The 121896-nt window shown below is 41.8% G+C and overlaps 1 protein-coding gene across 3 annotated transcripts; it reads right to left on the reverse strand.

Annotated features, from left to right (window-relative positions):
* Positions 1-45202: 45202 nt before the first annotated feature.
* On the reverse strand, positions 45203-120704 carry BASP1 (brain abundant membrane attached signal protein 1). 3 transcript variants are annotated; one of them, XM_045007042.1, is made up of 2 exons: positions 120490-120704; positions 45203-46828 (listed from the first exon to the last, which is right to left on the reverse strand). In XM_045007042.1, the coding sequence occupies exon 2, from the start codon at positions 46816-46818 to the stop codon at positions 46081-46083; it is 738 nt and encodes a 245-aa protein (XP_044862977.1). In that variant the 5' UTR covers positions 46819-46828; positions 120490-120704; the 3' UTR covers positions 45203-46080. The 3 variants fall into 3 exon arrangements, with proteins under 3 accessions (XP_044862977.1, XP_044862976.1, XP_044862978.1); XM_045007041.1 differs by lacking the exon at positions 120490-120704 and adding an exon at positions 92915-93062; XM_045007043.1 differs by lacking the exon at positions 120490-120704 and adding an exon at positions 82422-82524.
* Between the last annotated feature and the right edge of the window lie 1192 nt (positions 120705-121896).

A 121896-nucleotide genomic window follows, 5' to 3' on the forward strand; every position in this document is an offset into this window, starting at 1 on the left:
CCCCCGTTCCTCCTTTTTGGGGATGTGCTTTTATGCTGAGCTTGCCTGATTTCTTTTGCTGTGTTGTTAGGTGCTCAGATGCAACAGTGATGGGGGGGTTATACAAGTAGATCTAGATTAGATAACGTTAGACTCTAACAAGCATGGGAACAGGTTTCTATTCTCTTAGTGTGGCCTTGAACCAAGTCCTCAAACCCCAGCTCTCCTGCAGGTCATGAATCTCATTAGATTCCAAGTGGGGAGGAGAGGAGAAACATAACATGATACTAGTTGGCTACAATCCCAATGAAGGGATTTATTTTGGCTTATCGGGCCTATTTATTTTGTATGGATTTTTGCACACATTTATTTTTATATCCATGGTATCTTTCTTTTGCTGTACAGTGTATGGCCTCTTCGTAAAATAATAAACACCCTCCTGTTCTTACGTAAACTTTCGTAAATAAGCAAGACCCTTTTTGGTTGTAACAATACCTTTTGGACAAGGCATGACCTCCACAGTATCCAGCAAATTGTCACATAGATAGCTCACCATGAGATGTGCCTGTGTATAACATATTGCAATGAACCTGCTGGCTCATTACTGGGAAACTCCAATCCCACTCCAGAAATGAATGACCCACAGGTCATTGTGGGATGGGCAAGGTCCCAAATCAGTATCTAGCAGGCCTAATCTTGCAAACACTTCTGCATGTCAGTGACTTTACTTGTCTCATGGAACTGTACTCATTGAATAAATCTCATGGGGCAGGTAAAGTTACATGCAGAACGTTGGCAGGATATGGCCTTTGCCTACTAGAAGCTCTACAGCACTTTGACTTCTGGCCAGGTTTTCACAACAGCTCAGCACCCAATGTACTAAGCTGTTGTGAAAATCTGGCCTGGTTGTAGGTTCTGAGCACTTTTGAAAATCTGGCCACATAGGTCTTGAAAGCAAGGAATGCCCCAGTCACCCGGAACAGTCCTATTGTACTAGTCAGCTTCACCGACAAAAAGCAAGGTGTTGTGACGCAATTTTCATAAAGCCCCGCAGATACTAAAGTGGGGGTCAGCAACCTATGGCATGTGTGCCAAAGACGGCATGTGAGCCAATTTTTAATGGCCCGCTGCTGCCTGCCGGAGTTCTGGCAGGCAGCAGCGGGCCATTAAAAATCCTGCCCAGCCCGGCCAGCTCTTTTCCGCCCTCCACTCCCCCCCCCCATCCCGCAGGGGCAGGGGGCAAGGGGCAGAAATTTGGTCCTGCCAGCTCCCCTGCCTCTTCCCGTAGTGTGCTGGGTTCCTGCCCCTCCTCCGCCTCTCCGTCCCTCCCTCCCTGCCGGCCAATCAGCTGATGGCCCTTGCAAGTGGGGGGTCGGGAAGGAGCAGAGTCAGCATGCTCACTGCTCCCGGCGGAGGCAGAGAAGAAGCAGGGGCAGGGCCTTGGGGAAGGGGGGGGTGGAATAGGGGCATGTTCCCTTCAGCCCCCTGCTGTGAGCACCCCACGACCCAGCCCACACCCCCAGCCCTCTGCCCTAACCCCCCTCACACACCCCCAGCCCTCTGCCCTAACCCCCCTCACACACACCCAGCCCTCTGCCCTGAGCCCTGACCCTCCCTCACAAATACCCAGCCCTCTGCCCCGTACATCCCCCAGGCCCGTGCCCTGAGCCTTGTGCCCCGCACACACCCCAGGCCCCTCCCCTGAGCCCTGTACCCCCCTCATATACACCCAGCCCTCTGCTTGACTCCTTCACACCCCCCACAACCCCAGCCCTGACTCTGGCACCCCCACACATACCCAGTCCCCCCCTGCCCTGACACCTGCACCCCCCTCACATGTCCCCAGCCCTCTGCCCTGACTCTTGCACACACACACACACCCAGCACCCCCACACCCCATGCACACCCCATATCCTGACTCTTGCACTCCCCACATCCCCACCCCCACCCTGAGCACCAAATAGGAGCTCCTGCAACACACACCCCACATTCATCCCTCCCACCAAATGGGAGCTGCCCAGGTAAATTATTATTTTTATTTTTTTTGCCCCACACCCAAACCTCCTGCCCCAACCCTGAGCCCCCTCCTTCATTCTAGCTCCTGGCCAGACCCTTCATCCCCAGCCCTGTGCTCAGTGCCACTCCCACCCTCAGCTCATTGCAGAGAGAGGAAGAGAATGGACCAGAACCAGGGAGAAGGTAGGTACCCACTGTATGTGGGCAGGGCCGGGAGGGACCCCAGCCCACTGTCACTCAGGGGTTCCATCCTACGGCTCCTGCCAGCCGGGATCCCGGCTGCTGGACCCGTTCAGCCCGCTGCCGGTCTGGGGTCCCAGCCCTGCCCACATACAGTGGGTACTTACCTTCTCCCTGGTTCTGACTCATTCTCTTCCTCTCTCTGCAATGAGCTGAGCCCACTGCCAGTCTGGGGTCCCCGCCGCTCAGCCCCGCACAGCCCACTGCTGGTCTGGGGTTCTGGCTGCCGGACCCTTGCCAGCCGGGGTCCCAGCTGCAGGCCCCGTTCAGCCCGCTGCCAGCCTAGGTAAACAGAACCCCAGACCAGCAGCGGGCTGAGCGGGTCAGCAGCATAAGATCATCATTTTAATTTAATTTTAAATGAAGCTTCCTAAACATTTTGAAAACCTTGTTTATTTTACAATACAACAATAGTTTAGTTATATAATATATAGACTTATAGAGAGCGACCTTCTAAAAACCATTAAAATGTATTACCGGCACACAAAACTTTAAATTAGAGTGTATAAATGAAGACTCGGCACACTGCTTCTGAAAGGTTGCCGACCCCTGCACTAAAGGGTCTCCCTCATAATCCTCCTCTGCATAATTCCTTAAACCAGCTCTCTCCACATACACACAGAGGAACAGTCACATCGTACAACATTTTTTTCATCCAAAAGTTCTTCATGAAAAAATTCTCTTTCAAAATACTGACATTTTCAGTAGAATATTTCCACTCTGAAAAAAAAGTCTTTGTTTTTCAACACATTTCTAAATGTAATGTTACAAAATTTCATTTTGGTGTGGAAAAAATCCCACTGCCTTTTTTATTCTTCCTTTCTTTCACTGGGGAAAAAAAGTAAAAGTGGGGAGGAGAGAGGAGTCCACTGAAACTAAACAAATTCATAAAAATGAAAAATTTCCAACAAAATAAAATAGTTTTCATTTCTTCTGATTTATTTTTTTTGGTGAAATATACTTTTTATGATCAACTCTAAAGGTGTAAAAGGAAAGGAACAAGTATTGTGTGGCTGAAAAGCAGAAGAAGGGACCATTTGCTCACCTACCCCTTTTCCTAACTGTCTAAGTAGTCTGTGCATGACTTCATGTACTATTCCTTGTGCCCATCACAAATTCTGTCCCTTTTTTCATTCTGAAAAGCCTCACCACTCTGTGCTTAGTGAACAGGAAAAGAAGACACACCAAGAAGAAATAGATATCAAGATCAGGAGAGAACCAGAGGACTGTGTGTGAGCTGCAGGCAACAACCTGGTACCTGGCTGCAGAGGGAAGGCCAGGTAGCAGGCAGCAAGAATAGGAAGGCTGGGTGAGAAGCTGAGAGTCAAGCTGGTTGTGTTTATCAGGATCCAACCAGAAACTTGTTATTGGAGGAGCAACCTGTACATGGGATATGGGAGGCAAGTGTCACAGGACAATAGGGGGATCTATTCAGTGAACCCAGATATGATGAGACAGGACTTAAACTGGCAGGATTTATGGGCCAAGACTAAGTTACAATTAAACACAAAGATAGATTGAAACCCTAGTTACTAGGCCTCAGGAGCCTCCGCAGACAGTTACCCTTGTATTCTCATCAGGCTGCTGCTTAGTGATAAGTTAGGAACTAGTGTGTTCTTCTATTGAGTACTAAAACTTATACCTAATGTATGTGCACCCCCTCTTTCCTGTCAGCCTATCACAGGCATCCCTTCACTTACCCTATAAGTATCGCTTTCTTGTGGTGTCCTAACCACAAGCATATGCAGGCTGTTTCCCCTTCACCATGCATGCTTTTAACATTCAGCTTCAAAGCACAACGGAAGGAACCACAGGTATACAGCAGGAGGCGATTTCCACACAGCTTATTCTCCTCTTCCCTGCTCACTCTCTGAGCACTTCCCTTTACTTCTCCCAGTTACTGAGCCAATTGCCTCATGAACCCAGCAATTGCCACCCAAGTGTCAATAATCCCAAACAGAAACTGGTTAATTGACTTCAGTAAAGCCGGCAATCTTCTCAGTGCTACAGCAACCTCAGTGACCAGGATGCTACAGATAGCACTCTTCACACAGCTCTAGAAAAGAATCCTCCAATACTTACTAACAGTGTGAGAATGACCATTGGGAACCTGCTAAGGTCTGCAGCCTAGTGAATAGACTGCCTCAGATACTTGCCTGTGAGCTAGGGTTGCCAATCGTCTAATCGCTCAAACCCAAACACCCTGTCATGCCCCTGCCATGCCCCTTCCCTGAGGCCATGCCCCTGACCCACCCCTTTCCCAAGGGCCAGCCCCCACTCACTCCATCCCCCTTCCTCCATCGCTCGCTCTCCCTCACCCTCACTCACTTTCACCAAGCTGGGGCAAGGAGTTTGGGTGCAGGAGGGGGTGCGGGCTCTGGGAGGGAGTTTGGGTGCAGGAGGAGGTTTGGGGTGTGGGCTCTGGGAAGGAGTTTGAGTGCAGGCTCTGGGCTGGGTGCAGGAGGGAAAAGGGGTGTGGGCGGTGCTTATCTCGGGCGGTTCCCGAAAGTGACTGGCACATCTCTCTGGCAGTGGTTCCTAGGCGGGGGGAGGGGAGGCAGAGGGTCTCCGCATGCTGCCCATGCCCGCAGGCATCACCCCCACAGCTCCCATTGACTGCAGTTCCCAGCCAATGGGAGCTGTGGAGTCAGCGCCCAGGGCATGGGCATTGTGCGGAGACCCCCTGACCCCCACACACACAGGGGCCGCAGGGATGTGCTGCCTGCTTCCAGGAGGGGTGCAGAGCCAGGGCAGGTAGCCTGCCTTAGGCCTTCTGTGCCGCCTGACTTTTAGCACCTAAAATCTCCCAGTTTGGCTTCAGTAGCCTCTGGGTGATAGAGCCTGATTTCAGGAGACTCTTGGTGAAACAGTGAGGGTTGGCAACTCTACTGTGAGTTCACAGGACACAGAGCACAATACCAAATATCTAAAAGTGTGTATAGTACTCTGCTATATGGTGATACTTTGCAGTCAGTGGCACTCTTTCACCCCACTCATATCTCAACAGAGCTGGGGGTAAAATATGTAAAGAATTAGTTTTCAGCTGTAACTCTGTAGTAACTATCTTTAAAAAAATAGCCACTTTTTTTCTTAACTAGAGATTTGCCATGTCTGTCATGAAGTGAGGCCCCCGTGAGTGCAATTTCTCAGAAACTGTACTGCGAGCCTGAAAGCATTTAAAGATGCAAAAGCTACAAATATATCCAAGCCCTGGATGTTTCAATGAACAAGAGTTTTAGTGGGAAAGTAAATGAAAACCAAAGAGAGCCATATAAATGTACATGCACCCTTTACATGGCTGCTGGTCATCTCCATTGTTACTTCTGCTTGATCCACAAGGGTTGTAATTCGGCAACAAAAATCAAGTGCCCACTATAAGGCAAAAATAAAGGGAGAAATGATGGGTCAAATTTAACTTGGATGTTACTCCAGGGAAGTCAATAGAATGACACCAGGAATGTGACCCCTCATAACTGCCAGCTTATTAGTGTAGTACCCTGCAATATGGTGATACTTTGCTGTCAGTGGCATTCTTTTACCACACTTATATCTTAGGAACTCTGGGGGAGAAAGATGTAAAGACCTATTAAAGCCCCAGTTCAGCAGAGCATTGTCTTAAATGAGATTTTGGCACATGCTCATATGTTTTCCTGACCTGTGACCTCAAGGTGGAAAAATAGGATTAGTAGAAGTTGAATCTGCTTAGCAAAAAAAAATGGAGAAGAGCTAGGGAACATAAGGAAGCTAATTCAGTTATTTGCTCATTTGACAGGGTTGCTTATCTACCATATACACATCAAGTTTCATAAATTAAAACAAAAAAAGTGCCCAAACACACAAATGGGTTTTGGCAATCTTTCACCTACTTCTTGTCATGGGAAAAATGCATTCAGTAAACCGCTTCCTTCAAAGGGCTTATTTGCCTTGCCTTTGTTAAGTCATTTCAATGGAAACCGGACTGGACCAAAAAAATCAGGTGATTCATCTAGAAGCCTATCTTTAGACAGCTAGGTTTCAAAGTCTGAAACAAAGCTCATACTTGTCATTGAATATCCACAAGTTTTCTTTACATAAACAACAACAAAAACAAATAAAAAGCATAGCAGGTTTTGACCTTTTGTATTAAAAATAATATATCCCGCTAAAGAGATTTTTAAATGACCAAGGCTTTGACTCCCAAAGATACTGTAATTAATATAATTAAAACCAAAAATGGGCCAAACACACAAATGGGTTTTGGCAATCTTTCAGCTACTTCTTTTCATGGGAAAAATGCATGCAGTAAACCGCTTCCTTCAAAGGGCTTATTTGCCTTGCCTTTGTTAAGTAATTTCAATGGAAATTGGATTGGGCCAAAAAAATCAGGTGATTCATCTAGAAGTCTAACTTTAGACAGCTAGGTTTCAAAGTCTGAAACAAAGCTCATACTTGTCATTGAATATCTGCCAGCTTTCTTTAAATAAACAACAACAAAAACAAATAAAAAGCATAGTAGGTTTTGACCTTTTGTGTTAAAAAGAATATATCCCACCAAAGAGATTTTTAAATGGCCAAGGCTTTGACTCCCAAAGATACTGCAATTAATATAATTAATATTTTATATTATCAAACCTCATTCCATTTGACTAAACTTATCTCAGAGACAGTAAGTAAAATAAAGTCAATGTATTATTAACACATGCATTTCTAACACATTCATTACTTCAGAATGTGGAAACTCAATACAAAACCAGACTGGGGGTGGTGGAGATTACTCTAGTTTGAAGAATATAATATTTCTATAGATCTAAACGGAGTTATTTTAAGACTGCACCTATTTGAAAATAAGAATTTGACTTGAGACTTCAATTCAAAGCCAGAAATCAGACATGCTGCATGCTAGTGGTGTTCCCACCCTGCTCCTTACATACTGGATCTAGTCCAAGCTTACCCCTTCCTAGGACTGGACTTTATTGTTAGCAAAGTATCTAGAACCAAACAACTTGTTTCTTTGGGTGCTAGAAACCTGAAACAGTATGAAGTTAAAGAAGATTAGAAGATGTCTCACCATTCCTCCTTATAATCTTAAATTTCACCATTCCTCTGCTGTCAGCAAGTGTCTATGAAAGTCACTGGCAAAGTATGCGCCTCATCTCCTTCTAATGTTTGTCCACATATAAGATGACAACCTACTATTGCTGTTAGTTACTTTGTTAGCACAAGGGGCAGAGATCTGTGCCATTGATCTAATTTCCTATCATGATTATGACACACAAAGGTGTCAATACGATGCCACATTGAAAAACCCCCAGAAATTCCATCAGTTTGTTTGTTTTTTTAACTTAGTGAATTGCACACAAAAATCCTTGTTAAAAATCATTATTAAGGATGAAAAGTCAAGCAAAATTAGAAAATATTGGAATTAAGGTTGCCTGTGCAACCTTACTTGAGCCCCGTTGTGCATATGCATTATAATACAGTCTTTAATTACGTGATCACATACTATTTTTCCGTAGGACCCTGCCTCAGTCAGTACACGGGATAGAGTAGCTCTGGGGATGAAACACAGTATTATTATACTATTATATTATTATTATAGGTATTATTGCCTGTAGAACCCCGCCTCACTGATTGTAGAAGTAACACACATTTAGGTGTTTCTAACTAATTTATTTTTGTTTCACTTTCTCTCTAATCTTATCTAACCAATCTGTTTTTTCCTGTGGTTGTACTTTGAAGTATACACTGAAGAAACTTTTCAATAAATAATTTGCTTACCAGTTTGTAGAAGCTTGGCTGTGTGAACCAGCTCTGTGAACTTTGACCTCGTGAGTCTGAAATTCTGCAATAACCTTTCGTTTTGCCGTGAGAAATGGCATTTTGACCTACCTCTAGCCTCAGTACTACATAATCACTAGTAGCAAATCCACAGTTAAGCTTGCCCAGCCTTTTCTATTCTATTGGGAGTGAAACCAGAGAGCTCAGTTACTCCTAAAAATGTAGGCCAAATTCACTCCTGAAGTGTGATCCTGTGTAAACTTCCCATTGACTGCCAGAGGCAGGCTGCTGGTGTGACCAAGCACAAAGCTATTGAGTTCAGTGGAATTGATCCTGCCAGCACTGAGCCCTGGTCTACACTACAGAATTATTATGCTGCTTGGGAGTGTGAAAAATTCATACCCCGGAGCAACGTAGTTATACCGACCTAAGCGCCAGTGTAGACAGCACTGTGTTGGAGGGAGAGAGCTTCTCCCACCGACATAGCTATGGCCTCTCGTGGAGATGGATTAAGTGTAGAAGTGTAGCTGCAGTAGCATGGGCAGAGGTGAATAATGGCCCAGGATACTCAGGGTGGCTACCCACGCCACTACTCGGCGCTGTCCATGCTACCATGGCTATAGTATTATTTTTAGCGTACTAACTCAATGGGAACTAGCACTAACATGTCTATGTGAGCTGGGAATCATATCTCCAGCTCCAAGTATAGATGTAGCCTCAGAGTAGTATTTTGCATTTGTCTTCATTGAATTTCATATTGTTGATTTCAGAATAATTCTCCAATTTATCAAGATCTCTTTGAATTCTAATCCCGTCCTCCAAAATGCTTGCAAATCCTCCCAGCTTGGTGTCATCTGCAAACTTTATAAGCATACTTCCCCATCCCATTATCCAAGTCATTAATGAAAATATTGAACAGTACAGACCAAGAGAGACTCCTCTGGGAACCCACTAGTTACGTCCTCCCAGTTTGACAGCAAACCATAGATAACTACTCTTTGAGTATGGTTTTTCAACCAGTTGTGCACCCATCTTACAGTAATTTCATCTGGATCACATTTTCTTAATTTGCTCATGACAACGTCATGTGGGACTGTGTCAAATGCTTTAGAAAAATCAAGATAAATCACATCCACTGCTTCCTCCCAGCCACTAGGCCAGTAAATGTGAGTTAAGCATTTAAAGCTGTAAGAAATATTTTCTTTGCTAGACTTCATTCCTATCGTAGCCCAGATGGCAGTAAATTTAGTACCTTCACTCAGGCAATAAATACAGAGCCTTTTACACAGTAACCAATAGTCTAATTACAGGAAATGCTGATGGGTCCTTTATTTCTGTTCATTTCAGCTTTTGCTCAACTGACTGGAAAACACTGTAGTACTTTGAAATATTGCAGAAAGTTCAGTCATGTAGGAGCCACTGTTTCTATCGCTAATGTGTCAGTGTGACCTCACTGGGCCAAATTCAACCCTGGTGTAACCACATTAACTATGACTGATATCAGGACAGAACTAAGCCCTCAAATTTTAGGCTAGTGTAAATGAAAATATTCAAACAGCCGTATTGCAGCAACAATTTGGTGTTCTGTGCTTTTACAGCATCTAACACAATGGGATCCTGGTCCTTGACTGGGGCTGCCGGACATTATGATAATACAAATAAATAAAATAATAAATAATAATAATTAATATAGTCACAATCCTGCCAATGAGAAAGAGCAAAATTGATCCCTCTGGATTGTCTAAGGGGTCATCCAGGACACAAAGAATGTGTGTGAAAATCAATTCTAAAGGGCTCAAGACTTTACTTGCAATATGTATTTTAAAAATTATCCAATTAGAGATAGGCTAAGCAAGTTCAGAAAAGGTTCCCTGCCTTTCTGTGCTGGCTAGTTAATTACACACCAGGTCTCCACCATCAACAGTTTGGGTCTAAGCACCCAATTTAAATGTACAGTACTTTGTGTGTCTTCTCATTGGCTCAGGGGGTTCCTTTGTTCTCTGACCTCTTTTAGATTTTCTGGCACTAGGAATAGCAATTTCAGTTGGCCTTTAAATCTTTGGGCGAAGACTGGCTTTTGGACTGGTGAGAAAACTGTGAGGCTAAGGACCTCTAAGGGCATTGGAGGTTCACATTCCTAGATCAGTATTCCTTTGCACCCACTTAAAGTCCACCTCACCTCTTTCATAAGCCCTCAGTTTGCCAACAAATGAGTTTGGGTACCCCATGTCCTTAGTCACTTTAATCTGCCTCAGAAAGAAATAATTGTAGAGCAGAGGAAAAATGGAAATGAAACAACACATAAGTAGAAATAGATTTGTTCTTCCTCTAACCTACAGTGGTTACCATTATATTGTCAACCACACGGAGTGGTATTTGAGATGCCACAGCTGATTTCTGTTCTAAGTACAGAGGAAATATTGTGATATCACACACATCACTCAGTAGTAACTATTGGTAAATGGTGACTTTTTAATAGCAAGAATGGTACCCCTCAAGACTATGCCTTAAAAGCAATATCAAATGGTTAATTTATATGGGAATGCTGGATGGCTGGCATATTGCGAATAAAGAAATATGAGCATCCTTTTTCCTAGACATATCACCTTAAGACAATATAGGAATTAAACGTAAATCTTTTGAAAAGATGGCATGCAATTTGTAAATACTAAAATCAACTTTTGTTGAGACATTGGGTAGAGCCCGGTTGCAAGTTGGTTTGAAGGCTGAGAGATGGTTGTCTCTTCAGCTTTGATCCTTAAACTCTGAAACTGTTTAAAAATACCCCTCAGCAAGCAATATCCAATACTTCTTCGCAAAGCTAACAGGTTGTTAGGCTCAATGGTCGCAAAGAAGCTTACGCCTCAATACTGCAAAAACCTATATGCATGGTTAACAATGTCATGTATTGTTTAACTATATGTGTGATGCCAATGTCACTAATACAACTGGGACTACTCACAGTGCATTAAATTAAGCACATGCATGTATCTTTGCAGGATCTGGGCCTTAAGTAAGACCAGCATTTTCTCCATGTATTTATTGGGAAATACCCCCATTTCAAATATTTCCCCTTCTTGAGCAGATTTAAATATTTGGGGGTTTTGTTTGTTTGTTTTTTGAGGGAAGCCCAAATAAAAACATACGGATGAAATTGTCTTGGTGCCAAAACAAACAGGTCCCAGTATTTTATGAGATTTCAAACTGTAATCTTGTTTTAAAATGAAATATGTTTGTATTGTTATGCATGATTGTTAATCACCTTGACACAGACACAGTTTTTGCAAGTTTGAGGGTCAGGACCTCTGCAAGTTTCTAATATTTACAATTTTCCCATAACAAATGCCTGAATGGAATCCATGGATCTTAAAAATTTACTGCTTCCTTCAGTTACTAAATTGCTTGACCTCAGTTGGTTTAGTGATAACGAGTCAGATCGTCTCTTGAGAAAAGAGCCTTTTAAAACTCAACCACACATTAAACAAACCCTTCTAATAGGATACTGACAGACACTCTCTGAAGTTCAGAAAATACAAGAGGTTTAATTAGCTAAATACCTTAAAGCAGGGCTTAAATTCAGCTGCAGCCCATCACAGCAGAGCTCCAGTAAATATTTTCAAACCCGTAGAAGCCCTGGTGCCTGCCACGTACCAATGGGGCTGAATCTCCAAGCCCTGGTGCCTACTACAGGGTTAAATCCCCAAGCTCCTGCACCTCTTCCCCCCATGGGGCTGAAGCCTCAAACCCCCCACCCCCATGGGGCTAAAGCCCTGAGACCTCCCACCCTGCAGCTGAAGCCCAGATTCCCAAATGTGGGGGGTGAGTGGGCTCCATGAAATAATCTCTCAGAATTTAAGCCCTGCCTTAAAGTATGCCTCATCCCTTGGGAAAGCAAGCACTAGCAAAGGGACAGGATTTCAGCCCAAGGTCTAAGATGTTTAAAGAACTGCACATGTGTATTGTTCATTTCATTTGCTACATTACCCTCACCTCTTTATTTCCTCATTTTCTAAGTTACCCCACCACACACTCACTCACTCTCTCTTTCTCGCTCTCTCTCACACTCTCTCTCTCCCCCCAATTCCAGCTCCTGTCTTCTCCATTTCCCTACCCCTACTTGGTCAAGGAATATGTCTTTTGAATGCTTAGCCTCTTCCTACATGCAGCCCATGTTCCCATGGATAGGGTACTGGAGCACAGAACCTTCAAGCTGGATGTCTTCTGATGTCCTTCCAAATCCCTGTAGACTCCCTTTATTAATTCCTTACTCTAATCTTATTATATACATGGCTGGATTTTCAGAGATGCTGAGCACCCACAACCACCAGTGAGGTTAATAAACTGAAGATCACTAGCACCTCCACAAACCAGCTCAGTTGTTCAAATGTGCCTTTCATCAATTGCTCAAATGGAACATTGGCATGAAAGATACTTACTGTACAAGTGCCACAGCCATGCTTCAAAATTACAGGCCTGGAAACTGGTGCATAAGACAATCATAATCAGCAAGGGTTTTTCCTCAAGAAAGTTAACATAGAAAGGAAACAGAGATGTTTCCCAGCTTGGAGTTCAGTTCATTGCTATGATCAGCTAGGATCTCTCCATTCCCCAAACCATACCCCTTCTTCACTATGATAGCCATCTCCCTGGGCACCTGTGTTAGGGGAAATTGAGCTGAAGTTAACCCCTTGTTCCCCAAGGACAAGGGAGTGCCCCAGAGACTTATCTTACCATTAGTTTTTATGCAAAACTCCTTTTGATTTCAAAGAGAATATCACACTTCTAATAATGACAGGGGAAAATAGTCATTTTGTTAATGCACCAATTCAGAGTGCCCCCTTCCTCCACAAATGAGGTGCTGCATAACATAGTAAAATGGAATTAAAATACAATAAAAAATATTTTAAAGCATCTTTATTAAAATTCAAAAAATTTAGAGGCTCACAAATTATATAATTAACAGTAAGACTTTCAGACAATGTACAGCACACTCTGTGGGAACATGGTCCAAAGAATATGGTTGACATTTACCTGCTACTTCTGACTAATTCTTCTCCATATCGATAACCCAGGACATGAAAGAAGATAAAACATTCTCATAACAGCTACTTTTCCCCATCAAAACACAATTTCTGTTTTCCTATAAATGAGGACAAGCTAGCTGTATTGTATCCACCTGGAAATATTGTCAAAGCATTTTTCCACAACAGAGACTGAATTATTAGAGTCAATGAGGCCAAAGAAAGAAAGAGAGAGAGATTAGGCTATATTATGGATGAATTGTAAAACTTCTTATTTAAAATCAAAGCAATTTTGACTTACAGAAACACAAAAAAAGAATCCTTAGCTAGTTAAAGGGACACTGACAGAGCAAATCTGGCCCCAAATTTGTAACAGAAATCTTTGCATGCTTTTTATAAAAATAAATTACCACTGGGAGGAAAAATAAATATAAGAACAAATCAAATATCTCCATTAGTATATGCAATCCAAACTTTACAGCATAGTGATAATAGGTGAAACTTAGAATCTTTCCCTGCCCCCGCCCCCAAAGCAAATAAAACTAAAACTAAAACTGACTAATCTATTCTCCATGTTCAAAAATCGCAAAAGTTAAACAAACAAAATAAATAATGAAAAGTTTAATCAGAAGTTTAAGTTTATTAATCTAAGGTTCTATTTAAATGGTTGAGTATTTTTAAATCTATTATTCTTAACCTTTAACTTTGTATTGACATCTCTCTTTTTACTCACATTGTTATATAATTTTGAAATTAACATAAAAAATATGGGGAGAAATCCTGGCTCCACTGAAATCAAAACAACCATTGACTTCATGGATTTTACCCATTGTGTTTTAATTAGATGGGATAAAAAGAAAGAAAAAGTAGCTCTCAGATGACAGTATCATAAGTGTAGTTTCATCCTAAAGTGAAGCTTTACTCTGAATAGACTGACTTTTATAATGAAAACATCTACGCATCTTAACTCTAATCATGCACATTGTGGGTATATACCTGATGAAAAAATACCCATTTTATTCTTCTCTTAATTTTTCAGTTATAACATCTGAATAGCTCACAAAGTATTTACCCTTCATAGTCAACAGATAAAAAAATTATTCCATCCTTTAGTCTACCCTCTGCTCCTCTTCCAACCCACCCAAATGTCTCATACTTTGGTATCTGGAGTGCTCTGTCATTCCTCATTATGATGGTCCTGCCAAAGAGTGGACTTTTTTACTCAAGTAATAATACCAAGACATCATTGGTTATCATGGTGTAATACCATTGGGTCTAATAACATCCTATGAGTCCTGTGAGAAGAGTCCCTTTTGTGCAGAAATGATGCTCAGTGGTCAATGGCCTCCCTCTGGTGCTAGAGTCTGGGTATCCACAAGGGAAGAGGGAATGGAGAGTGGAGAGGCTGGGATGAGGCCTGGGTTACCTCTAAATGGCCTCATGGAGATTACTGAAGACTCTATAAACAGGGCTGAAATATTCCTAGAAAGACAATTCTAATGCGATTCCTGGTGAGGCAGAACCAAGAAATTACTGAACAACAGCCACATTTGCCATTTTTATATTTTAGCTTTTATTAATCTATAGGGTTTTTTTAAGTTAAGAGAACCAAGTTAAATCAAATTAGGTGTAAAGAACTATGAACTTCCCATACTGAACTTTGCATATATCACTGAGTGAAATTCCATGGCCTGTGTCATGCAAGAGGTCAGACTAGAGAATCCTAATGGTCCCTTTAGGCTTTAAAATTTATTAAATTGAATTTCAGCCCAGTAACAGTTCTCCAAGGGTCACAGATCACTCCCTGTAAAAAAAAAAAGAGCGCTGGTTTGGGTATGCGGGCAAACCCTTAATCACAGCAAAGTTAGAAGACAGCTTTATAATGAAGAGTGCAGTAAACTGCACAGCCCATGACATTTACCCTCTTTTGTTGTTAACATGCTGTAAATATTAAACTCCAAAAAGGACTGCAACAACCAGGGGAGAAAGCTAATGATGATTTGGAGTATTTTTCTTCCTTCTTTCTCCAAAACAGGGATGGAAGCATTTTTTCTGTCTGATAAGAAACTTGAATTTGTATCTGTGTCATTATCCTGTCAGCCTGTACGTGTATTGACAGGAACACTTAAATAAACAAAATATGCCCAAAACTCTAATGTCCAATTAAACCTGAAACTTCAGCGAACTTCAAAGTGGAGGTTCTACTCCAATCTCCAGTGCATGTGGCAATTGCCCCTGTTGGAATGTTGAGATATTAGGAAAGAATGATAGTGGGGCGCTTTAGTATCTCATATTTGACTTCAATCTGCTCTAACAAATACAGTTTTTCATTAGCTAGGACAAAAAACAAAACCACCCAAAACACCTTACTCCACATTGTAATAGCAACCAATGTGGGTGGATTTTATTTTCTCACAGACCTTTTTCACTCAGAACACTTTATCTCATGCTAGTATTCCATGCTGCAAAACCTGACTTCAAAACTATATACATTATGGGAGGCACAGGTAGCGCTGCCTATACTTGAAGTTATCAGACACTTTTTGTTATAAGGTCGTGTTTTCAGTTCCTTATAACTTTGCCATATGTTAACCATTGGGCTGAAATTTTCCATGTTGTGTGTCTGCCTCAGGCTGAATATTAGTAATTATTAATTTATGGATTATTAATAATTATGTTATTATTATTATTGAACATTTCAGGGAAAAGATTGTTTCTCAGAACCAAGTTAGTAAAAAATACATTGTTTTGCCCATGATAACAAATTCCCCAAGCCATTTCATTGAGAACTCTAATACCTTCATGCTTTGGAGCAGTGACTTAATTATCTGGCAGACGGGTCACCCTGGTGTCAGGGGTTCTTACCATTCCCATGAAAATCTACCCAAATTTGACCAGTTTATAAGCCTCTAACTATTTCAGTTCATGCATGCTCAATAGAGCCTTGTTACTGTTTGAGTGCTAAATTCTCAGAAGATTGCATCTGCACTGAGCATGCTCCAACCAAGGTCTACAGGGGCTGAGTGTGACTTTCCCTGCAATTGTACCTTGCAGGGCTACTGTGGTGCCAGCCATGGGAACTGAGAGGAGGGAGCCTGTCTTTCCTGTGCTCAGTGACCTTCCTACTGTCATCCAGGCAGTGTGAAGGAGGAGGAAGCATTCACTGAAATGCAGAGGGGTGAGGAGCTAGGACTGGGAGAGTGGCAAGGAAGGAGACTGACATGAGGACCCATGAGGTGGAGGAGGTTGGAGAGAGAGAGGCCCTGGGACAAGAGGGTGGACTGAACAAATAAAGTGCTACAAAATTGTAAGTTCTCTGAAAAATCAAGTCCTAGAATCTGTCACAGGAACTCAGTTTTCCAGCTGTAAAATGGAGATAACATCCCCTCATCATACAGGTTTGTTGTGAAGATCGTGTCATTAATATTTCACTCACTCAGATACTCTAGTGATGAGCCCCTTAGAAAAATCCATGAGGAAATGAATAATTCTGTCTTCAGAACAGTGTTTGAATAGTGTGCAGTAAATAAGGCCTACGGCCACACATTGAACGAGCATAAAACAAAATACTGAAAAGCTGCTCATGCAAACACTATCCTATCCCATGCACAGAATGACGCAGGGAAAAAATAGTATGTGATCATATAATTAAAGAGTGCATCATAATGCACATGCACAAGGGGGCTGAATCATGGCTGCATAGGCAACCTTCATTCTGGCACGTCCTAGCTTTGGAGTGCTTGACTTTGCAACCTTAACATCCTTTTAAGGTAGTTTATGTAATAAATATGTAGGAAATGTGTTGTGGGGGGTGCTGAATTTGACCCACAATGTTCCAGCATCCTCCGCTGAGAGAGCCTCAAATGTGTCTTTCCAGCCTACAAGCTTCATTATTGTTTAATTTCTCGCCAGTTGTTACAAAGTGTAAAACCACACTATCATGCAAACAGCTGGATAGGGGAGTATTTGAACAGACAGTATTTTCAGAATCCACAACAGTCTTTTTTAAATGCAGTGCATAAGCAACAATGCTGAGACTCCTTAGCTTTATCTTAATGTTCGAAATGCGTTGTCTTGCTATTCCACTGCTTGGAGGGGACTTCCTGAAATTTACCAGCTGTTAATCTTAGAAATAGCTGCCACAACAGTGTTATCAGTTTACCAATTTTAATGACAATTTTCCATGTTATGTCATTTAAAATCTGACATGACTGGAATGCCAGAAGCACACATTCCTTCTAAACCTGTCTCTAACATCTGGCATTATCATGTGATATGTTAGGGAATCAAAATCTCTGCTACACATGGTTTAAAACAAATAATTATATGAGGCTTGATTCTGCATCTCTGAAGTCAGTGGAAGCTTTTGGCATCATTAGGCACAGTAACAGGCCTTTGAAGAGCAGAAATATAAAAATGCTCCAGCCATGTGAATGTCAGTGCATCAGTCCTGAACAAAAGGATCCATTTTTCCTGCATAACGGTGGTGTACGTAGTTTGTATCTGTCATCATTACTCGTTTTCTGCGTATTGCACCTTTCAGTCTCTGGCAGAGGCATGATCCTGGCCCCTTTACACTGCTCTGGTGGAAAATAGGGCTGTAAATGAGCCACAAAGGGCCAGGGGATATTTCCCCTGTGTGACGGGGTGTGCATACCCCGCACTAATGGAGATCTTACTTTTCTTTTTTTTAGTTTTGTAGTTCTCTTGATATATATAATACAGGCCAATCTGACTACTTATAACGTTGCACTTAGGAAAACATAATAAGACTAACTCTGCCCAGGAAACACTACAGCAACTTTCTTATCAGCCTCCCTCTACTCCTTCCTCTAGCAACCCTATCTGATCTGTTAAGGCTTCTGATATACACTCCATTCTTTATGTAAAATCCCTCCTCATTTGCCACCACCAAGAATAGAATCTGGGATCTCTAGCACCAAAAGTATGGGTCTGTACTTCTTGAGCTAAAGAAGTAACTCCACTAACTGGTAGCAGTAGTAGGCTTAAGATCATTTCAGTTGAATAAGAGATGACATCACTTCATGGGTGGGTATAAAAGCAAGTGGAGAGTCTAAGCCTGAGTCTGCTTTTACTGACACTGGCTTTGCACTTATGTCAAGCCATTCACCAGTGGACCTACTACCAATTTACACTGCTGTAAGTTAGAGCTGAATCAGACCCTCCATAATTTTCTTGTTACTCCTAAGAGTTTTGCCTTTGGCGGGATGGTTATGGATATGTGCATTGAACAGGCTTCAGTGTATCCCTACAGTTAAGTGCAGGGTTGGCTGCAGGCACCAGCTAAGGAAGCAGGTGCTTGGGGCAGCCAATACAAAGGGGTAGCAATCTGTCCACTATTGGGGTGGTCCGTCCAGGTCTTCAGCAGGAATTCGGCGGCAGGTCCCTCTCTTCCTCTTTGAGCTGCTGCGGAAGTGCCACCAAAGAGGAAGAGAGGGAGTGAAGGACCCGCCACCAAAGTGCCGCTGATGAGTGGAGTGGCGCGACTGAGCTGCCGTCGAAGTGCCGCAGATTGGCTTTTTTTTTTTTGGCCGCTTGGGGTAGCAGAAAACCTGGAGCCAGCCCTGGTTAAGTGGACATATTATAAATCCCACTCCCATTTAGAAGAGTAGAGTCTTCTGTAGTAGTTCCTCTCTGTTCCAGAAATTACAGTGAATGTGTAAAGTAACAGCAGTAAATTAAAGTAAAATCATCTGTTTATTTCATATTTTTTCACAAACCTGAGTACTAATGACTCATATGCTTTACTGTATTTGTTGCACTGAGGGTTTTTCAGATGTATTGGGCGGGGTGTTAGTTGGATTGTTGACATATAGTTTAAATTCTCTACTTGTGTAAACTGGCAGAGCTCCATTGAATTCAGCCCTTAATGTTATATGCAGATTCAAAGAGAGTTTAATTAATGAACCAAATTCTGCTCTGTTGCAATAATTCCATTGATTTCAAGGGATTGTACTCTGGATTCACACCAGTGCAATCAAGAGTAGAACATGGGCCAAGGACACTAAGGTAAACAACTTTTCAAAAACATTTGACTAAACCCTTAGCTACAACTCATCACATTTCAGGCTAATTCAAAATATTTCTACACTGCACACAATTTTCTGGAAAATAGCTCAGGTATTTCCATGGTGTTATTTGCAGAACACCATGAAATCAATGGTCCTACAGGTCTTATGAAAGTCAAGCTTTTCCTTGTAAGGTAAATACCATCAAGTCCCTTTAATCTAGTTTGACAGTCCTATATTTATCCATTTCATAGTGCACTGAAGGGATAACTCTGACAGGATTTTTCCTCATTTTTCATAAAAGTTTCAGTGCTGCTGCAAAGCTTGCCGATTTTCTCTTTCCTTTGAAGTGCAATTCTTTTATGGCCTCTGCCCTCTCCCACCCACTGCTGCTTCTTGTTGGCCACTGCCATCTCAAGTGGAAGTGAGAAAGTGCCTCTTCTAAACTTAATAGAAGAATTCTATGCCTGACAAGTCTACAGGGCTCCCACAACTTGAGGCTGCATTTTGAAGCTGATGTCAGGTTCTTAAAAAGTACCACAGGACAGCCATAATTAGGGCAATTCTTTTTAAAGAGGCAGGGTGATCTTGTGGCTGAGGAACAGGAGTCTATGTCTATACGGAAACATAGGTACTATTCTTAGTCTGCCACAGACTTCCCGTGGAAATTCAGGCAACACACTTAAGATCTCTGAATCTTAGTGTCCCATCTTTAAAATACCTCTCAGATAGGACTGGCTGAAATTTTTCTATCGAAAGCTTGTTCAAGGGAAAACTGTTTTTGACTAAACTAAATTTTTCGCTCAAAGTATTTGCTTTCCTAGAACAATTTTGATTTTTTTCTTTGGAGAACTGAAAATTCTTTTTTATCTTGTCTCAAAAACGTTCCATTTTTTGGCAAAGTCAAAATTTTCCATGAGAGTGGAACATTCCATTTTCCTACAGCTCTATTCTCAGTTGTGCTGTGATGTGAACCTCAATATTTGTAGATTATATTGAACACTTCAGTTGGAAAGTGTTATATAACTCAAAACGTTATCCTGTAATTAAATACTGCTGGTTTTTTGGCCTGCCTCCACCAACAACCAGTTGAGACTTAAAGTGGTGCAGCCCAGACTAATTAAATTAGTTTTTCAGGTGGAGTTGATAGCCGGACCACAGAAAGGAGTGGGTAGAAGCTACTGAGAGAATACTGCTACATATGTTCTGACAGAATCATTAGGAATCAATCAATGACTGCTGGGTTCTGAGAAGAAAATACTGAGGAGTTTTCATGAAAAAGTTTCAAAATGAATTTCATTTGGCAGATTTCAGAGGCTTGATTTTTACATTTATTCAACATTTTTCATAAGAATTTCCACTTTTGGAGAGTTCAAGTTTTTAATACTTTTTGGTTTGTTTTTCCCCCTTCCTCCCTTCTACCACAGAAAAGGGACTGAAAATACCACAAAAAAAATAAAAAGATGAATGTAGTTTTAAAAATTGGGTTTGGGTATCATTAAAAAGTGGAAAATAAAATAAAATTTTGCAAAAATATCTTCTTTTTTCAAAGCAACCATTTTTTCCAACACAGGTCCCATGAAGAGAAAAAGAGACAAAAAAGACTTAGGAGCATAGAAAAAAAACAACCTCTTAATTTTAAGATCCATGGGAACTGAAATAGTTCAGGTTACAAAAATGCCAATACAAGTTAATGACAGTATAGCTCCCAGGTAAAGCAAAAATAAAAAAATAAAATAAAAACCACTCAGAATTAGAGCAAGCCTTTGTCCAGGCTAAGCAAAATGTCTTCAGGCCAGTACAGGCATCTGCCTTAAATCAAGCTTCCCCTGGTAGACTAGAGCAAGCTTCGGCTTCAGTGAAATCCCCAGGTTAGACTGAATCTTAGGTTAGATTCTCGGGTAAGCAATGTTTCATAACTGGAGCAGGAATCCGCCTTTGCCAGATTTCCCAGCTGAAGCAGGCTTTATAACTAGGCCCCTACCAAATTCACAGCCATGAAAAACACGTCACAAACCGTGAAATCTTGGTCTCCTCCCATGAAACCTGCTCTTTTGTGTGCTTTCACCCTGTACTATACAGATTTCACGGGGGAGACCAGCATTTCTCAAATTGTGGGTCCTGACCCAAAAGGGAGTTGCAAGGGGGTCACAAGGTTATTTTATGGGGGTCACAGTATTGCCATCCCTACTTCTGCACTGCCCTCAGAGCTGGGCGGCTACAGAACGGCAGCTGTTGGCCAGGCGCCCAGCTCTGAAGGCAGAGCCCCGCCAACAGCAATGCAGATGTAAGGGTGACAATACCATACCATGCCATCCTTACTTCTGTGCTGCAGGGCCGCCCAGAGGATTCAGGGGGCCTGGGGTCTTCGGCCAGGGGGCCCCACTACCGAATTGCCACCGAAGACCCAGGAATTCAGTGGCGGGTCTTGGGGCAGAAGGACCCCCCACCGCGGGTCTTCGGGGCACTTCGGCGGCGTGTCCCAGAGTGCAAGGACCCCCCGCTGCCGAATTGCCACCAAAGACTCGGAGCAGAAGAAGCTTCAGGCGCCCGGGCTCAGCGAGAGTTTTCCAGGGCCCCCGGAGCGAGTGAAGGACCCCGCTCCAGGGACCCAAAAAACCTCTCGTGGGGGCCTGGGGCAAATTGCCCCACTTGCCCCCCCCCCGGGCGACCCTGCTGTGCTGCTGCTGGCAGCAGCTCTGCTTTCAGAGCTGGAATCCCGACCAGCAGCCACCACTCTCCAACAGCAGCACAGAAGTAAGAGTAGCAGTACCACAACACCCCCCTACAATAACCTTGTGACTCCCACCCCCCACAACTCCTTTTTGGGTAAGAACCCCTACAATTACAACACTGTGAAATTTTAGATTTAAATAGCTGAAATCATGAAATTTATGATTTTATAAATCCTATGGCCATGAAATCAACCAAAATGGACCATTAATTTGGTAGGGCCCTATTTATCACACCTAGTCCCTTCCCTTCAGGCTCTGATCAATCAGCCCCTTCCACCCTACTCAAAATGGAGTCTCACTGCAGTCATCTGCAGTTCCAAGGTGCCAACCTGGCTCCTCCAGCGTAAATCTATTAGTTCCAAGAAAAGGAGAAACCATTTCTGCACATCACATTCTTCATTTGGTGTGTACCTTTCCATTTCTCTTGGAAACGAATAACCATTTAGCTTTAGACCAACCAACACCCCCTGGTTCTCCCTGCTCCTAATGACAAAGGAGCTCAAACAAGGTCTCAATTCAGAGCCCCACCCAATTCTGTGGGGGTTCATATCTGAAACCCTAGATTCAAACCAATCTGCACAACTTTGATTCTGGTTCAGATCCAAAAGCAAAGTCATCTAACTTTAAATCTGATTATGTTGTGGCCAGAATAGCAAAGATCTTGCATGAACAATTGATCTCACAAGAACTTTGCCATTAGGGGCCATAGTCTCACGAGAACAGAGTGGACGATTTTAGCACTGCATAAACCTAAATTCAAATCTCAGCCCTCATTCAAGACCCAAGCATGAACCTAATCAAGGTTTGACCAATGCCTTGACCTTAGCTTTCATATAGAATCATACAGTGTCAGGGTTGGAAGGGACCTCAGGAGATCATCTAAGTCTGACCCCCAGACATATTTTTGCCCCAGATCCTTAAATAGCCCCCCTCAGGGATTGAATTGACAACCCCAAATTTAGCAGGCCAATGCTCAAACCACTGAGCTATCCCTCATGTAGTGTAGGGCAGAAAACTTTATAAATGCCTAATTATATTTGAGGGTAGTACCTTGGAAAGCTTAGGCTCTGTATTCAAACTCACCTTGTAGAAAGGCTGTTGCTGAAGAAGGAAGATATGCCTGTGCTCACTATTCCATCAGTGTGCCTCATGCATATTCTGGAGGGTCTACCTATAGATGAGAGGATCGGGCAGTTTCTATGTCCAGTCACTCCTTAGAATCTCATTTGAGACTGCCAAGAAGATGCTCTCCAGAGTGTAAAGGACAATAAAAAGGCCTTTCTAACACTGGGAATCTCTAAACACTCCTTTTCCAGTAATGCAAACCTACAGCTGATTTATTTCCATACAAAAGTCCACAGATCACTGCTCTCAATCTGTGCCAGAACTTCCACTGATGATACTTGGATTTCTGTGCATGATGGAAGAAAAATATAACCAGGGCTTGCTAAATGATCTTTGCCACTGGAAGCTATTAATAGCCTTAGCCTTAGCCTTAGTAATGCTGATTAAAACATAGCAATGAGTCCAAAAGGGAGCCAACTCTTTCCAAGCCAAGTTTTACATCATGCTCCTGAACCTTGAGTCAGTATCAGGGTTCTGGTTCAGAATCCTTGTGTTATAAGGTCTGGCCCACAATTTGGCTCCAGATGTAAACTTTCCCCCTGACAGAAGAGTGTTCAGAGCTAGGAAATATGAGTTAGCTACTGCACATTAAGACACACAACTGGGACATTAAGATATTCTTTTAAACCAGCAGTATTTTAAGTGAACAGTTTCCTGTAGTGAAGAAAGAGAGCCTCCATTTAACTTGTTTGTTCTGCTAAGAGTTGCCTACCATTTGCCACTTGGGTATCTGTCTGAACATGATGCTCTCCAAGGGTTGTAATTTAAAACTCTGAGCAATGCATTCATAAATCTGATGAATAACACAATGAACACTTGGGAGCTGCAGCAAATGCTGGAAAGCTGATGTGGCTACAAAAAATGTCTCATGACTGAATTGGATTGCCCTTTAAATGAGTCACCTGACCTCAAAATGAGAGCCTGCCAAGGCTGGATCTTTTTAATTCTGGGTTTATTGTTTCTTAGGTTTTATATTGCTGAACTGCCATTCTAGAAAATGACATTAACTGATGGCAGCTTCTTCTAGGGGATTGCCAATGGCTCATTCTGGGTGCTGTGATAACGTTGCATAAATGCTTTTGTTACTAAATAAATAGGGCACTAAAATGGTGACTGTGCTTGCAGAGTTATGTAACATGGTGCTGGGAGATCCTGTTGTATATTTGTGTTAATGATTAATCTGTAAAATGGCTAATTTTGTCACACACCAAACATGCTTGCACCAGAACAATGAGTCAATACCACTTAAATGAATTATGAGAACAAAAATTCCTCTGCTATCAGGAATTGGCTTTTTTGCTCAACAGGTATTAGCAGTAATAGGGCCCTGGCAGTAATCAGACATTGTGCTAACAGAGAGCAGGAGTCTTTCAAAGCAGCTTGAATTATCAAGAATTTAATTTGCTTATCGGGGGATATATTGCACATGGTCAGTGTATTGACATGCCTAACTCAGAAGGACATGAGCCATAAGGAAAGTCTTACTGCAGTCCAGAAGACCATCTTGACAAATGGCAGCAGAAGACATAAAATAAGCAAAAAAAACTAGGAGTAAAGGGAAAATCTCATCCATATCAGTCCCTTTTATTATTATTATTTCCAGATATGAATTCTGGCTCAGCCTGACTCACATTTATACTAAGGGACCGTCTGCACAGGGATAAAAGACCCACAGCACTGCTGCAGCTGGCCCATGTCAGCTGATTCAGGCTTGCGGGGTTTGGGCTATGGGACTAAAAATTACACTGTAGATATTCATGCTCAAGCTGGAGCCCGAGCTCTGGGATCCTTCATGCTCACAGGGTCCCAGATCTCGGGCTCCAGCCCAAGTCCAAATATATACACAGCAATTTTTCAGTCCCAGAGCCCAAGCCCCAGGAGCCTGATTCAACTGACCCAGTCCATGGGTTTTTATCCCCATGTAGACATTCCCGATGGGACCTTTACACAGTTCTGTCAGTCTAAAGGCAACCTAAAGTGGGGGTAAATGTAACTTGCATCCACTTTAAGGCCCCTTTCATGAACCAAAACATAACAGATCTGAACCCTCCCAATATGGAGCATGAAAAATACAAATACAAACCTTCCCAAACTGCAGCATGTTCACATTCAGCCCATTCCAGATTGGTTTGAAATGTAAACTCTAACCCTGAGCTGGGCTTTTGTTTGGTCCCATCTCTACTTCCTGTTAACCTTGTTTCTATTTTTCCTTTCTTTTTCAAACATATCCCTTTTTTAAAAAATGAAATGTTTGTCCCCTAGAACATTTTCATTTATTTTAGCTCAGTGAACACCTTGAGCTGTATTTTGCTTAAGCACTCATTCTTTTTCCACTTCAACAATTTTGCCCCAATTGATGTTTTCATAGTTAGTTATTTTGCTTGGGGGTGGGAGAGGACATCTCTAACTTCTTGGGTCTTTCTCGGGTATAAATGTTTCTGTGAAATAGCCACAACTCTGTTCTCTTCCAGGGCAGAGATACTGTGGTCAAATCTTCAGCTGGTGTAAATGGATATGTGCTAATTCACACCACCTGAGGATCTGACCTTTTAATTCCTGATGCACCATAAATTTAGATTTAATACGTTGAAAATCTGATATTTTCATGATGACTTTTTTACATTTTGCTCCTCACCTCTTACCGCCTCAAAAAAGAACCTAAATTATTTTTTTAAATGTCAGTCGCTACTATGCAGGGGACAGAGAAGTTCAAGTGAATTTAAATATGATTTACATGCCAAAAATAATATTATGTGTTTTTCTTTTCAATGGTTCCTTTAAACAGTGTAGCTCAGTACCTTCACTTAAAGCTTTCAGCTCATTGTGCAATTGAACTAAGGATTTTTCCACCATTATGCCAAGAATTTTTCTTATCATTGTCCTGTAGTAGTTAACCATTAGATAGACCCTCATTAAGACTCTGATTCAGCAAAACTTCCCCTTTCAGAAAAGCACTGTTCTGAGTACATGAAACAGTTAATGAATTTTGTGAGTGCTCAGCATTTCTCTTGGCCTTTAGTTCTTGCCCTAAAACATGCTCTCTGTTTATCTACTTTGCCATCTATTAGCAAAGGAATATACAACTGTCTAAGGGATGGAGCTGGTTGAAAAACTTTCAGTGGAACCCTTTTCCATGGAAAAAGAGTTGAATTAAAATCTAAATGTTTCACAGGGATGTGTTGATTTTGGCAAACTTTTGAAGGGGGGGGAAATAAACTAATCATCTGGGCTCTTTTTTTCAATAATGTCAACATTTTGCTTCCACTTTATTGTTTCAATTAATTTTGCACCTACTTTTACATTATATCAAAATATTCATTCTAAAATTGTATCTTCTCTAATATGTTGACAGTATCAAAATGAAACACTGATGTTTCCATATCAAATTTTTTCAGAATTTTCTTGTCTCTGGAAATTTTTTGTTCTGATTGAGAGCAACAACAAATTTCAACATGTCAGAACTTTCTGCAGAATGGAAATTCTGTTTTCCAACCAGCTCTACTAAGGGGTTGTTAGGAAGAAGCTATGCAACTAATATCTGCTGTTCCTTCTAGTTATTGTCATCAGCAAACATGGAAATCTAATTTTCAACACCCTCATTTACAACATACACCCGTTGTATAAATACAGTCCCTCCCTTGCCAGGTTTCTCAGTGTTCACAAACTAATCTTGCCTTTTAAAGGCAACAGTAATTTCCTGTGTTCAAACAAGATATGGTGCATCAGATATTCGTGTTCAATGGAAACTCATAAATAGGGATTGATAAATCTCAAACTTCAGAAACTGGTGGTACGGCCATTTGAATGATTAATAATAAAGTAAAAATATCACTTGTACAGTGTCATACATCTTCAAATACCTCTTACAAGGTAAGTATATAAGTGGTATTGCCATGGCTCTGTGTACAGTGTGGCAAACCAAGTTAAATTCTTCAGGAGGGGCCCCTGTTTCTGGAGCCTAATCGTAATTCTGTAGCAGTTGAATTAAAGGTCAGATCCTGAGCTGATGTCAACTGGCATACCTCTGAAGTCAGTGGAGCTACATTGATTTACAGCAGTTGAGGATTCATTTAATTAAATATGAAATTACATGTCATGATACAAGATTCAATTTCATTTGCACTGTCCACACATTTTCAATGTGCCAACTTTTTTTTTTCTTGTATAGATAATGCATTGCCATATCAGAGAAGTTGTCAAGAGGAAGCTAAAGGTTTTGGCAGTTGGGCATGGGGCAGTTGGGGCTTTTAGCATCCAAAAAGGTGTGGGAGGTGATTTAAGATTGAAGAAAAACCACAGTAACTGAATACTTCTGCTAAAATGATCACTGAAATATTACACTACGCTGATATTTAAATTGCCATTTTAGGGTTTCACTGTTAACATATCACTGAAATGAATGGGGTTAGTTCTCAGGTCTCAGAGTTAGTGTTAAAGGCTGTTTGCAGAAAACAACTTTGCTACAATGCACATTAGTTCACATTTTTAAGATTTTCTTCAGAACCATGAAGACTAGAAACATTTTTTTTTAAAAACTTGAAAGATGAGATTCTGGATCCTAATTCCAAATTGATGAATGGATTCCAGTCCTGCAGAATACATGCGGTCCTGATCATCTGATGGCCCATCATATGACAGACTGTAATAAGTAATCAAATGACAACAGTGGTTATTCTGCACATTAATTCAGATTTCTACATATCATTGTCCAGGCGGGCATAGCACTTATCTATTTGTTTGCCTTTCACTGTGACAATGAAATGAGTATCAGCTATTCCCTGAGGTAAAGGTCAAAGGAATTTGGTAATCAACTCTTTTAAGCCCTCTGTCCTCCTCCATTAACCCTTACTGCCCTCCACTTTGTTCACAACTGTAGCTCAACTAGACTTCACTAGCAAATAAAAAATGGTGCTTGTAAAATTCCTTATTTTATGAGACTTAGGGATTGTTCTGCCACCCACTAAAATCAGTGGCTACACTTCCACTGACCACCATGGTGACGAATCAGACCCTAGTTTATAAGGACCTCACGTTGCTGTTGTTGAAAGCAATGGCAAAACTCCCATAGATCTTAATGGTTGCAGGATTAGGCCATTTAGTCTTTATTCACTGTACAAAGAAGTACCGCATAATACAGAATAGGACAAATATTGACAGTTCAGAGAGTAATGGATCATATAATAAGTACAGTGGATCCTTCAAGAATGTGAAGCAAAACAACTTTACTGGAATCTTATAATTGTCCTCACAAAACCCAACTACTCCTTTTTCATGCACAGAAAGCAGTCAAGTCCCCGTATTCAAAGTTTCATGGAAAAGGCCATACAACGGGAAATCAATAGAGACAACCCTCTCTATCAGTTTACCATTATGACCTTGTACTTCCAAATATTTTCATTCCTTTTCTAAGAACTCAGTAAATGTGAGCCATGTTTCTAAACCTCTGACTTATGCCTCTTTTGTTGACTTTGGGCCTTAAACATCTATTTCGCCCTTACAAACACTTCCCGATTGTCCCATCAATAACAAGTGACCAGGCATCTAGCTAACACCAAAAAGATGTGCTATTCACTTGCTCTTTATTGGCCTCATTTGTTCCCATATCTCCCTTCTTTAGATCTACTTTTACTGAAAAAAATTTCTCTCCTCCTGACATTCTTTCAATACCTGAGGTACAAGAGTCTGAAATGATTATGTCTTTGCTGCAGAAACATAAAGTGAACCAGTAGGGACACATGGTCAGTGCGGGGAAAGGAATATTTCATTTGTGGTGTATTTGGAGGATTCAATTGAAGTAGAAAAGAATTGTCAATCAGGAAGGCCAGGGAGTGGGAGAAGGGTATGGTACAGAACCAAAGGCTGAACTAGGAATCAACCAACAGTGGATTTTGGAAATATTATAGAGGGAGAAGTGTCAAGAATTGATGAGAGCCTACATGTGAAGAGAGAGAAAAAATAGGGGGTTGTAGATAAAGTAGCATCCTCCTCTGTTTCCTCAGTTTATCTTGTACCTTCTCAGACCCTGCTATTCATTGATTTTCCTGATACCCCCTGTCCTCCCAAGTCCTCAGCAGGCAAATTAAATCAGCAGACATTCATTTACACCAATGTAATTCACACCACCATTTACGTCATTCCCGAATTTAACCCAATCATTTAATCTCTATTCCAAATATTGGCTTATATTTTACAGATATGTGCAGGAACAACGTAGGTACAATAGAAAAAAAGGTTGACACAGTAACACGTACATAGACACAGTAAATTCCTACATATGGGGAGAAATCAAGGGAATAAATACTACTAAATATGCAAGAAAATATATATCTTAAAGCTATTCAAGTGCAGCATCTCACCATCATGGTTTCTTTTCCAGGATGATGCTTTCCAAGCCAAACCATAGGCCAGACCAAAAATAACCACCTCATTTTTTTTCTCTCAAACAAGACCAATTGATTTAGTCAGACTGCTGAGTTTTAAAACCAGAATCTTCTTGGACTCTAAAGATAAGGTACACTCAGAACAGTGCACTATGGGAATGGGGGGTATGTGGATGAGAGGGAGTAGAATGTATTCCTGAAGAACTTCTGCTTCCCCCACCCTAATATTCAGCCAAAGAACTTCCCTTTGGTTCAAAATGGCTGATCTCTCATCAAATGCGACGCAAACACTGGATAAACTACTATTAACTGGGGTAAGGGTTGGCAGAACATCCTTTTTTTTTTTTCCTGCTATCCAGCTCTTGGCATTCTGACCTTTCCTAGCCCTCAGACCTGACTACTTCAGTGATCTGACAATATGGAGGAGTGGTTATGTGCTGTTTCAGAATTTCACAGTGTGCAGTGATCTGAGGCAACTTAGAGGGTTTTATAAAAACATGCATAAAATTTCTCCTGATATCTGTAATATATAATTAGATCAGTCCTTCCTGTTATCATTCATATGACAGTGTCCCAGAATACACCACTTTTGTAAAAAGTACTGAATAATGTTACCAATCTGGCTCCCATTGAACTCCAAGCTGTATCTTTGCCGTACTGTCTAGGTGAAGAGATCACACCACCTGGAAAGAAATGTATTTCTATTAGTACTAGCAAAAAGGATTTTTTTTTAAATATTGTGTAGCAGCACACTGCAGTTACAGTTCATAAAGACCATTTTACTAATGGAAACAATTAGGGACATTTTGTCTGACATGTGGGCCTCTTCAAAATCATGTTGCTTCCAGTTCATCTACATCAGAGACCAAGTGGAACAGACTGCCAATTACAGTATGACACAAACTATTTGGCTCTACATTTGAAGGTTATCTGTTGCTGCTTGCTGTAGACTAACTTCAGGTTTTCTTCTTGTATCGACAGAACTTTGCTGAACACTGATAGTCATTTTCTGACTCATTAAGGGGCAGGTCTTACTTAAGGGGCAGGCCAAACTTAAGCCCTTAAGACCTAATAATTAAAAACATGACTATTAAGTACAGTGCCCTTGTGAAAGAAACAATCTTTGTAAAGACACTGCCCAATGTTGAATAACCACAAAAGCATTGAAGAAAAAGATGTTCCTCTTCCCTCCCAGCATTCCTTGGTAGCACGTATCATTATCTGCTTGCACAGTGGTTTGAGATGTAATTGAAGCAGAGGTGGGAAATACAAACTCCCATTTTTGAGAGTTAAATGCCTCATTAAATTAAACAGAATGACAATATCTTCCATTGTGTAGGTTATTAGCTACAGCAGGGCTGGCTGTACTTGTCACATGGCAGCATGGGATCCCAGTTGCCACTTGCCACCATGGCACAGGGTGCGAAATGACTAGGCCCATCATGACAGCTATTTACAATGGAAACATATGTATTGCCATTTACACCAGGAAAGCTAGGGCTTAGAGATCCTTTACATTCCATCTGCAGATGCACTGATCTCCCTGCAAGTTACCAGGTGCACCTCTTAAACAACTTCACTCCATTAAGACAATATTGTGTTGGCACAAATGAAGGATAATTAGCATTAAAGGGAGCTTAGAATCCTTCTTACTGATAAATAGTGAGCTTGTAGCGGGAGTTTGGGAGTTTTCCGTTCAGCAAATTATGAGCATTTGAGGGACTACAGAGTCATTTTACTCTTCCCCCTACAAAAAAAAGTAAAAGCATTGCAACTTTCAAGAGAAAAAACAGGGAACAGTGGTTTTCTCATTGCCAGCCATTGGCCATTGTTCATAGCATCAGAGAGAAAAGCAGCTCTATCTGTTCTCTTTGTGTGCTCAGGTTTGATACAATGGCTCAGGGAATACTGCTAACCCTCCCCTCCATCCAAGTTATTCAGTAACTCCTCCTGACAGGTCCAGTTGTACACTCCGTAAATAATTCACGTTTCTTATTTGAAAAAAGATAAAGGTGTTCACTAAAGATTAGACACTTTCTGTGCATCTTCTAAATAGAGACAGACAGGGACTGAAATACTACACACCCACTCATGTGTCCACATTTACAAAGAAAATGTCTATAGAGTGATAGGGTCAGACACCCACTTGTTCAGATACCGAGTTAACTTAGTAGGAATGTGTAGCACCTAAATATCAATGTCCCAGTGTTATGTATAACCACACAGAAAAGCCCTGCACGGTTCTATTTTTCATTACAAAACAGAAACTTAGGCCTTACCTACACACACAAAACTTGTACTTGATTCACTAAAAATGGTTATTAAATTGGAGGGCTTATTCTAATTAAATTTTAAATGATTTTAGTTAAACCAAGACATGCTTTACATGCAGGATGGCCCTTAGGCCAAGTTTTCCAACCTTTCAATGAACTTGGCTCACATGAGCGTGAGGCAGTTTATAATTTCAGGTGGGAAATATGCAAAAATATGGTGGCTTCAAATGGTTTGGACACAAAACCAAGGAAACACGTGGCTGTTTTAGCAGATGTTGCTTTGAAGTTTTGGGGCTGTTGGAGGCAAGACATCAAAGCAAATTGCAGCAGTGCAAACCCACAAAGCTTTAAAGTGAAAAAGTGTTTGCAAGACTCCTCAAAAGCCCCAGATGCTGAGTTTCAGACAGATCTAATTGTTGTACTTCCAGATGAATCACTTCTGAAAAGTGTGTAGCCCTCCCTTTCTTTCCACTCCACATAGTGTAGGGAGGGATACAGGTTGTTGAGAAAGTCTAACTAGAGCTCAGTCTCTTACCTCACTACTCTCCATACACAAAAATCAGAGGTTTAAAAAAAATTTGCATTTGTGTGGGGTTTTTCTCCCTGCTCTGTGTTAACTCAGCATTAATGTCTCTGTGCACAGCCTAGCACAAATAAATTGCTGTTCTGTGGTATGATTACTCAGCAGTCAGCACTGTATATCATGCAAGGATTTTCCAGGTCATTTTTATACAGTTCGTCATTGCAACTTGCTGCCCCGATTGCCAGATCAGCAGATGTGCTTCTTAAAAGAAAGTCTCACCCATTTTGCACAGGGCAGAGCCTGAAAGTTCACAGGGTGAGCAGCATTTTGCAACAGCTATGAACTGCGAATTGCACTGCACATAAAGCTCATTAAAATAGCATCAGGCCCTCCCCTCAGCTGATATAGATCAGCATAGCCACTTGCTGATTTATACCAGCTGGTGGTCTGGCCCATTGTTTTAGTTTTTCGTAGCAAGATGGTCATTGCCAACAGCAGACTTAGAAATGCCAACTGTAAATCTAAAAAATTATTTTCAAACACATGTCACAGCTAATACCAAGGGATAATGTTTCTCATGCTGTGAATGATCAATGTGTGGTTTGGCTGAATGTAAACAAGAAAAAACTGAGTTTGCACATTGTTCTCTGGTATTTAGGCAGAGTCGGGAACAAGGATCCATTCTAGAGACAAAATAAAACAAGCTTAAAAAGGCATTATTCTAGGTGTACAGACCCCTTTATAAAAAAAAGTACCTTGGTATTTCAGAGTAATGGTCCAAATCTCTGCAACAATTGTAGTGGAACACGGTGGTATTTATTTAAGGCTTGATTGTAATCCCCTTCGTTACACTGGCTAGTTCCTTAACCATGAGTATTCCCACTGAAGTCAATGGAACTACATGCAGAGCACATCACTTCTCAGTGTACAGGATAGTCTAGCCTTTCTTTATTTAACTAATGGTAACCAGGGATCTGCAGACCCTTTTCTAGTTGTTTTCAGAATGAAACATTTTAACGCTCTAACAATGAGAGTGGGGGAAAATAGTTTAAAAAAATGCCCCCATTTAAAATAATCCACATAACAAGGAAGTTGCAATATCACTGTTTCATGCATGAACATTTGTCTAGGGCAAGCTGCTTCTTTGAGCAAGGATCCTCATGCAAACCTCTCCAGAAGAGTGGAGTGCTTCACCTGTGTAACAGTACAGGATAACTGCACCTGTGTTCCTCCTCTGCTCCAGGAATGCCCAGCTAAGTCTCAGGCCTCCAGCTGTTCTTGTCTTTGGGCAGGGACCCGCATACCATTCCCTTCTGTCCAGAGTTTTAAGGCTGCGCAGCACTCTGCCATGCAGTGTGCCTGCTGGCAAGAGCCTATTCTGTGCTTTCTCTCGGAGGGCTATGACCACTGTATGCCAATAGTTGTAAGTTACCACACAGCTCTTCCAAAGCAAGCATGTGTATTTAGAGACAAAAGTGTACAGAGAAAATATATAAAAACAATCAAGAAGTCCTATAGAATCATAGAGTTGGAAGGAACCTCAGGAAGTCATCTAGGCCAACCCCCTACTCAAAGCTGGACTAATCTCCAGGCAGATTTTTACCCCAGTTCCCTAAATGGCCCACTCAAGGATTGAACTCACAAGCCTGGGTTTAGCAGGCCAATGCTCAAACCACTGAGCTATCCTTCCCCTCCCCACTCAAAGATATCAGAAATAGACCATCAGTCCAGGTAGGCAAAAATCTTTCTATACCTTAAACAAGGATTAGGGCCCCCTGTATGCTAAAGCCAAGTCTTTTTAAACTCAGCCTTTATACCAAAAATCTTGCTTTGTCTCCTGAAAACAGGAAAACCTTCCCTCCCTTTATTCCACAGGAGGACAAGCTTCAAAGCCAGCCTTGGGATTTTGACTTAATTACCCCCTAGTGATTCTAGGAGCACACAAATACACATCACCTGCATCAGTCCAAAGGGCTATGAATATTCTACAGCTCACACCAGCTGGCCCATCTCAATATAATGGTTTTTTGAGGTTTTCATGTTTTAAACATTGATTGCAATATGGTCCCCACCAAGACATTGCACGAGGTTGTAATACCTGTCACAGCATGCTCTTCTTTCCAGATATAAGCACTGAGCAATTGAGGAAAATGCTGTCTGGCATGCATAAAGCTGTGTTCATCTTCGAGAGAGGAGAGAGAATAATCTCATAAAGAGTTGGAGGGAGCTGATAGAAGATGAACTAGGGGAAGGAAAGAAAAGCAAGTAAATAGATTTTGTAGTACTGAAGCAAGAGAAATCTGGCATATATGTAGAGAGTTTGAGAGGAAAGAGCAGCATTGCTGTCACCTAATTAGGTGGGTGAAATTAGAGAATGTCTGAGGAGGAGTGTCATTGAGGACAGGGAAGGCAGGAAGCCCTTGGTCTTCCCCACCTTAAGCCCTCACCCCAACTTCCTTTCTCAATCACCGTGAACAACAGCACCGTCCTGCCTGTCACTCAGGCCCATAACCTGGGCCTTATCTTCAACTCAGATTTCTCTCTAGGTCCTCATGCTCAGGCTATGTCTAAATCTTGCCTATTCCTTCTGCATAACATCTCTAAGATTCAGCCTTTCCAAACCATCCACACAGCTAAAACTCTCATCCAGGCTCTCATCTCAGTTACTTCAACAGCCTTGTCTCTGTCTGTGACCAAACACAAGCTTGCCCTGCTCATGGCCATTCAGAATGCTGCTACAGAGATCATTCTCCTAGCCCATCTCTTTGACCATGTCCCTCCTCTCTTCGCAGCCCTCTGCTGGCTTCCCCATCTCTACTGCCTTAAATGTAAGCTGCTTGTCTTCACTTTCCAAGCCCTCCACAGCTCCCCTCTCCCCCCGCCATCTATCATCCCTCAATCAGTAATGAGATGCCAGCCTCCAGTACCTATTTCTCACATTTTCAAACAAGCACCTTTGTGCTTTCTCCTAGGCTCACCCTCACACTTGGGAGGAGTGCCCCATAAATATCCACAAACAGGGCCATCCAGAGTGGGAGGGGCAAGTGGGGCAATTTATATCTAGTAGTGTGGGAGGCTGATCAACATGTGCTGCAACCTCTTTGGAGAACTATGAAAGAGCCTTGCCATTGTTGCGTCTTGGGGTTTGTGGTCTGATTTAACTATTAGTGGGTGGCCAGAGGTGTACTGATGGAATTGCTTCACTCCAAATGCCATAGCCAGAAGCTGTTTTTCCATTTGGGCTTACCCCTGTTCAGTCTCTGACAGGGCATAAGCAATTGACTGCCACTGCAAAAGAGCTACACCCAGGCCTTTCTCTTGTGTGTCATACTGGAGCATCAATTACTGTCCTGATTGATATCATCTGTTACAGGATGTCCAATGTTTTCTTTGAGGACCGTCCCAGTCCCACTCAACAGACTGCCTTCTCAGCTCACATATGTGTTCCACTACTGCAGCCAGGTGTGGACAGAACTTGGACAGAAATTTATCATTACCCTGTCACATCTACTGGAGCTGCCCACTCTCTGACTGCTTTGCTCTTGTTGGGCTCTGCATTCAGTCCCTCTGCTGTGAGCTGACATCCAATGTATGTTGCCTCATGCTGTTTGAGCTGCGCTTTTTCTGAGTTGAGTTTTATGTTCTTGTCCCTGTATCGCTGAAGAAAAGCTTGTTGTTTTCTGTCATGGTCTCGTTCAACTTCTTCATCACTGGTCCATTCCACTGACAATAAGACTATCATGTGTAAGTTTTTTCACCCCAGGCAGTCCTTCTAGCACTTGGATGAATCTTCTCTGAAACACCTCTGGTGCTAGGCTTAAGCACATTGGCATGCACAGCCTTCTGCAATGACCAAACAGAGTTTCAAAGGTTGTCAGCGTGCTGGACTCTTTATCCAGGGTTATGTGCCACAAACAATTCCTCACATCACAGACTGGATAGTGACATCTTTTCAATACCCATGGCTTTGAGTCTATGCAGATACATAATTTGCCTGATGGCTTCTTTACCACCAGCATGCTGCTTACCCAGGCTGTTCTGGCCTCGATGGGTGCTATAATATCCCTGCTTTGCAGAATTTTGAGCTCCCTAAGTGCTGGATTACATAGTGCCACTAGAATTTTCCTTCATAGTAAGCACACAGGTTCCATTGTGGGGTCTACTTCCAGTCATAGTTTTCCTTTGAGGCACTCATCACTTGTGAAAACATTCCCATAACTTTTAAAATTGTCTCCTTTGTCCATGGGATTCCCCCTTTCGCTTCTTGCACTGTAGCTATAAAATTCTGATGATGTGCCCTGATCAGATCCATGGCTTGTATGACTGTATTCCCCATGAAGGAACAGCCTGTTGTTTTTCAGGTTAGCTATTATGAGGTTAAGTTTTCCTACAGGCTGCATTATGCTTTCATTGTACATTATTGGACTGTGGATGCTCTTTGTAATGGGTGTGTTCGAGTCCAATTAACCCCAAGGATACACACTGCAGAAGGCCCCAGTATCCAGTTCAAATAGCACAAGGTGTTTCCCTATTAACATTGTTGCATGCATGGAGGTTAATATTGGTCCTTGTTGCTTTCCTTTCCTGACAGTCTGAACCTGACATGCTCTTGGAGAGAGTCAAGATGTCTGATGCGTCTGCCCCCTCTTGTACAAGTCTGACTGAATCTTCCCAAGACCTTCCTCTGCTCTTACACACTGTACTGAAATGGTTCAACTAGCCCTATTCCTTGCAATGTTGTCCTCGTGGGGGCACTTCTCTTTTCCCCATTCAGATTCTCTCTCACAGGAAATGCATCTTACTATGGATATGGGACCCTGGCCACCTGCTCTCCTTTACTGTTGTCTCACTACATGTACTTCTGAAGGTGAGGGGCCTCCTAGGGCGTTCATCCTTTCTCTTGAGGCTTCCACTGCATGCCTCATGTCTAAGTGTTGTCTAATATCAGCTTGCCTTACCAGAGCAGCCACTCCCGCAGGTGGTGATCTCAAGCATGGCAGACTATCCTGTCCCAAATTAGGGAGTCTGTTCAATCCCCAGATTGCACATAGCACTCAGCAGTAAAAGATGATTCTATACCATCCCTTCTGGATTGGTATCGAGCGAAAAACTGTGTCACTGCACAGTTTCATTCTGCTTTTTATTTTTTGGAACAATAGTCCCCCAAGGCTGCTAGGACAGCTGTGTGGCTTTAGGCAGTGAAGAGTTTCAGATTAGCACAGACCTCTCTTCCCCAGTTAAGTAAAAGAGGAGCTTTACTTTCCTGTTGCTGTCATCCTCCTGCGTGGCTAGGTCTGTACACAGCTCTAACTCCTCCTTCTAAGTTTGTGCCTGCAAAATCCAGGCCTCGGGGAAGTTTCAGGCTGAGTTCCATAGCTCACGTTGCCAGGTGCTGCACTGCAGAGAACTCACCCACTGCCACCAGGCATCATTCACAAAGAAGAAAGCTGAATGCAGATTAAATTGAACAAGCAGAACATTATTAAACCCCGTGGACTGTTCTGTCCATGTGGCTTGAGCTGCTTCCAGTCTAGTTCCCCATCTTCTCTGTTATCTTGCTATCTCATCACTAACAGTCCCCACCATAAACACGGGCTCTCTGACTCCAATTCCACTGATAATATTACAAGGCTCAATTTTTAAAGATATTTGGTTGCCTAATTGGCTTAATAGCCTACATCTCATTTTCTAAATGATTTGGGCCCCAGATCCTCAAAGGTAACTGGCTTCTATTTATTTCATCTGATCAGTTGGCAGTGATCATTGTGCTCACTGTATACAAAAATGACACCTCTCATCCCCCACAGATTTTCCTGAGAAACATCATTGTAATTTCATTTCTGGCATTTCATGGTGCAGAAAATTTTCTTTTTGTCAAAATGGCATGTGTTGCATCATATGCAGTGTTGTTGTAACCATTTGTGTCACACTGATCTATTTGAATAGATGAATTCGCCTGTGGGCATGACATTTGTCAATTAAATCTCTGATAAGGACAACTCCTTTAATCAGTGTGCAAAATTAAAGTGGCTTCAGTGTGCAAAATTTTCAGATTTTATATGAAACGGTCAATTTTAGAAAATTTAAGCCCTCAACTGGAAAACCTGTTGGTAGGCTTCAAATCTGGATCCTAATGCTGCAATTGACTGAAGGTATGAGTATATCCCTGCATCTCTTTAGACCTCACTGGGGCTATGCAGTCAGCATAGTTCTGCTCCTATGTAACAGTCATTTCTCTTTCTCAAGATCGCTACATCTCTGCACCAGGAGTCCTCCTTTGTAGCATCCCTCAAGATTCAATTTTTACCCTTCTGTTTTTCTCTAAGTACATTCTACATCTTCATCTTTAAGTCTACCTTAAACCTAAATCATCACTTTTGCGCTAATACCCAACTACCTATGATGGCTTTCATGATTCTTCCCTTTCTGTTCTCTGCTTGCCTTGACCAAGTAAATTTGTGGCTTCTCCAGTAAACATTGAGAGATAGAATGTGCTATTCCTCTTTCCCAAAGGAACTCTCTCCTCAGGTCAAACCTTTCAGTTACCATCACTTGTCCTATGTTTGGAGTCATCCATGTATGACACTCACTGCCTTAATTCCAGTTTTGCTGAAATCAGAATGCAGGATTTAATTTCTCATCTTAACTATTGTAATTTATTCATCTAAGGCTTCCCCAGATCCTAGTCCTCTCCAGGTGGCAGCATGTGCAGAATGTTGCTTCCCATGTCAAATTACTTCACTGGCTTCTCATTCATTTCCCAGATTGCTCTAATGTTTTTTTTAAAAGCTCTCTGTGAACTTGTTACAGCATCTAACAGACCTTTATTTCCCTAGCTCCTCCACCCATTAATGTAGTGGTCTCTTCTCTCTACCTCCATGCAATCTTACCACTATGGTGAAAGACTATTTTCTCCTGCATCTTCTACTATCCGGAACCTTCTTACAGTGCCTCTCTGCTTCATTAATGATCAATTTAATCAAATTCCCAAACACTTCTCTTTTCTCTCCTTTCAATGCATGATAATTTCTCTCCCATTATTTGTTACAGAACCATAACTGTACCATTTACTTGAATTAAAGATATTTTGGGAGGACAATATCAAAATTCCACCTGAGGATCTGGTCCAATACATATTGTGCAGGTAAGCTATGACAAACCATAGCAGGTGGAGTGGGGTAAAATTCAAACCTGGAGTAATAGATACAGCTTCACTGCTCAAATAATACAGCCATCCTACAACCCATGCCTATAAAAAACTTATATATCACTTTCTTCCCTTTATATTATGAATTTTCTCCCCTCACTCAGTGTGCATGGATTTTTATCCTTAATTTTTCCCACTAATTTCATAGACACATACAATTTTCAATGTTCATAAAAAGCAGATTATGAAAAGTCTTGAATAAGCTCTGAAATCTGCTATGAGACTTTGTGCACATTCATATAATTAGTACTCAGTAAACAACTGCAATTCAGATCCAAACTTATCAGTAACTAAAAGTTATCACCAAGAATAAGAGTTTAATTCTCTAGCATCCTGTGACTGACAGCGTATTGTAATGCAAAATGATAGTTATGAGAATATTTTTGCACAATTATGTGAAATAGCTCATTTAGGGTGACTAGACAGCAAGTGTGAAAAATCAGGACGGGGGTGAGGGATAATAGGAGCCTATATAAGAAAAAGACGCAAAAATCAGGACTGTCCCTATAAAATTGGGACATCTGGTCACCCTAAGCTCATTAAACTAAAATGGAGGACAAGTCTTGAGTACAGGGGGCCAGATACTGAGCTGGTGTAATCAGTGTAGCTCCCATGACTTAACTGAAATTACGTCCATTTACAGCAGCTGACTATGTGGCTCAGAATCTAATTAGTAAGATGCTAAATGGAGTGTCAATTGCTTAACTATGACTAATCTTTGAAATTTTGCCTTTTTTATGGATTGATCGGTACCATTGAAGCTTCAGTCAACAATGAACATGTTTTAAATGTCAGATAACATATTTAAATAATACATTTTAGAAGTTCTGATACTATGAAAGGTTATTTAAGGTTTAATGGGATTGAAATTGTTCCTGTGCACCATACTGATTATGAGCTACTGTAGTTTGTCTTTTGAAACACAAAAGGCTCGCTTGGTAATACTTCCTTTTATTTAAAAATAAAAATAAAGTGCAGCTGACAAAATTACGATAATCAGATAGGGCAGTGGAGCTTAAAACAACAATGTGTTTAGCACACAGACATGATATCTTTTGAAATCTATGCAGGGTCTTTTAGCTTACAGCATTCCATTTCAGAATCCAGGGCTATCATAAAACAAAAGGTTTGCTCTTTCAACCTTGTATCAATTTTCATCAATATAAAAATCTTTGACCTCTCCAGCCCACTGGATCCACTTAGCCACATCTGATTAATGAATTGTATGAGATCTCATTGGTTCCAATCCCTAGGTCACTGAAATTGTCCAAACACAATTGAGAAGCAGGGAAAAATTTAATTAGTGGAGGGCAGGTATCATGGAATTCTCCTATCACATGTAGTTGAAATCTAGGACCATGAGCCTACCTTCTAGTCTAGTTACATTGAGACTCTTTGTGGTCTCAGGTACAGAAGTCAATCTCAGTTGTAGATTTCCCCTTGGAGGTACTATAGGCAAACAACCCATTTTTCAGAGAGCCACTTTGTGGATTGTATTCAAAACACTAAATATTAAGACCCTCCACCATTCTAATGCTATAGGATTTACAGCGTGGGCAGCACTTGTTCCAATTTTCAGTTAGTGAATATTTTTGAGAGTTCCACTTTTTGTCCAGATTTGGGATGGGGAAAATTTTTGAAATCTTAAATTCTCATGGGATGAGAAAACTGTTTCCTGCCCAACTCTAGCTGTGATTGTAAATCAGTTCTGTTTACCTTGATGGTCTCTGGTTCTACTGCCCACAAGGAACTGGAATGTGATCATCAACTCACTTCACTTTGGTCCCCAGGACACGTAACAGATGGCAAGTACATTTTGGTAACATTGGTGTGTTCACATTTTTTAACCTCTTCACAGTATGCTGGGTTATTCGTGAATTTACACCAAACTTTCAGGTAAAACTGTGTATACCTGACATTATGGGCCTGATAGGCCTCCCATTAAAGTAAATAGAAATAGTCCCACATTAACTTTAAATGGGAACTGGATTGGGCTCTAGATTTCCTCAAAGTCTCTGAGTAAATGATAGTAGCAAAGGCATGAGACTGTGCATGCTAGTGTGACTTTGCCAAGTGCCTCCCTGCCCCATAATCAACATAACCTACATTACAAAATGGCAGCACCAAAGAGTGTTGCTGACGGTCCAGAAGAACTATTTAAAAATGATTTCAGGGTATAAAAATATAAATACACTTTTAAATCCTATCATTTTTTTCATGTGAATGATAGGACATAGTCCCCTCCCCACACCTTTGAAAAGAATCCAGCACGATTCACTTATGTTCCAGATTGAGTCTGTCACTTGTAACTTATACCAAAGTTAATGCTGTAATGGACAGATACTGAAACACACCTTTTGTTTGCCAAAAAATTGGCACACCAGTTTGAAACACAGGAGCCATTGAAAATGCAGTTGTACAGAGTATGATGACAATTCCAAGACCTTGCTATAGTGACAAATTTTGCAGTATGAACATTTCAGTGGGGTTATTTCAGAATTACCCATGGGTGACAGAGCAGAATTTGGCCCATACGTATTAAAATGCAGAGCAAGATCCAACTGGTAAGCATTAAGCCATCTCAATATTTTGATGCTTTGCCAAATCTTTTGACATTTTCCCAACCCTTCTGTAAACATGACAACCCATTTTTAGGCTATGTAGGTTCTAGGTACGGCAAAGGTCTCATTGACACGTTATGGTACACCTCTAACGTACTGCAATATAGGATTTTAATTTTATATGAAATCTGTCCTTGATTGATGCCCAAAGTAATGTAGTGGTTTAGCTAAGAAGAATGTCACACTACCTGCACAAGACACATCTGTAACTAGGGTGACCAGACAGCAAGTGTGAAAAATCAGACAAGGGGTGGGAGGTAATAGGTGCCTATATAAGACAAAGCCCCAAATAAAGCCCCTATAAAATCGGGACATCTGGTCACCCTATCTGTAACCATAGGCATATCAATCTCTGTGCTTCAGGTCCTCAGAGGAAAATCAATTCCTTTTTCCCCACCTGATGTCTGCTCAGTGTGTATGCTCTTTGGGGCAGGGGCTGTCTCCTAATGCAAGAGTACACAATGGAGCCCAGATCTCTGTGGGGTGTCTAGGTGTTAGTATAATACATACAAGTCACCAAAAGTTTTGACTGCAGTGACAGAATCAATTTTGCAACCATATGTACAATAGCAAAAGAAGTGCTCAGCCGTATCAGGTTAGTTAAAACACCTACTTGTGGCTGCATTTTCCTCCACCCCTCCCCATTTTTCAAGCACAAGCATGTTTGCCTTCTTTGCACATGCCTTGTGATTAACTGTCTGCAAAAGGACCCCATACCCATTGTCATCTACAAGGTAAGGAGGAAACAGCCATCTCCATATTGCAAAGTCTGTGGAATTTGTGGGTGGATTTACTGCCAAGTCTTGCTGAGTCTGTCCGATGTGACTACTGCTGTGGAGTGTTTGGGTTTACTTCATTTGTCTCCCATCACTAATGAAGCATTAATGTGAGGAATCATCTGAGTTCTTCTAATTGCTCTGTATCCCAGGGTAAATCAAAAGCTAAAGTATTTGTTCAGTCTATATGAAGTTTGGAGAGATTAAAATGCTTTTCTATACATTATATAGAAGGTGAAAGTGTAGTGCTGGAGTATGACTGTTACCAGCCATGAGGTGACATGTTTGAAGAAGGAATATGCTTATTTGAATATCGCCATAGTCAATAAGTTACATACCTATTCTCCTTCAGCATCTGCTCTCCCATTCAAAGGCAGCAGGGTCAGAGTGCAGATTTTGTCCCAATACATCCAGGTTGATTCATGTACTACATTAACAGAGATAACTAAGAGAATTCAAAGATTAAGGCCAGAAGAGACCATTGTGATCATTCTGATCTGACCTTCTGTATAACACAGGCCGTAAGACTTCTCTGAATTAATTCCTGTTTGAACTAAAATATAGCTTTGGGGCAGAAAAGAAGACAATCTTGACATACAAATATCCAGTGATGAAGACTCTACCACAACTCTCAGTAAGTTGTTCCAGGAGTTAATTACCCTCACTGCTGAACAATGCGCACCTTATTTAGTGTCTGAATTTGGGTAGCATCAGCTTTCAGCCACTGGGTCTTTTTGTACCTTTGTCTGCTAGATTCAGTGCATTACCTCTTTCTATCTTGAATTAGTTTCAACCAAAGTAAGAAAAAATAGTGTGGGGTTCTGGTTTTAGCTTCTCCATCTCCAGGACAGAACAAACACTACATGACAAGATGTGTAGTCACATTGATTAATACACTACTGGAAGATGCTTGGATATTATGGCGCTAAGTGCTGGAGAGAATTTAAAAAATCTCCAAAATTGTATCCACATTGGTGCAATAGACTTTGCAGGGAACCCTAAAGATTGACAAGGAAAGGATGTGGCAGGTGTATTGACAGAACTTGGTGGACTAACTTGAACACTGGCTGCCTGAACTCTGCTATTCTTTAGGTATTGTCATTCAGTAGAAGACACATTTACTTTGAATTTTTAAAAAGTAATCAACAGAGAGTTGTTTGAAGTTTTGGTACATGAAAAAGCAAATCTGATCTTGACACACTAGGAGTGAAATTCACCAATGTGCACAAGGATGCATTGGTCTTGTGTTGGCCTTAAGTTCCGCTTAAGCCTCTGGAGCCAGATCAAAAGTCAGTAGTCAATAAGACTAACTTCTGTTGACTCCAATGGGCTTTGCATCAGGCCCATGGTGCTTTGTTCTCTCTATGTGAATGAAATACATAAACCCTATAACATGTTCTGAATACAATTTTAAGATACTTTTAATCACAAATGAACCCTCCTCCCCCTGTGTAAACCCTTCAAGAATAAACCCAAAGGAAGCATGTTGAGTTATGATTTCTGATATTTGGAGTTTGTGTGTGTGTATTATCTATGATTACCTTTAAAAACAGGTGCCTGTTTAACATATCCATTCATGCATTTGGTAGGTCTAAAAGTTACTCTGTTTTTGTTTACTACTGCCCTACTTCTCTCATTATCACTGAACAGCAGATTGAGTATGGTGAATGACAGACTATGATGCCCCTGAATAATATCCCAGAGCAGGAATCTTTCTAAACCTTGTTTTATGAACTTAGATTGCATATGGTAATCTTGAGCTGCATCAGACAGGGACACCTTGCCTGTGATTATCTTGCAGTTCAGACTGATTTTAAAAATGACATGACACGGAAAATTCTATTGAAAGAAAGATTTGATAAATTCTATTCACTTACACACCTATAGCCATATTTGAAGGAAGCAGCATTTGGCTTACTGTAAGTCATGAGCTCAAGGTCATCTGCTTTATATCAGCATTGAGAAGTTAACCAAATGTAATAGTGAAAAGTATTTTAATGGGACTCCAACTAATCTAGGATTAAGCTCTATTGCATCATTTTAAAAGATGCGTCTTTTGGGAAAAATAATGTATTGTATCATTTTTTTTCTGATCGACTATTCATCTTGCACCAAGTAAAACTTAAAATCAACCAGGACACCTGTAGCTGTGTATAATAGCAAGTGAGGATATTCAAAAGCATTTATTTTTATTAAAAATGGCATTGGCATATGACAGATGTTATATTCTGCTTATGCATAGGGTATAAAGTATTTCCTGTTCACTATCTCTAAACTCTCATGGAGTTCTGTGCCACATGTGAGAGTTTATGGCAAAATATCTCTAGGGTCAGATTCAAATATCCTTACTGATGCTGAGTAGCACTTTATACTGGTACTCATTGTGAATGTGGGTAGCTGAATCCTGACCACAGTGATTTTGATTTGCCCTCAAATACTCATCCTTTTCCTCTGAATATGTGGATTGTGGATGCCAGGCTGTCAGTGGTTAATATGAAGAATTAGTCTAAATAAACTATCAATCTTTACACCTTTATTTTTTTTAAATTATTTAACTTTTATTACTGTTGCACCATTTATACAATTACATATAATTTCAATGCATCCATTGTACATTTTATTTTTCATTTGTTTTCCAATGAGTGGTGTGTTGGTGTCTGTGACACAGAATGGAAGAGAAACTGGAACTGCAATGAACGCAGACTTTTTCATTTCCACTGACCAATAAACAGAACTACAGGTGCACCCAACCACAGACATGCATTAACTCGTCATGAGAAATCTAGGTAGGCTAAGTAGGATGAGAATGCTGTTTACTCCCAAAAATATTTGGAGAGGAAGAAGAATTGGAGGATTGGCATTGAGAAAAATGTGGACAGCTAAGTGGGTTTTGTCTGAAAGTTGGCATTCATCCACTGCATAAAAAATATATCAAAATAAGAAAGGCTGTAAATAAAAAAAAAAAACACCCACAGAAAATACTGCTTTCATAAAGATCTGATTGCCTTGGCACAAGCCTAGCGGGCAGAATCAAAAGCATCACTCCCAAACCCCATTACAAAACGAAAAAAGTATTTTGATACATTGGTGGAGTGCATTTACAGCAGTTCAGATACAAAAGATGTGCTGTACTTTCAGACATCCATATTTTTCATTATTATTTTTAAATCCTGGCAGAAAGTATATTAGATATTTCCCCACAAAAATACTATTTGGATTCTTCCCCCCCCCCCTCCTCCCTTGCTCCCTCCCAACTTGATGGGACATCCTTTTTTTTTCCCCCTGGGCAATACATATTGTTATTTCAGATCTGAAACAAGTTAGTATAGCTGAAAAAATTAAAAAAAAAAAAAAGACACAGGTTGTTTTAAGTGGTTAATTTCAACAGGCTGTCCAATTTAATCTTGCACTGCTATGGTTTGATCCGAATTAGTCGCTGGAACTTCAGAAGATTTCGCTTCCTCTGGTGGGGCTGCAGGCGCTGAAGCCTTGGGAGTAGAACTAGGTGCTTCTGTTGCTGCCGGGGTCTCCTTGGAAGAAGGTGCAGCCTCGCTGCTGCTAGGTTTTGAGTCTGAAGCTGGGGCCACATCACTTTTAGTTTCTTGCGCTGCAGGTGCTGTGGGAGCCTCAGTCTTTTTGGCTTCCCCTTCCTCTTTGCTCTTGTCATCCGCTTTACTAGTAGCTGTGGCTTCTGAAGGCTGGGAAACTTTTGCATCATTGCTGGGCTCAGAAGTTTTAGGTGCTTCACTACTGGCAGCAGGAGCAGAGGCTGAAGTCTGTTCCTCTTGCTTAGGTGCCAGTTGTTCATTGTTCTTCTGTGGCTCCACTTTTGCGTCAACAACGGCCTCTGGCTTCTCTGGTTCAGATTTCTGGACTTCTTCCTGGCTCACGGCTTTTTCTTTTTCCCCTTCTTTGTCTTCTGTCTTATTGGCAGCAACCTGGGACTCTTTATCACCCTTCTCCTCCTTGTTGTTCTCCTTCACTTCTGCGGTCTCTGTGGTTTGCTGGGCATCCTCATTCTGTTTTGGAGTCTCCTCTTCCTCAGTAGCTGCTCCCTCAGCCTTCTTGTCCTTGTCTTTAGCTTTTTCATCATTCACATTGTACCCCTTCTTCTTCTTGCTAAGTTTGCCTCCCATGTTTGGAGTTCTGCAAAAAAAGAGAAAAAAGATGGTTAACAAAAACCTTCTCAAAGCTAAATTCCTTACTACTTCTCACACCAGCAGCTGGAAAGTTTGGGTGCTGACTGTTCCAGCAGAGAATGCAGTAACTTGATCACTGATTAGCTACTGGACACAATGATCCAGTAGCGTGCCAAACACCTATCAGGGCACTACCTGCCCTGCCCCAGAGGCCCTGCAATACTTGGGCCACCAGATCCTTAAATCATCACCCCATGAAGTCAAGAAGAATCAGCTGCTAGTGCTATTTACCCCTCCACTTTCCAATTTCTGTCAGGAGGAACTGAAAAGGGAGGAAGAGGAAGCATGCAACCCTATCCTCTTATGTCTCGGAAAGGTATTCAAGGGGAATAAAAGAAGAAGAGCTCAGGAGTACCATTCAAGTTAGACAAATACTAAATTTGAATCCTTACAAAGCCTAGCTGCTATATCCATCTCTGGCTAGCACAAAAATCCACTATTACTCAGTCCCTAACAAAACTTGTTTTGGATTTACTAGAATAACAGTGGTCACTGCTTCTCAGTGATTGAAATGAATCCATCACATACAAGCAACTTGACAGCACTGATCCATACTGGGGGGTGCTTGGTGTAACAAAAAGCACAAACAAGTAGTGCATGTTCAGTAGCCAGATTTCAAATGTTAATAACTCAGCTAGTTATATTTTGATCCAGAGCTGAGACCACAGGCCAAGTTTTAGCCTAGAAAGATTTTTTTTTTTTTTTACAGCCAACCTATAAACTGATTCAAACTGTTTTAGAATGAAAGTGCTGAGCCAACTAACAGTGACACTGAACGGATTTATGTTTTACCCAACATAAAAGACTGCATATACTTCACCACAATGTCCCATGACTTACATAGTTCATTCCCACTAAGAAGGCAGCTTGCCCAGTGGGTGTGGATGCACAGAGGACAAAAATATGCACACAGATTCAAGTTTGATTAAGTGGACATGCCCACTACATTCAAAATTAAAATGGAATCAAGAACCAGGAAGGACTTTGGAATAAGGATTGACCTGGCTTATTGTGCCACTTATCCTGTTGTTCCTTCATATTGCAGCACATATGGTATGTAAGAATCTCCCACTGTTTTAATTCTGTCACATAAGGAACCTTATGAGCTGCAATACTTGGGCACAGCAGGTTGAGTTAAGAAACAGCAACGCTGACAACCTGAAATACAGCAAGGCTATTACCGCTCTTCTGATAGAGAGACAAACCCAATGTGGGGATTTTTTTACATGCAGGTTTATATGTAGTACACAATGTAATATATACTATTTAACCTGTTTAAAATGTTATCTCTCTTTCTTACAGCCTCTCACCAAGATTTTTAAATGTACTAGTGATTGGATTCCCAACCTGAGTCACCTTAAAGAGATCCAACTTTCAGAACCCCCAAGTCCCTGCCCTTAGTCAGGCCTCTTTAAAATATGCCTCAAGCTGGACATGCAAAAGTGAAGGCACCCAACATCACTCGTCATTTCTGAAAATCTTGGCTTCTGTCAATCGGTGTCTACATCTGTGTTTGATATGAGGATTTATATCTTCTTGGTAAGGAGTAAAGACTCAAGTCTTAGCTAACAAGATCTTCAATCCTGAACTGTACATTGAAACACAAATTTGGTCTGGTTAAAACAAAGGAGAGATTGAAAGGTGATGTCATTATTAATGGGCCCCCAACTTGAAAATCTACTCTCTGTCTGAAAAATATTTACTCACTATTGTTACCAGTAGTACTACTGTTGCAACCTGGAGATCATCATAAATGAAAGATTAGAGCAGGGAAATTCTCTTTCAGTTTTATATTTAGAAGACAGCGAAATGTACTGTCAAATACATGTTCCATTTCAGAGCTTCCTCTGTAGAGTCAAATTACTAAGTTTCCCTTGTTTGGGTGGTTCTTTCTCACAGCTATAGGGGAGAAAAAATATATGATTTTTTTTGTATTTTTACATACACAATTATTAGGGAAAATCAGGGGCAGATATAATATCAGGAATTACTCTTAAGCCATTTTTAAAAAGTGACTAGCTTTCAAGTTGACTATGTCCCTTTAACATCTTGGTCTTCCTGAAATTCCTTTTACAAAAATCTAATTTAATTTGCACCACCTATACTCTTTTTGTATTTCTCCTAGCTTGGGAAATGAAGATAACTTAGAAAAAAATGAAAGTGAAACTGACTAGTCAAATTCTACTCTAGCACAATCCTGCAGTGTTTATACAGTATTGTAAAGAGTGCAATATGTTGTTTCCTTGACATCTTTCTATTAGCATTTTACTGCAAACACAAATCTAATTTTAGGGCAGAAGTTGAACTATGAGTGTTCCTTTAAGACACAACAGCGCTCTATATCAAATTTTACTAAAATAGTGATAACATCAACTCAGGGGTGCAGGGGAAATAATCCATTCCATCCTTCTGCATGGTGGCCAAGATACCCATCATACACTCAAGTTATTCATAGATTCCAGGACTGGAAGGGACCTCGAGAGGTCATCGAGTCCAGTCCCCTGACTCATGACAGGACCAAATACTGTCTAGACCATCCCTGATAGACATTTATCTAACCTACTCTTAAATATCTCCAGAGATGAGATTCCACAACCTCCCTAGGCAATTTATTCCAGTGTTTAACCACCCTGACAGTTAGGAACTTTTTCCTAATGTCCAACCTAAACCTCCCTTGCTGCAGTTTAAGCCCATTGCTTCTTGTTCTATCCTTAGAGGCTAAGGTGAACAAGTTTTCTCCCTCCTCCTTATGACACCCTTTTAGATACCTGAAAACTGCTATCATGTCCCCTCTCAGTCTTCTCTTTTCCAAACTAAACAAACCCAATTCTTTCAGCCTTCTTTCATAGGTCATGTTCTCAAGACCTTTAATCATTCTTGTTGCTCTTCTCTGGACGCTCTCCAATTTCTCCACATCTTTCTTGAAATGCGGTGCCCAGAACTGGACACAATACTCCAGTTGAGGCCTAACCAGCGCAGAGTAGAGCGGAAGAATGACTTCTCGTGTCTTGCTCACAACACACCTGTTAATGCATCCCAGAATCACGTTTGCTTTTTTTGCAACAGCATCACACTGTTGACTCATATTTAGCTTGTGGTCCACTATAACCCCTACATCCCTTTCTGCCGTACTCCTTCCTAGACAGTCTCTTCCCATTCTGTATGTGTGAAACTGATTTTTCCTTCTTAAGTAGAGCACTTTGCATTTGTCTTTGTTAAACTTCATCCTGTTTACCTCAGACCATTTCTCCAATTTGTCCAGATCATTTTGAATTATGACCCTGTCCTCCAAAGCACCATCTGGTGATGTTCTACCCATTATCAGATTTTGAAATGCAAACCCCATTAATTAGTACATTACTTGACAAGTAGCACTGATGTGCCATTTCAGTCCTCATTTCTTTAGATTAGCATATTACCACTGATCTCGATGGAGGACCATTCGCTTTCAGTAGCCTGGACAAGGGACCTTTCTTCAGAGAGGTAGATTTCCTGCTGTTGTATCAACAAGGCATATGCACAGTCTAACAGTGGCTCCCCTGTATATGTTCAGTTGAAATTGGAAATTATGATCGACAGTGACCTTTGAGGTCTCAAGCCTCAAACAGGAGAATAATCACAAGGAAACTATTTATGTGAGTAATGGGGAAATGTGGAATCCCGCAATGGTAATGTATCTTAAGAGCCTTATGCTGAGAAGCAATATGCTATTCCCAAAGAGATTGAAAGGTGAACCACTGTAAAAGGATTCTAACCCTAGGTGAACAATACTGAAGGATTCTAAGGACTACTTTTGTTGAAGAAAATTCAACCTCTTAGTTATTTAAAAAAAAAATTTAAAAAAAGGCCAAGGACTTTGTTTGCTGTCTGATAACATCATGGCCTCCCCAATTCTCACTACTTATTAGTCTAGTCCATCGATTTCAGCTCCAGCACTTCTTATAGAAACAAAAGGCGGTTTACATGCTCATACAACTGGTGAGCTTCAGAGGGTTTTTGCAATTCAGCAGGAACAGAGATTTATACCAGAGCTGTGTGCACTTCCAGATTTCCAATCCCTAACTAAGCCTCTATTTGTTTTCCAGTACTAGTGCCCAAATACCATGAGCCTAATTTCATTTTCTGCACCTTCTGTATTTTTCCAGATTTTACTATAACATGTATTGCAATTTGCCAACCTTACTTTTTTAATACAAATTATTGTGCTCTGAATACTGCTGCTCACAAAATGCTCTAGGGTAGAGGTCCTTCAAGAAGCAGAAATACATGCTTAAAAGATAAATGAATGCTCAAGAACCTATGAAATAGATTTTATTTGTTCTGATGTATTTTCTGTGTGGTTCCTGTGCCCCAGATTTACCTGCAGCCAATCGGTATTATGCATTAGGACAGAAATGTGGGGGAATGATGTATAAACTATTTTCAGATCTATTTATAGATGCTTAGAGTTTAAAATGGACTGCTACTTTCCAGCCTTGAGAATAAGCTAACCAAAGCAGATAAGGGTTTTTTTTAAAAAAGACAGATCACTCTGGAATTTGTAGGCCAGCTTATTAGACAGCTGTTTCCTAAGCTAGTAGGTGTTGCTACCAGTCATGCAGTAACAGTCATTTACTTAATTGAAAGTGCTGCATGAAGATCACTCATCCTCTCAGTAAGTTTTCCAGTTGCCTTGTTTCTATTCATTTTATAACCAAAGAGACTGTTTCTTTTCCTTTCCTGGCTTATCAGGCTATAACACAAAATGAGGACATAGGAACCATCAGTGCTACCATGGAGGTGTATTTGTGCTGTAGGTAAAGATGGGATTTGATGTTCTTCTCCCCAACCCATCCTACCTTCCGCTCAATTACTCTCTCTCTCAATGCACCAAGTCCCCTCTCGCTTTCTATCTCTGATTTCCTCCTCCAGAAGTGGGTCCTTATTTCTGTTACCATTGTCTGAAGTGGGTGTTATTATCCCCAGAACCCTTACCACCAGTTCTAGCCATGCTTCAAAGAAGGCTCTCGGTATAGTGTAAAGAATCCTGTGGTACATCAGACACAAAAGGCTCCTGCTGCACATAACTGAACAGAATATTAAAAAAACGTTTAGAGCAGGAACCAGAGGGGAAGAAACTTAGCAAGCAGAATTCAAGACTGGTCTGTTGGTAAGAGACTACAGCAAAGCCCATGATGTCTGGTGCCATGTAACCATGTGTCTAATGTATATACAAGGCTTCCTCTTGAGACCATTCCCATACAGTATTGTACTATTGAAGGGTCAAATACTAGCTTTAATATCCACATTTGAGTCAATTCAAACCAAAGGCAAAAAAAGATTCCTTAAATATACCCTTAAATTTAATGACAACATCTTAAATCTTAAATTTACTGACAACATCCTAAGGTTTGCTTTATTTTTGACCACCACACAGAGACCCTTCTGGTATGAGAGAGAAAAGGAGGAGAAAAGACTCATTTATGGAAATAATGCTGGTTTTAGATGGTCTCATTATGAGAGCCAGGAGCAGGTATTGTTTTCATGTTTAGGTAAAGAAAATGGTGTATGTTCAGAGACACATTCATAGCTTCCATTGACCTAAGTGGGAGCTGTGAGTGCTCAGCATTGCTAAAAGTCTGGCCACTTACTGCAATTCCTAATGTGGGTTTGAGTGCCTAAATTTAGGCAACCAGGTTCAAAAATCTAGGCCCAACTGACTACACTGAAAAATGTGCCCCATGACATTCTGGGAAGAAAAACAATCTATTCTAAAGAATAATCTATTAGATCATATTGACTCAAGGATCAAAGCCACCCCAAATGAAAGGTGAGAGAAAGCTGATGCACATGTACATGTAGAGGCCTTTGCCCGGCACTTTCCAGTGTGCCAACTTGTTATACCAATATAATAAAAACCAGCAGGATCTTATTAAGAGGGATAACATTTTGGTGGAGAATAGTGAAAGGGGGATTATTGGTATTTTTGCCTCACTTATTGTAAACCAATCTGTGTGCACACAACCGGCTCTACAGAGCACAGTTCTATTCCTGGTTAACCAAAACTGCTGGCCCCCGTGTGGGTAGTAGAAAAAGTAAAATTGTTAACAAAAACTGCTGGCCCCCGTGTGGGTAGTAGGAAAAGTAAAATTGTTAACAAAAACTGCTGGCCCCCGTGTGGGTAGTAGGAAACTTGTTATATATATATATATATATCAGGAGCAACAAGACGGTCCCAGGGACCAGACAGTGCTGCTTGCTGAACAAAATTTAAAATGTTTAAAAAAAGGCAAGGGAAAACAGTCCCAGAGGAAGAAATAAAGTCAAAAATAGCTTCTACCTCACCTTTTATTAAAGAGATAACGCCTTTTCAGCAAATCCTCCAAAGATATGGGCACAGTCCTTGGACTGAACAAGCCCTTGCAGATATCTGCACCATTTTGGACCTAGAGGCTAGATTGGCCCAATATATCCTCATATGCAAACCCCTAAATGCAGTAAAAAGAGATGCTGCAGGGATCTGGCTGCTGTGGAAGGCTTGTAATGACAGCTACCTCCACCTAGCAGCCTGTAAAGAGGAGAAAATATCTCTAAAAGAAAAACTATCCCAATTGGAAAAAGGGGTAGAAAATTGGAAAGTAATGGCACATTGGGAAAAAGAGGCTTGGGACCCCCGAAAAATATGGGAAGAAAATAAACAACCATTGTAAGCTGCTCTTTTAGGAATTAAGGGTTATAGTGCTTAATATTTATCAGTTTGGTTTTTTTTGTTGGTTGTTGGTTGTTGTTCACAACTGTTGGGAAAATGTAAAAACAAAAAACTGCATCAAGATTTAAAGCCTCTGCTGCAAAAGCAGAGAAATAAAAATGTATGTAGTACCCAAACCCAGTTAGCTGCCCTTAAGGTTGGGTACAGAGAGTTAAAACAGCACTCTCACATCTTACAGCAGCAGTAACATCAGGAAAAAAAAAACATTTAAGACCCCAGAAGGGGCAGGTTTTTGGGACTCCTCTGGAGAGTGGGAAGGGGAATATTTGGGTAGATTCCTCCTCCCAGGGCCAGAATGCCATTGCAACAGTAACAACAGTGCCTGCTTCTGCCTCAAACCTCCAGGCCATGGCAAAGTGGCTGGGAATTTTAAAGTAAAAAAAAAATATTTTTTTTTGCACCACTTAATTAGCATTTGTGCAGCACCAAGTATCAAACACACAGTGGCAGAGACTAAGCAGGGTTTGCCATGTGGAAGCACTGTGCTAATTTATTTTTAAGCTTTTATCTTTCAGGCTCTAAAACCAAAACATCAGGAGAGCTGGTACCAGCTGAAGAGTTATAAAATTCCATGGTTACAGTGTCGCGACAAAGTCTGTGTTCAGTGTTCTCTGTTGCATGTTCTGTGTCTGTCTCTAGTGGTGTCCTGTGCTGGCATTGGGTCTAAAAAAAAAAAAATACTACACTAGACAGAGCAAATGTCTTTTCCTCTCTCTACTTCCCCCATGTCCATCCAACTTATCAATCACCACTTGTGTCCAAAAAAACTTTGGTCCCCAGTGCATCAGGTTTATTTTTTGTTAGGTTTTATTAATACATTTGTTTTGTTAGTTACATTTGCTTGTATTGTTAATTCCACACTTTTCTCTATACACTCTGGTTCTACTTCCCCAAGTCCTAAAGGGTAGTTCTTGGGCCCCCATAACCTGTAAGACCTTGGCCCATAATTGCAGGGCCCCATCTTTCAGGTCCCCCAAAATCTCTTAAGTACAACTGTTAAAAATAGGGAATTCTGCAACATTTTAGCAAATAAATGTTAGTTTAAGTCCAAATCAGCTTAACCTTGCATAACAACTGTGGTCCTCCAACAAAATCTTATTTGTTGTGTGTGCTTAAAAAGGTCCTAACCTCAGTAACTTTTATTGTTTGATGGCTAGTGCAGCATCAAATGTACCCAATTATTGTAATGGTTTTAGTTATATTCACCTGGTTATAATTGTTTGGTTTGTTTACAATAGATCACCTGTGCCCTACCATAACAACAACTACTGTAATGATCATAGATCAAGGGGCAAAGGGTTAGCAGCCCCCCCAGTAAATAAATGTAAATGAAATATCAGTACTGTTTTTACAAAACAAATAACTTATCATTGGTATAATATATTCTCTGGATGGTCCCCAACCACTACTGGCATCCTGTCAGTAATGCTACATCCCTTGATAGTTGTCTTAGTATTAAATTGTATTTGTATTATTGAAATGTTAACCATGTGTTTCTGGATAAAAAGACTGTACACTAGATTGAAATCACAAACCCATGTTGCCTCACAGTACCTTCTTTTAAACAGGTTACATAGAAAGTGACACTAACGAGTATATGTATATCGTAGTGTCAAAAGGGGGATTATGTAGGGATATTAAAGAAGGTTTATATTAAACATGGTTTATATGAGAAATGATTTATTGATTTATTGTTAATTAATACTTTAACTTAAGATTTATGTTAAAAGTAAATTTGTAATTCCCAGCATTTAGCCTCTAACCTGCAAGCCACCAGCTGTGTCTGTGTAAAGCCTGCTCAAAGAGATACTTGGTATAAAACTTGCTAAACATTAATTAACTCTAAGTAAGCCAAAACAGTAGCTGTTATAGTGTATAGATAGAGACCCCCACCCTCTGTAAGTTTTCATCTCACTTTATCTTTGCTTGTTAAAAGACAGGGAGTCTCACATAAATTGGTAACACCCTAAAAAGTAAAGAGACAGTGAAATAGATGTGATTAAGATAAAGAATGTATGTGAATGAATGGTTAGGGAGGTACCAGCCCGAAGAATTCAGTGTCGGCTGAAGAAGGTGTCAAGTGGGATCAACCAGATGACCCCCCCCCCCCCCCCCCGAGGGCAAACTGGAATCCACCCACCACACCTCAAAGGAAGGAAAAACAAAGCATCTGACAACATGGAGCCAGCCACCTGCTGATTGATTTAGCAACAGCAAAATGAAGCAACTCTCATGAACTGACATAGGAATAAATTCCTATAAAACTGGACTCTAAGGACTGAGGACTTTGAGTCTATGATTCTGCTGCCAGCCTCCAGGAGCATCAGATGCATCTGACACAGACTCGGCTCCATCCTCATGACCAAGATACCTGGCCAGTAACTTGGCATGAGCAACATCTAGGCTGGTAACTATAACATCTATACAGAACCTGAATGAATAATTGTGTGAATGTGTGTGTGTGTGTAAGGAATAAGTAGTAATAGAAATAAGTAGTAAAACAACGTTGTTTGCTTTTGTCTTTTGCTGTCTTTTGTTTTGTTATGGTATTTACAATAAATGTGGCATCTTTGCCTTATCCCTCTTAATAAGATCCTGCTGGTTTTTATTATATTGGTATAACAAACTGTGTAGCCCATTTGGTTTTGTTTAATTTTTCAATTTCAAAAGAATGAGAAAAATATGGAGAGCTACATTCAACGCAAGTACATTTATTATAGTGTACTTGTATTGTGGTAGCATCCACAATATGCTAAACACTGTCTGTGTATCTGGGAAGATGGTCCTTGAAGAGTTTACAAATCTACAGTGGTTAATATCATAACTGCTTGAGCTACAGTTGAAAGATATTGGCCTCAAGCCTCAAAATACATGTTTGGATCAAAACACTCCCCAAACTTTGAGGGGCACGCAAAATCCAAAGTTTGGGTTTGGAACTCTCTCTAGCTGTTACCAGCTGAATGTGGTGAAATTTAATTTGTGTAATCAAACACTCTCAAAGAGAGGGCCAGTTTATATTGTTGTGAAGAGGTCCTTTGAATTTTGATGTCTGTGCTTTTCCATTGCTGGAGAGAAACAGGAAAAGCAAAGTAGTATATAGGCTGTTTCTGTATGAGTAGTGAACAGCAATAATTTTCTGAAGTTCCAAAGCAGTAGCTCAGCCAAGTAGAGTGAAGTAAAAGACTTACAAGCTGCACCAGAGATAAAAAGCATTTCAATCCATTCAGAATTTTTTCACTGTAGTGTTGAAACATTAAGAAAAAATAACCCGTCTGCAGATATTGGAATGAAGATGTTCTAAAAGAAGATCAGAGTATATCTATAGGCTTTGTTCAACTCCTTCTAAAAGCTTCTTGGGCCAGATTTTTAAAAATCTGGGACCTCATCACCCTGAAGTTTTCTATCACTCCCAGAAAGTAGCACCAGAACTGAGGGCTTGGCTACACTTACACATTTGCAGCGCTGCAGCAGGGTGTGAAAACACACCCTCTGCAGCGCTGCAAATTGCGGCGCTACAAAGCGCCAGTGTAGTCAAAGCCCCAGCGCTGGGAGCCGCGCTCCCAGCGCTGTCCGTTATTCCCCACAGGGAAGTGGAGTACGGACAGCGCTGGGAGAGTTTTCTCCCAGCGCTGGCGCTTTGATTACACTTAGCGCTTCAAAGCGGTGCCGCGGCAGCGCTGCCGCGGCAGCGCTTTGAAATGCAAGTGTAGCCAAAGCCTCAGTTTATTTTAAAAAAATTCATTTTTATATCAGTAAATTAGCAAGTATCCTTCCCCGCTCCCCTCTACATACTGTCAAACACTCCCCTAAGATGGAATATACATGATTAGCTGGATACCTAGGATGCCAGCATCACAAAATGTTAAATCTAAGATCATGGATTACAGTAATGTATTCACAGAATAGAATGTTTAAAAAATTCAACTGGTCTTTAAATAGGCCAATATAACTGACTCTGGAAAAAAGTACAGTATAAAAATCTGACTGAGCAGTTTTTAAGAGTCATAATTAAATTGTGCCTCTATAATGAAATTGCATCCTTCTGAAAAAAAGTCAATAGACCTCTCTCTTTATATAACCATCTGTTTCAAGGTTTCATCTATAAAGTTATGACTTCCTGTATACACATACATATTTTATATAAAGCATCATTCAGTAAAAGCCTTCACATTGCAGCAAAGGGACAGATCATTTAATGAGCGACCAGACTAGGATTGACCATTACCAACATCATTAATAGAGAGAACTGTACATTTCCAGGATGGATGGAAGGCTAGAAAGACTACAGGCTGGAAAGGCTATGACCCCATAAACTAAGAGTCTGCTTCTGAGAAGAAACTACACACCCAGAGTTCCCACTCAACTTCAGTGGGAGTGTGGGGTGCTCAGCACTGCCAAAAATTAAGCCCCAAATCCCACTTCAGGAAAGCACTTAAGAATCTACTTAAATCCCATTGAAGTCCATGGAACTTAAGCATGTGCTTAAGAAACTGAGGCCTAAACTAGCACATTTGGCATACCATAGAAGAATGAAACTAACCTTCAACAGCTTATTTGGAGGAAGTAACAGGTCAGTTTCAGTCATACCAACTACAAAAATCAGCTGCCAAGCTTCCTCAGCATCAGCTACTTCCCATCTCATTCCCAGCTTTAAGTATTGTACAACAAAAGTCTACAATTCAAAGCAGAATTTCAACATTGCAAAATAAATAGATAGGTACCCTTCCTGCAGGTTACCCAGCCAACTGCTATTTAATAAAGGCATTGCAACAAACTGTAAGTAATCAAACATTGATGGAGCTCAGTAATTCAAAGACTTGCTATACTCATGTTTTTAGAAAAAGCCATAGATGTTTAACATAAAAAAGTGTGCGTATTAAGAACTTAGTTCTAGTGTTTAAAGCATTTAGTCAAGAAGTAGAGTATCAGAGGGGTAGCCGTGTTAGTCTGGTTCTGTGGAAGCAGCAAAGAATCCTGTGGCACCTTATAGACTAACAGACTTTTGCAGCATGAGCTTTCGTGGGTGAATACCCACTTCTTCGGATGCAAGAAGTAGAGTTACATATACAGTTAGGGCCAGATTTTCACAAGTACCTCAGCACCCAACAGCTCCCACTTCACACTTTTGAAAATCTGAAAATTGGGATCCTGATGGTCTACTTCTATTGCAATAGAAAAAAAATTACTAACTTGCTTTTTCACAAGGTATACAACAAAACCTAGGTTAAAGTACCAACGAGTCTTTCTGCAATTCCCACCACCACCAGTACAGGGAAATGAAGTGACTAGTCCAGGGGCGGGCAAACTTTTTGGCCTGAGGGCCACATTGGGGTTCTGAAACTGTATGGAGGGCCGGGTAAGGAAAGCTGTGCCTCCCCAAACAGTCTGGCCCCCACCCTCTCCCCCTCCCCGCCCCCCTTAGAACTGCCGACTCATCCAACCCCCGCTGCTCCTTGTCCCTTGACCACCCCCCTCATGGGACCCCCCCCACCCCAACCCAACCCCGATCCACCACCACCCCGCTCCCTGTTCCCTGATCCCTATCCAAACCCCTGCCCCCTGACAGGCCCCCCGGGACTCCCATGCCTATCCAACCACCCCCTGCTCCCCATCCCCTGACAGCCCCTTGGGACCCTCAGCCCCTTATCCAGCCCCCACCCCCCCACTCCCCACCCCATTACCATGCCGCTCAGAGCACCAGGACTAGCAGCTGTGCCCCCCGGCCGGAGCCAGCCACACCGCCACACAGTCTAGGGGTACGTCTACACTACGGGATTATTCCGAATTTACATAAACCGGTTTAGCAAAACAGATTGTATAAAATCGAGTGCGCGCGGCCACACTAAACACATTAAATCAGTGGTGTGCGTCCACGGTCCGAGGCTAGCGTCGATTTCTGGAGCGTTGCACTGTGGGTAGCTATTCCGTAGCTATCCCATAGTTCCCGCAGCCTCCCCCGCCCCTTGGAATTTCCGGGTTGAGATCCCAGTGCCTGATGGGGCAAAAATCATTGTCGCGGATGGTTCTGGGTAAATGTCGTCAGTCACTCCTTCCTCTGGGAAAGCAACGGCAGACAAGCATTTCGCGCCCTTTTTCCCTGGATTGCCCTGGCAGATGCCATAGCATGGCAATCATGGAGCCTGTTTAGCCTTTTGTGACTGTCACCGTATGTGTACTAGATGCCGCTCACAGAGGCGATTCAGCAGCGCTACACAGCAGCATGCTTTTGCTTTTGCATGACAGCAGAGATGGTTACCAGCCATACTGTACCATCTACCATACCATAAATTGGTAATAAGATGATCATGGTTACCAGTCCTTTTGCACTGCACCATTTGCTGCTGTCATAAGTGCCCCTGGCTGAGATCAGCCAGGGGCGCAAAAGCCAAAATTGGGAATGACTCCCTGAGTCAATCCCTCCTTTTTGGTATCTAAAAATAGAATCAGTCCTGCCTAGAATATGGGCAAGTGTACTATAGAACCACTGTATCATAGAACCAGAGAGCACAGCTGCTCTGTGTCAGATCCCGCAGAAATTATGAGCTGTATGCTATTCACAGGGGGTGCTCCTGCAACAACCCCACCTGTTGATTCCGTTCTTCCCCCAGCCTTCCTGGGCTACCGTAGCATTGTCCCCCCACTTGTGTGATGAAGTAATAAAGAATGCAGGAATAAGACACAGTGACTTGTTAGTGAGAAATGAGTGGAAGGCAGCCTCCAGCTGCTATGATAGTCCAGACAGGACATTAAGCAGTGTGGAGGAGAGGAGCCCAGCATCCCGCTGCTAGTCCAGGGGCAATTGAATCTTTTCTTTACACATGAAGGGTGGGGGCTGATGGAGCTCAGCCCCCTGTTGCTATGATGAGGACGGTTACCAGCCATACTGCATCATCTACCAGGAAAAATTAGGGCCAGGCGCCCTTGATCGACCTCACGGATGCTAGTCGGCATGGTTACCAGTCCTTTTGCACTGCCCCATGTGCTAATAGGCTGATGATGACAATGGATATCAGTCTTATTGCACCATCAGCCACCCATGGCGGGGGGGGGGGAGCAAGGATGTTGGTGTTGAGTGCTGCAGCATCGTGTCTATCTGCAGCATTCAGTAAAGATAGGGTGACATGTAAGAGAGTCAAGAGAGGATTGTTTTCCCTTACACTTCTGGGGGTGGGTGGGGGGGTGCGTAAATTGCCGAGCTATGCCCTCACCCACTGCGGACACTGTGTTTGACCCTAGAAGCATTTGGAGCTCAGCCAAGAATGCAAATACTTTTCGGAGACTGCAGGAACTGTGGGATAGCTTGAGTCCTCCAGTCCATGAGCATCCGTTTAATTCTTTGGCTTTCCGTTACGCTTGTCACGCAGCAGTGCGCTGAGTCCCTGCTATGGCGTCTGTCAGGAGATTTTTTTTAAATGATTTTGAATTTCGTCTTCTGTAACGGAGCGCTGATAGAACAGATTTGCCTGCCCTTACAGCAATCACATCCACATGGTCCATGCTGGAGCTCTTTCTTTATTTTGATTTTTAACTGCCTCGCCACACGTGCTGATCGGAGCTCCATGCTGGGCAAACAGGAAATATTCAAAAGTTCGCGGGGCTTTTCCTGTCTACCTGGCCACTGCATCCGAGTTCAGATTGCTGTCCAGAGCAGTCAGTGGTGCACTGTGGGATACCACCCGGAGGCCAATACCGTCGATCTGTGGTCACACTAACCCTAATCCGATATGGTAATACCGATACTAGCGCTACTCCTCTCGTTAGGGAGGAGTACAGAAACCGGTTTAAAGAGCCCTTTATATCGATATAAAGGGCCTCTTAGTGTGGACGGGTGTGGCGTTAAATCGGTTTTACGCTCCTTAAACCGGTTTAAACACGTAGTGTAGACCAGGTCTAGAGCACCGGGGCAGGCCGGCAGCTCTCGCAGCTGCACTGCCTGGCAGGAGCTCGCAGCCCCACCACCCAGAGCACTGGCAGCACAGCGAGCTGAGGCTGCGGGGGAGGAGGAACAGCAGGGGAGGGGCTGGGGGCTAGCCTCCCCGGCTGAGAGCTCAAGGGCCAGGCAGGACAGTACCGCAGGCCATAGTTTGCCTGCCAAAGTCAACAGAAGTCTGTCAGGGTCAGATTCCCAGTCCTGATCCTTAGCCAAAAGCCCATGGCTCCCCACCCATTCACATTTATCCTCAATCATTTATCCTTATGCTAACCCTGACCTAACGGCTTAACGTGATGGAGATGATTACGGTTGCCCTAGCTCAAGTTCAGGCTTCTTAAGACAAAGAAATTAAGCAGCTCTGAGAAATTTTAGTTGTCAGTCTGGAGGTATATGACCAAATTATACTCTTACTACATTGATGTATATATGAAATAAATCCATCAACATCAGTGGAGTTAATTACATGGCTGTAACAGAACAGAAGGTGGCCAGCAATCTCCAGATGCCCCAAATTGTTCAATTTAAGTCTTTAAAATCTAGCAATTGCATTTGTTTATTGCAGTGGGAAATAGGATAATAAAATGAGAGATCCTTGACTTTGGCCATCATCGAGTAAAGCGTCAGCCTGTTTCTTATATTGGACACAAAGATCTTTTTTGCACTTCCTCAGGCTGCATACACTCCTGCCGCTGGTACTCTCTCCCCTCTTCCTCATGGGCACTGTTTCAAAAACGTCATGAATTTCCAGGTCTGGTAAGGAACTCTATTGTAAGGGGAGATATCCCTTAAAATACAAAAGCAGTGGTCACCTAATTTCCCACATGCCATATTAAGCAGATATAGGCCGTCCTTTGTTCCTTTTTGAAGCTGACTTTTTTTTCCATGGGCAAGCCAACCTGGCACTACCAGCAGGTAGTATCTCAAGACTAGGTGTTTAGCTCTCAGATGGATAAATTTCACTCTTACTTCTCTCCTTGTAGAAGTGGAGTGTGTCTCCCCATAATTTTTAAAAATACAGCTCCGATTAATTATTGAAGGTAATTTACTATTCCCCACATACCGACACACTGCGATACATTTAATTTCTTCTGAAAAATACCAACAGAAGAGCCAGTGCAGGGTCATGTCATCCCTTGTAGATTATGGAAAAGGCTGAGTGAGGATTTATTTGGATATGGGCAAAAAGATTCTGTTAAGAGATATTCTAAATTCATGGAGATGTTATTAGTATCAGACAAAAGCAGAGTGACAATGATCCATCTAAAAATCACAATATGTAAGAAATGGAATATCAGACGTCCTGATTATTGATAATAGACCCCAACTGTCAAATGCAGAGTTTCAAGAATTTGCCAAGTTCTATTAGTCCAAATACAACATCTCTTCATATAACAATATCCACAAGGTACTGAATAACCATCCCTCCTGGGAATGGACAATTATAGCTAGAAACCAAAATAAACCCCTCCCACACAAGGCAAAACTATCAGTATTGTGGGAACAGGTCAAAAAGGAAAAAAATACATGAGATATTGTCCAGATTTGTTTGAAATACTTGATCTCAGGTACTTGTTGATACAGTAATGAAAAATAGGTGAGGAATCTATTATTCAAAGAACAGAGATGAAACTCTGTCTCAGGGCCAGCAGATTCATTAAAAACACTAGACTTGCCAAAACCACCAAATCCAATTAGCACCAAACTGAAATCACATGTAATCTGCTCGAATGAGTCATGGTCATCGCCACGTCTGGAGAAAGCCAGCCAGCTAGAAAGTACTCAAATAAAGTATAATTGATCAATTAAGTGACTGAAATATTTCAAGATATACTGATCAAGTGTGTTACTTCAATATTAAGTGTTGAAGTGGAATTAAATTAGTTAAATATACATATGTATTTCAGATTATGGTAGCCTTGGCTCAAATAGCAACATTCTTCAAGCCTTGCTAATAGGTTGTTCTGCTCCATGTAACATGGCTTGTTGGCCTAATGCTGCAAGGTCATTTAGTTTTCCCAACACCGTTCACGTTTCAGGAGCCCTTTCAATGGAATAGCTGAATATTGTAGCCCGTATGGTCACTGAAGACATAATATACTTGGCTTCAGAGACTCAAACTATTTTGGTCTTAAGAGAAGCCATAGAAACAAGCAAGCATGTTTGATTCTATCAGAGGAAACCAAAAGCTCAAGGTGCTTGATTTTGTGGTTTCATATTATTTGTCACCTTGTATTCAAGTCATATTGGTCTGGTACTGTACAGCCTGGGCCCTGTTTTCTCTGATCGCATCATTTGTTGCAGAATCCACAACTTGTTGTAGAATTGTACTCCAGAATGTAACCCATCATTCATTACTATTTATTTTTGGACCAGGTCCAGATTGTGGTAGATATTACACAAACAATAAAAAACAATCCTTGCCTCAAAGAGTTTACAATCCAAGTATAAAACAAGAACAGAAGGATTACAGGGGGGGTAAAAAGAAGCAATGAAACTATATTGGTCAGCATAATACACAGTGGTCTTTAAAAAAAGGTTATGTTTCTAGCCTTATGGTTGCAAAGAAAACCTTGAATACATGAACACAGTGTAAACCAAATGTGCCTTCCTGAGCAAACAGGCACCCTGAAACAACAGCTCTGCTAGGTGTGAACTGCTGCATTAACCTCACTGCATTTTCTACAACAGAGAAGTCATTGTTAACTATTGCACTACCGTGGATTTTAAGCAGAATCAACTAATGTGTTTGCCATGCAATCCCAGACTGCCTCCAGTGACTCTCCATGTGCCAAAAATGCACCAACTGTCACCTGCACAACTGCCAAAGACTCCAATTTCCTCCCCCATAATTTCCACAAGGCAGTTATAAATTGTCCACACAAAAGATTTGGCACATGAAAAACTGTAAAGTGAAGGAACAGCATAAGACATTATTTTAACAAATACTGTGCACAGGCTGAATTATTCATCTTTATGTTTAATTCATTCAAAACTTCTCTTTTTAATTTAAAACAAGCAGCCACAGAATTTTCAGTTTGCTACATCAGAGTGCTGCAGAATTTAGGAAACTTGTTACACAATGGAGGTCCAGCTTGCCATCAGCTATGCAAGATGTTGGCTACAGTACTGGATGTTTCAGGTTACGGGATCATTTTCTTTTGTCAGCTTCCAATAAAAGGGCCCTTTGCACCAAATTAAACATTGCAAAAATGTATGGCCAAAAAGTCAGTCTGCCCCAGACCAGAGATCTTAATCACACCATTGTTCACAATTGGAAGCAAGGGTTTTGAGAAACTCCTTCTTTTCAGAGGATTTTAATAGAAATAGATTTTACAAGAAAACCTTTCTGAAAACAATTTTGTTTGTCAGGTCTTTAACAATAAACTAAAACAGCCAGAAATTGGCACATTCCTTTTGCATACTAATTACAAGCTGCCATATTGGTTTGTTTAGTGTGCATTTCTCCCCAAGAAATATTGTTTAATAATTTCACAACATTAGCCAAAGCTTTCAAACCATGATGTCTAATATTAGGCACCTAAATCTGTATTTGGACCTCTAAATAGAAACGGCCTGGTTTTCAGAGGTGCTGAACACCCGCAGCTCCCAATATGGGTCAGAGCCAAAGAATTTTCCCAATTAGTCGTGAAAAATAGAGCTGGTCAGAAAAATTCCAATGAAACAGTTTTTTGTCTATTTGCTGATTTGTCAAAATCAAAACGTTCCGCAGAGACATGTTTCAACAAAGTTCCTCTAGAAACCAGACAGGGTTCCAGGCCAGCTTCCATTTATGGCCAGACCACCTCTCTAATACTTAATATACAATCCAAATGTCTAGCTAAAGAAATATTTAAGATAACAAGAGCCTCAATGCTTCAGGACAATTCCATCTTCACAAGTATTCTATTCATATTGTGTCCCTCCCATGTATCCTGCACCCACAATTATTGACACATCTCTAATATGTACTTGCCAATCTTATCTTTTGGATGTCTGAAACTGGGCACCCAAAATCACCGGTCACTTTTGAAAATACAGTATAAGGCTTGGGTCCAGGCAGCAGCCAGAGCTGAACAGGAAGTTGTGGGATGCAGCACTGGGGAAGAGCAGAGTTGTGGTGAAGACCTCAGTTCTCGAGGGACTCCTCAGAGCACTCTGGTGCCTCTGTGTGCTGGGAAATGAGGGCAGCACTTCCAGCACACACTGCCCACATTTCCCTACCCTCCTCCTGAGCAACCGATGTGCAGTCTTAACTCAGCCCACAAATACAATACACAAGCTTTTTTAGAAAGTGATGTTAACAACCGTTCCCTCAAAAGAATGTATGTTTTGGGATCTAAGTAATTTGTTATTATATCCCTTTAATGTTTCTCACTTACAACTATATGTAACTTTATGTATTTACTAGCTAGACCAGGGGTCGGCAACCTCTGGCACGCGGCTCGCCGGGGTAAGCAGTCCGGGCCAGTTTTTTTACCTGCCGCGTTGGCAGGTTCAGCCGATTGTGGCTCTCACTGGCTGCAGTTCGCCGTCCCAGGCCAATGGGGGTGGCGGGAAGCCGCGGCCAGCACATCCCTCGGCCTGTGCTGCTTCCCACAGCCCCCATTGGCCTGGGACGGCAAACTGCAGCCAGTGGGAGCCGCGGCTGGCCGAACCTGCCAACGCGGCAGGTAAACAAACTGGCCCGGCCCACCAGGGTGCTTACCCTGGCGAGCCACGTGCCAGAGGTTGCCGACTCCTCTAGACCATTCTATTTTCTGCATCAGCTTAGGCAGAGTTCTTGGAATATAAACTTTGGCACAATACTGTAAAGTAATCTTTTTTTTTTTCTCAGATTTCAAGTGGAAAAATTAGTTGTGGAATATAATTTTAGATTTTCAAAGTAATTATCAAGTTCTTACAGAGACTTTTCCTTTCTGACTACAGTCTACTCTCGTACAGTGCTGGTTGCCTGAAAATGTCATGTGTGAGCATACGATAAGGAGATGGAGCCAGTAACTGAGACTAGGATTACAAAGAGGTAGTGAATACTTGCAGTAGCTCCCAAGACTCCTCAGACTATATTTTTTCTGCTCACTTGTGCATCGTTTTAGAGGGCTTTCCCTCACCCCTCCCACTTCCCTGGTTCTTGTCACGCAGACAGCAAGCAGCATAAGGCCAGAAGTTCAAAGCGCAGACAATGCGATGTTTATTGGGGTTAGTTTCCAAGTAAGCATATTTCAAAGCCCTTCACACCAGTCGGGCTTATCTCTATATGCCAATAGAGTCTATTCCCCAGTGTCCCCCTTCCCAGCTCTGACACCGCAGACTCTTGCCGCTGTCCCTGTTCCCCATTCCCCCCCCCACTGAGCAAACATGATTCCAATTTCCCTTCTTCCCACTTCCTGTTTGACCCCAGTTTATATAGTAATAGTCTCAGCTTTTCCTTAACCAATCATTTTACTGAAATTTAACTAACCAATCCTAACATATTGTAACATAATTCTCTAACCAATTATATCCCACTACCCTAATTAACTTACACCTAGCAAAATTAATTATACAGCAGACAGAAACAATTAGAGAATCAGACAGATTAACAATAGAAAAGCAAGAGCCATAAAGATAAAACATACAGAGATGAGGGTTTCACAACCACAACCATTGATAAGTGATTTCTTGCCAGACAGGATGCCATTAAACTAAGTTTTCTTTAATCATTTTAAGTTCTGTTTCTTTATCTGGTGAGGATGGGCACTATCAAGAAAGGATCGTCTTCCTAACAGCCCAATACCACCTTATTTCAGTTTGACTTGTTTGGGATGTAAGGATGTGACCATACGCTTCCCAGCTGGCTGCCCCTGCTGCTTAGCCAAAGGCCTTAGCCTAAGAACAAGGCCTCAGACTATCCTAGTGAGAGAAGGCCCATATACAGGCGAACTGTGATTTTGATTCTTTGTTTTTATACCCCTGTAACTAGCTAAGTGATAAAAATACACCTGAGTTCTTAAAGTATAGGCCTTTACAGGCAGGTCTGAATATCTATATATTCTAACACATGGCACTCCCATTGCAGCCAGTGGGAGCCACATGTGTATCCACAGGCAGAATTTGACTCCAATTATATTACAAATCAGCTCTCCTGACTCCAGCATACTGACATCAGAGCTGTACCACAGAGAAGGAGGGAAAGAGACGCGGGAAAAGAAGGACGGTTCTTAGACACCTACCTTCATGTGAATGCTCTTCACCCCTGAACACAAAATGGAGGAGTCTTACATAATTAAAATAGATGCAGTATCACAGAATTAAGCCATGTCCCTCTTCCAGTTAATATGGGATTATTAACAAGTATCCCAAATAATTAGTTTAATTATTGGAATATGCTCTGCCTTAGTCCTCAGAGACCATTAAGCTAATCGATAGCTCATGGAAGCTAACCTTTGTCCTTAAATAATGGTTTCTTAGGAAGGCAGGATATATTTAAGTCTTCAGAATGAGGCTATATATCATGCTATTTACACATACACACACTGGCGTATGTACTGTTGTGTGCTTCTAATACTGTTGAGTGCTTCATGTGCATCCATGTTGAAATTTACACCTCTGCAGAGGGCTAGCACAAAGCCTATGCACCATTAAGTGGTAATTTAACCATACAGTGGGACTTATATGCTATACAGACTCTGAAGAGGCTTACATTTCATCTTTGGAATAAAATCTTTAGCCTTTTAGGTCTGTCTCCAGTTCAAAATTTTATGCAAGAATACAGCGATGAATTAGGTGTACACAAGGCAAGTCATGTTCTGCATGTACTTGCAATTAAGCCCTACTGGGATCTGAATTGAATCATAAATGGTTTACACGATGCTAAATACCACTCAGCTTTGTGATGACATCATCAAGGGTCAGCATCACATTAGCTACCTCAACTCTACACAGTTGCGTTCTAATTAAGTTTTGTAAGACAAGGCCAAAGGTACTGAGAAAGATGCAAGTCTTAACATCTTAGGTTATTAAGATCTTTGAAAAAAAAGTTTTACATTTATGTTTCCCGGCAGTCATTTGAGCTGTTTCCATTTTTCACTTCACTTTAGCGGGGTCAATTATACGTATTACGCTAGTCTATTTGGTGCATTTCATTTCTGGTTCTCATACATGTTTGTGTATTTCCAGCACCGTAGAAAAAACAATCCTGTTTCTATTTTTTAGATTTTGATTCATACTGAGTTTTGAAAAATTTTACAAAACCTATATTTTCTATCTGAACTACCATAGTTACCAGTGTCACTTAGAAAATCTCCTCCAGTGTTCTAAAGGAACAAAAGGAAGGAAAGTACCTAAATACCACCTACTTTCAAGGGGAGTTATGCACCTAACTGCAAATTCTCCATTATCCATTTTAGATATTCATTTTAGAGAAGATTCCATATGCATTACCCTAAGCTCATTTAGAATTGACTCTGAATGGCAAAGCAGAAATTATTGTGCTGAGCAGTGTACCGCTTCACCCTTTCTCCTGCCTCCCACTCAAGGCAGCAAGAGATCCAGCAGCATAGATCCACCAAAATATCCCTCCTGATCAATTGTACGTGTGGGTATTGACACAACTCCTCGGGCCTGCTCTATTATAGGCAGTATGGGGATTAGGGAAGTGATAGTAAATGGTGACTCCTGTTCCTCCATCCTTCTGTTTCATTTAGCAATAGAGGGATGAAAAAGAGAGAAAATTAGTTCTGGGTGAGGTGTTTTGGGGCAAAAAAGTATGCTTCCTGTGATGAAAAAACAGCCTACCACCAGTAAAAAGAGCACACAGCACTACAGGAATAACACCTACAAACAACCAGTCTATTCACTGCAGTTATCTAGGATGACCAGACGTCCTGTTTTTAATGAGACAGTCCTGTATTTAAGCCCCCTCCCAGGTGTCCCAACCAGTGGTGAGTGGGGGGGAGGGCAGGGGGTCAACGATGGGGGTGGGGGTGCAAGGCTGGTGGCAGGAAGCTGCAGCATGTGGGGCTAGGGGGCTCCCCCAGCTGGTCCATGAGCACAGCCCCCCAACCCCCATCTTGTTTCCCGCCGATGCTGGCTGTGTGCTGCGAGCTGCGGCAGCTGGTCAATGGGAGCAGGTGGCAGATTCTGGCAGGGAAGATGCAACACCAGGCACTGGGAGAGGTGGGCCTATCCTGGGGACCCAGTGGGGCTAGGAGGGAGGAGGGCACCAGTCAGGAAGGGTTCGATCGGTCAGTCACCCCCCAGCCCCCTATGTGTGAGAGAGGGGTATAGGTGTGTGTAGGGTTGTCTGGTGTCCTTTCCAACTGAAAAGTCCAGTCGAAAAGGGCACCTGACAGTGTCTGGTCAGAAACAGTGACTGGACACCCAAAATTCAGTTGCTGCCTGCAGGGGTGCAGAAACAGTTGAGGCTGGGCTGACGGGCAGGGAGATACTGTGAAGGGATCGTGGTACCGAGCCAGCAGCGGGGGGCAGCATGCAGCCCTGCCCACCCTCTTTGGTTCCCCCAGCACATGCCCACACCAGAGTTTTCCTTGCCACCTCCCACAGCAGCAGGGATGGGCAGCAAGAGCACTACCCCCCACACACACACTCCAGCTGCTGCTCCTGTCCCCCCCACCCCACCCCGGGCAGCACCCCCACTACATCCCCACCAGTTCCCACCTTGCACAGGTGAGTAGCCGGGGCATGGTGTGCTCCCCACCCTCCACACACCTCATATGCCTCCTGCCCAGCGCCTGGGGCAGCCCTCTGGAAAGGGGGTCCCTGCTAAGCCCCAGCAGGAGGATCCCTTCTCTCCCGGGCAGAGGGGCTCCTCTAGCCCTCTGGCAGGGGAATCAGGCTGCGAGCAGCATTTTCACTGCACATGGGTGGGCAGCAGGGTGGGAAGGAGCTTGGAGGACCAGTCCCGTGCACAGGCAGGCAGTGTGGGGGCTTGGACCAGGCTCATGAGGGGGAAGAGAGGTGCAGGTGGACGGGTGGGCTTGGGCTGTCCCCAGGTGCGAGTGGGGAGGGGGATCTCAGGCTGGTCCCGCATGGGCAGGAGGCAGGAAGGGCGTGGGCCAGCCCCACATGTGAGGGGGGAGGGAGAGAGTGGCCTCAGGCAGCCCATGTGCAGGGGCAGGCTGGGGGGACCTCAGCCCAGCCCTGTGGGTGGGAGGGCTGGGACAGACCCTGCAGAGGGGGAGGTGGAGCGCTGCGGGTGTCTCATTTTCCCTTTGAGAAAATATGGTCACCCTATTTACATCCAGTTTAAGCACTAAGATCAACACTTCCCACACTGGGAGCCTAAAGTTAGATATGATTCACGTGCATAAAGCTGAGCCAATATTTCCAAATGTGGATGCCTAATAGCCTCAAACTGCTGCAGTGCAAATTAAAGAAGTGAGCCAATTTATAGGAATGAGAAATAGGACCATTTTAGAAGCCCCCTTACCCAAACACATAATTTGCATTTGTCCCATGTACTACTTAGAGATTCTAAGAAGGGTGTTTCTAATCATGGAGGCACTGGCAGTAACTCCAGAGTGTTGTGCAATTTGCATTTAAAGCAGGACAAAAATCCCTTGTATTTAAGTGATTGCATTACTCTCCACATTTGGCCCACTAACTCTTCATAGGACAATTTTAATCCTGCTAGGACAACAGCTTCTAACTTTTTCAGCAGAAAGATTTAAAAATGTTTCTTTTTGGAAAATTTGTCTTGTTTCCTCATATTGCTTTAGGGGGTTTACTAACGAAACCATCGCAATCCTCAAACTCCAAAAATATCGCTCTCTGCCCTTCCCCCACCCCTAAATAACTATTGGGCATAAACTACTTTTGAAGTGCTAAAATTAGATGCACTGGGAGTTATTCCCCTTATTCAGGATAATCCAACTGCATCAAGCCAAGACTACCAAAGTCACCATCAAGTTCCATCATCTACTCCCATTCTCGCCTGCCACTTCTCAGAGGGACAATGGGCAAGTGGGGGGCAAGGAATGAGATTGGGCAGTAGAAGATTTGTAGGTGAGGACTGTGCGTGAGCACTATGGTTTGCCTGTAGATGCCTGCTGTGAGCTCTGCTTCATTAGATCAGTGCTCCTCTTCACTTCCCACCTTTGCAGCTTAAGCCCCAATTCTTCCCCATGCTCCACCTCACAACCCTGCTCCCCACTCTGCTCCATACCACATCCCTATTTATCCTTCTCAAATCATCACCAAGCAGCCCTGGGGTGCGTAGCCATGTAAAGGGGGAGCTGGAGGGACTGGGTGGGCACATGGAGTTCTACTTTGATGATCCTCAGGCAGAGGTGAAAGTAAGCCAGTATGCCCAGGTACGGCATACTGGCAAGAGCCGGTGCGCCGTACCGGGGTGGCCCGGCTTCCCCAGGTGGCAATTTAAAGGGCCTGGGGCTCCCAGCAGCGGCTGGAGCCCCGGGTCCTTTAAATTGCCGCCAGAGCCCTGTTGCCAGAGCCCTGGAGTAGCGGCAGGCTATTTGAAGGGCTGGGGCTATTTGAAGGGCTGGGGCTCCTGCTGCCTCTACTGCCCTGGGCCCTTTAAATAGCTGCCGGAGTCCCGCCGCTGCTACCCCAGGGCTCCGGGGGCTATTTAAAGGGCCAGGGCCATAGCAGCGGCCGAGCCCTGGGCCCTTTAAACTGCTGCCTGAGCCCCCAGCTGCCACTGCTACCCCGGCAGGGGAGGGGAAGGACACTTACCACTAGAGGGTGGGCCGGGGCTGGCTCTGACCCCCCCATCCTTGCCCCTTCCACCCAAGGCCCCGCCCCTTCCAGGGGCCAGAGCTGGCCCCAACCTAGCCCCATACCGGTAAGTCCCTATTTCTACTTTCACCCCCGTCCTCAGGGGGGGGTGTCAGAATCCAATTACTCTCCCCTTGGCTTCTTCACAGTCCAAACCTATCTCAGCTCAATTCCCCACCTCCTCGATCCATTCCTCCACCCACATTTGGGGCAGGAACCATCTTTCCAGTGTGTGCATATATACACGCAGTACCAACATAATAGGGCTCTATTCCCTTACTGTAACCTCCAGGGGCTACCACAATTCAAATTAGTAAACAGGATTTCCCAGTCCTCATTATGGCTCCCCTATTACTTTCTGCTTTTAAGCACTGATCCAAACAGAGCACTGAAGGGGGATTCAAGAGCCTGGGTTCTATTCCCAACTCTATCACTGACCTGCATCAACATTTGGCAGGTCACCTCACCTCTCTGTGCCTCAGTTTCCCTATAGTGTTACTTGCTTTCAGAGTACTTTACAAAGGCAGGTAACTCATGAGAACTGTTATATACGAGATACTGACTTTAAAAAAAAAACCAACCTATTTCTATCTGAAAGACCCACATAATTCTGTTCATGAAAAAAATCCCTTGTTTTCTAACCACACCACAGAGTTAAAAGTTGCACATTTTGACCCCACTTCTGAGAACACCTCTGTATGGAGTATGCATAGCTATCGAAGCAAGCACCATGTTCTGTGAGAAAGGGTCTAGGAACAATGTAATGTGCTACTTACAATCCAAACATTATAGTTGCATTGATTTATTATTACTGTGCATATTTAGCAATCAGATTTACTCTAGTCATGATAAAATCTAATTAAACACTTTCCATGCTAGTAATATTGCATTAATGATGCAAGTCACAATATAGAGACACATCACAGCTCAAGGTTTTCAGATGCTTCTGTAAAGTTGCCTTTGGAGTTGAGCTTTTTCGTTCTTGTTCTTGGCCCTTAGGCAAACCTGTGTATGCAAATTTCGGTTTAAAACTGCAAATACACACATTTCTGTCAGCTTTTAGTTCTACACTAGAAAAGGGGGATGTTTTCACAAGTTAAGAAAGCTCAAGTGGATAAGTCAAACTGTTGTTACTTCCACTAGCCCTTACTGAGGACTATGGACATAAGGAGGCTGAAGTGATTTTGATCAGATATGAAGTTCTGAATGTTTGAGAATAAACTATGACACATCCACAGTAAGCTGCTTTCCTTATGTTTCCAGGAATCCAGTTGAGAGGTTGTGAACAGTGCTATGCTGTATGGATGTTTATACCTGTAGAAGTTCACAACACTATTAAAAAGGCATTTGTTTCAGAACGATCATTTGAATACAGGCAGAGTTGTATGAAGAAGTTCAGAAGTGCTTCAAGGTTCCTTCTTTTTTAAATTCCAAATCAACACAAATGTTAAAAATCACACAAGTTAGGAAATTCAAAGTTATGTATATAGTAGCTTTTCTCCTGCATAAGGTGTTGAGTTGTAGCTACTCCATACTTGCAATAAGGCAGAATCATTTTGTAAACCAGAAGTTTTAAAACTTTCTTCCATTTACGTAATTAAAATCTCAACAGTACAGATGCAGCAATGCAACAATAGTCACCCCGATTTCAAGGACAACAACATCAACAACAGTCACAGTTTGTACTAATGGGTCTTTGCACAGCTCCAGAGACCAATCTGTGAAGATCTACAACATTGACTGTAAAAGCAGCAAAGAGTCCTGTGGCAGCAAAGAGTCCTTCTTGCGTCTCGCTTGCATATATATACCTGCCCCTGGAGATTTCCACTACATGCATCCGACGAAGTGGGTATTCACCCACGAAAGCTCATGCTCCAAAATGTCTGTTAGTCTATAAGGTGCCACAGGACTCTTTGCTGCTTTTACAGATCCAGACTAACACGGCTACCCCTCTGATACTTAACATTGACTGCACTGACCACAGTCATTTGCCTGGTTGTGTTGCTTAAGCTGCATGTTATTTCCTTACCCGGCACTGCACTTCCAACTGAGAAGAACAGCTGTGTGCAAAGTCATGGACACACACCCTTACAACGCAGCACTGGGCAATATGATCAATCATCAGTTGCTCAAAGATCAAATCAGAAATATTTGTCTTGTGCAGCTTTTGTTTCAGGGTATCTTTGAAGCATTTCATCTGCCCTCCATGCTTACAGTTGCCAGAACTTAATTTGGAATATAGAATTTGTTTGGACAGACAGGTCTCGGGCATATGAATTACATGTCTGGGCAAATCAAATCAAATTAATCTCAATACTGACTGAACCAGTTTTGGCCAAGATTTCCGTGTTGGACACCTGGTCCTGCCATTTGATGCCAGCAGTTGTAGGTGTCACAAATTGAAACTATCACACCTTTTAAAGTGTCATTGATAACAGGTCCATGTTCTCACGGCATTGTTCTGTGGTTGTGAAACAAAAGCATTATATGCTTTGATTTTTGTTTATAGGCAGATTTGGTATTGCTTCCAGATTTGGTGATAAAGGCGACCATATGCAGTGCTGGCTTTCTTAATTCACATGTCTACTTCGTAAGTGATTGTCATTTCATTGTTTTACATGCTGCCAAGATAAGGAAACAGTTTGACTGCTTGGAATGTGGTAACTTCCAAACATTTCGATAGATCTTGCTAAGGTTGTTGAGAAGCTGGCTGGTACAAAGCCTCCATTTTTGTTCAACTGATGGTAAGGAAAAGTTACAAGCCGCCCCAGCAAAGCAGTTTGTAATATCTTCAGTGCTGCTTCAGAGTGTGCCACCAACAGGAAACCATCAGTGTAGAGCAATTCCTGGATCAACACTTTGATCACCTTGGTATTTACATGTAGACGAGAGTGATTAAAAAGCTTGCCAGTGCAAAAGCATATAAAGACGTCATTTGAAGAGCCATGGAGGGGCTTCCTCTAGCATTGCAGAGAAGAACAGACCAAAAAGGCTAGGAGCGAGGACACATCCTTACATCACCCCATTCGTGATCGGAAATGGATGTGCTAGATCACCATTCGACACTAACACTGCCAACTATGCCTTTGCGCAATTGCTGAGCAATGTTAATAAAATTGTATGGACACCCAAATTTAGCAAGCAATTTCCAGAGGGCAGTGCAGTTGACCATGTTCAAAGCTTGGTTAGATCGAGAAACACAATGTACAAAGTTTGATGCTATTTGTGACATTTTTCCTGTAATTGTCCAGTGATGAAATTATGTCAGCAATGCTCCGCTAAGCACAAAAGCTGCCCTGTAACTCTGATTTGGGCCAGGAGCTGGTTCAAGAGACTCTGTGCAAGAATCCTACTGGCCACAGAGAGCAAGGACATGCTGCGGTAATTACCACAATAGCTTTTTGAGCCTTTGCGCTTATAGATAGTGACAATGTTGGCATCTATCAGTTGTCGTGGTATGATTTCTTGAAGCCAGACATGTGAGAAGAATTCAAAAAGTTTGTCAATGAGAAAATTTCCTCTGTGTTTGAAAACTTCAGGTGGAATGACATCAGGACCAGAAGGCTGGTTAGTTTTCATTGCTTGGACAGCCTTCAACACCTCAACTCATGTGGAGGGATCAGCAAGTGCATTATATATCCACAGCAATCAATGTAGCATTGCTGTGGATATGCCACATGGCTGCTAGACGAGATGCTTTACCATGTAGCTACAGAACAAGGAACTGAAATTTCTGTTGCAATGCCAAGTATCAGAGGGGTAGCCGTGTTAGTCTGGATCTGTAAAACGCAATAAAGAGTCCTGTGGCACCTGATAGACTAACAGATGTATTGGAGCATAAGCTTTCGTGGGTGAATGCCCACTTCGTCAGATGAATGTAGTGGAAATTTCCAGAGGCAGGTATAAATATGCAGGTAAGAATCAGTCTAGAGATAACTAGGTTAGTTCAGTCAGAGAGGATGAGGCCCTCTTCTAGCAGTTGAGGTGTGAATACAAAGGGAGGAGAAACTGCTTTTGTAGTTGGCTAGCCATTCACAGTCTTTGTTTAATCCTGAGCTGACGGTGTCAAATTTGCAAATCAATTGAAGCTCAGCAGTTTCTCTTTGAAGTCTGGTCCTGAAGTTTTTTTGCTGCAGGATGGCTACCTTTAAATCTGTTATTGTGTGTCCAGGGAGATTAAAGTGTTCTCCTACAGATTTTTGTATATTGCCATTCCTAATATCTGATTTGTGTCCATTTATCCTTTTACGTAGGGACTGTCCAGTTTGGCCAATGTACATAGCAGAGGGGCGTTGCTGGCACAGGATGGCATATATTACATTGGTGGACGTGCAGGTGAATGAACCGGTGATGTTGTGGCTGATCTGGTTAGGTCCTGTGATGGTGTCGCTGGTGTAGATATGTGGGCAGAGTTGGCATCGAGGTTTGTTGCATGGATTGGTTCCTGAGTTAGAGTTACTATGGTGCGGTGTGTGGTTGCTGGTGAGAATATGCTTAAGGTTGGTGGGTTGTCTGTGGGCAAGGACTGGCCTGCCTCCCAAGGCCTGTGAAAGTGAGAGGTTGTTGTCCAGGATGGGTTGTAGATCACTGATAATGCATTGGAGAGGTTTTAGCTGAGGACTGTAGGTGATGGCCAGTGGAGTTCTGGTTTCTTTCTTGGGCTTTCTGGGTACACTTCTGGCTCTGTTAATTTGTAATGCACTGGCTCAACCCTGGGAACCTGGATAAATTGCTTTAAGGAGCAGCAGGAATGTTACTGTATGTTTTCACATACTCTCAACACTCCCAATTTGAATATCCATTTTAAAAGCTTTGACCTGTATGTAAGTGAGCAGTCCATATATGTTGAATTAGAGAATAGTATTGGTAGAGCTGGAAAGCAGCAAATCTTGCCTGGAAACCCCAACTCCCAAGCAGTTAAATATGAACAGCCACCAGTTATAAAAGTCTATGCTTTTAAAGCCTGCATCTGTGAAGTTTCAAATTAACTTTCTGAGATCTATTCAGCTCTAACGCAAGAGTCAACTTAGGGAACCTCTAAGTCTCTTCTTCCCCTTTGACTTTTATATAAAAGTAGAAGTGTTCTAAGCATGACACAAGAAGTAATTCTTCTGCTCTACTCCACTCTGATTAGGCCTCATCTGGAGTACTGTGTACAGTTCTGAGCACCACATTTCAAGAAAGATATGGACAAATTGGAGAAAGTCCAGAGGAGAGCAACAAAAATTATTTAAGGTCTAAATAACATGACCTATGAGGAAAGATTGAAGAAATTGGGTTTGTTTAGTCTGGAGAAGAGAAAGCTGAGGGGAGACATGATAACAGTTTTCAAGCACATAAAAGGTTGTTACAAGGAGGAGGAGAAAAATTGTTCTCCTTAACCTCTGAGAATAGGTCAAGAAGCAATGGGCTTAAATTGCAGCAAGGGAGGTTTTGGTTGGACATTACGAAAAAACTTCCTAACTGTCAGGGTGGTTAAGCACTGAAACAAATTGCCTAGGGACGTTGTTGAATCTCCATCACTAGACGTTTTTAAGAACAGGTTAGACAAACATCTACCAGAAATGGTCTTGTCATTACATAGTCCTTCCATGAGAGCAGGGGACTGCACTAATTGACCTCTCAAGTTCCTTCCACTCCTACTTCTATGATTCTATGAAAATTGGGCCTGAAGTTTTGACATAAAATATATTTATTTTTACATACAAGTAGCGGGTATTTCTGTATGACTAAAAAGACAGTTACTGCAAACTTAAATCTGCACAGTTTAAAAAAGTCAAGAAATGCATTTCTTGTTTAGACTCTGTTCAAAAAAAAGCCATCAGGGAGAAGATTTTCAAAATCACACAACTTTGGCCTAACTCTACTCCCATTAAAGTCAATGGGAGCAGAGTTAGGCCAACAAAATGCTTTTGAAAATCCCATCCTAAGTGTTTACTGAGCATATTCAGAACTTACTTTCCAGTTGCCAGCTAGACAGTCAAATTCTTTTTAAAAATTTGAATGGGCTTCAAAAATAAGTACTGTTTGCAGGTCAAATGTCCAGGTTCAGCCTGTCACGGAGTCCCCGGGCAATGCTTTGGAACTGCTCCCCACAAAGCCAGTCAGGACTTTGGGGAGCCTCCTCTCCCTTGGAGCAGACTGTCTTCAGGGCAAGAAGCTTACACGGCTTCAACTTCCTGGGTCTGAGCTTGGAGCATTCAGCATATGCCCCTCCGTGCGCTTCCCACAGCGAGTCTGCCCAGGTGGGGTCCTGGGGAAGCCAGAGGGTCCTGCACACACTCCCACTTCGCAGTCAGACATGACTCTTAGCCAGCCAGTAAAACAGAGGGTTATTAGATGACAGGAACTCAGTCTAAAACAGAGCTTGTAGGTACAGAGAACGGGACCCCTCAGCCGGGTCCATTCTGGGGCCCAGCGAGCCAGACAACCCCGTCGGCCCTCACTTCCCGTCCCCAGCCAGCTCCAAACTGAAACCCCCTCCAGTCCCTCCCCTCCTTCTCTGCTGAGTTCCTTTTCCAGGCCAAGTGGTCACCTGACCTCTTTGTTCTCCCACACCTTTAGCATCCCCTTGCAGGGGGGAAGGGCATGGGCCATTAGTTGCCAGGAGACAGAGTGTCAGCCAGAAACTGAGGCACCCATACAGTATTCAGAGGAAACATTAAGAACAGCCCCACTTTGTCACACAGCCATCTGTGTTGTGTAAGTGCAAAAGATTAAAAAAAGAGTAGATTTTTTTTTTAAACTGAGGGAAACTTACAAACATGGATGAAAAAGTCAGAGACAAGCATGGAAAATGTCGTGCATACCAAAAAGAATTTGTAGAGGTTCTTGAGTAAGTGAGAACATAGAGTTCGGACTGCAAATCAGCTTGTATTATAACTGTGGTGTTCAGTTCCATGTGAACTCTATGTGGTTATATTAAAAACACATGCACAATGTCACCACAGGATTTTATCACAAGTTTCATGATATCTGGAGTTTTTCTTAAAGACCAGCTCCAGAAGTCATTACAAAATAATCTCAGCTTTCATTTCTAGACCTTATAGTTGCAGAGAAAACTTTGAAATCAGGAACCTTAAAAGGTTAAAAATAGATAGATAGATAGATAGATAGATAGATAGATAGATAGATAGATAGATAGATAGATAGATAGATAGATAGATAGATAGATAGATAGATAGATAGATAGATAGATAGATAGATAGATTTTTCTTCAATTGAAGTCTCATGATTTTTAAGCTACTCATGATTCTTGGAGCTGTGACTAATTTTTAAATGTTTAGGGTTGGCAATGCTGCATGCATATTGGGGAGAGGAGCAAAACATGTGGAACCTTCATAAACAGTGAATTGGATATATTAATGTTTTTACACAGAGACACTAACACTACTAACCTGTCATTCAGTAGATTATTGCAAAGCATAAATAATGTGCTAAGTAACTAGTCAACTATTTAGAATCCATATGTATAGACTACATATGCCTCTGTTTCTCTTGAGATGAGCACCAAGTAAAATGAAGCAAGCTAAAGAATTAATTAACCTCTGCATTCAAGAGTCAGATGCAGCTGGTATCATTCCTAGTCAGTAGAAACAAGCCTGACAAAGAACCTCTGAACAAGGCCACAAAGAAAGGGTGAGAATGGAGAAAAAGGAAGCTGAAGTGCCCTGTACATGATATGTTCAAAAGTGTGGAAGGAGAGAGAGGCTGCCAATGTCGCTGATTCTAGCCTAAAGAAAGAACACGCTTACCAATTTTTCATCCACAAATTAACAAGAGCAGATCTTAAAAAGACATCACCCTCGAGTGACTATAATTTCTAGAAAGATATGAATTTTTTAGTCTTGAATCAGAGATTCTTAAGAAGTCTCTGTGGGGAGCAGAGAGCACCAATTGAGTCTTACCATCCCTCACTTTTGTGATATTGATAAGGTAATCTACTAACTAGTTATTGTAAATGACTGCAAGATTGCATACATAATTCATTCTCATCCATCAGTCTTCTGAGTTTTTAAGAGTCTGTTACTATATGCCTTTCATTGTTCACTTGCACTTTCTGTTGCTCTCTTGGTTTTCTTAGAGCAGTCTAATACATTAGTCATTTGAAATTTACTGTCATGTTAATTAGTTATGGTGCATAAAGGAACCACAACTGAATCTATGGGAACTTGAAATTAGCTGCTTGGTAGGCCATTTTGACAGTTTGTTCCAGACATTCAACTCCACTTCTCCCCCAACCTGATTACACTACAATTATTAGTTAATCAGCAAATCTGTTTTGCTATAAGTAGCTGCTTTCTATTGTCTAGATTAGAAAAAAAAAAGTTCTGAAATCTGTTCAGAGTACTGTTGCCTTTCTAAATGGCATGTTTGTATTATGTATTATCCTCTTCACTAGGTAACTAACGTATAAATCAATGTGTTATTACAATGTTGCAACAGAGAGCAGGCTTCTTCCACGGAAGGAAGAGAGGAAAGATTCATTTGTTTTTTGAAGTACTCATTTTTATTTATATAGTGGGGAAATTTCAAAAGCACTTCAGTCACTATTTAGTCTAAGTCCCAAAGACTTGTGTGCCAAAATCTTTAGGACTTAAGTGCTTTTGAAAATTTTAGCCATGATCGGTACAGTTCTTCCCACCTGCCTTACTGGTTATACAGTTAATATTGCAAAGCTGAAATACAGCCTTTACAAAAGGACGCTGTTAAGAATAATTGCGTTGCTTAACTCAAATAGTAAAAGTTGTTAGCAATGCTAAACACACATTTCAGTAATCAGTGACAAAAGGATGCAATTCTGTCATTTTAAGGGAACTGTTTCAAAGGGTAATGATTCAAAATTTAGAAGACTGAATTTTAACTGGGACCTTAGAATAAGCTCTCAGTATTTTGTTCAAGGTTGGATGCTTTGGAATTGACGGTGTCCACTACTGTAAGCGGTATGTAGGGGAGGGACATCGGCACAGGCAGAGCCCCATTGACTTCACTGAGGTCTGCCCACACAGAGTAGCTTTACAGGGCTGGGGGCCAGTGTCCCTAGTTCAGAAAATGGGAGGATAATAGACTCTGCTCTCAGGACAGGATGAATCAGGAGTGGATTACTGGCTTGGGCTCTGTCAATGACATCCCCTTCCAATCAGCCTAATAAGGAAGCTGGCTGAGGCCAATAGAGGCACAAGGAGACCCAGAAGACTTGATGTGTCAGGTTGGGTAATTGAATTATGGGCTGTGAACTAGGAATACCAGTTCAAAGACACTATAGTTGGTTTTGCTTTACTAAACTCTAGATTTAACAAATTTACAAAAGGTCACCAGGGTATTGCATGCCAACATGTCATATCACAGATACTGTTCAGGATCCTCAGTTGTTGGAGATATGCTCTGATGAGAAGACTCAAATACCAAAATGCTGTACCTAGATGAAGACCAAGATCTGCTCCCTGCAAGCTAATAGCCAAAGAAAACAAGTTTTACAACTCTAGAGGGTTACTTTCCCATTGTAGAACCAGGGTGCATATTTCAGACAAACATTGTGAATTACAACACTGCCTCAGCAAACATCTCAGCAATATGCTGCAAAGTGTTATCAGACATACAAATTCAGAGTAATTGTTTAAAAAGTATGTGTAACTAAAGCCTTTACTATGAGGCCACATCACATCTGACCTTCCAGAGATTTAAATCACAGTGTGTGGAATACTACAGTGCCATCAGATGGTAAAATTAAAAACCTGACTTCATTTACAGTCTGAATTTTCTCATGGAAAATAAATACTGGGCTGAACTAGAGAAACAAAGCCCAATCCTCCTTCATATAACATGACTGACCTATTGGTAGATCTGCTAATAAAAAGGATTAGGGGCTGATGGAGAGTAGCTTTTGTCAGACATATTTTGTATTTTAATCAATGGAAATATAAGAGCACGGCTGAGATTAGATTTACCAGGAAAGAAAGTTTTCTATTATCTAAAGGGCATTTACATTTTGTAAGAAGGAAACAAAGCTACTTGACAGAAAACGTTGTTCCCTCTCTACAGAGCAAGTTCAGTATGGGAATGGTGCAGCAAGCTTCCTCAAGCTATCCTGCCATTTTGCCTCAAATCTGACCTGAAGCTACTCACCTTAGGAGTAGAGCAAAGTTAATTCTCCATTCCCATTGACCTCTCTGTTTAGAAATTGAAATGTGCCAGTTTTTATGTACACACCTGCTGATCAGGAATGGGCTGAGAGCAATAGGGTGTATCACAAATATCCACCTGCTGAGCTCCAGTTCATCTGCAAATTTAACACCATCAGCTCAGGACTAAACAAAGACTGTGAATGGCTTGCCAATTACAGAACCAGTTTCTCCTCCCTTGGTTTTCACACCTCAGCTGCTGGAACAGGGCCTCATCCTCCCTGATTGATCTAACCTCCTTATCTCTAGCTTGCTTCTTGCTTGCTTATATATACACACCTGCCCCTGGAAATTTCCACTGCTTGCATCCGAAGAAGTGGGTATTCACCCACGAAAGCTCATGCTGCAAAACGTCTGTTAGTCTATAAGGTGCCACAGGATTCTTTGCTGCTTCTACAGAACCAGACTAACACAGCTACCCCTCTGATACTGGACACAAATATCCAAAGAACTATTGGCTGTGTACTTTCCAGCTACACCCTAACCAGCCAGGATTACCAATTACTGACACCTCTAGGTTTACCGTGTCAGTTCAGAAAGCAAAAAAATTTGCTTGAGCCCCAGCACCTCTTTCATTGCAAATTAAGCACTGTTTGAAAGGTTCCGTATCTCATCACCCATCCTTTCACAAAGGTGAGGTATTATCACTCCTAAAGACCATTTATTCCGCTTTATAGGCAGAACTTCCAGTCACAGAGTAAAACATCTATTCCATACTGAAACAATGGACACTAAGCCATTTCCTCAAACTTAGTGCATGGACATATTCAAGCTTTAGTTATGTATTCATTCTTCACGAATTACTAGCAGGTCTCCATAAAGCTAAGCAAGACTAATCCTTATCAGATACTTAAGTGCTAACATGAGTATTATAGGTCTATGTGGGTTTCTGTATTCTCAAGCAACCCCCACTCCCACTCAGATTTAAAGTTTCAACTATACTCTGAAATCAAAATACAACCAAAATCACTTTTGCCTGAGTTTATTTCCCCCACCCCTCATAAGAAAAATAGCCCATCCCACAGGCTTAGCAACCTAGTGGGAGTTTCATGTTTGTAAAGAAACCAGTGGATTTTTTTGCATAGTTTGGTTAGATGATTGAACTCATTTTGTCTACTTTCTACTTTTCCCACAGTTTTCTGTTTTACACTTGTCTATTGAAGCATTCTGGCTCTGTTACCTTCAGCATTGTGTTTCGGATGTCAAGCATATTAAGTCATTTGGGGTCACAGCTGGACACTAGAAGAGGATTGGTTGCCAAGAAAATCATGTGTGTTGAACTTGAAGGCAAAAGATTTGATGGTGCTGGGTTACAAAACTAAAAAGAAGTTCTGAACAGAGACTAAACTAAGACTGTATACTGGTGCTGTGGCTATTCTATTGTGAAGGATGAATGCGCATTGATCAGTATGCTTCTAGAAACTGAAGTTCTATTTTGCAAGATACTCTACAGAAAGTGAATTGAATGTGTAATTAGTTAATGTCAGATAAATTATATCAGATTAGCACTGATATTTCTGGGGGTTTTATGCCAAAAGCACTGTCATTTTCATTGTTCAGTGGTTTTCTAAGCATTAAGTCAAAGTTACATCTTTGCAGCCCACCAAGGCTTTCAGACACACTGATTTTTGTAGAAGCCAATTGGTTGCTAAACAGAGGGTAACTTAAAAACTGAGAGTAGTGCGCAGTAGAGTTTTGTATGGTTTTGGTCTCATTTGGGGGGTTGTGTTTGTTTGTTGGTCGTTTTTAGGTGGGAAGAGAGCCTAGTCTCTGGAGAACATTCCTAGAAGGGCTACATCCCATCTCTTGTTTTATATCAAACACTGTCACAAGCCAGATCACCCCTCCCATGGCAAAAATATAGGGAAAGGACCTGAGGAAGGAAAATACAATGAGGTCTTCCTTGTGGAGTTTTCGACAGGTCATTCCATCTTGTGCCTCACACAGAGCAGGCAGAAGTTCAGCTGAGCTCTGCTAAGACCTCCTCTCATCTCCATCTCCACCAGAGGCTACACCCATGCCTACAGAGGGCCTGCAGATATATGTTTCCTTGTGACTTCCTAAAGCCCCTCCCCTGCCCCAATAATCACAGCTCTAAACCATGTCAATAATGGTCTCCCCTCACCACTGGATGCTTTCTGTGCAACTCACAGCATATGAAAAGCCTGATTCTCTTCTGCCCGCATCAAACAATATAATTTTACATTCTCTTTGCACTGGCATAAATCGCTATATAAAAGTACAGGGCAGTGGGAAATTGAGACCAGAGGTTCTACATGAGAGGGAAAACCAAAAGGTTTTATTTGTCTTAGGCTACATCTATGCTGCATGCTTCTTTCAGCGGCATATCGATTATGTAGGCGGGTAGCCTCCCTGCCAGGGTTTAAGTAGCAGTGTAGACAGTGAGGCACGGCTTAGGTGAGTAAAGACATGCCTGAAGGGTGTGGGTATGTACCCAAGTACATGCAGGAGTGAAATTAGGAAGGCCAAATCACGCTTGGAGTTGCAGCTATCCGGAGATGTTAGGAGTAACAAGAAGGGTTTCTTCAGGTATGTTAGCAACAAGAAGAAAGTCAAGGAAAGTGTGGGCCCCTTGCTGAATGAGGGAGGGAACCTAGTGACAGAGGATGTGGAGAAAGCTAGTGTACTCAATGCTTTTTTTGCCTCTGTCTTCACAGACAAGGTCAGCTCCCAGACAGCTGCACTCTGCAGCACAGTATGGGGAGGAGGTGACCAGCTCTCTGTGGAGAAAGTAGTAGTTTGGGACTATTTAGAAAAGCTGGACGAGCACAAGTCCATGGGGCCAGATGCACTGCATCCGAGGGTGCTAAAGGAGTTGGCCGATGAGATTGCAGAGCCATTTGCCATTATCTTTGAAAAATCATGGCAATCGGGGGAGGTCCCGGATGACTGGAAAAAAGCTAATGTAGTGCCCATCTTTAAAAAAGGGAAGAAGGAAGATCCAGGGAACTACAGGCCAGTCAGTCTCACCTCAGTCCCTGGAAAAATCATGGAACAGGTCCTCAAGGAATCAATTCTGAACCACTTAAAGGAGGGGAAAGTGATCAGGAACAGTCAGCATGGATTCACCAAAGGTTAGTCAGGCATGACTTGCCCAATTGCCTTCTATGATGAGATAACCGGTTCTGTGGATGAGGGGAAAGCAGTGGATGTGCTATTTCTGGACTTTAGCAAAGCTTTTGATACAGTCTCCCACAGTATTCTTGCCAGCAAGTTAAAGAAGTATGGGCTGGATGAATGGACGGTAAGGTGGATAGAAAACTGGCTAGATGGTCAGGCTCAACGGGTAGTGATCAATGGTTCCATGTCTAGTTGGCAGCCGGTATCAAGTGGAGTGCCCCAAGGGTCGGTGCTGGGGCCGGTTTTGTTCAATATCTTCATTAACGATCTGGAGGATGGTGTGGACTGCACCCTTAGCAAGTTTGCAGATGACACTAAACTGGGAGGAGTGGTTGATACGCTGGAGGGTAGGGCTAGGATACAGAGGGACCTAGACAAATTAGAGGATTGGGCCAAAAGAAATATGATGAGGTTCAACAAGGACAAGTGCAGAGTCCTGCACTTAGGACGGAAGAATCCCATGCACTGCTACAGACTAGGGACCGAATGGCTGGGCAGCAGTTATGCAGAAAAGGACCTAGGGGTTACGGTGGACGAAAAGCTGAATATGAGTCAACAGTGTGCCCTTGTTGCCAAGAAGGCTAATGGCATTTTGGGTTGTATAAGTAGGGGCATTTCCAGCAGATCGAGGGATGTGATCATTCCCCTCTATTCAGCACTGGTGAGGCCTCATTTGGAGTACTGTGTCCAGTTTTGGGTCCCACACTACAAGAAGGATGTGGATAAATTGGAGAGAGTCCAGCAGAGGGCAACAAAAATGATTAGGGGGCTGGAGCACATGACTTATGAGGAGAGGCTGAGGGAACTGGGATTGTTTAGCCTGCAGAAGAGAAGAATGAGGGGGGATTTGATAGCTGCTTTCAACTACCTGAAAGGGGGTTCCAAAGAGGATGGATCTAGACTGTTCTCAGTGGTAGAAGATGACAGAACAAGGAGTAATGGTCTCAAGTTGCAGAGAGGGAGGTTTAGGTTGGACATTAGGAAAAACTTTTTCACTAGGAGGGTAGTGAAGCACTGGAATGGATTACCTAGGGAGGTGGTGGAATCTCCTTCCTTAGAGGTTTTTAAGGTCAGGCTTGACAAAGCCCTGGCTGGGATGATTTAGTTGGGTTTGGTCCTGCTTTGAGCAGGGGGTTGGACTAGATGACCTCCTGAGGCTTCACCAGCTCCCTGCTGCTAGAGCCTTCCCTGCCAGAGGGAAAGGGTCCAGCAGAAGGGAAAGACTCTGGCATGGGGGTGGCAGCAGAGAGCTGCTGAAGCCTTTCCCTGCTGCCTCTCTGCCAGAGCCTTTCACTGACATGCGTAGCTACACACCACAGCATGGACGCAGGTTGCTTTCCACTGAAATGTGTAGATATGTGCAGTACCAGGTTTACCATGGCGCCGAGCCCAGAGTCAGAAGGGGCCCTGGCCAGACCGATCCCCAAGCCAACTGAGCCGCCCTTGCTCCGCCCCCGCCCCTGCTCCACCCCTGCCCCTTCCCTCACAAGCTCACCCCCCGCCCCCGAGCTATGCGTCCTGGGGGGACTGCAGCAGGGGTCGGGCCCGCCCTGCACTCACCGGGCTGCAGGAAGTGGAGCGACCCCAGCCTGCTCCGCTCCAGTGGCTCATGCTGGGGGGCAGTTTCCCCCTGCCCCCCAAGCCTGGGGAGGAGACAGAGCGGTGGGGAAGGGGCATGGGATAGGGGAAGCTGGAGCCCAGCATGCAGCATCCCCTTAGCAGAAGTTGGGGCTCCCCTGTTAAGCAGGCCCATCGAACCCTCACCCCAACAAGCCCCACCTCCCCTGCATCTGTACCACCTCACTCAGCCCCACCACACACACCCTCCCCACTGAGCCCCAACCACCTGTACCTGGACCCCCACCCAAATGAACCCCACCTCCCCTGCACCTAGACCCCTCCCCCACTGAGCCTCAAACACCTTCACCTGGATCATTGCCCCTACACCTGGAACCCCCCAATGAGCTTCTGTGCATCCAGATCTCCCACTGAGCCACCCGCACCCATATTGCCCCACAGAGAACTCTCTTACCCCCATCTGGCTGGATCCCCCCACACTAAGTCCCTCTGCACTTGGATCCTGCTGCTGGGCTGAGCCTGCTCAGCCACACCTGGTGCACCTGGCACAGGGAGGCAGGGCCCCAGGGTGTTTCTGGGCCAGGTCTGGCCCTTGCACTGTGTCAGGGTTGGGTGAAGCCTCACTGCTGAGTCCCTGTCCTGGGGTGGGGTGGGAGGTAGTTTCAGGGTAATCTCCCACCTCCATGCAACCAGTGGTCTGTGCTCCCCACTGCCATGTTGGTGTCTCCACATTTATTTATTAACAAATAAAATTTGCAGGATTTTAAAATATTGTGCATAGAATTTTTAATTTTTTGGTGCAGAATCCCCTCAGGAACATGGGGTGCTGTGCAGCTGTGATGGTGGGACTGTGAGGAAGGTGGTGGGCAGTGGGGAGAGGTCTATGGGCAAGGGGCGCAGGGCAAGCGGTGTGTTGTGCAGGGTGCTGTGCAGTTGTGGTGGGAGGCCAGCGGGGGAGGTGTCTAGGAGGGGTGGGGGCTGGGCATAGAGATCTGTGGTGGAGGTCTCTAGGCAAGGGGTCACTGGGCATAAGGGTGGGGCACTGGACAGGGGTGTGATGTGGTGCGGGCCCCAAATTTAGTTAATCTCTACTAAAATTCCTACCCAAATTGAAGATTATGAGTTAGATCTTCTTTTCACAGGAGGTAAGTGTATAATCCCATTCCATAGCTCTTTCCTAATGGAGTATTTTGTCTATAATTCATGAGTATGCTAAGAATGGACTCTGATTATCCTGTGTTCTCCTGTTCTCTTCAGTGAGTTGTTGATAGATTGTTATGCGAAGGTTTGAGAGGTTCATTTTGTAAACAGTAATATCATAAGCACCAGCCTCATACTTCACCTGTCTCGTGGTTCTTGATATGTTAAATTTTACTCTATCAAAGTGTGTTACTTCTCCCCCACACACAAACACCATATTTATTTAAGATTGTTCTGATGAGGATAGTCTCATAAAACATACATTTTGTTTTGCCACAGCTCTTGAGGGAGGGAGGGTGGGACAGCAATGCACAGTATAGTGTATTTGAGACACCAATAGTATAATGCAGGACACCATCTAAACATCAACTTATATTTAACAGTCAAAATTTAAATTTTATGCAGACAAGACTTTTTATAGTAAACTGGGCATTTCTCTTTATATTTAGATAAAGAGTTAACTTTCAAGCACTTGTATATATATTTACCATTGAGTTTGAATATTACATATTTAGGAAGTATTTTCTTCTTCCAGCTCCATCACTTCCAAAAAGCTAACTGGCAACTGCAAGAAATAAAGGAACACAAGCATTTGTTTTTAGGATTTATTTTGTTAATCCACTCTGTCCAGGGAGCTACATGGTCTTTGCCACTATAGTATGTGAGAGCCTATGTCACTCTGACAAAATTTTCTGATAGCATGAAGATCATATTAAGCTGTAATAGTAAAGCTATTTCTGATCATTCCATTTTTGTTTTGTTTCGCAAGTTCTAGAACTGCATCTTATTTAGCCAAGCCAAGAAATGGTAACCAAGAAAGCCATGATAGACAGAGCTCTGCTGTCATTTGGATGAAAGGCCAAGCATAGAGGGGAAAGGGATTGACTTGTTTTGGGAAGGAGTCTGTACCAGTGAGACAATCTTAAAAAGAGCCTTAGAGCTTCAGGCACCAGAGACGCAAGTCCTCAGTGGACATGGTGTCAGGCTTCTAGAAAAGGACTCAAGTCAAACACTGATGTTTCTGATCTTTTTGCAGCACCCATTAGCACTGTTCCCATAGCAACAAGGAAAACCAACATCCATGTCGACTTAAAGATTCACAATATAGTAAACTGTATTTTCCTGCAATTTACCGAGAAAGATAAATTTAGGTATTTTGGTTAAGTGAAATTTTTCTAAAGGATTAATAATCCCACTTTTTCTAACTACAGTACTATAATAGAAAACCACCCCCTCCTCTTACATACCCACCCACTCCCTTATGGAGTGTACAAGTTGCCTATTCCTATAATTTCTCTTTCAACATGAACTGGAGATTGACTATGCTTTGTTTACAAGGGAGGGCTGTTGTTTCATGGGTGGAGAGGTGATTACCAACAGGCTATAGGCCTGTGGCTTCTGGTAGTCCAGGTTCTTTTTCAAGTCCCATCATTCCAATTCCAGTCCAAATGAGCAGTAGTGCTTCTCACTAAAGGCTATTCCTGACAGATTCGCTGTTGTTTTTATTTTGCTCACTGGGCTGGGTAACTAAGTCAATCAAGCTGCAGCAGAAATAACTACCACACAATACACCCCCCACTTTTTTTGGGAGGCAGGGGGTCAATCAACCCTCCTTATATCCATGTATGTTTCCCCCTTTTTCCCATGCTCTCTCCCCAAAATCATTCCCAGACAATGCTTCTCAGAATATTTACAATTTTTAGTGGCAATTTTGTGTTCCTCACTTCAAATATGCTTATTTCCAACAGTGACTAAGAGAGCAAGATGAGCCTCATCAAATATTTCACCAAACACAGCATACATTGTCTCAAGTATAGAGCCTTTTGAGCTTCAATATGTTGTGAGCCAGCTAACTGGATAATGTTTGGCTAGCCGAGAGTACAGTTTCTATATAATCTTACTGCTGTTGACCAGCGTAAAGTTCAAACTACTGTAATGGTTTCTGATTTAGGGCCCCAACCCAGTTTCTACTGTAGTCAATAGGAGTCTATCAGTTTCAATAATATTTAGCCTGGTCCTTAAGGCCTTTAGTCTTGCAACATAAATACCATACCATACCATAATACTATTGACTTCAAAGGGAGTCTGCCCTGCCCAAGATGTTGCAGGATCAGGGCCTAAAATTCAGCTGTTGAGGATATTAACAAATAACCTACTTTTCATGAACAACCTAATTACATCCTCAAATCAAATATAACTGTTTAAAAAAAAAATCAGTAGATCACTTGAGTGTTCAGTTCCCACCTTAACAATAAATAGATTAAACCCACCTTAACCTCTACATATTATAGAACAGAGGTAGGATTTCAAATTAGTCTGTAAACACAAATTAGTAGTAATTCGAAGAAAAGTTTAATGTGTTTAAAAACAAATCCTCAGTTAAAAAAAAAAAAAAAGAACTCTCAGAAGTATCCTTATGACATTCCAGGAAGATAGCAGAACCTAACTGTATATATTGAAATATTACTAACAAAACAGTTTATGCAAGCTCATAAACCCATGTGTGGCACAAATGTTTACAATTGCATTGTCATTGCTAAGTTTGGGTTGTGTGGATACATGAAAGGTTCATACATTAATTTTTAATACTTGCAAAAGATGTTCAATTGACATCACCGAAGAATGAAGTCTTCTGTTCCTGCACAGAACAGGTATAGCATAGGTAGTGACTGTACAATCTTCCCTCTCACCAAGGGGACATTAAAGTCAACAGGAGTTTTCCTATTGACTTCAATGGACTTTGGATCAGGCCCCAACTATGCATCACATTGCTGTTCTGGATGCATCAGCTCTACGTGAGAAGATACCCTAGGTTCAGTCTATGTGAAGTTTTTTGTCCTGCAAAGAGGGTGAGGACAAGATTGCAAATTAGTATTGGTTGTGATTCGGATAATTTATAACCTGAAGCGTAATAATTCCCAAGAACTCAGTATTACCCTACAATCAGAACTTGCACGTTAACATGACCTTATTTGAATTAAAACACACAAGTATTTTCAGTAAAAGAGACAGTACCTGCCTTGGCTATGCCAGTTATTCATCCCCTCCTATTTTGCCACAAATAGACAACTTCCAGTTGTCTCCCATTCCAAGTCTGCCTAACCTTACAATTTACACAAGGATCCTGTTATGCAGGAAGGTAGGAATGATATCTTTCAAGTTTGCACATAAGTGAAATTCTGAAGGGCTTTTTAAGGTGGCCATGTGATTTCAAGCACCAAGGAGTTAAGGGATAGTCAAAGTTAAAATAAATGAACAAACAATAGCACCATAGTCCGACCTTTATCTTCTTGAAAACAGGTTGATCAGAATAATCAGATTGAGAGCTAGGAATGTTTTAGACACAAAGACATTTTAAATTGCTGTTTTTCTTAGCATTACAACATGGCTACCTTTTGTTCATTCCCCAGAGCATAGTTCATAAAGAGGTGAGATTCACAGCCAAATGCCTGTGCGGAAAGATAATGTAGTATTGGGTCAGTGCAAGCAATAGGATGCCAATGAAGTAATCTTACTGCACATTTGTGGTTTCTGCTATGTAGCTGTGTACAAGCTAATTGAAAAGTGGTAAAGGAAGTTCAGGCTGATAATATTCACTACATAGTGAGAGGAAAAAAATATAAATGCAAGTTAAAGAAAAAAATTTCAAAACCTGGGGACGCCACTAGATTTTAGATTTAAATAATTTCATAGATGGCTCAAACAGGTTGATATCCTGGACATTTCATTTAATTCAACCAGTTTTATGTTCATAAACAGCCTTAATACACAAGCCCTAACACTTTGCAAAAACCTGTTTTAGCTCAGCACTTTTTAAGAGAGGTCTAACAGAAAAAGACTCATGTAGGTCGTTCGGTAATCATTAATCCTAATGTTGTACTACCATGCAAGTACTGAAGTACATACATATCTGTTTAAGGAATGGCCCGGTAAAATCACATTTCTACAGCTCCCACACATCTTCAAACACACAATCACCAAGGACTCTTGACAAGTTAAAGTGGCATGTCACTCTTGAACTATACTAGATGAGATGCTTTTACATCAACTACATTTGGTGCACATTACAACTTTCCACACACATAGATGATACTTCCTAAGTGCCTAACCTTTCTAAGTGGTCTCCCAAAGCAAAGTGTAAATATTTGTCAAAGCCCAAGCAGTGAGGATTCTAGTGCCAGTAGCAAAAAAAGTACAAGTATTTTTCAGAAGATCATGAAGTTTAATTCGGTCTCTAAACAAGTATACAAGTGACGTTTCACGAGTGACTGCATTATGAAAGCATGAGGAAGTAGAAAGGGAGGATTCAGAGGCTAGTGAGCTATGTTTAGTGGATCCTGGGAGAAAGTAAGCTTCAGTACTGGTAGCATATTTGCAACTTTTCCCATGAGGATCTCCAAGGAGAGGGAACAAGCCAAGTGACAAATAATACTTTTTTTGCCCAAAATAGTTCCACAAAATTTAGTCTTCCATAATTAAAAATCAGTCATATAAACAATTAAGTTAAATTCTCAGTACCTCGCCTGGCTCCACTTTGGTTGGCTCTGGCACTGGCACAGATAAACGTGGTAGCTAAAAGTCTCATGAAACGAACAAACCAATCCCAGATTGCAAAAGAACACAGGCTTCTTTCCCATACACTTGTCATACCAAAGGGATAAAAGTAGGGGCAGCAGCAGAAGAAGACTATTTCTACCTGATTGATGAGCCACATTGTCAGCACCTGCCAAGAGAAGTGTGAAAGCAAAAAATACTTCAGCCTTGGACTTCATTAGGGCTGCTAGGAGAAGGGAATGACAATGTTATTTCTTCTCAATACAAAGACCACCTGTGTAAATTGGTTTCCAAAGCAGAGAACAGTGGTAAGATAACCAAAAAATAAGTGAATAAATCATCAGTTCTGAGCAGCCCAGAAACAAGAGCTTGTCAAAAAATCAGTTGTTATACTCAGCCACAAACAGAACTAAAAGAAACTCCAGAGCTCTTAACTACAAATTGCCACACACTATTGTGAAAGCACCAATCTTATTTAAGCCAACTGCTATTTTTGCTCCACTGCAGTTAGTAGCTGGCCAGATCTAGGAGCATGTTTCTTCCATTCTGCAGTAAGTCTACTCTTTAAACTGTATCTTCTGGTCTTTGAAATAAATTAATGAAGGCTCTCTCTCCGTCTGAGTTGTGCATTCCCAGCAGAATTAATGGTTTGGGAAAAGGTTTAGGCTTTCTCTTAGTCACATGCTAGATGGCCTTGCCTCCAGCAGTGCAAAGTCAATGCAACAGCAGCCTGGAAGCCAGAAAAAGAATTTATAACTGCTTGGCAATCCAGTCCAGAGTGAAATACTTAGTAGCTGGAGCCAGGCTTGTGTTTGGCATTCTTGATCTACTATAATAAATACAACTATTAGTGCTTGAACTGACTTAGCATGAGCTTGTAGGACAGTCTTGTTTTGCATGCCACAACATCAAATCCACTCCAGGACTAGTCATTATATATTTTCAAAGTGTCTCCAAAACTAAGGCTCCATTGCCCTACTATGTCAAACTCTGGCTCCAACTTCCAAATGGAAGCCTATAAAATTAATAGATGTGGGTCAATGTAATCAAGTAGCAGATAAGGCAGTTTATGACTTTGGTACAGCTTCCACTCAATAGGAGAATAAATCTCAATTGAAAGGTTTTGTAAGAACTGTGTGCCAATCAAAGATTCAGCCTGGGATGTTAGGTCACTAATCCATATCCTAACAGAAGGGACAAATGGTTTATAATGGGTTACAACTTCTAAGTGCACTCAGCAAACACCTTAGGTCTCACAACTGAGTTGTGAGATTCATGCATTTGAACCCTGTCTCACATACTCATGATTATCTCATGAAAACTCATGGAGCACAACCCAGGACTGGGAGCAGGAGTCCATGTGCCGGGTCATAACACCACTCAAATCTGGTCTGGCTGCCCATCGTGCCAGTACAGAACCCCACCCAGCTCTTCTCGCTTCATCTGCTTTGGCTGAGGTGTACCCTACCCTTGCCCACTGCTGGAGGGGATCTGAGCAGAACCTAATCAACTATCAGCTCCCAAACAATCAGGAAATGGGTAGCCAATAGCTGGAGGTGAGTGGTGTTAGTGGAGTCAAAGCCTGTGTTGATGAGGAAGCAATAGTATGAAGCATCAGCACCTTTGCTAAAAAAGTGTCCCCCCCTCAGCAACCAGCTAGGTTACTCATGTTGCTGTAACATCATGTTACTTATCAGAAAAATGTACGCACTGCAAGTTTGGCAACCTGAGATCTCTGATTTAGATGTCTTATGTGGGCAGCAATGAATTGAAGAGTGATAAGCTAATGATACAAACACAGCTTACATCCATTTTACATTGAGGAAGCCATCCAAACTGCTTTGACCAAGCTGAAGTCTTTTCGTTCTAATAGCTCTATATTTTTCTCTTCCCCCTAGTTTTTTGTGTGCATTAAAAAAAAAAAAAAGATAAATTCCTTTACCAAAAAATGGTCAATAGCATCCAAAGTCTGAAGAAAGATCGAACCACTCACTGCAGACAAAGTTTTTGAGGAAAAACTTATTGGCGCCAGACAACAAGGTGTATAAAAGATACATGATTTTTAAATAAATTTTAATTTTTTATTTAAATCAGATTTGTTTTATTTAAATTAAATATAGGCTTATTTAAGAATAAACCAATTTGAAACTGACAACATATATGAAAGCCTAAATTTATTATAATCTATTACATCCAAAAATAATATTAAGCAATATGTGTTTGCTGCCAAGTTTTAAAGAAAGTCAAACCACTGAACTGGTGGCAGTCATTGGCTAAGCACCTGAAAACAGAGTTCGTTGAAATGCTAAATCAGCTTTTGACATCAATCTGTTCTGCATGTGCAGAGAATATTTTTTTCATTACAGTTTATTCAACTAATTCAGTGTAGTGCCTAGTTCAATTAAAGTTGAAAAAACAATTCAAAGTTGAAAAAGCAGGAAAGATTTTTTTCCTTTTCCAATCTGTGCATAAAAAGGATGAGATCTACTAGTTTGAAAATTTTGAAGGACATGGTGATCAGAAACAATCAGTTCAATTCAGTAACTACAGATAACATGCAAACATGTTTAGATAACCTTTTTTCCTCATGTATCCAGTTCATTTAAGGTACTTTTATTTAATTTTTAAAAATTAAAATCCTGATTTTGTGCATTAATTGAATTTAAATTTCCATACAAATAGAACTTGACACAAATCACACACAAAAAAACCTTCATTATCTAGTAAATAAAAAATGCATCATTCACCATGTAAAAGTTTCTAGCTTCCTGATTTAAATCATGATTAAAATTGATTAATTAAATCATTTTGATTTACATCAATCCACCCTGCTTGACCATGACAACTACAGCAATGGGTTTGGTTTGAAAAAAAAAAAGAAAAATGGCAAGAGTTTGCGTGCCTGATGGTGTCAGTCATTCCTGACCAAAAGCTGCCTAGGCAAAACTTCAGTGTGCCACCTTTCTATTTATCCCGAGAAGAGAGGTTCCTCAAACATGGGGGCATGTCAGACTTTCAGGGGTGGGGAGGCACAGCAAGCCTTCTGATGGTTCTGTGGTTATGGTAGAAGTGGGAGCACCAAGCGCCAAGTCACACCACCACTCACCAGCCAACCCTCTGTCCTGAGTGAGAGTGGCACTGCACCCTGGTGCATGGGATCACAGCACCATTCAGGTTTGGCCCAACTTCCTCAAGAAGAATGTGCTAGCCTAGTTTGCCTCTAGGTAGAGTGGCCCTGCTCCTGCCGATGGAAAATGAAAGCCAAGGTGCAAAAAGAGAGATCTGCTACAGTAAATATCCTCTTGGAGGAACAAAAGCTGCCCTGGGAAAAGAGACTGTAATTGACAAAGTGAAGTTAAATGATGCCTAGAGCCTAGTTACTGGTTAGAATTTTATATTAGAAGCATAAACTGAAATATAAAAATTATAAACTTCTGCATGCAGCAGAGTAGGACTGAGAGAATTCAAGCCTGAATTCTCTCACTTGGGCTTTGGCTACACTTACACTTCAAAGCGCTGCCGCGGCAGCGCTTTGAAGCGCTAAGTGTAGTCAAAGCACCAGCGCTGGGAGAAAACTCTCCCAGCGCTGTCCGTACTCCACATCCCTGTGGGGAATAACGGACAGCGCTGGGAGCGCGGCTCCCAGCGCTGGGGCTCTGACTACACTGGCGCTTTGTAGCGCCGCAATTTGCAGCGCTGCAGAGGGTGTGTTTTCACACCCTGCTGCAGCGCTGCAAATTTGTAAGTGTAGCCAAGCATTGGTTAAGTTCTATTTTATACATTCAAGCTTACACATTGTGTCTGGCCCAAGATCTGGCACATAATTAAATGTATATGAAAGAAGTTTCCTCCAAATATTTAAAAACAAGGTATTTACAAATTAAAACTCCAATAATGGGACTAATCCAAATCCTATAGAGGATTTGAAACTCCTGCTCTGAGGTATTCATTTAGAAAATAATTAACCGTAAGTAGAAAAAAAAAATCAAACCCAGGGGGTTAACTGACCCACAGGAGAATTTCAAAAAGATCCAGTTGACAAAGTGGCACTGGCCACCTAAAAAGAGCAGCTGCTTGTTCCAGGATACTCTGCAATTGTTAAGGCATTTAATTGTATGCCTACCAGGTAACAGTGCACTCATTACTCTATCTTCAGGGAATGGAAGGTGTGATGCAATAGGAATTAACACATGTAAACAAGTAATATATAGAGACAAAAGAGACAAGAGCTCTAAGTGTAAGTATTTTCTAAATGAATGTGAAGAGCAAAGAAGTAGCACCAGATTCACGAATTCCAACTCAGTTCTTCCACCCTACTGAATGTTTAATCTGATTTTATTAGAATTATTCATTCTTTAAAGATGGTATTTCAGTCACCACTTCAATATGGTGTTTCTGAAATTAATTCAGAATTTTAGTTTCAGCATTTTCCTGTGCCAAAGCCTTAAACAAAAAATCCTCAATATTAAACACACATTGGTTCATATATATACTCAAGGCTTTGGCATGCAGGCATACTTGACAATCATGATTGTGACTAGACAACAGCAAATAAGTTTATGGACACAAAGGCCAATGATTCAAGACCAATATGTACACTTTGGACCTCTGAATTGTATACTATTGAATTGCTAGTGGGTCAGTGACCCAAAATGCCATAAACAATGGACACACAAAAAAGTTTAAAAAAAAATAATTTCACACATAGGGAATCCATTGACACGATAGTCTTCTGTTCAACCTAAAAATCAAGAATAGGCCAATTCAAGCAGAGTATGCTAAGCTTGTTCAGGAGAAAGCCTACATCAGGCTTTACAATTGCTGGCTTCAATTAACTTACTTTAAACATGTCAGTTCTTCTCCCCCCTCTTTTTTAAGTAAAGTGAATTGTTTTTATATTGTATAATTGCAATAGGGTCCTTGGAGGGCTGGGTAGTCCAGTGACTGGTGCCTACCCAGTAGTCGGGGCAGTGGTAACGGAGCCAAGGCCTGCCTGCTACACCAGGATCTGACCCAGGGCCCTAGATGTTTAACCTCTAGGTAATAAGGTAATAATTTGAGATATACCAATCTCCTAGAACTGGAAGGGACCTTAAAAGGTCATGAAGTCCATCCCCCTGCCTTCACTAGCAGGACTAATTTTTGCCCCAGATCCCTAAGTAGCCTCTTCAAGGATTGAACTCATAACCCTGGGTTTAGCAGGCCAATGCTCAAACCACTGAGCTATCCCTCCCCCTCTCTAAAGGGGCCTCTAAGTTACCCTCCCTGGGTCACCTCCTCCTGCTGCTTCCCTCCCTCAGCTTCTGGTCCCAGACAAGGTAAAAGAAAAAGAAACCAAATGATCAACCCCAACTACGCTCAGCATATAGTGCTGTTCCCTCAAGAAGGCTCCTCCGGTCCCTTTCTCAGGAACCCTCCACTCCAGCCTCCCCATTCTAAGCTGGGTTGCTCCCTTTTTCAACTCAGTTAATAATGTGCAGGGCCAGAGGTGTGGGGCTACCTTGGTCCAGTACTGTCCTTTAACCCTTTCCAGCCCAATGTGGGGTTGTATACCCCATCACAATGATATATTTAGAACTTTTATTGTATGAAAAGTTAAGGACTATACATTACAGTATATCTTTCTTTCTGTTTATCTCACGTTTAGTTTTCATGTTGCTTCATAAAGGAAGCCTCTAGTGATGGTCTATTTAAACCTCAGGAGTTTATCATTTAAGTGTTCAACTTCTCTATAATCTGTAAGTAATAGAATGAGATATTAGGGCTTTTCATTAAATGTTGATGATGTGTTTTGGAGTATTAATTTCCTCTTCCCGTGTAAAGCCAAATACACATTATGAGAAAAGGGTTCAGAAGAGACTTGGTAGATTTTCTCTTAGGAAAAATGTGTTTGTTCTTTTTTTTAAATTAGCTGGTCCTGCAAAATGCTATGCATATGAAACATTTATAATTGTATCTGAATTAAATCACTGATGATCATAATTAAGGTAAGAACTGCCCATAAAAAAAAACCCTCAGAAATAGTTAAATCATTCTCTACAGAGATGAAGTCCACACATCTACCTGTTACAACCCAACAGGTCCATCCTCCTACATGTATGCTGGCTCCTCAGGGGTTTACAAGTAAAAAGCAAATCAGCTGCTCTTCTTTTGGTGTGCTATATTGTAATGGTTTGCTGCTAGATTTAGATTATTTGCTTCACAAATTAGTGTTTCATTTGTAGTCTGGGAAAAGAATTACACACATGCCAATGTCATGTATTTCTGAACTTTCAGTGCACCCTGTACAGCACATGATGTACTTTTCTTTTGCTGGAACTGTAGTTAAGGTAGTACATCTTTAATTGCAACATTTTATCACAGTGAAGGCTTAAATAGCATCTACAAGACTTCAGGCACTAATGTAGGAGTCACACCACTGAGTACCTGGCTGAAACAACAAAATGTAACCTGATCTCTGTGTGGTTTGTTGTATTTTGGTAATGTCCTGCCTAATGTTCCTCATATTACTGCTTTAAATATTGTTCTACAAAAGAAACATAGTGTGCTTGTTCAGGAATGGAAATATTCTCTATAGTTGGAGAAAATGGCCTTTGTTTCTCATTTTATAGTAAGATGGCTTGAGGAAACTCATTCTGAAGCAATATAAGTCAACACTTTGGGCTAAAATGGAAAATGGAAGAAATGTTCCAAAAGAAAAAGGAAACAGTCTGAAAGTTCTTGATAAACTTTCCATGCATTGCTCCATCTGACCACTTGAGTTAACCTCATTGTACCAAGAGCATTCCACGCACAGAAACCAAAACCACATAATTTTGGCATGAAAAACTTGGTCTCCAAAAAGTAAATTTTGGAAGTTATAAATGCCTGAAAATAGGTGTTTATAGTTTAAGAGCCTTCTCAGATGTTTTCATAGTGATGCTATATTTAGAGAAGCTCTTGTACTTAAGTCCTTGAGTTGAAAGTAATGGCTGGCTTCATTCTAATATTCAGATTTTTTTTTAAAGTAGCTGTTTCAGCATGGACAGAATAACACTTGTTATACAGAAGAATTAACGCACAAGTCAGTTGTTAATGCCAACAATATCCTTCAAGCAGTGCTTCAGCATTAGTTTGTGGAAATGACGGAGCAACCTAAATGAACTCAGAATTTCAACGGAGAGCTCTTTATATCTCTCTAATTGGGTGGACACATCAATCCTTGTTAGAGCACCTCACTGAATCATTTGTTGTTTACTGAGGCATGTGCTGGAAGATTCCATTGGCGTGCCTTCAAAGGTCACCAAAGAGCCTCTTTCATTGAAATTAAAAATGAAGTTGTCTTTAGTGGCTTTTTCATAAACAAGATTTGCATTTGACCCACACTGGAAACTCACTTTGTTGCAATTTAGAAAGAAAGGTTTGTCCTTCCAGAAGAGTGCAGGGGACTGTTAACATCCACACTAGATTTTTGTAGTGACCAGATACTATTAAATTGGAGTTCTGATACAAAATTAATATAGAATCTGTTTCTTCCAGTTCTCACAAAAGGCTCCTTTCACCCACCCAACTTTCTTACTGTGATAAGCCATAGCAGCCCTTCGGGCCTGATCAAAATCCCACTGAAGTCAATAGAAGTCTTTCCACTGATTTCAAGTTTTGAATCAGGCCCTTAAGGGTATGTCTACACGGCAGCTGAGAGGTGTCCCAGCCTGGGTAGACAGACTCAGGGCCGGCTCCAGACCCCAGCACGCCAAGCGCGCGCTTGGGGCGGCATTTTGCCAGCAGGGTGGCAGGCGGCTCCGGCGGACCTTCCGCAGTCATGCCTGCGGGAGGTCCACCGGAGCTGCAGGACCAGTGGACCTCCCACAGGCATGACTGCAGAGGGTTCGCTGGTCCCGCGGCTCGGGTGGACCTCCTGCAGACGTGCCTGCAAGAGGTACCCCAGAGCCGCAGGACCGGCGACCGCCAGAGCGCGCCCCGCCGTGCGCCGCCCTGCTTGGGGCGACAGGATTCCTAGAGCCGCCCCTGGACAGACTGCACTGTTTTAGTTCGAGCTCGCACACTAAAAATAGCAGTGTGGACATTGTGGCACAGGCGGCAGCTCAGGCTAACCATCTGAGCTCAGACCTAAAGGGCATTCACGTTGCCTTAATCAAGCAGTAGACTGGATTACTCCATCTGATCACAATCTCCTGAAACATTATTCGCAAAACTTTGATTTCATCTTAGACCATTGTTATTAATAGATTACTATCCCTGACATACATAATGGAAACAAATATGCTCACCTATACAGTACTTGTTATCTGAATATAAAATTACACTGTACCATTAACATGATTAAGTTCCCTTATTCTTTGGGAGCCAAGCACAGTGTGTTTTATGAATAGGCAGTACTGTCAATTAGTGACTAGCGCCTCAAGTGATTTGGAGCCCTAGTCCTAACACACCATTATATGATGATATAACAGTATGGCATATGTGTGAGCCATATTAGAGAACTGGGTCCTGCGAAGTCAACATTTATATTAGAGATTGAAAATCACTCTTGTCATTCATTTATACAAGACCTGTGTACTGTCCAAGTCTAATATAATGAATGAGCTGGATAGAACAAGACCCCTCTCCTGCAATTTCTCAAGTCAACATATGGATAAAAATTTTAAGTATTCAGTAATTTAAAAGTTCAGACTCGTTTTAAGAACTTAGAATTTATAGCCATTTATAGAGAGCTAAACTCACTAAATCAAAGTATTTAAATACAATTAGAGAAGACACATTCAACGTATTTTGCATTACACGTCTATGCAACACTCACAGCTGGATTATGTACAGTACTTTTTTATTCAGTTTAAACAACTGAATAAAGACATTCAATAGTCTGGATTATGCAGCTGTTATTAGTTTTGAAACACTGATATGCATTTTAATGACTTCAAAGAAAATGAATGGACAGAGGCCTAAATTTACTAGGCTAGGGTATTTCCAACTGTTGTCCAGCTTTCACCCATTGTTTGGAACAGGAAGGCTTGCTCCTAACTGGTTTCTCAAAAATTACAGCAGTAGTAATATTTTTAATAAATCTAGTCTCTGTACACATGTAGAAGAGATCTAGCACTGGGTGTCATTGTAGGGTAGACATGACTGATGAGTTATTACAAGAGATGGGCATGTAATTGCTTGATCAGCCTCATAACAGAGTAGAACACTTCACAAGGGTTGCGGTATTGCCTCAGTGCCATGGCCAGACTTCAGTTTAGGTAACTATATCCTGCCTAGCTAATATTCTTCACTTCCCTTCTTAAGAGAGATTTGCATGGTATTGCTGGACCAAAATGGCTGACATTTTATTCTAGGGGTGGCTGCGTAATACCTGAATTTATCTAGGACCAATCCTAGAAATGCTTCTAAGCAGAGTGAATCAAAACTACTAAGTCCTATGCTTAACAATATTTTCAAGATCAGACCCTTCTTTATTAAAAGTTTCGGAATCTTTCATAATGGATCTGATTTATGTAGACTAAGGAATATGTTACATTATTTGGTTCATCTATGCTGTCTTTGTTATGTATCAGCACACATATAGTGTCTTTATTGCTCACTGATTTTGTTTAGTTTTATCAAGCAGTATACTTTGAATAAGCTAATGTCTATTGGAAACCAAGAGTTACGGCAGATAAGCAAGCTCTATACTTCACCTTCTGAAACAAATTATCATTTGACTTACAAATTTGGTCTTTGAAACCTTAATGCACTCTTGGTAAGTCAAAAGCAAAGCTGATCAAAACAGTTTTCTAAAAAAATGCAAACATTTGAAATCATTTTCATTGTGTTAGTCTTTGTAACAGAACTTTTTTACTGCAAGTTTTCATTTATTGGTTTTAATTTGCAAAGTAAGTTTTTTTTAAGTGAAATATTCTTCAAAAATTCCACAACATAACTAGGACACACTAAACATCACAAAGTCTTTTCAAAATTAATTTTTTTAAACACCAATTTGGAAAAAAAAAATGAAAGTTTTTGATAAAAAGTTTTTAAATTTTTTTTAAGGTCACATTTTTCAAAAAAACTTTTGAGTCCAAAAAGGGATTAAACTACCAAAAAAAAACCTAGAAGTTCTAGAAACGGCGTGAAATTCTGGCCACAGACTTTTTTGGGTGGGGAGGGAGAGGCAGGACTTCAACTCATGTTTTGCCATTTACTTAAAATGAAGCAGTATCAAGTCCTTAGCTAAACATACATAGTATAGCTAAGGATACACCTACGGATTTTATTGGGAAAACATCTTCTGAGCATGTTCAGCTTGCTATTTTCAAACATTCATGGTATTTTTGAAGAGGGAGTGAGGGAAATATATGCCTGGATAGGAATTTGATTTACAAATCCAAGCAAAGCCATTAGCCTTTAAGACCATGTCATTGCCAAATTTCAAATCTCAAGCTTTTTTGGCTATAGCCCTGTTAATAAATTAAATTAAATTAATAAATAAATGTTAGAATTTAAAATAAGTATTTTTATATCACTACTGCACTCAAAACTGTTGATGACATTTTAGACAAATTTGCCTCCCTCAAAAATCCCCCATTGGATCAGAGAACAAGTATGGAAGACTTGGGGCTATAAGGGAAGCCACCAAATACCCACTAGAATTATTCAATTTTAAAATAATTCACAGTATAGTAATTGTATCCCATGAGCTATCATATTGCTGGGCTCTTTTAGTTTTCCACAAATCCTCATTAGCCCTTAAGGATTGTGCAGCATTGCAAGTTTCAAGGCCTTTCGTCCCAAAGCCCCCACGAAGATGGAACTGTGGAACGTGGCTAGTCACATCATGCTGGAATCTCTAGACTGCTGCAGATGAAAGTACATTTTAATCCTTCAGTACAAACTTCAGGGTTGATTCTAAAGTTCATGATTATTTTTATTGGCCTGTCTCTTGGCAGAAAAGGCTCTGGTAGGGGCACACCAATTATGTCAAATATATCTGGGTTATACATGTCAGACATTTCCTATGACAAACCAGTGCTGCTTAGCTCTAGAGTTTAATCTTCAGCATTCACATAATACTTTGTGGGGAAATGCAGAAATTTTCTAGGGCATGTTAACTCTGAATTCAATTCTGATATGCATTTTTAGCTCTTCACCCTACACTCCTGTTGCTTGTGCTACAGCTCTCCAGTAGCACTTACTAAAACCTGATTGGACTTCTTACGAACACACAGGCAGTTCATCCCAGGCCAGATTCGCTTGCTGCACCACTGCTCAGGCCAACAAATGGACAGATGGGTGGCTGCTGTTAGAACTGTAATACTAACTCATTTTTCAGTTTACTGGCAGTTCTGGAAGTTGGGTGGAATGGGGGAAAACCTGAAATCAAATATTTTCAGAATTTAAGCAAATCAAAGCATTTGGGGAAAATTATTTTGTTTGGCATTTCCCCCCCTTTTAAATAAAAAGGTGCTGGACTGCCAAGGAGATTTAGGAACCCCTGGCATTCACAAAATGGTATCCTCATTGTACCCTATCACCCAAGTGTTGGGCACTCACCTGGGATGTGGGAAACCCAGGTTTGAATCCCCACTCTGGAGGAAGGATTTGAACTCAGAACTCTCCCCACTTCCAGGTGAGTGCCCAAATCAGTGGGATATTGGGTATTCTGGGACAGATCTCTTTTCATTGCTCCTACTGAAGCATGAAATACTTCAATATTTGTTGATCCAGAGGGAAAGAGACAGAGAGACAGACAATAGGCTTGGACAGGACAGGTTCCAGTTCCAATGAATATTTATACAAAGTGGAATAGCTTAAACAGGAGACATTGAGAGCAGCTGACCCCAGAATACCCAACAGTCTGATGGCTAGGGCACTCAGTTAGCAAATCTGAGCCCAAGTTCCTGGCTCTAGAGTTGGGATTCAAACCTGGGTTTCCCCACTCCCAGCTAGATGCACTAACCATTGGACTACAGGGCACTACTACCACAGCCCTTATTTTGTGAATGTCAGTGGTGCTTAAGTTTCCTTGTGAATGTAGCCTAAAAAAAGCTAAATGATTTATTCCAGAAATGTCAAAACATTTCTGTTTGTTTAGGTAATAATAAAATAAAATAACAACAACAACAACAACAACAGCGGAAATCAACATGGCTTTGTGAACTGTTTCAGTCAACCCAAATCTGCATTTTTCAGCAGAAAAAGTTTCAGGCAAACAATGTCACCCACTCTAGTCACAGGAGGTTGAGGCAGCCCCAGGCGCAAGCTAGGGCAGCCCTGAGGCTAATCTAACACACACCCCTGCTTCAATGGCCTCTGTGCAGAAGTCTATTGCAGGGATGCAGATTACCCTGCCCACATCCCCTACTCCCCTGCTATACACTCCCCTTCCTTCAATACACACCACCATCACCTCTGTTCCTAGTATACAGGCCCCTGCACTGGGGTATTTGAGGGGAAGGGGTTTATGCGTGCCCTATAGCCGCTTTATACCCATTCTATGGGCCTTCAACGCTAATACTAGGAAGTGACTGTGTGGGCATGGTGCAGGAGACTTTTGCCACTGATCAGAAGAATCCCATCCTACAACAGCTTTGTTCTAAGTTATGGCTTTTCCTGCCCTAACTGCCCATCATGGCGCAATTGCATTGCTACAGATAGGTGTCCTCTAGAAATAAACGAGCCAACCTTGCTTCTGCTGTCATCAATGAGACTTTTGACCCTAGCTTCAATGGAATCAGTATTGGACTACTACTGTATTAGTTTTTCTTTGACTTTGCATTTAGTGTACTGGAATAAATGAAGGACCATGTACAGAGCTAGTACATTTGAACCTACAAGAGACTGTCTTGTTACAAGTTAATGTAGGAACCTTTTGTGCAAAGAGTCAATCCAATAGAATAAATATTGTGGGGGAGGGAGAAGAGAAAGATGCACAGGAGTCAGTGTGTTGGATGAAGATAAGCAAGTTTCTTTATCTTTAGCTTTATTGAAAGTGTCTGTATATTGTGGTTACAAACAAACAAATATATTTTGTACTCATCGTATCAGTACTGAGCATGCCCAGTGACTATTTCAGACAGTTTCTTTCTATTCATCCAAAATTCAACTGTAGCTCTGAGACCTCATTTTGATTTTATTTGCACTTATTTATACTGATATAACTCAACTGGCTTCAATGGAAATAGTCATGACTTACAATGACATAAATAAAATCAGGGTCAAGCCTGTAGTGTCTTCTATTTCTCTCCCCCCGCCCCAGACACACATACTGTGACAAAGTTCCTCCTCTACCTTGGTGGGTCCTGCGCTTATTGTCGGATTTGCTCGCCTCACAGATTCACCCTGTGGGTTGGGAAACAGCCCAGAGACCTTCCCCTCTGGTAGAAGCCACAGTTCAGGTCAATTCCTCCTGATCAGGAGTTGGGAGGTTTGGGGGGAACCCAGGCCCACCCTCTACTCCGGCTTCCAGCCCAGGGCCCTGTGGACTGCAGCTGTCTAGAGTGCCTCCTGGTACAGTTGCGTGACAGGTATACAAATCCCTGGGCTACTTCCCCATGGCCTCCTCCCAACACCTTCTTTGTCCTCACTACCGGACCTTCCTTCTGATGTCTGATAACGCTTGTACTCCTCAGTCCTCCAGCAGTATGTCTACTCACTCTCAGCTTCTTGCACGCCTCTTGCTCCCAGTTCCTCGCACGCACTTCCTCTCCTCTGGCTCACTGTCTCTCTTTGGCCTGACTGGAGTGAGCCCTTTTATAGCATCAGAGGGGCCTTAATTAGAGTTAGGTGCTTAACAGCCTCACCTGACTCTTAGCAGGTTAATTGGAGTCAAGTGTTCTCATTAGCTTGGAGCAGCCCCTGCTCTGGTCACTCAGGGAACAGAAAACTGCTTATCCAGTGGCCAGTATATCTCCCTTCTACTACTCTGCTGTTCCCAACCGGCCTGGGTCTATCACAATACATATGGATCTGAATGCAATCTTTACAGTCAAATTAGTAGCCCTAATACATGGAAGTAACCCTATCACAAATCTTTTGTGCATGGCTCAGAGACTAGACAGCTTAATATTTTCATTGTTAGAAACTGGCATGTAGGTGAACATTTCTTACTTTCAGTGAAACTAAGACATTGGCAAATGCACAAGAATCTTTGCTTTCTTACACCATGTGAATCCTGTAAGTGTTTAAGAGCATGCTGCAAATTTCCAGTAAGCAAACAAGGGCAAGTACGGAAATTAAATAAATATCAGGTCTACTTCCGGGTCATAAGGTTTACAATTTTTGTCAATTGTGTAGTGCTATGCACCTGCAGCATGGTTAGCCTGTGGTATGCAACTGGAAAGATCACTTCAGCCACTTACCTGCACAGAAAACAGTGTTTGTTTTGCCAAGCATTGATCCTGTTCAAACAATTTAAAAACACAAACGGGGGATTTCTTTAAGCTTGGACAAAACCTGCACAAGGCTCAATCTTCAAAGCTATTCTTATGACATTATTAATTTTGACCAACCATGTGTTGCATATCTTTGTGTATCGTTTAATTCTCTTGTTGCTCTATGGACCATCCCAAGAATACATTTCTGCAGCCTACAGATTAGGCTACAGTGTATGCTACTGTTGCCCTTTCAAGTCAACACTGCACAAGTGTACAATACTAGACTTCATTCTGGGGTCCAATGTGTGATGCTATAAAATTTTTCAATGGCACCTAAGTGACTTCAGACACTAAGTTACATTGACTTGAAATGAGACTTAGGGGCCTAAGTGCCTCAGGAATTTTTGAAAATGGGGCTTACGTGCTTTTGAAAATTTTACCGATGGTCATTCAATTTGTAAAGTTGATTTGCTTCACCCACGCTTTCTTCAATTGTGCCTGAAGTTCTGTGAACATTAGAGCAAGATGATAACTCAAAAGCTCTCAAACACTAAAGTCACTCCTGTGTTTGCATCAGACACATTTGCATGCTCCTGCATTAGGACAACACTTCTGTTTCATGTGGCTTGTGACCCATCACAACTAAGTAACATATTTTGAATATTTAATAGCAAAAACAAGCCAGAGGAATCCTCAGCTGCTCATTTTGCACAGATTTAAGATTCCTTTGTGCTTTCCTGGTGGTGCAAAGAGCTGTTAGCAAAGCAGAGTATCTGGCCCATCATAGGGGAATGTTTATATCCCACCAAGAGAGTTTATAAATCAAATTTAAAGATAATTTTGATTTACTTGAACTCTCTCACAAATTACTCTCTACCTTTCGCACTGTCTTACACCCCATATTAATTGGTTAAACTTGATTAAACTGAATGTGCGAGGGGGACAGAATCTATCTCAGATTTGGAGCTTAACCTATTCTGTGCAGAGTCCACACTAGGAAGTCTTAAGGCTGCGTGCATCCTCTCAAATGATGGAAGCCATAATACCAGTCAGTAATTGGCAATACAATTATTTGCCAGTTTCTCCACCCAGAGAACAGGGAAAATACCTACCAGCAGGGCCGGCTCCAGACCCCAGCGCGCCAAGCGCGCGCTTGGGGCGGCATTTTGCCAGCAGGGCGGCAGGCAGCTCTGGCGGACCTTCCGCAGTCATGCCTGCGGGAGGTCCCCCAGCGGCGCGGGACCAGCGACCGGCAGCGCGCCCCCCGCGGCGTACCGCCCTGCTTGGGGTGGCCAAATTCCTAGAGCCGCCCCTGCCTACCAGCTTTTGTACAGCACTTTTACAAGAAGTGCTAGATGCAAATTGTTCTTTTTATTATTAAACAGAACAATATTTAAGATAAAAGTGGCACATTTGTATTTCTGGCAACCGTGCAGTAAAATTAGCTAGGAAGTGTTCTAAACCTTGATATTTAACGTTGACAACTTAGTCTCTTAGGAACTGCAAGTGGATTTAACTAGCTGGGGAGCCAGTTAAAGTAGTCCAGAATCACAGGATTATATTTAACTGCCTCCCCAGCTAATTAAATCAGGGACCAGAATCACAAAGCTGGTTTAATTAAAGCTTGCCAAAGCATTTACAGTATTTCTTTTTTAATTGTTAACCATCAGTTTTACTATACGATGCAAGTATTCATTCGACATTGCTACTGACTCTCTGATTTACCACAGCAGACAATGCCAAGCATGCTGGACCAAGTGCTATGCTTGGGAACAATCGCACTGAAGCCAATGGGGTCGCAAGATTGTAACTGAAGTCAGAATTTTGCCTTCTATCTTCAGTTTATTTATCTCGATCAGAAGTAGCTGGGAAATTTTTACTGTAGACGTTTTCCATTATGAATTCATTTGGCCCAAGCACGGCATTTGTCTAGACAGCATTCATAATGAATTCCCATAGCAGTCATGCGAATGTCACCCATCATCTATAGATACTGTACTCTAATCAGGCACGATGGCAGTTTCAAGCAGTTAAAACAAATCCAAAGAAAGTGTGCAACCTGCTTTAGTGCAAGCAATATAAGGCAAACAGGATGGAGCCCTTTACTTAATAGCCACCCTGAACAAGCTTGCCAAACAACCTATACCCATTGTAATATGACATCAGCTCCCACTGCACTGGCACTTTGGAAAGCAATTGCCATTCATCGTGATATAGTTTAATTGCACTAATTCAGCAATTTGTTTAATACACCACAAAAATCACAGAGGTCTGATTGTTCTGGAAATTAGAAAGTGTTGGTATAGGCAAGCCACCACGCACAGCTTTTCATTGAGGTATGAGCCAGTTACCCTTAAAAACCAAAATCAGTTTTAGAAAGGGAAGGAAAAAATCAAAATGCTGTTCCCTGAATATCTTCAATCAGTAAAGATTACTCACAATTATCATGTCCTCAACTTCTAAAAGATTAGAGATGCAGAAACCTTTATGTTGATTGAAGGGGTGAGAGATTTCTACATTTTGTTAGAAGTGTTAGCTTGCTCTTAAATTGAATTTAAAGCATTTAAATTGACAATATTATAACTTAGAGAATTTTGAGTTAGAAGTTAACGCACGCACACTTACTACTATGATCTAACAACTCTTGTTTAGAGTGGAAATGAAATCAGAATTAAGGATCCATAAACTAACAGCTCTAATTCCATATCCCTGCCTGTCACATGGATATACAAGTATATTAATGTTATACAAGAAAAGCTGTCCATTTTGTTTACTATAAACAACAACATCTTATTACATTCTACACAACCGCTGGCTGCTGTCTTCTCCTCCCAACCCTTGTGGGGAGACAGTAAAACCTGAGCCTATTTTGGCACATGTGGTTCTTTAATTTGTAGAAAGTGCGTCACATGAACAGGAAAAGGTTCACAGGCCCAGCTCTGCAAGAGTTGAAAGGACTCCGAAATGGTCAACAGAGCCAGACAAAAAGCAGATTTGGTGACACTGAATATTTCATCAATTCATGTAAGTTTCACTGAACTGTTCATTTTTTTAAAAAATCCAATACTTTTTCACTTTGACATTTTCAAAAGAAAACACATTTTGATTTTTGGTATGAAACAACTTTTCATTTTGAAATTTTGTTTAATTTTATTTAAAAGGTTTTTTTAAAAAAATGTAAAAAAAAAAGCTTGAAAGGGTTTCATTTTGAGCTGAACAAAATGTTTTGTTCAATACAAAATGAATTTCTCAACTTTTCAATTTGCCAAAAATTTTCAAAATATGTTTGTGTTCGGTCTGTCCCAGAACAAATTGTTTTTGATTTTTTTGAAATTGCCAACAAACTGAAAAAAAATCAGTTATCCGCCCTACTCTCATGATCACTATAGTGTGTGTAGACTTTGGGAAGGAACTCTGTAGATAAAATCAGAGTACTTTGTAACATCCATGGTGGTCAGTACCTTGCACAGGGAGCCATACGATGGTCTGCACCAGCAGGCATTGTAAGCTCTGCCAGCAAAGCCTGCAGACTTACAACCTTACCACTCAGAGGCAATCAGTTTCTTTCAGAACTGCTGTTGGTCTCTGCTCAGCATGTTGATAAAATGTCTGCTGTAAGCTCCTTAAAGTTTAGTTTTATGGAGTTTAGAGAGTAGGTTACACATTCCTGAAGAATTTATAGTTGCTAGAGACTTCATGTAGCTCTTTATTAGTAGTAGTAACTCCAAGATTAACCACCTAGACATTTCAAATATTTTAAAAAGTCATGGGCACCTAGGTTTTGTTGAAGACCAATGAATATTTTAAATAAAAAATTATTGGTCTTCATATGTACAAAAACATCACCATTCTGCCACAAAGTGTATGGTAGTTGGGTGGGTGGGAAGACCAAGGCATATCACCACAGAACAAATTTTTTTTAAGCATGAAAAATGTCTTTATTCTGGCACACACTTTGCCTAAGACATTATCCTTTAACTAGGAGGAAGCCTGAGCTTTCATGCCAAAGAGAGCTTTTTACAGAAAGTTTGGGGAAGCTGCTGAAGGAAACGTTTCTATTATCAGCCTATGGAGACACTGTCAGGGATCCCGTGTATTTCTTTACTGGAGTTCCTCTGGATTGCAGTTCCTGTCCTTTTACAGGATTCAGGTTGTTTGGGGGATTTTTTTTCTTCCTTTGGAGGGGGGATGACTAGAGGGCTATTCAACTTGTTGGTCCACATAACCAACTTTATTTCCAAACAGCTGTGGAGGAACATGCAATATAAACTCCACGCCTTCCCCCCAACTTTTGAGCTGCTTCCACATATTGGCTCAAAACAGAGGGGAACATTTGGGTCCAACTCTAACTCCACAATGCTCTTATAGCAGCTATACAAGAGAGACCTTACAAAAATGTCAAGTGATTTGTTAACCTGGAGATGTTTGTGCTTGACTATATTGCTTGGTGACAGTACTGTTGAAAAAGAAATTCACACAAAGAAATACCTTTAAATGTTACGCAGCAAAGTTTGAGCACTTGGAAACGAGCTACCAACTGCGGGAAGTGACTCGTCACCACAAGAGCTTAGAGCTTAAAGGACTCTGTCAATACTGTACACTGTTCAGCAAAGTTTGAGTTGCTATGAGGAACTCCACACTTCTCTTTCCATAACTATCAATAGTCTGTTTATATACCTGTTTGTCAGTGAGTGACTCATCTAGAGAAGAGCATTGACAGCTGAACTTTCTATGACCTAATAATTACTCAAATGCCTATGAAAAAAGCTACTGTGCTGTTCATTTTCTGGAGCTATTCTAGTGACTTTATTCAATGTTCTATGAACAGAACTCTTGAGTAACTTCTAGTGAACTACAGCACTTGACTGGGCCTGCCAGCAATTACTGACGTCAGTTCTGAAAAATATATTATTCATTGGGACAGTGCAATTAAGGTGGAGCAATTGGGCTTAAAATTGGATCTTCCAGCTTTCTATTCTGAGGTGATCTGATGTTCCTCAACTCCAGCATCCTAAGAAGCAAGAGATATCATTTACAGGAAGCCCTCCACATAAGAATGAATTAAACAGGTAAAGTAATGTATTCACACAAGCTAGATTCCAAGTTGTTTGTGGGTGATCCTACTGAGGTCTCTAAACTGCAAATTGCCCCTTTAATAAGGAAGAAATCTTTCTGGAGGTAGGAATGTGGCATGAGAAGGGGACCAGGCCTCCCAGACTCTCATATCCACAGGAAGGACAATACCAAATCCATGTAAATGACTTATCTCTATGGATGACTTGTATCTCCAAGCTGCTCGGCTGCATGCTCTTCATTCTGGCAACATGGCTCTGGAAGTGCCATGATGCTATTGGCTAGGCCCCCTGGAGGTGCTCAGTAGAAACCATGGAGGGAACATGGAGTGTTAATGCCATTAACAGTTGCATTAAATCTGACACCAAAATCTAGGCAGTCCACAGAGAACATGGAATATGACCAGTGACCTGCTCTTTACTGCCCCAAGACATCTCTCCACAAACCTAGTCAAGCAGCTTCTGTGCAGAATCATAGAAGGGCTTCTCCAATGTGCCAGGGAAAGAGAGAATGCCACAAGGCAGCACTACACCACATCACCACCCTTTCAGCATCGGTAGTGAAGAAACCTATGAAAGGACAGCCCCGGCCAAAGTTACTGCATGAACACTGCAAATGATTAGTCAGCAGCATGCTCCCATCTTCATCCTCCCTCTTAGATTATGGCAGAGACTAAGTAGCTGTATAAAGAGACAGGCTCTTTATTTCCAGTCTTTGAAGCAAAACAGAAAATGTGTCCCAGTGAGCTGGCAGACATGAAGAAAAAGAGAAAAAAAGCAGAGATCCACAGGAAACTCTAGCCCATGCCCCAGCCAGGCACATATTCCCAGCAGTGGCAGCATGGGCCATGCCTACTCTGATCTGAGTGCATGCACAGAACTAACTGATGCTGCTCTAAGTAGGATGCCCCTACCCTTCCAGCTTCAGTCTGCACACAGAGCCATACTGTTAGAGCCGCTATTAACTAGGTCGTCCCCATTTACCTCAGTCACATTAGGAGAAGGTGAGAATCCCAGAGGGACTGCTTTCCCCTCTGCACATTCTCTCCTTCCTCCCTATCCAGTGTAATTTTGCTCCCCTCAGAACAAGCATGGAGCAAATAAGGCATTCACAGCAGTAATCAACTAACACACACATCTGCCAATAGTTGCATACATTTTCCTGTCAGCAAAACAAAAACAAAAAAAATTGCTTTGAGGTATTTGTGGGCAATTCCTCAGTACATCAAACATTTGCCCAGTAAACCCCTTAATAACAATAGTGAATTGGGCTTTGTCCTCTCTTCTTTGGTCAATGCCCATTGCCCGTTCAGTAGCAATTTACTCTATACTATTGTGCTTTCTCCCACAATTATACTCGTCTCTGCTTTGAGGAAGTGTTATTATTTCTGAGAGTTTGAAGAAGTACGTCTCTTGCACTCCTGGGTATCTGGGACAGACAAGATGGATCTGGGTGCTGCGATTTGGTTTCGGTCTCTGGCATGCTGGCTACCCATTCATAATGCTCTGCATTTCTACCTCCCAGTTAGTGATCGCATTCTGCATATTTACTAAGTAGGCCGATAGTAAGGAGAGATGTGTAGCAGCTCTGTTATTGTTAGTCTGTTGTGTCTGTAGATTTGTTTTGTTTGCCCTCTGTGCCCCTGTAGCCATTTTAGCTTTGTCTAGAATGTGATCACATATTGCACCTTTCTATTTGACTACTAATTTGATTCTAAATGGTCAGTAATTCCAACATATAATGTAGAACACGGGCCCCTATTTCTACTTTTTCCATCAAGGCATCAATTAAATAAAAGGAAGAGTTACAACTGTCAATTCTAAACTTTCTGTGAAGGTATAAGTCCTTACGCAACCAGAAGAGTCCTCCCTTTGAGTATTTTAGGGTTTACTTAAATGTAACCTGGATATTAGTCACTGAATTTACTACTTTCACATAAGGCAACTTCTGTTTTTCACTTGGTGCTGATGGCACATGTTTTTGCCATTAAAATGAATCCTCGTTAAAGAAGCTTTACAGGATTTATATTGTAGCCACTTGACTTTTGCCAGTAGTTGAGAGTTATGCTTCAATGGAGCATTAAAGTACCTCCTATTCAGAGCAAGTAAAATCACTATAGTTGTTATTCTAACACATTATCAGTAATTATTCTGTAATGAGATACCTGTAGAATGAGGGAAGAGGGGAGGTGAAAATCTGATTATCTTATTACATTTAAAAGTTTCGGTGTTAGTGCTGAGTCCCTTGAGACTATGTGTATAATTAATTAATATTTAAACTCACTTGGCCAGAGCCCATGGTATGCAGCACAAAATGGGTGCTGTTCTCTGAATATCTAGAGGAGAAATTCACACAGAGTTAGTTACAAAAGGATATCCAACTTCCTATGTGGTGGACACAACTAAAATGAAAAATCCCAGGATCAACAGAATATTCTCACATAAATCATGAGACACATAAATTATGTTTCCAGCTTAAAATTCAAACTATGTAGCATATAAGTGACAGTGCCATATGGCTTTCAGTTATGGTGAAGGTACACAGCAGTCTGCAACCTAGAAGAAAGTTGGATAATATATGTATGCAAGCTAGCTAGGTCCATTTTGCAGAGCAGTGTACCAAACAGATCAGAAGACAGTACTTAGATAAGAAGGCAAATCTAAGTCAGAAGGATTTTGTTATTAAAACTCTTTCCCCAGAATTAAAGTCCATTAAATCATATTTGAGGTAGGAATTAGTACACATCTTGCTCTCAGGAAAATTCTGACTATGTCACATGTTGAAAATTAGTCCTCTTTATATCTACTGATGTGCTGAAAAAAATTTTATAGACGTCCTATGGGAAGAGGGCAATTCTCAAAATCTACCTAATCACCAATTATTATACAAATCCCTTTACATATATGCATAGTGACACATTTTTCCAAATATAATGTTTCAATTTTTAAAATTGTTATGAGTTTTACATCAGAAAACCAACATCTATATGTTTGTACTAACCAAATTTCTCCATTTTGAAAACAGATGCTTAGTTGGCATCACTATTTTGAGTAAGAAAGTTATGATTAGCAAGATGCTAAAATGCTGTAGGCTAGACATGAATCTTAAGTTCTTTTCATTCTCCATAAGAAACTTTTTAAATATTTTGTCTTGAAAGTATTTCCTAATTCATTAAGCTTCCATTATGTTACATATGGTTTCTATTCTCAGGGCTTTAATGCTTTCACCAATTACTTCTTTGACTTCTCTGGTTGTTGGCTCACTCCTATTCACTCTGATTTGTTGGTTTATTCCTTGTCAGAGTCTCCCCCTTAGTATTCTGTTTCTCAAACTCTGATCAAGGAAGAAACTATTCCATCACATCTACACTTTGGAACCGTCTTGGCCTTTATGGTCCTCCTCTCTCTCTTCTTTGTGCAGTGAAGGGGAGAGAGAATGATTTTGAAAAAGCTAAGTAGACACCACTTCTTTGTATTGGAACAATTAGTACTGCCCATTTTCCTGCTTGGGAAACTAAGATCTAGCCTTTAGATTTAGGAAGTATAGAATAAATTACAGTAATATCTAGAGACCTAAACCAAGATCCAGCTCCCCAAGGCCAAATGGATGCCCAAGAATGAATATGGATTTAGGAGCCTGTCTTAACTCTTCTTCAAAATATAGCTTTCCTGATTAATTATGTAATACGAACACTGATGTTTCTAATTTCTAATAAACCTGAGCAACTTGCATTATGCACATCTCCAGGAATTTTGTCTGATAAGACCAATAAAGCCAAGATCATTGCATCAGTTACCAGAGTAGTCTCCAGTACATTAAAGAATCTAAGCCATTTGGTGCTGCCACTCATTTTTAGATGTTACTTCTCACACATTATTTAATTTACTAATTCATATGTATTAAATGCCTATAAATTCATACATCTGTAATAAGACTGGATACAAAAACAAATATTCTAGGTAAATCAAAAGATTCAGCATCCAAAGAGCAATGAAACTACACTGATCAAAAGATATCCTACATATCTACATTGGGCCTATGAAATGCAAGTTTGATTAGTGTATGTTAGTCTTAACAGTATAAATAGTTGATAACTGTCTCATCAGCTGATTTAGCCACTAAGCCGGAAGTAATCTTGCTAAAGAGATAAAGATAAGTTGAGATGGGGAAGTTCTGCAGGAAAGGTTTTTGTAATACTGGTGTTTTCATTAAAGATGTGTCCAATAAAAAATGGCTGTTTTACAGTCACAGAATGGTATTTTTCAGACTAAAAGTTGTCCAGCATGCAGAACACTCTGTTGCAGGTTTTCAGGACTAGTTGTATTAGGGGAAAATCCACAAATGGAAGACAGGACAAATTCATGAAGCATTAGTTAGATAGTACAACTTATTCCAGTGGCTGCATGTTTAAAGGTGATTATACACAAATATTTTCATGGAGATTTAAGAAGGTTCAAAATTCATAAGGAGTGCATGCTCCTTATGTAATTTCAGGGTTACATTTTCAAGGTATGTGGGAGGATAAATACTGAAATCTTCATTTCAGAAATAGTTAACAGGGATAACAGATCACTTAACTTATCTTGCTGGCACACTGTTTAAACAAAACACGTTTAAATCCATAGGAAAACAAGCAAAGGCAGAAAAATTACTACACACAAAAACCAGAACTGAATAGTCTTGTGTTTTAACCTAGATTTTATTTTAATGGGATACAATTATGATATTCTCAGGGGTTCAGTTAGATACAAAAATGCTGTGTAGTGTGCAGTTCCAGCAGCTATGTACTAACAAATTCCCTGAATTACACAATCAGCTGTTTTATACATTAAGGCACACCAAGAGAAAGAACCACCATGATTTTCCTGTCTCTGCATGGGTTTTTTGGGTTCTTTTCCCGCCCCCCCAGACCATGGAATGTAGCTAACATTCTCCCTCTGAAACTGAAACCCCTACATACACAGACTGCCCATTCACTAATCCAGCAGGGAGGAAGACCATAAAGTCAAGCATCTCCTTGATAGGAAGTTCCTGTCCTGTAAGAAACAATAGAGCCACAGCAAAGGCAAGAACCTTTGTTCCTTTTCTCCCTCCCTACTCCCACCTCCTTTTAAAGCCAGTTGTATTAATTCATTATTATTGTATTTCCCTCCCTCCTTCTCCCACTCTATATTAAGCACCAGAACCAATTGACAGAGGCTGCTGGTAGAGGTACTTCTACTGGAAACTCCATCTCTGCAGCTGACGCGGCAGCCTCACTGGCAGCTCCCCCCACCCACGCCCCCAGCCTCCCGCTGCTTCTCCTGCGAGGCTTCTGTTGGAGGAGGTGGGAGGGGAGAAGCAGTTGTGCTTCAAAATCGCCTGCGTGTCTGAAGGCTGTTCAGCCCTGCAGGTACTGTGTCTGGCATGCGTCTGTACGCCAAGGCGTACACAGGCTCCAGTCAAATTCAAAGGCTCTGATAATGGACAGTGCATCTGCTCTCTCCCCCCCCCCCCCCCCCGCCAAGTGCCCTTAATGACAGTACTAAAGAGTACGAAGTAATCATCCATTGGGGACAAAAGACCTGGGAATGTGAGATTTCCAGCCAGTGCTCAGAAGTGAGGTTTGAGGAGAGGTAATAAAATCCACAGCCAAGATCAGGTCTGGTGAATGACTGCGGCGTGGGCGGGGAGGGGATCGCCTACAAAGAACACGTTTTGGCAGAAGCTAATCATACAGATCCACTCGCTCTGTAGCTGTAAACTCATAGTCCAAACAGTCGTAATTTACAAAGCCTACAAGATCTGCACCACCTCCAAGAGTTTCCCACCAGGAAACACTCATAGCCTGCACCATAATTCTTGACAAGTGTGTTCTGAGGAGAGAGGAAAGAGACATACCAAATCGGCTGTCAAGATGCGACAAACTGAATGAGAGAAAATGTCTCATGGAAACCTCACTAAAATAGAGGGAGGTGCTTTAGGAGTCTGCCTTAAAAAACACGAGAGTCTCCCTCTTGATGGAGTCTTGGTAGGATCTGTCACAGCAAGTGTCCCCCTCCCCAGCAGCATGCCCCCCCTTTTTTTAAACAAGATCGTTAACGTGGATTTTAACTGCAGTAAATAAATTAAACCCACTTAATCGTCTTCAGCCACGAGGACTCACAAATGGATCTGCCTCATTAGTGTTGCTATATAATACCCCTTTGTCTGCGAGCTGGCCAGACAGCAGTTCCCACAAGAAACTGAACACAGAGAGACATGCCAGCCGAACATGGTTACCCCATTTGCAGCACAGACCTTAAAAGGCCATTTTGCTAGAAGATTTACATTGCAATGATAGCGAATTTTGCAAAACCCCCAACCTCATTTTTCATGGTCCCTTTTTCTTGATCAAAATTTGGGAGGCAAGAAGGTTGCCCCCGCCCAAAACATAGGTGTAGTACCATTAAAAAACAAACCAGTAAAATTCTCCTTAGTGTAACAATGGCGTAGTTATCGGGATAAAAAAATTACATGGAATAGGAAGGGTGTGCAATTTATTCCCTCTTTAAATTCTCCAATAAAAAAAATTAAGATCCTAGCAAAATATTATGCTCTTTAAAACATTATTTGAGCTCGTGGGAGAGGAATGTGCTGGAGTTTAAATCTACAAACATCGTGGCTTCCATGGGTATATTGGAACATCTCTGAGTGCCTTTGTTCCATTGATTCTGATATGAGTTTGATTAATGATGGAGAGATCTTTCTGACTTGTCCCTCTCTCCACACCCTGCTCTCCGGCGCATGCGTGAGGCAAAGACAAAGGAATAGGTAATTACAGTACAGTTTCATTCATTTTCACTGCAGTATTGCTCTGTTAGCAAAGAGAACCAATACCATGGGGCTTATTCACACCCACCAGATGTGGCAGACGGATTGTGTGTGTGTGTTGGTATTAGTCACTAAAAAACACAATAAAGACACCTGGAAGTTAGTTGCGAGAGAGTCCCTCATTGTAAATAGATATTGTGTGTGTGGTGAGGTGATCCTTCCCTGCATCATAAGGGGCTGATGGAGAGAGAAAATAAGGCAAACAAATTTACATGGACATGTAGCTTTGACTGAGAAAAAAAGATCTGTTGGCGTAGAGAGAAAGCATTCGATGCATATCCAGAGGAAAAATGCGTTTAGGAGTCATGCACATTTACTGAAATACAGGCTGCATTAGAAGAGGAGATGGTCTTTTTTTTTTTTTTTTTTTTTTTGGTGGGACGTCTGGTTTGTTAGCTGCTGCCCAGACAGAACTAACGCTGCTAAACCTCCAAAAATTTGCATAAAGCACTGACAAGTCTGGGGATTAAAATTGTTGCCGCGTATGCTGTCATTTTCAAACACACCCGTGATTGTTAAAGCAAAAAGCAAGCTCTTTTATTGCCTAATCAAGAACAATCACATTGTGAAAAGCCACAATAGGTTAACTGGCTGAGCTTCCATTTAAACGGATCTGGCTCCCAGTTAGTGAGGGTTTGCGTCAAGATTTATATTTTAATCAAAACACATTCCCTATCTCATCCTATTCCAAAAGCCAAAGTGCCCCACAGGTAAAATAGAAAACCATCCTTCCAAATCTAGGACATTGCCCTTGTATCAGCTATATGTTATCTCGCTATGGTGCCTCTTCGCCTCCCTCCCCTCCATGTTCTTAACATGGATGCATTTTCTTCTCTATGTGCTTCATTTCATGAGTAGGTTTGGAGGTGTGTTGTTTAAAGCAACCTTCCTGAGAAAATTCAAACCACTAAAAATTACGCAGTATTACAAACACCCTGTTCCCCCACCCTCACACACACACACACACTCCCCAAAGCGTGGTAACAGGCATTTAAATGTAAGGACTGGATTTCCATCCATTTTTGAGCCGCACATGAATTCATACGTTCTCTCCCTTTCGAGGAATATAACCCTTCACAGCGTGCCTGGTGAGAGACGGGTGTTAAAGCACCTCCCAATCTGCTATTCTTTCTCCATAGAGCTGTTTAAAAAAAATTAATCCTTTCCCCACATTTGAGACATATCTAGACAGAAAAGAATCAAATGCAAAGCTCGTGGTGTCTGCCACGGAAATGGCATAAGTGAGACGCTGCTTCTTACCTTTTTTATATTTTCCTCTCTCCCCCTTTGTGTGTTTGTGTGCTCTGGTGTCACAGGGAGAGTCCTAGGTAGCCTAGCGCCCGCTTGGCTTGGGCTGAGTTGGTGTGTGTCTCTCCCCTGCTCGCTTGCTGGGACTGGAGTGACTAGTGCTTGTTGGAGCAATGCCGCCGCCGCTGCTACTGCTGCTGCTGCCTCTGCATTTCTCTCTCTCTCGCTCCCCCACCCCACCCCCCTCTCTCTCTGTGACAGTCTGTGGGCAGTTCAAAAGCCACACGCACTCTTATTTATTTATTTAAGAAGCTCGTAGGCAGGCGAGGTGCTTGCCCACGCTCACGCGTAGGGGGCGCCCTGACCCAAGGTTTTAAATATAGGCTTGCACGCTAGAGGAGGATTTGTTGGGAAGGTGCATAACCCTCTTTTTCGTGTAAAATTATAGGATCCCAGAAAGGATCCTGGCGGTGGGTTGTTTGGATCCGAGGAACCGTTCCTCCTGCCCAAAGAGATCTCTGACAGCCCGTCTCTCTCCAGAGAGGGAGGGAGGGAGGCAGGTGCCCTTTGCGAGGCGAAGCTGTTCCTTACCAGCAGCAGCTCCCACGCCACTTCCAACACAGGATTTGCGTCTGGAGACATCGGCAAAAGAGCCTTCCACCCTGCACTCGTGCGGCAGACCGGCCAGCAGCTCACAGGAGTACGCGCAGATCAGCGGCCTCCCAAAGTTAAGCGGAGCTCGGCAAACCTTAGCAGGAGGTTGCATTGTGGTGTTGGGAGCCGCGAGGGGTCCGTTCAGTTGCAAGCTGGGCTGCCTGCCTCAAGGGTCACCTTTTCTGGAGGAGATTAAAGAAGCCCGGTGTGAGGGGCATAATGGGGAGATGAGGAGAGCTCTAACCAGCCGTGCATGCCGTTAACAAGCTCAGGACCAGGTCTGCCCTTTGAAACCCGCGAAGGCCACTCGTTTCTCAAGAGAACGGAGGGGATTTTACTCGATCGCTCCCGCTAACCTGGAGATCGCAAGTTTCTGTAAGATCGCAGTTCTTGACATGTTCAGAGCTTGCATAGACCGTAGGGCCATCCTGCACTCGCATCGTACCCCCTACCCCACAGGAAAATGAATGCCACACGCATTCTGGATCTTGGTGTTTCCCCAAACACAGAGTTTAGGGGAACAACTTTATTTGCAATTAACGCAGCTGTTTATTTGATTAAGGGTCTACATGTCAACGAAATTGCTACCCAAAAAAAACCCCTATTCGCCTGATATTTTGATTTGCAGCACTTTGACGCCCTCTGCGCCTTAGAAGAGGTCAGGACAGTTTGTAAATACAAGTAACGGGATAGGATTAGCTACAGCGTTGATGAGTATATCTTGCGATCTAGTGAAAGGGAAGAAGAATCGGACATCGTAAAGCT

The sequence above is a fragment of the Mauremys mutica genome, chromosome 2, assembly GCF_020497125.1.
Source record: "Mauremys mutica isolate MM-2020 ecotype Southern chromosome 2, ASM2049712v1, whole genome shotgun sequence".
NCBI lineage: Eukaryota > Metazoa > Chordata > Testudines > Geoemydidae > Mauremys > Mauremys mutica.

Excerpts from the sequence above, each read along its gene's own strand:
- BASP1 (XM_045007041.1), bottom strand. The coding sequence starts at position 93,033 with ATGGGAAAGAAGCCTGTGTTCTTTTGCAATCTGGGATTGGTTTGTTCG. Across the intron at positions 46,829-92,914 it reads CCAAAGTGGAGCCAGGCGAG|AACTCCAAACATGGGAGGCA; the intron begins GTACTGAGAATT and ends CTTTTTTTGCAG.